The sequence below is a fragment of the Camellia sinensis genome, chromosome 4 (assembly GCF_055761805.1).
Source record: "Camellia sinensis isolate YWXY chromosome 4, ASM5576180v1, whole genome shotgun sequence".
NCBI lineage: Eukaryota > Viridiplantae > Streptophyta > Magnoliopsida > Ericales > Theaceae > Camellia > Camellia sinensis.
Genome location: NC_138964.1, coordinates 72,095,021 through 72,239,199, shown reverse-complemented (window position 1 = coordinate 72,239,199; position 144,179 = coordinate 72,095,021). Strand labels below are relative to the sequence as shown.

Genomic DNA, 144,179 nt, shown 5'->3' with positions numbered 1-144,179 from the left:
TAACATTACTATGTGATGCGCACAGCATACAAGTATAGACTCAATCACGAGAATTGGAACAAAACAATTCATGTTTGTTTTCAAAAAAGGTTTGAAAGTGCTACTCGCAAGTAGTCTAAAGCGCGGATTTGCCACCCTCAAGTGGGCTTAAAACATGATGATTTTGCCACTTCGCAAAGTGGGCTTAAAACATACATTTGATGAATTGTCCCATTTCAGGCAATCAAGCCTTCATCCATAGGCATTCATGCAGTTAATCACTTAAGCAAATAGCTTCATGGCAAGCATGCTATCATGGCAACACTTACATTCATGCAAGTATGCTAAAGCGTAAACACTTACAGTGTACTCCGAGCCAAGACAGAAGCTAGTTAGAAATCATGCATGATCCTAACTATACAAGATGCCTAATGCAACGCATGCAAAAATGCAACTAAATAGGCTCGGCTTGCTAAGATGGTTTATGAATGCAACACTTGATAACACGCTTTGAAACACGTATTCAAGTAAGTATTGAAATACAATGCGGTTTGAATGATGCGCCGAGCCTGGTGCATGCAAGACAAATGAATGATGCACTCATGCAAGCATAAGGTATGCTAATTGAAATATGCCCTAATTTAACCACCGAAAACAGATAAGTAAAAGGGAGAAAGAAGTGGGGTTGGAAGACATGCACAGGCACATGCACCCTTATTACAACATTGTGCCCTCTCAACGAAGGGTCCGAATAAATAAGCTAACTAGCTACGCTAATTAAGCTAAGCTAATTATTACAAACCAACTAATTAACTAAGCTAGCTAATTAATTAGTAAAGCACATTAACTAATTAATTACAAAATCGGTAAATTAACTAGCTAAGTAAAGCAGTAAAATGGCCTCGAGGGGAGGGAGACATGCATGCTCAGTGTGCTTCGCTAGAAAATGCATTGCCTTGCCATGAGTTGCCTCTGTTTGCACTCGCGGTGGTCTCAGAACATCAAATGAACTTCCAGGTTACATCTGCCCCAACAAGGGAACATTTTGGACAATTTCTCTCGTAGGTGGCCGGCCGGCCACCTCTACTGGTCGGTAGGCTACCTCAACTGGCCGGCTGGCCAGTGCAAGTGGTCGGTAGGCTAGTGCAAGTGGCCGGCCGGCCACTTCTCTTTCCAGCATTCTGCCTTTGCTGCAATAGAGAGCAACAGAGCCAAGCCAATGTATTTGGCTAGAAATGTGTGTACTACCACCCTCCTCATCATGTCTCAAGCTCAAAGGAGTGTGGTACCCGGCTTTTAAGCCACCAATGAAACACCTCGATGCATGATGGCCCGAAAACCAAGCTTGTACAACCTTAGTGAATGCACACATAAGACTCAAAGTGCCTCCACCCTATCATGCATGATCAAGGGTGTTAGCGACCAAGAAATGTGACACATTTCATCACTTTGAGTATGAAATGTCCCACATTTCTTGTGTTTGGATTAACATCCGATCCAAACAAAATACAATGCAAACAACATGTTTATCTTGGCATGTTTTACTTGGCTCAATTCTTGTTTACTCATTTTAGCTTACCAATTAGTCTATTAACCGGTTAAGTTCAATGTGCAAAGTCCTCTAATTTGAAAGACGACCTAAGCTTCGAGTGCCTTGAGCATGAAGAAAGTATCATGCTATTGGTTAGTAGAAATTCTTGAGGGAGGATTAAAACCATTAGACATGAATGCCTCAAGTTCATGCTCAAGCCAACAAGGGGCTTAAGGCCACTTTCAAGGTGAATGAAAGTTTAAAACAATAGAGTGCAATGACACATATTTCAGCACTGAGATAGCATGCTAAATGACTAAAAAAACAATGCAAACAACTCATGTAATGCATGCTCAAGAAGCCAAATACATTAAGCTAGTGAAGAGCATCACTCTAGAAGCATGCAATATCAAACTCAAAGGACCAAACCAACTCTGGACAAACCTCAAATATGCCAAAACAATGACCAAAATGTGCTGAGATGGTAGCATGAAAAGCAAGAAAAATCATGTTCATGCATTGGCTCACAAACAAGGTACAAAGCTCAACACTCAAAAGCACTTAGAGAGTGAAATATGTGAGAGTGTAACAATGACATATGCTTTGAAATTACATGTGAAATGATGCTATGTCATGCAAACATCATAAGTAAAGCATGCTAGAGACCTCAAAACACAAGGCTAGCAAGAGCCTTTACACTACAACCATGCACAACAAGTCTCACATGGCCAAGACCCCTCAAAATAGAGTTAAAGCATGCTGAAATATGAACAAAAACATGCTGAGAAGGAACTAACACTAGCTAAAATGATAGGCTTAAGCATGAAGCATGTTAGGCCAACAAGCACAATTGCACCGCAAGTACCAAAAGCAAGCAAGAGGTGACCCAAACACCCAAAATCAGAGTTAAAGCATGCTAAAACATTAGTAAAAACATGCTGAGATAGAGCTAATACATGCTAGAATGATGGACTAACTCTTTAGGCATTCAAGGCTATTAAGCAAGATTACACTACAAGTGTAAGAAGCAAGCAACCAATGACTAAACTAGTCTAAAATAGAGTTAGAGCAGGTCCAAAAAGTCACAAAAACATGCTGGAACTAAGCTTCAAAAGGGGAGAAACACATGCTCATTTGGTAGGCCATCAATACATGCAAGCAAGACAAGAGGAGAGGAGACCACCCCCTCCTATTTTGGACTTCAAAACCACCTTTCCACCACTAAAATTCCTCTAGAATTCAGTGGTTAAAGGGCCAAAAGGTGATGGTTTCAAAATCTTTAAAGGATGGCCCAAAATCTTAGCAAATAAGCAATGAAAGAGGTTGGATCACCCCTAACTCCAACAATGCCTCAAACCACCATTTTAAACACTTCAAAATAGTGGTTTTTGTAGATGACAAGTAGGCCTAAAACAGCATGCAAAGGTGGCCAAGAGAATGTACAAAAATAAGCTTAAAAGGGGAAGAAGCTTACCCTTGAAGAACAGTAGCAAGACAACAACAATTCTGAGCCAAAACAAAGTCTCAAACCTCAAATCAAGCTTCAATGGACCTCAGTTCCAAAGTGAAGGTGTTTGACTACGTGTCTTAGTGCAAATATGTGAAGAAAACACACTTTTAAGCTCAATATAGAGAGAGAGTGAGAATTCTAGAGAGAAAGAAGAGGTTTCAGCTCTGAGATTTTCTGAACCCCTCTAAAGGGGGAGGGACCTCCCCTTATATAGGGGAAGCAAGCAAAAGCTTGCTTGACAAGCTAAAAGCTTGTTTCAATCCCTCCATACACGTGTATGGAGGATGAGTTTTAGTGAGCCACAACTGACTGAAAAGATCTGAAAATATCTAAAAAGGAGAAAAATTGGCCGCCGGCCAGTTAAGGTGGCCGACCGGCCACCTCCCCTAGCCGACCGACCACTCCAAGTGGCCTACAAGAGAGAAAAGTGGCTAGCAGATGCCACAAGTGGCCGGCAAGCCCTTTTCCTCCCTCAGGTAAGAGGCAGGAAGGTTTGGCCCAAAAACCAAGGCCAAAACACAAAGCGTTAAGAGGCTCAAAGACACGGCACTCAGCCGAGACCCTCGGGTGCTCAAAACAAGCACAAACATGCGCAATCATCGAGTGCACAACCGATGACGTCAAAGTTTAGAGGTCGGTCAAAAATAGGGTGTCTACACCTAGTTTCTAAATTGAGAAGAAAATAGTATTAAGATTGGAATTTTCTTGAATTCTTGAGATGTTGTGAATAATAAAGAGATAAAATATATGAACAATGCTATGGTATTGAAATTGAGGCTTGGGAATTGATTCTTCTTGAATGTTATGTGTGTATTTCATCTCATACAATGTGAATACTTGTTGACTGAATAAAAGTTTGGTAAATTGAGCATGAGTCTGGGTTAAGAGTCGGTTTTAATGTTGTTGAATTGTGTTGGTACCTGTGCGGGGAGTCAAGATACCCAATTGCCCTGTCTTGAGCTTATCACGGGACGAATATAGAAAAATTTTTTTGGATGTCCACTGGTCCTGCCATATTGTAGTCAGTAAAAGTTGAAAAACGGATGATTTTGCGTGCCTACGTCCTGTCATATAATAGTCGGTAAATGTGGGGATGGTTTTGAATGAAAATGATTTGTGTATGAAGTTTTGGACTATTACTAGGGACTCATGGAATATTACTCTTTCTAATACTAATTGTGATGGGTGTGAGATAGAATGTGATTTCCGTATCATTTTGGAATTGAACTACCTAATTGACTATGTTTTCTTATTAACTACTAATGTAGTTTTGGTTATGATGGTGCCATGGACTTATTCAAACGATTAGATACTTGGTTAAATGTATTCCTACTAGGCATATAGCTCAACCCTATTTAAATTTTTAGGACATGATGATGTACCACCACCGTGATGACTTGAAGTAAGCGGTCACATAGTTTGGATTGATAGCTTGAGGATATTTTGCTACCAATGCTTAAAGTTTTGTATCAAGACTTGTAAATTTGTTTTGTTGTTGTCTTGTATGCCTTTTGGGCTTTTTCTCTTTTGTAATGTCATCTAGTTCATTGAACTTGGGAAGGAGTTTAAAGTATCTTGGGAATGTAACTTTGAAATTGTAATTTCCTGAATCTTAGTTCAATGAAAAAGATGATTTTGGTATATTGCTATGCTTGTTACGGTGTATTCATGTAAGAAAGGGTTGGGCATTACAAATATAATCTGACAATAAAAACTATGATTGAATCATAAAATACTTACAAATAATCACATCTTTAGTCTTAGCAAAGAAAACTAGAACTCCATAAAATAAAAGACAATTTTGTATTAAAAAACAGCTGAGTGAATCCTATCCCATCACAATGGGTTTAACATGTATTTATAATAAAAGAAACTTAAACCTAACTGTAGACATCCCATTTTTTACTAGCTCTAAGACTTAGGTAGCCCCGAAATGATTCCTCGATGATGAAACAAAAATGAATCTCAAGTTGTCCTCAAGGAAGTCTTTCAAATGGAGGAGATTCTTAGCCTTATACCCCTTTTTGGCCAAAACGTTTTTAGAACCCTAAAATCTATTTTCAAAAATGTTTTTAAGGTAATGGGCACTTTTTCATTCATTTTGTCCATTTTTAGCATTGTATTTTCTAAAAACCAAAGATCCATTTTCAAAAGAGTTAGCTTAGAAAGCAATAATGAATGAAAAAATAGGGGAAACTTTCTAGGAAAATTAGACGGATAAGCTTTGCTAGGCCGGACATTTCTCTGCAAACACGCCAAAGCATTTTAGCTCGTGGACACGTGCCCAAATCTTTTCTGATCTATCAAACATTTTTCAAGCAACGCACTAAACAACTTTGATTCGTGGACGCATCTACGAGCCTTTTCCAGCTTTGCCGAGCAAATTTATGAGGAAATACACTGGGCTACTCTACATCGGCTGGACAAGCCTTATCCGACACATCTTGTTATGACATCCGTCGAGCAATTTTCTTAAGGAGTGTCCAAAGGATCTTAGAAACTACAGAACCCCCTTCCCTACAAAACCCCCTTCCCTTTGAACAATTAGAGGTCCCAGTTCCAAAAAAGGTTCCAAAAATTCCTAAGATTGATCTCTAATTCAAAAAATTTAAATCAATTTCCAACTCTAAAAGCATTTCCTAAGTTTCCTAAGATTATATTCTCAACCAAACAGTTTCTTGAGTGATTCTCCTGGCATCTTGGAATATTCCATTTGGATTAAGAGTGTCCCCAAATATTTTGGAATATGGCATGTGGATATCTTGAGCATATTCTCTTGGTTGAAACCTTTCTTTGGCCTATAAATACAACCATTTGGGAAGAAATTTTTTAAAATAAAAGAGGCTTTGCTCTCTTCTTACTCTACCTAAATACTTCCAAAAAACTCTCTTTCTTCCATTGAAGATCAAGCTTGAAGATCCATGAATCTCCATTGAAACTTGAGAGAAAAATTAAACTTGTTTCTTATAGCTCTACTCTCATAAGGTAATTTCTTTCATATTCTCTACTTTCTTTTCTTTTCTCTTATCCCAAGCACTCTCTATTCATTATTATTATTATTGGAGATTTGATTGATTATATTGGGTTTGCGGATAGAGGAGGAGATTTGCCACCCCTCCATGAGACTCGATGATGATATGAATTGTTATTCCATTTTCTCTCATTTTCTTACCTATTTTCTCATCTTCCAAACATGGCTTAATTGTTTTGATTCAATGCTATCTACTAGATTAGTAGGCTTGTTTGTTTAATTACTAGATTAATTAGTTGATTAAATGTATTATTGCATTTTCTCTTATCTTTTCTTGTTTTCTCTTCCATTTTCTTAGAAACCAAACAAATGTTTCCTCTTCAAAAGAGTTAAAAGCTCTCTTCTCAATCCCTTTTGATCATGGAAATGGATGTTCATATCCATCTTCCATGATGTGAAGGAAGAGTTTCTAATTATTCTCGATGAGTTGCATGTATTATAGTAGTTGTTTACCATTCCTTAGCATTTTCTCTCATTTTCTCATTAGTTTCTTTTTCATTTTCTTGGAAGCCAAACATGGCTTCCTCTTGGAAATGACTAATAATCTATTCTCTTCATTTATTTTGACATGGGTTTGAGCATCATTTTGCCCTTTTCCATGAAGAAGAGATGTAGATTTTATTTCTTTTCTTTGATTTCACTTCCATTATTTTGAGTTGCTTCTATGATCATTATGATTTAGTTTCTCAGCTTCTTTTGATTAGTTGCTTCCATATTTCTATTTGATAACTTTGTTAGTATAGTTAAATCATCCATGTTAGCTTTTACTTTGTTAGTAGTTGCTTCCATTATCTTTGTTAAGTAGTTTCTTTTGTTTATAGCTTTGATGTATGTCTCCCTTCTCTCTCTCTCTCTCTCTCTCTATCCCTTTTATTTTATGCTTTCCATATTATTTTGGCACCACATTTTCTTTCATATCATTTTCCATGCTTTGCATCCATTCTTCATGCATAAGGCTTGGCTCATTATACTTAGTGCTATCATTATTTTCTATGTGACTTTGTGCGCAATCATATGTCTTGTGATGGTTCACAAAACATATGCTAGTAGCCAAAGGCTTTAGCTAAATTCTTGTGTATGTATTTCATTATTTTTCTTGCATCTAGGATCATGCATATTTTTCTAACCCGTTGTGCTTGGCTTGGTGCAGATGAGTACTGTCAGTTTTTTCGTGCCCCCTCTCAGAAGACAAATAAGCCCTACAATTCGGACTCCGCAGTTCTGAATTTAATCTCACAAGTGCAATGTGAAATACATAAACAACAAAGAGTCCAAATCCGGCAAATCATTTGGAAAATTGATTTTGAATCAAAAAATATCAAAATTGGACTGTTTTGCCAGATACAGAGTCACCACCTAAATATTTTATTTTGGAAAAATTTAGGAAACCCATGACTCGTGCCAAAGGCCACATGTCCTTCATCACCAAAATTGTCTCGGCTCGGGAACTTAGGTACCGGGGGGGAAGGTCACGAATACATTTGAGCACCCCCGCTAGCCCGATCAAAGATCGGTCTCTACTAATCATGATATGAATCTTATCAACATTATATGGTCTTGTTCTAGTTTATTAGGCTAGCATTTACTATGTGATGTGCGCATACAAGATATAGACTAACTTGTAAGAATTGGAACATTTGATTCATGTTTGTTTTGCAAAATTGTTTTGAAATATGTATCACTTGAAAAAGTGATCACATATAAACATTGCTCAAATTATTCCAATCCAAGCAATTAGCCTTTATCCACAGGCACTCAAACAGTTTATCAAGTAAACACTTAGCCTCATGGCAAGCATGCTAGTCATGGCAGTCACTCACACTTATGTAAGTATGCTAAAGCACTAAAAACTCACCTAGTACTCCAAGTTAAGATAAAACAAAAGAGTTAGAAAAATATGCATGATTTCTAACTATGCAAGATGGCTAATGCAACGCATGTAATAATGCAACTAAAATAGGGTCGACTACTTAACATGTTATTTGCAACAATTTCATAGCATGCATTTAAACACGTATTCAACGAGGTATTGAAACGACAACGCAATTAGAATGATGAACCGAGGCTCGATGCATGTAAGACAAATGAATGGATGAAAATATACGATATGCTAATTGAAACATGATGCCTTTAATCTAACCATCAAAAAAGGATAAATAAAAAAGGAGAAAGACGTAGGGTTGGAAGACATACACATTATTACATCATTTCACTCTCATGAAGGAGAGTCCGAATGAATAAACTAGCTAACTAGCTAACTAATTAAAGCTAAGCTAAAGCTAATTATTACAAACCAAAATGAATAACTAGCTAAACTACCTAACTAATTATTATAACAACAAATTAACTAGTTAGCTAATCTAGCTAACTAAAATAATTACATCATAACTAGTTAACTACTTAACTAATTAAAGAATCACAACCCAATTGCAATTAACAATTAAACTAAGCAATTAACTACTACGCCTTGGGAAACCAGGGATGTGCATACGCATGCTTGGTTTCCACCTGAAAAGACCACTGTTTTGCTTCGAATGCCTATGTTTGCATAGTTGAACACCAACGCTACTGCTCACTCTGCTCTATCTTACCAAAACTCTATGTAGTTTTGCATCAGTGGTTGGCCGGCCACTGATAAAGGTTGTCGGCCACTAGCTAGCCATGCTTGAAGGTTGCCGGCCATGAATGGTGGTCTGTCGGCCACTGTTGCACTGGTTTATCTTGCTACAACAGAGGACAAACAGAGCATATACAGGGTATTTCAAGGGTTTGTTTGCACAACCTACCCCTCATTTTCATGGGAAATCAAAGGAGTAGCAAGGTTTGGCTCACAAACCATCAATAGATGCAATTTCATTGCATGATGGCCTGTGAAACCAAGCGTGCAAGTTCAATAAATGCAAAACAAGACACAAGCCTCCTCCCTTTCATGGATAATCAAGGGAAGAAGTTGACCTTGGAGACTTGAATCATTTCATCACTAGCATGTATGAAATGGTTCAAGCTTCCATTTGTTCAATTAACGTCCAATTGAACACAACCAAATGTTATCTTGCTCACTTTTAGTCTCAAGTTTTAGTTACTCATTTTAATTTACCAACTATTCTTTAATCCAATTAAGTCCATTGGTGAGTTGAGTCCTCTAAAAAAGAAGGAAGTGTCAAACAAGGGGTAGTTTAAGGCAAGAGAGAGGTGTCATGCCGTTGATAATGAATCCCCAAAAAAGGATTAAACCAATAAGCATGGACCTCAATCTCAAGCTTAGACAATCCCAAGGTTGAAACAACCCTCAAAGCAAACAGAGAGTGAAGAAATTAGGGAGGTTATAGATATTATGCTTGTTGAAATTAAGTGATAAAAACACTAAAACAATGCAATCAACTGAAACAAGTGGTGTCTAAAGGCCTAAAACACCAAGCTTGTGAGGACACCTACACTAGAAGCATGCAAAACATGACTTAACCAACCCAAAACAGAGTTAAAACTAGGGCTGAGCAAGAAATCTGTGAAATCCGTGATCCAATCCAGTCCAGTCCAATCCTGTAGGTTTGGATTGGTTTTTTGAATTCGTGGTTCGGTTCCAGATTGAAAAATTAAAAATCCGTAGTTCACAGATTGGTTCTGGATTGAACCCCATGATTTCGGATTGGAACCGATCCGGACCGTATATAAATAGTCTATATTTTTATTATACACCCTCCTGCATAGTATCTTCTTTTATTTTATATAAAACTTAAATCCAAACCTAAACTCAGATAGTATCTTCTTTTATTATTTTTGTTTGCTAGTTTTTAATGTTAATTTGTAATGGTTTAAATACTTATGGTGGAACCGGTTTTCTTATGGTTGTTTAAATTCTAGAACAGTATGTCGCTATTATGAAAAAACATGTTGTTATTGTGAAACTAATATGGTGCTATAATTATATTTTTATGAAATTAAAGTGTTATATATATTTTTTTGTTATTTAATTATACAAATCCATGGTCCTAAACCGATCCAATCCATGTTTAAATGGATTGGTTCAGATTGGTTTCACGATTTAAACGGATTGGATTGGTTCCAATTTTTTAGGAACCGTAGATAATGGATTAGTCCTGGTTTTACCCCAATCCGGTCCAATTCGGACCATGCTCACCCCTAGTTAAAATAGTCTAAATCAGAGGTTAAAACATGCTGGAATTGAGCTACAAATGGCTAGAAAAATAAGCTAACACATAGAGCTATCTAGGCTAGCAAACAAGACGCAAGAAGGGGAGGTTAATCCCTTCAAATTTGGACTTCAAAATATGATTTTGGCCACTAAAAAAGGTCTGAAAATCAGTGTTTAAAATCTTGGAAAAGGATTGTAAAATGGTGGGAAACACAAGGGCAAAGGCCTCCAAAACAAGGTTTAAAGAAGTGCTATCAACCCCTCAACCTTTAATGGCCTTAAACCCAAGCTTCAACCCAAAAAACACGGAGTTTTGATAGCCCAAAACAATGGGAAAACAATAGAAATAATAGTAGAGAAAGGAAGCAAAGAGGCAAAGCCTTATACCACTTGAAGAGAAGAGTAATTCCAAGCAACAAAACCGAGTAAGTACACCCTCTAAAGCTCAAACCAAGCTCAAGAACACCTCGGCTCAAAGATGAGAAGATTTGGTTAAGGGTGTACAGGCAAAGGTTAAGGAATTGTAGTCAAAAGTGTAGAGGATTTGTAGAGAGAGAGAGGAAAATTTTTGAGTTCAAAATTTTCTAACCTTGCTACAAGAGAGAGGGGGTCCCTATATATAGAAAACATGAAATTCCCTCAAGGAGATCCAACCCTACACATGGGTGAAGATGCATGCATTTGCGTAAACAAACGGCACAACTGGCATAAAATATCTGCAAAATACACCAGTGGCCGGCCAACCATTAGTGGTCGCCGGCAATCCACATCAGTGGCTGGCACCAAGTTGGCAAGAAAAAAGTGATGGCCGACAAGTCTTTATCAGTGGCAGGCAGGTCACTAGAGGTTGCAAGCTGAAAAAGATAGGTTTGGTCCAAAACTGGGTTTGAAAGGCTATTAGGGTTTGCAAGGCTCAAAGTTGTGGCAATCCGCTAATGACTTTGAGCACTTGGCGAGCAAATAGACTCATCATCGGGTGTGCATGCGAGGACGTTCAAGTTGTAAGGGTTGTCAAAAATGAGGTGTCTACAGTTGCCCCTCTTTGACAGAGCTCGGAGTCATGAAATTACGTGACTGAATGTCAAAGCCCAGAGACGACCCATTTTGACAAGGCCGTAAGACTTGGACAAACAATCAAGACAGAAATAAAATGGTTATGCCCACAGGCTGCCTACGTATCCCTTTGCAAGGAATCAAACCAACGTAGTTCTGAGGCAAGATGCAAACGATATGCATGATGCGAATTTGAAAGTTGGACTTACACACTTCGCGAAAGCCGGCTATTTTGAAAACTCATGATCATGCGAGATAATGCAATAAGCAATACAAATGCAAGGAGCAAGATAACCAGATAATAACATATGAATGAACAGTTGTAAGGTTAAGAAGATAAAACCGCACTCTAACCATGCTAAAACAAGAGACGAGGAAAGAAAACACCACTCAGGGTTGCATTTCAAGCATCTTGAGAAACTGAGAAAACCACTCGGGGTCGTGTTTCACACATCTCGAGAAACAAAAGAAAAACCCACTCGAGCTCGCGTTTCATACGTCCCGAGATAAACAACCGCTTAGGGCCGCGCTTCGCACGTCTTAAGAAAAACCGCTTAGGCGCATGCTTCGTATATCCCGAGAAACAAAGGAAAAATCACTTGAGCTTGCATTTCACATGTCCCAATAAATAACCACTCGGGCGCGTACTTTGTACGTCCCAAGGTAAAACCCGCTCAGGGCCGCATTTCACGCGTCCTAAGAAACAACCACTCGGGCGCGTGCTTTGCACATCCAGAGGTAAAACCCCCCAGGGCCGCATTTCACGCGTCCTGAGAAATAACCACTTGGGTGCGTAATTCATACGTCCTGAGGTTAAACTGGCCCAGGGCCGTATTTCACGCGTCCTGAGAAATAACCATTCGGGTGCATACTTCGTACGTCCCAAGAAACAACCACTCGGGCACGTACTTCGTACGTCTCGAGGTAAAACCCGCCCAGGGCCGCATTTCACACGTCTTGACAAACAACTACTCGGGCGCGTACTTCGTACGTCCTGAGAAATAACCACTCGGGTGTGTACTTCATACGTCCTAACATAAAACCTGCCTAGGGCCACGTTTCACACGTCTTGAGAAATAACCATTCAGGCGCGTACTTCGTACGTCCCAAGGTAAAATAACAAAGGGGTGTGTGATAGATGCACAAAGTGAACAAATGCGATAGATGCACAAAGTGAACAAGTGCAATAGATGCACAAAGTGAACAAGTGTGATAGATTCACAAAGTGAACAAGTGTGATAGATGCACAAAGTGAACAAGTGCGATAGATGCACAAAGACTTCAACTAGAACTTCTCTGAATGAACCGTACATACAATATCATTTGCCTGTGTAAGAAAGAAACTTAACATGTGCGATATAGTAAGAATGAATGTTCTATGCAAGACAAACAACCGAGATACAATGTATATTGAAAGCATGTTCTACGTTAAACAAGAACATAAGTATATTCTATGCGTGATTTATAACGGATGCAAGACGCGCATGCAATGTGCATGAAATGCATATCTTATGCAACAACATATGTAAAATGCATATTCTATGCAACAAAGTGACATGCATGTTTTATGCAACAAAGTGAAATGCATATTCTATGCAAGGTACAAAAGCATAATTTGACAAAGAAAAATTCTGTAGCAACTTCCAATTTACCTCTCGGAAGAGTTACAATATGTTTAAAGGATACACCTTGTTCATGTTGACAAGTGACGAACATCATGCACCGACAACACAGTTTTGAGCTTCCATAGAGACAATCTGAACCCAATAGTGAACCATCCCTACACTTCTTGGAAACCGAGGACACAAAATTGCATCAAGACTTCAAGGGAGGCCACCGGCCACCGGCCGGCCATAGGAGGAGGGTGCCAGCCATGGATGAGTCTTGCAGGCCACGAATAGGCCTTGCCGGCCCCATGCCGGCCACCGATGGCAATTCGGGGCCTTTTTTGTCTTTTCAGCATGAGTCTTTAAATAAGTGACAAGGGCCCATTTCCTTACAACCCTAAGACCGAAATTCTTCTCCTTCTCTCTCTAGGCCCTCCTTCTCTCTAGATTTGCGCTTTCTATGCATTTTCCAACACCCCACGCAAACTTTATTCGCTAAACCCTCTTAGCTCTCTTCATTTTGAACCGATTGAAATTTGATTTCGACCCTTCTTTCCTCATTTTCACCCTTCTAGGCTTGTTTTCCTCTAGTTTCTCTCGGGTTCTGTACACTTTTCCTTGCTTTGACTTTTTCTTCCATTTTCTTTCTCCTATGGTTGACTTTTCCAAGTTTACCCTCCTTTCTTCATTTTTCTTCATTTTTCACCCACTTTTCACCCATTTTCCGGATGGCAGATGATATACCCTATGACGGGGCTCCTTTAGAGACTTCCATAGTATTTCCACCTATTCCCAGGTCGGATGAGCTGATCATTACCGAGGCAGCTGGAGGTATTGAGGCTGACCTCGAGGCAGAGTTTGCATTTGAGCCAGAGCCAGTACCAGTGAGAGTTCGACCATTTGATCCGGAGAGGTACCATCCCCAGACACATATCTTGCTAGCTGGTAGCATTTGACGCTACAGCGACTTCATTCCCGGTGTGCCAGAGGATCTCCTGTTGAGGGAGCCGGCTTCCCACCTTTCATCCGTCGCAGTTGAGATATAAGCTCTGTTTTCATGCATTCCTGCCTATCTTTACTTGCATTTCTTGCACTATCTTTCATCTGACTGTATTTTCATCACTGCCTGATCTGATTCATCTGTTCTTTGCCATAGGGCGAGTCTCATGCCTTCCGAGGCTACGGAGCCACTATTGCGCAAGACTGATATGACGAGCTCCCCACAGGAGTTCACGACATCATAGATGAGACAGGCTTCGGCCTATTCTGTTCTGGCCTGACGCGAGTCATCGTGAGCCGTCCTTTTCTGGGAGCACTCGTGGAGAGGTGGTGGGACACCACCAACTCCTTTCACTTTTCCACCACAGAGGAGATGACGATGACTCCCTATGACTGTGCCATGATCACCAGCTTAGATGTAGGGGTGATCCAATCCCTCTCGATTCAGACATAAGAGAGTGAGAGGCAGCCTGGGTTAAGCTACTAGGAGCGCGTCTGCCTATATATCAGACAGGCATGGTTAGATATTCCTGGTTTGCTGAGCGATTCAAAGGGAGCGAGCCCGAGACCATAGAAGAGATGGAGCAGTATGCTAGAGGCTTTCTGATGTTCGTCTTTGGTACGACCTTGTTTTCGAACTGGTGGAACACCGTAGACCTGTATCTACTAAATGCCTTGGTGACCTTTCCTCGAGTGCGCTTCTATGATTGGGGCAGAGTTGGCCTTGCCACCCTATATGGATATATGAGCTTGACCTCCCGTCTGAGCAGAGGCTTGATTGAAGCTACTGGCGAGCCTGGGAGGTATGCATTTCAGTTCCCTCTTTGCACTTTACATTTTCTGCTATACATCTGTTCAACACCAGTGCTTTCTGCCTTGCATTTTCTGTATCTATTTAGACATTGTGCTTTCTGCTTTGCACTTTCTGTATCTGTTCATACATTGTGCTTTCTGCTTTTCACTTTCTATATCTGTTCATACTATATTGATCACATATCACTGCATTTTCTTTGCAGTTGTGGGTCTATGCATATTTTCCAACTCTCGCCCCAGAGCCTGTGGAGGAGCTTCCACTAGTAGTCCCCTACTCACGGAGGTATGACGGCCGACTCCAACGTAGGACCCATGAGACCTTCACATTTTTTCGGCATTACTTCAACATGGTAGCTGCCTATAAAGTAACCCAAAGCACAGTCATTTTCACTTTAACACTATTCTAATTCACATTACAACTGACAGCAATTAATCATCCGTATAACTTTTATTCGCAGATTATGTGGCAGCCATGGGCCATGATGCCGATCGAGATTCGGGACCAGTATGCTGGGGCCTAGGCCATTTCTCGCTTTTGCATCCTACTCGAGGGCCCAGTCTGCTAGGCCTGGTTCTTAAGTGAGTGGTTCGTGCGCCAGACTGTGGCTTGCCTGACTCGATCATCCTGATGGCACCGCAAGAGTCCATGAGATCCGCAGATAGCCTATCCATTGATGAGGTTATTCAGTTTGTGGTGGGCTTGGATGATGACTACTTCCAAGTAGAAGGAGATTATGCGACCATCGTTCAGACGCATCTCATGCCACCCTTGACAGGTGCTAGTGGAGGTGAGGAGATGAGAGCTTCTGCTGTGTAAGAGGCGCTTAGAGTGACCCGAACAACCAGGGCTTGTGGTAGAGGGGCTTCCCGAGTGAGGCAAATGACCGGTTGGCTAGAGCTTTCGACCGCCCTGACATGCTGGCGGCATACCAAGGATGCTTACCAGGTCCCGATTAAGGCCGCAGCAGCCGAGCACAAGCTTGTCGGGGTTAGAGGCCCGACTAAGCTATGGACTATTCTTTACCATTTACACTCCACATTTCATTTCAAATATATTCACTGCGAACACTGATCATTCAAATGCATTTGTAGGCATCCACCGAGTACACGTGAGGCGCTCTAGAGTTGATAGCCTCCTTGATGAATATGATATAGAGGAGGGAGACGCTACTTTGTCTCCACGGCATCCCGATAATTTCTTCAGTTTACATTCGAGGCATCAAATTTCCACTGACAAACTGACACTAAATTTTCAACTGAAAACTTCCCAAACTGCACTAATACACCGCATCTGACACACTACAGTCACACACTGTATTCATACACTATATCTAATTTTTGCATACACTCATTCTGCATACTATGCTTGCATCTGATACACATAATATAACTGATATGTGACAACTGTCTTTTTAGATCCCACCTATACCGATGGTACCAGCGGCAGCCGTAGTACCAGCAGTATCTCCTTCAGCAACAGGAGGAGAGAGAGACAGGCTCCAGCACGCGGCCGAGGCAGAGCTAGGGGCACTCGAGACGAGAACGGTCCTTCAGACCATTCTGAGTGATGATGATGCTGAGACGAGCAACTCTGAGGAGGCAGTAAGTCAGCATTCGGAGTTATCTGAGAGTGGAGACGATGCTGGCTCAGGTTTTGAGAGTGAAGGTGACGCTAAGGTGAGCTCTGAGGCGGGGAGCGGAGATGACACCAGCTTGGGCTCTGGTTCAGGTTCAGACAGTGGCGTTGATAGAGATAGTGCCCCAGAGTCTTCTCCTCCGAGAAAGAGAACGAAGAGGGCCCCTCAAGCCTAAGGTGACCGGCGCTGATTTTTTTGTACTTTTGCTTAGTTCCTTTTTGTTGGTAGCATTAGCTCATTGTATAGCTTCAGATAGGTTTTATTTTTCGTTAAAACTTGTACTCATTTCTTGTAAAAAACCATGATCGGAATAAAAAGCAATTTTTATAAAAAAAGTGTTGTATTTTGCATCATGAGCACCATATAGCATGAAATGGACATAGAAATGAATTGGCCAAGAGAACACTCTTGATTGAAACAAAATCTTAATCGGGTAACGAACCAACCAACAACTGAAATACAAAAAGCCATATACAGCTCAATAAACAAAACAACATACAACTTGATAAAGCAAAAACAATGCAACAACTTAAATACAAGTAACAAACTTGCTAAAGCTGAAAAGACTCAAAACAAGACTTCAAAATGTTCGAAGATCAAAACAAAACATATGTTTTCAGCATTGTTCAACACAAAGGTGGACAGTAGACTTGAGAGGAAGGGTGCCGGCTAGAAGAGGAATTTGTCGGCCACCTGTTGGCCACAAGAAATGGCCTGTCGGCCACTGAGGTAGCTTGCCAGTCACCAATATGGCCTGCCGGCCACCTGCCGGCCATCAATGTGCAGAACCTCCAATTTGTTGACAGCTGGCTTCCACTCACTGCCTTATCTTCTACAAAAGGTTGAACTTCAGAGATTCTTCATTTTAGTTGCAAATTCTTCACAAATGGAGCCATTTTTCGCTGAAAGACTCTCAGATTGGATTGCAACTTTAGACGGCTTGAAAAAGGTGAATTTTTGGGGTTTCGGCATGAATGCACTTTTTCTGTTGAGCTAAACTCCACTTTGTTTTCCATTTCTTCATGCCGCGACTAGATGTTGGGACCCGATTACACATGTCTTTAGCTTCGGGGGACAAGAGATATGCCCGACAATCAAAGAATTTCAAGCATTAATGGAATCCCAACATGATGAGGAAATCATACCTCAGTCCCGTTTCGGCCACATCCAAGCTTTAGGACGGATGTGTGGGCTCACTCTACATGAGGCTCAACCCTTGGTTCACAATGGAGAGCTGGATATTCCCAGCGTGATTCATCAATTTTCTGACGTTGGTGACCGAGGTAACCTTCTTTGATGGGGTTTTCGGCAACACGCCCTTTGCTTATGTATGCTAACTCATTTCCTTCTCACTCCAAATTTCGGCGGGTCTAGCATTCGGCTGATTAAAGTGGCCCAAGGTTTGAAAGAGGGCAAGAGTTGCATTGGCTTGGTGCGGGCCGAGACTTTGATGGGATTAGACGCCTTCTATTAGCGAAAGACTACCAAATCCGCAAGAAATCCACTACATCTGCAGATATTGTTTCCCGCCCTTTCTTATATGTATTTCTCACATCACTTGGTACTCATGCTCTATATTTCTCTCAAAGCCCTTTTCTCACTTATCTCTCAACATACATCTCTCTATTCTTTAATCTCTCTTTTCTTTCATCCTTCCTCAGGTGTGGCTAATGGACAAGTTGAAAGTAGTGAACTCTTGCCCTACGTACTCAGCTCGAGCGTACTTCTTCCGCCAATAGCTAGTGGATTTCCCTAACTAGGGGTGGCGGTGCCATTTGATGTGTAACAGGTCTGTTGCTGACATTGCTTGGCGTTGACCCTGGTTTAACCTGACTGAAATGAGCTACAGCATGACTTAGCAACCTGGCATACAGCTAATCGGCCTTACACACTGTGTATTATACTTCCCTTTTCCAGTTCAAACGTTAGTTTGGACATGATCAGACTTGCCCAACGGAGGGGGTAGAGTACCCGATTTCATTCCCCATCCGAGGTTCACATTGGCTAGGTACCTCAGTGTTTGCAAGATGAGAGAACTTCTAGCCCCTACCCCTAGTTTCAGTTGCGCCCTTTCTGGTGAGTACCTGGCTTGGCTCGAGGATGAGGTATAATTCAAGCCCACTTTGGCATCAGAAGCTTCCACAAGCACAAGTAGAGGACGTATGAACACCTGATTCATCTATGCCCCTAGTTTGTTGCTTTGAACTTACTTTTCAAGTTCTTATGATGTAATAAAAGCAACTTTAATTTGTACTAGAGAGTTGGAGAACTTCATGTTGAAATCAATGAAATTAAAGTTGTGAGCATTGAAAATTTTCCTTTTGGTCCAAAAATGGTCTAAGTTGTAAAAGGTAAAATTTGAACAAAATCAACTTTTATTAAAACTTTTCAAAACCATTTTCGAAAAGGACCACCACTTGACACGCACGGAATCAATCCTCGAGATGTACAACCCCGAATCAAAAGATCACAAATTGCCTCTTATTTGAACACCACTACTCAGTATTGTAACCAGCTCTTCTCTCAGAGTAGAGATCACAACTGAACCCTTTGGGAAAGAACAGACAAAGATGACCTAATTAGACACATGGACAGGACAGTTGAGTTAGAGGTGTTTATGGCCAAACTTCAGGATAAAGTTGCCTACGTATCTCGAAGATGAAAATCAGGCCTTACGTAGTTCGGTACAGGTTCACTCGAGTATTAACTCTATCCTTTTATGCTCTAACTTTTGCCAAGGCCGCCCCTTCGGGGTTTTCAACCTTGCGATCTCAGTTTTTCTATATTTCTAATTTTTTTTTTGTGCTCTAACTTTTGCTTAAGTCGCCCTTCCAGCTTTTCGGCCTAGTGAGCCTCTCAGGGATAGTATTTCTTCAACTTGTCCATGTTGATCGGCTGAGAAAATTCTAGGCCATCCAGGTCCATGAGAATGACAGCTCCACCCGACCAGATAGTTTTGATGATGTAAGGACCAGTCCAATTGGGTCTGAACTTGCCCCTAGGGTCATGAATGGGAGCTCGGTTGTCTTTCAGCACAATATCCCCTTCTTTGAGATTCCAGGACTTAACCTTCTTGTTGAAAGCCCTAGCAATCCTGCATTGATAACCCTGAACATGATACAATGCTTTTAGCCGTCTCTCATCAAACATCATCAATTCTTCAAACTTGCTCTGTTGCCAGTCTGCCTCTGCTATTTGACACTCAGCCATGACTCACAGCGACGAAACTTCTATTTCAATCAGTAGAATAGCCTCCATACCGTAGACAAAAGAATAAGGAGTTACCCCTATAGACGTCCGTATTGAAGTTCTATAACCCAAGAGTGTGAATGACAATTTGTCTGGCCAATCCCTATAGGTCTCAACCATATTCTACAAAATATTCTTGATGGTCTTGTTGGCGGCTTCAACAGCTCTGTTGGTTTGCGGCTGGTATGTAGATGACTTATGAAGAGCCACATTGTATTTCTCCAACAAATCGATCACCTCTTTCTTGAAGTGGGAACCATAATTTGAAATGATCTCATTTGGGACCCCATAGCGGCAAATAATGTTGTTTCGAATGAACTTAGCCACATGCGCTGCTTTCAACACTGCGTAGGACTGAGCTTCCATCCACTTTGTGAAGTAGTCAATTGCCACCAGAATGTATTCATGCCCATTTGACCCTTTTGGTGTGACCGTGCCAATGACATCAATTCCCCAGACTGAGAAAGGCCATGGTGAAGTCATGTTGTACAGTTTTGACGGCGGGATGTTCATGCGATTGGCATGAATTTGGCATTTGTGGCATTGTCGAACAAAACCAATACAATCCTCCTCCATGGTAGACCAATAGTAACCTTGCCTAAGAATCTTCCGGGCTGACATTACTCCATTCATGTGCACTCAGCACTCTTCCCCATGGATGGCCTCCATCAGGCACTTTGACTCCTCTTCTTCGACACACAACTTGTGCATTCCCATATGACCTCTCTTGTATAGTTTACTTTTGCAAATGATAAATTAGACGACCATCCGCCGTATTGCCCTCTTATCCTTGGCATTTGCCCCTGGTGGATAAACCTCCTTTTCCAAGAAGTTCCAGATATTGTAGTACCAAGGGTTTTGATCTTGTGCTTCATCTATTGCGGAGATAGTTTTGTAGGCCGACGTATACTTCTGCTCAATAATGATCTGACGCATCCAGACTCCCAGCGGGATGTCTATCATAGAAGATAAAGTTGATAAGGCGTCAGCGAACCTGTTGTTCTCTCTTAGTAGATGCGTGAAAGTCAGCTTTTTAAACCTAGGAATCAGAACTTCTAGGGTCTGATGATACATCTTCATCTTTTCTTTTTTGACTCTCCAGGTTCCATTTGGTTGAGAAACAACTAGGTTCGAATCCCCGATGACATCTAACCTTTTTGCCCCTAGTTCCAATGCGGCTTCTAATCCAGCAATACATGCCTCATATTCTGCTTCAGTATTGGATACCTTGAATCGGAGTTCGAAGGCTAAAGGTATATGGGAGTTGTCGGGTGCTATCAACAACACACCTATCCCATAACCATATTAATTAGACGCTCCGTCAAAGTACATTGTCCGAGTCTCCTCCTCAGCTAGCAGAATAGCTTCATCTGGAAATAGGTATTCTACCGCTTCATCCCCTTCTATTGGGTGATCTGCCAAGAATTCCGCCACAGCTCTCCCCTTAACCGACTTGTGAGTGACATACTTCAGAGCAAATTTGGAGAGAAGAAGCAACCAACGGGTTAGCCTACCCATAAAAGCTGGTTTCTCAAAGAGATATTTGATGGGATCTAATCTCAAAATCAGAATTATGAAGTGAGCTAACAAGTAGTGCCTCAACTTCCTGGTAGCCCATACCAAGGCCAAGCTAGCTTTCTCCAGCGGAGTGTAGCGAGTCTCATAATCTAGCATTTTTTTACTCAAGTAGTAGATGGCTTTCTCCACTTATCCTTAGGTTCCTGAGCAAGCATGCATCCAATTGTTGTGTCAGTGATTGACAGATACAGAATCAAAGGCTTCCTCGACTCTGGCGGCGACAATACAGGCGGATTTTGGAGATACTATTTGACCTGCTCAAAAGCGAATTGACATCGATCATCTCATCGAAATTTCTTTCCTTTCTTCAGAAGACCAAATAGTGGTTCACAAGTCAAGGTTAATTTTTAAATAAACCGTCTTATAAATTGCACTTTACCCAGAAAGCCTTGCACCTCCTTTTTAGTCCTCGGTGGTGGCATTTCTAAGATGGCCTGGATTTTGGAAGGATCCACCTTGATGCCCCTTTGTGTGATTAAGAAACCTAGCATTTTCCCTGCTGTTACATCGAAAGTACACTTCTGCAGATTCAACCTCAGTCTGTATTCTCTGATTCGTTGAAAGAATTTCTTCAAAGCAGTGTAGTGGCCTTCTCTTTCTTTAGACTTGACAATCATGTTGTTTACGTACACCTCGATCTCTTTGTGGATCATATCATACGAAATAGTGGTTGCAGCCCTTTGATAGGTAGCCTCGGCATTCTTTAGTCCAAACGGCATCACCCGATAGCAGTAGGTTCCCTACGGCGTAGTAAATGCAGTTTTTTTTTTTTTCTATCCTTGGACACCATCAGAATCTGGTTATACCTGGAAAATCCATCCATGAAGGAGAGCAATGCATGACCCATAGTAAAATCCACTAATTCATCAATGTGCGGCAAAGGGAAGTCATCCTTCGAACTAGCTCTATTCAAATCCCTGAAGTCTACACATACCCGGATTTTACCGTCCTTCTACGGCACTGGGACGATGTTGGCCAACCAAGTCGGATATTCAGATAATAACAAGAAACCTGCTTCGATCTGCTTGGTGACCTCCTCCTTAATTTTCAATGCCTAATCTGGGAGGATTCTTCGCAACTTCTGCTTGACGGATCGGGCCTCGTGGTCAAGAGGGATCTGATGTTGTACAATCTCAGGATCGATTCCAGGCATGTCTTTGTAGGACCACATGAAAACATCTTTGAAATCTTTTAATAAAGCGACTGAGCACTCGCGTTCCTCCGATGACAACGTGGACCCGATCTGGACTAGACGCAGATCGTTTTAAGTACCCACATTAATAGCAATGATTTCATCAGCAGGGGGTTTCGCAAACCTCTCCCCCTCTCTATTAATCAAGTTTTTCAAATCTAGAGGAATCCCTTCCTCTTCGTTGTCATTAACATTCTGGAAATCTTGGTCAATGCAATAAATAAGCGACATAGAGTAATACTCAGAATCAGCAGCATCATTCTCATTCATAAGGTCCAACTTATTTAGCTCTTTGGTTACAACCGACTCAAAAGCAAAAGAAAAAGACGACCTGAACAAGACCTTGGCATTTGGGTTATCACCCCTAGGAATATTGGACTCGAACTCAGAAGAACTGGAATCTGATTCCGACTCCACAGACTCTATGGAATCAGATTCTGGCTCACTACCCGACTCAGAACTACTAGACAGGTAGCCCTCCTCCAGTTGCCAAATGAGAGATGGTGCTTCAGATGCATCCAAAATACTGCTGGAAGGGTTCACACCTGGTTGGTCCCCAATCATGGAGATAGTCAGGTTATCCCCCAAGCTTTCTGAGTCGGTTGGAGGATCTGAAAGGAGAAATGCCAGTGCTGCCCCTACTCTAAGCTCGTTGTTGTTTGAGTCATTTTCTATGCTCTTCTAGCTTCAGTAGTTAGTTCAACCTTTTCCTCTGTACCACTGTCTTACAGCTGCAAATCAAAGAAAATTTCAGAGCCAGGAACACGCTGCTTCTCAGAATTCAACCAAGGCTCGAGAAAGCCGTGAAATGGGAAGTCTTCTCCCTCCTGAACAAAGTGAGCATTCAGGGCTCCCCAGATTGGTCTGTGAACGAGCTCATAGTGCTTCCCGGTCTGCTTAGCTTTGGCTTTGCCTGCCATCTCTTCTCTCTTCCTAACCCAATCCTCTTTGGTGGGCACATAGCCAAGACCAAAGGCATGCAGATTATATGGTACATCGGCCAATGTTGTGACGCCCTTTCGATCACTTCTTCCCAGTCCCATTCCTGGCACATGTTATAGCTTGTTACTGAAATAGATTGATTGGGCGTTGACATACATGCCCTCATCTGCTGCTAAGATGGTTTGCACTGCTCGGGCCTCAGCCAGAGTAAACCCTGAAAGGAATACATACCCCTCGCCATGAACAATTTCTAGCACAAGTGTAGTTACCTCTGGCGGAGGATATATAGACGAATTCCCAAACACAATGGCCACTCGCTTCCCATAAGGGTATTTTAGCATTTGGCGGAGAGTAGAAAAGGCAGCTTTCACCTAGTGTAACCAAGGTCTCCCTAACAGTAGATTGAAAGTGGCTGACACATCCAGGATATGAAACTCAATATCCTGTTGAGCTAGGCCCACTTGAACTCTGATCTGTACCATGCCCATAACCTCTCTGTTGGTATTATCGTACACCCTAATCACTTGGGCTGTAGGTATGAAATCTGTTGGTTTCAGGCCGATGGCATAAGCTGTGCGCGACGGACAGACATTGATAGCCGACCCAATATCGACCAACACCACTGGAACCCACTTTTCTCTACACTCAACTGATATGTACAGAGGTTTGTTGTGTGTTGAGCCCTTCGGTGGCAGTTCCTTGTCCGAGAAGGGTAAAGTTGGTGCAGCACCTTCTGGGAAGACCAATCCTATAAGCTATTCAAGAGTCGTGTCAATGGATAATTTGGCCCTGTCCATCACTGATAGTATAAACTGTCGATGCACTCGAGAAGCCATAAGCAAACCCCAAATTGAAATATCGGTTTGAATTTTCTTTAGCTATTTTAGTACTACCTCTTCTTTCAATTGTTTTTCCTTCTACTTCTCAACCTCTCTATCTTTCATGGAGGCTTCAACTTGGTCCAAGTGTGGGGCAGCTTGAAATACCACCCACTTCTCGTCATATGGTCAATCTCTTCAGTGTACCTAGTATTGTCTGGCAGGTCTTCACCCCAATCTTCATTGGTGTGAGCCAAAAGTAGATCGTCATCCTCCCACCATGCACCTCCGGCAGTCGACAAACAGTTGTCCGTCTCCGTTCTGATCATTCCTTCGTCACAAATATCTCTCGCAGGAAGTTAATCTGTTCTAGCTTTCCAGTTGTTTTCACCATTTTCTTGTTCAAACTACTTCAGTGCAGCTTCTTACTCTGTATCCACGGTACTGACAATGTCTAGTTCCTGAGCTGATTGTTCCACACCGATATCCTCATGTAGTTTCCCTTTGTCTCCGACCATTCCGACCATTACAACAATTCTTGCTCCCTGTTCCTCTGGCTATGTTTCAGTTTCTTCCTCTTTGTCAGGCTCGTCACTAAGCCACTAGGAGTTGTCTATCGACCCATTCACATCAAACCAGTCAATCTATACCTCTCCTTGATCTTGCTCATCAAAGAACTGCAGATTGTCTAAGTCGTCCTCTAGCTCCGTTAGATCATCCAGTCCTTGACTTGGGCCATCCTCTCTAATCGCATTGACCTCCGTTGCTATCAATAATACCACTTCTGGTTTGGCTTGATCGGTCGGCACAATGTAACAGCACGAGTCATACACCCCCTCAGATAAGTCCGCAGGGCTCTCACGCAATGGATTGACATTCTCCTCCAAGGCCAACCTCCCTCCTTCTGCCACTGTCACTATCATGGGTTCAGGTTGAAGTGTGGATGTGTCCATCATGCACAAGTCTGTGCTTTCGGGGATGAACAACGTCAGTCTGGGTATGTGAGAAGGGGTAATATATATGCTGGGATCATAGGGGATAGCCAGTGTATGTATTAGGTTTAGGTTCTGGGGTAGGGGAACTTGATTATGGGCCGAGAGAGGGTTGGTGGTTACATTTGGCTTTTGGGATAGTGCTATCACCTTGTTGTCGATGAGATCTTGAATCTCATGACATAGCCTGAAGCATTGGTCGGTGTTGTGACCGTGTTATTGATGAAAAGTGCAGTATTTGGTTGGGTTGTGTTTAGGTGGAAGAGGATTAGGTAGTGGGCAAGGCTCTAACGGCATAAGATGCCTCTTTTTGATCAGCACCTTCATGGCTTGGGATAAAGGCATGTAAAGTGAGGTAAAGACCCTTTGGGATTGGACCTGGTTATTTGAGGTTTGTGGAGTTGTACTGGCGAAAGGGCTAGCGGTCTTAGCTGTGGTAGTAACAACACTCATATCAGATGGCCACGTAGTTGTGTTTCCACTAGTGGTTGCATTGGAACTACGTGCAAAAGGCCTCTTGGCCTGCTCCTTCTCATCGGTTATCAACCCCTGTTTCATTGCATCTTCGATCTGAACCCCTATCTCAAGGAGCTCAGTGAATGTGAACAACGGAAAGACTATCATCTTCTGCAATAATTTCCCTTGCAAATTGCGGACCACCATCCTGATTTGATCCTTCTCAAATGGTCTGGTAGTCATCATTGAAGCCTTGGCCCTCCACTTTGTTAGAAAGTCTGAAAATCCCTCTTTTGGCTCCTGATGGGTCGTCTCAAGATCACGAGCCTCAATCTGCGTATTGTATGAGTATTGTGTGATGAAGGCCTCAGTCATTTCCTCTCAGCTCCGATTTACTGAAGCCTCTAGCTTTGCATATCAGATAGCTGCTATTCCTGAAAAGGTCCAACCAAAAAGCGATAGCTTTTGAAGTCTGGTGAGGCCCATCAACCGCTGGATAGTAGAGAACAACCGCAAATGAACCATGGGATCTCCAGAGCCATTAAACCGATGTATGTGTGGTATTTTCAACTGATTAGGCAAAGTTACTGCCAAGACGGTGTATCCATCTTCAATGTCGGGGATTGAGTTCACACCCTGTGCTCGCTTGAGAAGCTTCTCCAGCTTGTTGACCTTCAATACAGTAGGGTCAACTTCGAATTCAAACGGAGGCTTAGTTTAGTATACTGGTGCCTTAGAGGCTTGCGGTGGGATGGGGTCTACTGGATTGCCCAGATTCTCTTGGACATTGGCAGTGATTCCGGGTGCTGAGATACCCGCAAGAGGTGCATGGGAAATAGAAGCCGTTGCCGGCCGTGGTTACTGTTGCTGTAGCCTGTTTATTACTTTGGTTTGATGGGCTGTAGCTTCAGCTTGGCGGGTAGCATCTTGTTGCATGGTTTCTATTGTTTGTTGGAGATGACGAATCAAGTCCTCTATACTGACTGCAGGGTACTAAGTCATCTGAATAGGTAAGTGATCTCTTGCTGGCCTAGATGTAGAAGATTGAGCCTGACTAGATGCAGGTGATTGTTGAACTGGTGAATTATGCCTAACTCTCCTTCGTCTAGTAACCAGTGGGAGCAAAGCAAACACAGGTTGTCCCCTAACAAGATCTCTAGATCTATAAAGTCTTCTTACATAGGTCCAGAGTGCTTGGGGGTTATCCGACCTGTCTGAAGCTATTGTGATAAACTACCTTGCAAAAAGAAATAAAGCGAAAAGGAAAGCGAAAATTAGAAAAAGCACAGCACCTCAGCTTAGATGTTAACAACACATAGTTGTAATCAAAAGCTGTAGAATTGCACTCAACACTGACTTCTATCCCCAAATTTGATACCCAAACTTGCAACTGATACGCACATTCCTGTAGAGTTTCACTCTAAAAGCACATATCAGCTAAGTGAGAGCCAAAACACCCCTATGAGGGGGTAGGGTTACCCTCTCCTAGTTTCGTTAGGAACTAGGGTTCACTATTCAAGCAAATTGGTTTCACGCAATCTTGCATTCAGGTAAGCATTATGTTCTAGTTTGGAACAGTCTCTATGGCTTTCAATTTGCAACTAGGCCGATTGGTCAAAAAGGGTACCTCTGCAAGACTACCTAATATACCTCTCACACCTAACACCTAGAAGTGAAAGGAGGATCAAACGGTACAGCGGTTGTCCAGATCCAAGGGTTGTGTTCCCATCATGACAGAGCCTGTGACCAGTCAGCCTTTTGGCAAGCTTTTAGGCAAGCCTCCGGCAAACCGTCCAGGAATAGCAGATGGCAAGAACAGTGAGTTAGGCGCACCAATGCAAATGCAATGCAAAGAAACATATAAGTGTAAATAAAATTTCATATCATGAGGTCGAGCCATATTCTCTAAATCCCCAGCAGAGTCGGTAGAAATGTAGCTCGACTTTTTCATCCCCCCTCTCGGAAGACGAATAAGCCCTACAGTTTGGACTTCGGTGGTTTTGAATCTAATCTCACAAGTGCAATGTGTAATAGATAAACACCAAAGAGTCCAAATCCGACAAATCATTTGGAAAATTGCTTTTGAATAAAAAAAATGCCAAAATTGGACTGCTTTGCTAGATACAGAGTCGCCACCTAAATATTTTATTTTGGAGAAATTTAGGAAACCCATGATTCGTGCCAAAGGCCACGCGTCCTTCGTCACCGAGATTGTCTCGGCTCGGGAACTTAGGTACGAGGGGGGAAGGTCATGAATACATTTGAACACCCCTGCTCGCCTGATCAAAGATCGGCCTCTACTAATCATGATATGAGTTTTATCAACATTATATGCTCTTGTTCCAGTTTATTAGGCTAGCATTTACAATGTGATGTGCTCATACAAGATATAGACTAACTTGCAAGAATTGGAGCATTCGATTCATGTTCGTTTTGCAAAATTGTTTCGAAATATGTATCACTTGAAAAAGTGATTGCATATAAACATTGCTCAAATTATTCCAATCTAAGCAATTAGCCTTCATCCACAGGCACTCAAAACAGTTTATCAAGTAAGCACTTTGCCTCATGGCAAGCATGCTAGTCATGGCAGTTACTCACACTCATGTAAGTATGCTAAAGCACTAAAAACTCACCTAGTACTCCAAGCTAAGATAAAACAAAAGAGTTAGAAAAATATGCATGATTTCTAACTATGCAAGATGGCTAATGCAACTAAAATCGGCTCGACTACTTAACATGTTATTTGCAACAATTTCATAGCATGCGTTTAAACACGTATTCAACGAGGTATTGAAACGACAATGCAATTAGACTGATGAACCGAGCCTCAGTGGATGAAAACGTACGATATGCTAATTGAAACATGATGCCCCTAATCTAACCTTCAAAAGAGGATAAATAAAAAAAGGAGAAAGACGTAGGGTTGGAAGACATACCCATTATTACATTATTTCGCTCTCACGAAAGAGAGTCCGAATGAATAAATTAGCTAACTAGCTAACTAATTAAAGTTAAGCTAAAGTTAATTATTACAAACCAAAATGAATAACTAGCTAAACTACCTAACTAATTATTACAACAACAAATGAACTAATTAGCTAATCTAGCTAACTAAAACAATTACATCATAACTAGTTAACTAATTAAAGAATTACAACACAATTACAATTAACAATTAAACTAAGCAATTAACTACTACTCCTCGGGAAATGAGGGATGTGCATACGCATGCTCGATTTCCACCCGAAAAGACCACCGTTCTGCTTCCGAATGCCTTTGTTTGCACAGTTGAACACCAACACTGCTGCTCACTCTACTCTGCCATACCAAAACTCTGCTTAGTCTTGCATCAGTGGCCAACCAGCCACTAATAAAGGTTGCTGGCCACCAGCCGGCCATGGTTGAAGGTCGCCGGCCATGGATGGTAGTCTGCCGACCACTAGTGCACAGGTTCATCTTGCGGCAACAGAGGACAAAAAGAGCATATATAGGATATTTCAAGGGTTTGTTTGCACAACCTACCCCTCATTTTCATGGGAAAATCAAAGGAGTAGCAAGCTTTGGTTCATAAACCATCAATGGATGCAATTTCATTGCATGATGGCTTGTGAAACCAAGTGTGCAAGTTCAATAAAAGTAAAACAAGACACAAATCTCCTCCATTTCATGAATGATCAAAGAAAGAAATTGACCTTGGAGACTTGACTCATTTCATCACTAGCAAGTATGAGATGGTTTAAGCTTCTATGTGTTCAATTAACGTCCAATTGAACATAACCAAATATTATCTTGCTCACTTTTAGTCCTAAGTTTTAGTAACTCATTTTAATTTACCAATCATTCTTTATTCCAATTAAGTCCATTGGTGAGTTGAGTCCTCTAAAAGAGAAGGAAGTGTTAAACAAGGAGTAGTTTAAGGCAAGAGAGAGGTGTCATGCCCTTGATAATGAACCCCCAAAAGAGGATTAAACCATAAAGCATGGACTTCAATATCAAGCTTAGACAATTCTAAGGTTGAAACAACCCTCAAAGCAAACAAAGAGTGAAGAAATGATGGAGGTTGCAAAGATTATGCTTGCTAAAATTAAGTGAGAAAAACACTAAAACAATGCAGTCAACTCAAACAAGTGGTGTCTAAAGGCCTAAAACACCAAGCTTGTGAGGACACTTACACTAAAAGCATGCAAAACAAAACTCAAATGACTTAACCAACCCAAAATAGAGTTACAACAGTCTAAAGCAGAGGTTAAAACTTACTGGAATTGAGCTATAAATGGCTGGAAAAATAAGCTAACACATAGAGCTATCTAGGCTAGTAAACAAGACGTAAGGAGGGGAGGCTAACCCCTCCAAAATTGGACTTCAAAACATGATTTTTGCCACTGAAAAAGCTTTAAAAATCAGTGTTTAAAATCTTGGAAAATGATAGTAAAATGGTGGGAGACACAAGCGCAAAGGCCTCCAAAACAAGGTATAAAGAAGGGCTATCAACCCCTCAACCTTTAACGGCCTTAAACCCAAGCTTTAGCCCAAAAAACACAGAGTTTTGATAGCCCAAAACAATGGGAAAACAGTAGAAATAATAGTAGATAAAGCAAGCAAAGAGGCAAAGCCTTATACATTTTGAAGAGAAGAGTAATTCCAAGCAACAAAACCAATTAAGTACACCCTCTAAAGCTCAAAACAAGCTCAAGAACACCTCATCTCAAAGATGAGAAGATTTGGTTAAGGGTGTACTGGCAAAGGTTAAGGAATTGTAGTCAAAAGTGTAGAGGATTTTTGGAGAAAGAGAGGAAATTTTTTGAGTTCCAAATTTCTAACCTTGCTACAAAAGAGAGGGGGTCCCTATATATAGAAAACATGAAATTCCCTCAAGGAGATCCAGCCCTACACGTGGGTAAAGATGCATGCATCTGTGCAAACAACTAGCACAACTGGCATAAAATATCTGCAAAATACAATGGTGGCCGGCAATCCACATCAGTGGCCGGCACCAGCTCGGCAAGTAAAAAGTGATAGCCGGCAAGTCTCTATTAGAGGCCGTCAGGTCACCAAAGGTTGCAGGCTGAAAAAGATAGGCTTGGTCCAAAATTGGGTTTGAAAGGCTATCAGGGTTTGTGAGGCTCAAAGTTATGGTATTCTGTTGAGGACTTCGAGCACTTGGCGAGCAAACAGACTTATCATCGGGTGTGCATGCGAGGATGTCCAAGTCGTAAGGGCTATAAAAAATGAGGTGTCTACAAATACTAGATGAGCTTCTTTCATTTTTGCATCACGTTTGTACATGTTTTTCTTACTGTGTCTAGTATACTACCATATGGCCAGTTGCTTACTTGAGATATCTCTTTAATTGCCGATGGATGGAGGTTATTTTGCTTAAGTTGGGATGATCTTGATTTCTATGTGTGAGAAAGTCATCTTTTCTTTGAGTTGCGCATATTCAAACCCATTTCTGAAACGCATGAGATCAAAGCATTCCAAAGTAAGTGATTAGTCTATATTTATTTGCTTCACATAGTAATTTTAGCATTAATAATTAGAACATGAGCATATCTTGGTAATGAATCTCATATTGTGAATTCGTAACGGCCAATCTATGATCGAATGAGTGGGGGTGCTCAATTCATGACCTACACCCCTTATACCTAAGTTCCCAAGCCAAGATACTTTGGTTGTGACAGACATTGACCTTTGGCATGAGTCATGATGGGTTTCCTAGTTTTTCCAAAAGAGTAGGTAGCAACTCTGAATCTGGTAATGTAGTCTATTTTTGGCATTTCTTATGATTAGCGGATTTTCTATGGACTTACTAGATTTGGACTCTCATTATGTTCTAGATTGCACACTCATGAAACCAGACCAAGGGTTTAAACTATAGGGCACACTCGGATACCCTCCTCTAGGAGATCCCGCACTAACCTAATAACAACAGGAAACTAATAACTTAATACACAAGCAAAATAATTAAATAATTATTTTCCAAGGGAGCTAGTTGTGAGAGATGTGACCCTATATGTGGTTGCAATTCTAACAAAATTCCTTTATTTTTATTCATGGCCCATTCTTTCTTCTAATTGCAAGGTTTTCCTGAAAATTCCAAATTAATTCATTAGATTACAATTAAATATAAACTGAGAGAATTAATATAATAAAAGTGTAACAATACCCAAAAGTAATGGAATAACTATGCACTTTCAACTATTTATCACTGCTGTCATTTTATTTCTTTAGTATAGATGCATGTATATTCATTCTTCTTCTTTATTTCTTTCTCTATCTCTTTTATTTAGATCTTTCCATATTTTGGCATCATATTTTCTTTATTCATCATTTTTCTTGATGTCTTGCATCCATTTTTCATGCATAAGACTTGGCTCATTATATTTAGTGTTTTCTCTATTCCTTATGTGATTATGTGCACAATCTCATGTTTTGAGATGATTCACATATCATATGCTAGTAGCTAAGTCTTCAGTTGCATTCCATTGCATAAATTGCATTAGTTTCTTTGCATTTAGGATCATGTATATTTTTCTAACCCTTTTCACTTGGCTTGGTGCGGATAAGTACTAGGTGAGCTTCTTTCACCTTTGCATCCCGCTTGTGTATGTTTTCCTTACTATGTCTAGTATTCTACCATGAGGTTACGTGCTTACTTAGTATATCTTTATCATTGCTTGTGGATGGAGATTATTCCGCTTAAGTTAGGATGATCTTGATTTCTATGCATGTGAATTCATCTTTTTTTTTTTTTTTTTTTTTGAGCTGTACATTTTCAAACACATTTTAAACGCATGAGATCAAAGCATTCCACAGTAAGTGACTTAGTCTATATATGTTTGGTTTACATAGTAATTTTAGCATTAATAATCGGAACATGAGCATATGTTGGTAATGAATCTCATGTTAAGATAGAGGCCAATTTTTGACGGTCAGTGGCCTTTGGCAAGAGTCTTGGGTTTTCTAGTTTTCCCAAAAGATTTGGTGGCGACTCTGAGTCTAGTGATATAGTCCATTTTTGGAATTTCTTGTGATTAATGAATTTTTTTTTTATAGATTTACTAGATTTGAACTCTCATTCTATTTCACATTGCCCTCGTGAAACCAGACAAGGGTTTGAATTGTCGGGTGCACTTGGATACCCTCTAGGAGATCCCACGGCCTAGTTGTTTTTCATGGTTGCAGATGCTCTCTCTCTCTCTCTCTCTCTCTTTTCCTCTCTTTTCTTGTCTCTAAAAGGCTTCAGGATAAAAGATTGTCTGATATTAGATTGAAAACACCTTTTCTTCGTGGATGACGTCATTTTCTTCTCGAAAGCCACAATTGTTGATTGTCAAGTTCTCAAATCCACTCTGGAAGAGTACTGTTAGGCCTCAAGTCAACTCATTAATTTTAAACAAATCGGGTATAGTCTTCTAAAAAAAACCCCTTCGTTAGTTCAACATGAAATTTTCTCTTTGATGGGATTCCCTCTTATCAGCGGCTCTGTAAAATACTTGGGATTACTATTCTTTTAGGGGAGATCTAAAATAGAAGCTTATGGTTTTTTTTTTTTTTTTTTTTTTTTGAAAGAGCAGTTCAAAAAATGCCAGGTTGGAAGCAATATCTTCTCTCTTAGGTTGGTAGAGAAACTCTTATTAAATCGGTTGTTTTGCCTTTCCAAAGAATTTTTGTGACCGCCTCAATGCATATATCAGTAATTTCTGGTAGGGCGCAACCCGAAAGAAAGGGGCACCCATTAGGCTAGCTGGAGTAGTTCATCAATCGCAAAAGCTCAAGGGGGCATGGGTTTTAGGGACTTTAAGGCTTTCAACACTGCCTTATTGGCTCGTCAACCTTAGCAGCTAATAAAATATCGAAATTCATGTTGTGCAAGGATATTGAAAGGGGTTTATTCCCTGAAGATGGATATCAGGAATGCAGTTAAGGGGTAGAGTCCTTTGTGGTCCTAGACCAGTTTGCTTCAAGGTAAAGACCTTCTTATAAAGGGGCTTCACTGGCAGGTTGATAGTGAGGATTCAATTAAGTTTTGGGAAGATAGATAGATTCCTTATAATCGAAATTTTTTAATTCAACCTTGTAAACCTCTTCATTGTCAGAGAACATTGGTGCAAGAAGTAATTAACCAAACACAGAAGGATTGGGACTACAACAAACTCAAGGAAATTGTGAATGATCAGGACTTATTTCATATTATCACTATCTTGATCTCGGTGGAGTCAAAAAGTGCCTATCATCTAGCAATTAGTGATCATCATATGTGTGAAGGTATCACAACTTCATCGTCCTCTCAACCTCCTAGCAAGATGTGGAAATTCCTTTGGTCTCTCAACATTCCTTTCAAAATTTGCCACTTTTGGTGGCGAGTGTGCAAAAACGAATTGGTAACAAAGGAAATATTCATTGTCGAAAGTGTGTAGCCTCTTAATAGTGCCCCACATATTAGTGTCAAGTTGAGTTATTGAGCATCTACTCTTCCATTGTAGCTGGACAAAAGGTAGTATGGTTTGGGTGTAAGTTTGATTTTTGTCAACCACACTTTACAGCAGCTTGGACACAATCTTTGATAGAGGCTTGTCAGAATGCCAAGCATAAAAATGAGCTAGTTGGAAAGGCTGGTGTGATTGGTTGGTGTATCTAGAAAGCTAGGAATGAGTGGGTATTCAATGGTAACCTAATTGACCCCTCCTACATAGTGGACCAAGCAATGAACTTGTGGAAGAAATTTATAGACTCTTAAGGCCAAAGTATGAGCTCCTAACAAGATAGACCTGATCCTAGTCATGTTCACTCCATCTGGGATCTATCCTTTTAAGGCCAGCTAAAAGTGAATTATGATGGTAGCTTCTCTAAGGCTAGCTCAAAAACCTCTCTCATAGTGATTTTGCATGACTGGAAGGACAGAGTAGATGATGGTGCCACTGCTATAGTTCATGCCTTTTTAATTACTGAAGGAAAAGCAAGGGCGGTTCAATTGGCCAATTTGTTTGTGAACTCTCTTAGTCTATCGAATTTCTAGATAGAGAGTGATAACAAATCCGTTATTGAGTTGTATAGGTCTGGATTTGTTTCGCCTTGCAATAACATTGCAATTCTCCATAACATTCTAACCTACCAATCTAGGAGCAAGATAGTGTAGCTTGGCTTTTTCGTGCCCCCTTTCGGAAACTCGAAAGAAGCCCTACAGTTTGGATTCTCACAGTTCTGAATCTAATCTACAAGTGCAATGTGAAATTGATAAACACCAAAGAGTTCAAATTTGGCAAATCGTTTTGGAAAATTGATTTTGAATCAAAAGTGCCAAGATTGGATTGCTTTGCCAGATATAGAGTCGCCACCTAAATGTTTTATTTTTGGGAAAATTTAGGAAACCCATGACTCGTGCCAAAGGTCACGCGTCCGTCATCACCAAAGTTGCCTCGGCTCGGGAACTTAGGTACGAGAGGGGAAGGTCATGAATTGAGCACCCCCGCTCTCCCGATCGAAGATCAGCCTCTACTAATCATGATATGATATTTTACAAACATTATGTGCTCTTGTTCCGGTTATTAAGCTAGCTTTTCTATGTGATGCGTACAAGCAAGTATAGACTAGTTTGCTCAATTTGAAACAATTCAACTCATGTTTAATTGCGAAAATAGTTTGAATTTGCCACCTCAAGTGGGCTTAAAGTTTGCGGATTTGCCACCCAACATAGTGGGCTTAAAACATGATTTTCCACTCAACAAAGTGGGCTTAAAACACACATTCGTTGAATCGTTCCAATTCAAACAACAAGCCTTCATCCACAGGCATTCATGCAGTTTAACATTTAAGCACATAGCCTCATGGCAAGCATGCTAATCATGGCAATATTCACACTTATGCAAGTATGCTAAAGCATAAAAACTCACCTAGTACTCCAAACTAAGAAGATATGAGTTAGTAAAATATGCATGATTCATAACCATACAAGATGCTTAATGCAATACATGCAATATGCAATTAACAGGCTCGGCTACTAATATGGCATATAAATCGATTTGAACAACATGCGATTCAACACGTATTCAAATAAGATATTAAAATGGCAATGTAGTTTAAATGATGTGTCGAGCCTCGATGCATACAATACGAATGAATGGATGCAAGCATGAGGCATAAGGTATGCTAATTTGAAATATGTCCCTAAGGTAACCATCAAAAGCGATTAAATGAAAGGGAGAAAGACGTGGGGTTAGAAGACATACACACACGCACGCACATTTATTACAATATTACGCCCTCACGAAGGAGGGTCCGAATGAATAAGCTAACCAACTAGCTACGCTAATTAAGCTAACTAATTATTGCAAAATTTGAATTAATTAACTATTCTAGTTAACAAATTATAAAATGAAATCGAATAACTAGTTAAACTAGCTAATTAATTACAACTCTTAATTAGCTACAACTAATTAATTACAATACGTATTTGACCTATTGCTAATTAAACTAATTAGCTAATCCCCAGAAGCAAGGAAGGCCTTTGCATGCTCGCCTTCCACTCGAAAAGCCATGCCTTGCTGCTGAATGCCTCTGTTTGCACATTGAACACCAACAATTCTGCCCATTTCTAAAACACCTTTGCTCCACCTTATCAACACACTATGCAAATTTCATTGATAGTCGACAAGGGGCTGGTCAGCTACCATTGGTGGTGGCTGTTGGCCACTGATAACCTAGACTTCTTTGCTGTAACAGAGAGCAAACAAAGCAAAACAATGTATTTCTTAAGGATTGTTTGCACACTTTGCCTCTCATTTTCATGGGGAAATCAAAGGAGGGACAAATTTGGTTCATAAACCATCAATCAAGAAATTTCATTGCATGATGGCTTGTGAAACCAATTGTGCAAGTTTAATAAATGCAAAATGAGACCAAAATGACCATCACCCTATCATGCATGATCAAGGGCAATGGAGACCTAAGAAAATGGCACATTTCATCACTTTTGAGTATGGGATGTCCCATTTTCCTTGTGTTCAAATTAACGTCCAAATTGAACTGATGCAATGCAACACAAAGAGATGCTTATCTTGTCACTTTTACTTGCCAATTTTGTTTACACATTTTAGTTACCAAATCATTCATTAATCAATTTGTCCATTGATGAGTGTCTTCTAAGACAAAAGAAGTGTCAACCAAGGGATAGTTTAAGGCATGAGAGAAACTTCATGCCATTGGTAATAAACCCTCAAAGGATGATTAAACCATTAAGCATGAGCCTCAATCTCAAGCTTAAAGGATCCCAAGCTTGAAACAACCCTCAAAAGCAAATGAAAGAGTGAAGAAATGAGGGAGATTGCAGAGATTATAAGTGCTGAAATTAGGTGAAAAACATGCAATCAACTCAAACTAATGGTGGTTAAAGCCTTAAAACACCAAGCTAGTGAAAAGACTCACACTACAACTATGCAATACAAGACTCAAAAGTACCAAATAGCCAAAGCAATGGGAAAACAGCTCAAAATAGAGTTCAAAACATGCTAGACATGAGCCACAAAAAGCTAAAACATTAAGCTAATACATGGGGCTAACTAGGCATGCAAACAAGACACAAAAAGAGGAGGCTAACCCCTCAAATTTTGGACTTCAAATTGAGTTTTTTTCTACTAAAAAACCTTTGAAATTCAGAGGTTAAAAAGACCAAAAAAAGTTGGTTTGAGAGTGGTGAACAGAGGTACAAAAACTTTACAAACAAAGAACCAAGAAGGGTGAACCACCCATTAACTGAAAATGGCCTCAAACCAACACTTTTAGGTCACGAAAACAGAGTTTTTACAGTTCAAAACCAGCCCCAAAACAATAGAAGAAGATGGCAAAGCAAGTATCTCAAACAAGCTAACAAAGCAAGTGTTATACCTCTTGAAGCCAAGACACAATTTGGCCAACAATCCAGGCCAAAACCTCCTCCTAGAGCTCAAAACAAGTCCCAAGCTACCTCAGCCCAAATACTAGCAACTTTTGTTAAGGATTGATAGACAAAAGTGGAGTGTATCCAAGCAACTATGCACAAAATTGCTAGAGAGAGAGAGAGAGAGAGAGAGAGAGATAGAGAGAAATGTAGAGAGAGAGAGAATTTTGTTCCAAAATTGCTAACCTCTAAAAATGGGTGTGAAACCCCCCTATGTATAGACAAACAAGCCTTGAGCTTAGAAACATCCTACCATACACGTGTAGGGAGATGCAGCTCAATGTGCTAACAGCTGGCATAACTGTCAACAAATATCTGGAAAAAGACACTGGTAGCCAACCGGCCACCACTGATGGCTGACCGGCCACACCAATGGTCGACAACCATGAGCCATGGCCAACAGGTCACCAAAAGTTCCAGACTCGAAACACCAAGCTTTTGGTCCAAAACAAAGCACAAAATGGACAAGCTTTAAAGGCCCAAAGATAGGGCATCCCACCGAGGACTTCGGGCACTCAAAGCGAACAAATGCAATCATAATCATCGAGTGTACAAGCGATGACGTCTAAGTCTTCAGGTCAGTCAAAAATAGGGTGTCTACAGATAGCTTTTAAATGAATTCCTAGAGCTGCAAATCAACTTACACATTAGCTAGCTTCTTGTAACTGAAGGGCAAGCTTCCCCTTGATTGGGTGGGAATTCCTCCTTCTAAGCTTAAGGCTCTTCTTCTGTTAAACTCTCTTTTGTAAGCCTTATGGCATTTCTTTGTCCAAAAAAAAAAAAAAAACCCTCAACCCTTGCACTCTTAATTTTTTTTTTTAACTTTTTTTTATTGTAAATTTCAAGTGAGGTGTGGACAGGACAATAAATTTTATTGAAGTAAATAAGAATTTTTTAGAAATTAGAAATGTCAAGTATTGTAGCCACCTAAAAAATAATATTGGGTGCCTCTATTTGCACCCCAAACATTAGGTTGAGCACCCCAATTTAGGGAAATTCTATTTCCATACACCTACTTACCTCAGTGCACACACTTAATGAAATTTTATTTTAATGATAATTATATCCTAAAGTAAAATGACTATAATAGATATCAAAATATACCTTTAATATTATATTCTAATTTTCTCTATACATGTCTTTTTAAAATTAAAAAAAAAAAAATCTCAATGCACATGTTTTTTTTTTTTTTTTTTTTTTTTTTTTTTTTTTTTTTATAAAAAAAATCCTAATTTAAAATGTACAAGACAACTAGCCTTGTTGTTGTGTTAAGAATCAGAAATTATAAAGCTAAAACCCAAATTGTTTTCTTTTTATCACATCAAAAATCTCTTCCAAATCTCTTTCTTGTTATTCTTCACCTACTCTGTGACAGTGTTTCAAATGTTAATGAAAGTTTTGTTCTTGTTAAAAAAATAAAAACAGTTAATTGAAACAGAGTTGTACATGTTTTCCGGGGTTTATTATCATTGCGATTCAATTTTTAGTGATGATTTGTTAGTAGAATGGTTTGTTGAGGTGATTAGTGTAATTGAGTGCCTTTGTGTTTGTATTGTGTTTGTATTGATTTTGTGATGCTCTGTGAAAGTGTTTCAAATGTTAATGAAGTTTTGTTCTTGTACAACTAGTAATCTTTGATTTCATAGAGAGAAAAACAAAGATATATCTCAATATATACATACATATCCACACAGAAATTCTGAACAATGTATGACGAAGACTATCATAATGGAGTTGTCACAACTTGTAATCTTGTTCTTCTTTGAACAATGGGATGAAGATTCTAAACAATGCAATCGGATGAATACATATTCACAACTAGTAATCTTGTTCTTCTTTAATTACTATCAAAAATTTATGAAGGACCCTTTTGGTGTTCTAAACAATTGGGATGAAGACTCTGTAGACCCATGTAGTTGAGCTATGATAACACATAAAAAGATTTCAAAATAGATGGGAGATCCTCACCGTCAAGAATGCAATGGAGAGTTGTCAATGGAGTTGTCAAATTTAGGGTCTTGGAGATGTCAATAGGTCTTTAATGGAGGTCAATGGGTCTTCATTGTTTTTTCAACGGGCCATTTTCATATATCAAGTGTGTAGAAGAGCGCTTTCAACCGAATGGGCAAAGGTGTGTGGGAGGAGGGTTTAGGTGGTGTGTGTACAGGTATATGAGTTAGGGTATAATTGGAACATACAATGTGTGGAATGAGAAGAATAATTAATAATCAAATTAATATGTGTGTGCATTGAGAAATGATGTGCACTGAGGTAAGTAGGTATGTGGAAATAGAATTTCTCCCCAACTTAATGAAACTTTTTTTTTTTTAATACTATTATGTCCCTATTTAAAATGATCAAAAAGTATTTGATATTGAAAAAGTGCAAATCAAAATGTTGTGGACACTCCATTCATAATCAATCTCAATATTTCCTTTTCTCTTATCTTTTTACTCTTTTCACTTTGCATTTTCACACTCAATCATATTTTGCTCGAATCTATCATTCTTATATTCTATTTTAAATTGAAGTTAACATTGGACAATGGAAATGACATTTTCAAGTAGTTTTTTTATTTTTTATTTTTTTATTATTATTATAGAGAAGGTAGGTTTTCTATTTATGTTCATCATTTTCTACTGCTGGGTTTATGGAATTTGTAAATTCAGTAGCAAACTAATTATATTCATTTGAAAACTTGTTTCTAAGCAGGAACTAATTTTTTATTGTTGGAAACTGAGTATCCGAACATATTTCATTTGTTTGACACTGAGTATTTGGATGAAAAAGCTGGAACCAATTTTTTGTTATTTGAAACTGAGTATCCGAACATATTTTATTTGTTCGGAACTGAGTATTTGAACATATTTAATATTTTTAGAATTAAGTATCCAGACGTATTTAATTTGTTCAACACTGTGTATCCGAATGGCGACAACGAGAGTTTGGTAATGACGGGATAATGGGATGTATAAAGTATATTTCCAGAGTTTTTAGGGGCATAATAAAGTATTATTTAAGGTGTCTAAAAAAATAAATAAAAATTTAAATTGTAGATTGGAGTGTTCAATCTAATTTTTGGGATACATTTAGAGCCACCAATGATATTTGGTTGGAGATACTCTTCGGCCTCTTCATATTATATTTTCCTTATTTATCTAACAACAAAAAATAATTAAATATTTTTATTAAATTTTAATTAAATATAATATAATAATATCTGGTCCTTTTATCTTAAGAGTAATGATAGAGAAATAGAGCTTTATATAGAATTTTAATACCAAATAATATATAATTGCTTTTGGTTCTTTTATTTTCAATCAAAATATAATTTATCATTTTTGTTATAATTTCAAAAATGCCATTAACTGTTTATTATAAATATTTTTTTCTATATAAAATGCTTTTTTTTGTAAATAATTTTCTTTTATATAATTTTTTATCTTATCTATTTATCTCATGGTATAGTTTATGATGAGAATTCTCTCAAATTCAAAATATGAACTTGACCGTTAAATTAGGGCTCACATAGTCTATAACGAGTCTTATTTCGATAATTCAAATTGTTCATTTTGTAAGATTTTCTATCTATATCATTCTTAGCAAAAAATAGGTTGCTTCGAAAATCATAACATTTATATTTAACGCATTTTATATTCAAAAATATAGATAGTTTATTTTCAAAAACATACTTATCATTAATTTTTTTGAAGACAAATAAAATAAAATAAAAATCTTTAGATTATCGAATAAAATGAACGATAATAGTACCATCTATTTCTATCAGATTCGTATAATCAATCCCATGGTGTAAGGACTTTTTTAATCTCTGCTCTTACGAGGACACATCTTAATAAATTTAAAATAATTATAAATTCTGAATAAAATAATTTATAATAAAGCATATATAATTTTTTTAAAAGTTTTTTTTTTTTTTTTAACTTGTACAATATTTTATGTAACTAGGTTTTTGAAATTAAAACTAAAAAAATACACAGCAAACCTTTGTATAAATTGTTGAACATGTAAATGAATAGTAAGCGGGGAAGGCTCCTCTTCACATTTGTACATACTTTATTTATGGGCTTCATTTTGGATTCACAACGATAATTAGAACTAATCATCTCGAAGTCCAATAGTAAAGATGTGTGATGTAAAAAATTAGTTTCATCAGATATCACTACGTACATGAACAAATTACATTTTGTTTCATGAAATGGACTAAAAAAAATGTAATTTGTTCATTTATTTGTTGATATTTGATGAAATTGATTTTTTTATACAAACGGTCTCCGCTCTGAAATTTACGAAATGAACGGTTCAGCTCATTGTTCTAGGCACAAAGTGAGTTCCACAAAATGGAGTACTATAGAAAATCACTATGGAGAGGAAGCATTCCCAACTCGCAAAAACCTTACCACTAATTATGTCATGAAAATAGGAAAATGTTTGAGACTCTAAATTTTTTTTCACAATTTAATCTACAATGATGCGGTATGATAAGTGTCAATTTTTGATTTATTACTGTGAATGGTGAATTTGTCTCAATAGCTGATCAATGAGATGATACGCCTTATCCTAAAGTTACAAGAAAAACCCAAAGGCATAGATCACCCCCGACCCTGGGAGAATCCTCCACCGATCAAGTCAATGCTTTGACCAGACATGACTAGGAAGAGGGAATAATACTATGTAAATGTGTTTACATATGTTTGTGTGATAGCTATTGTATATCCATTGTTCGTCCCTTTACGTGTTTGTTTGATTCCTTTGTCAATTGATATATTGTTATTAGCTGTCGGATCTCTTTTGATTGGACAATCAGCCTTTTGTCAAAGGTCATTTTGGTAACGGCCAACTTGCATATGTTATTGGCAGTCAGATCTCCTTTGATCAGATGGTCAAACTTTTGTCAGAAGTCACTTTGATAATTGCCACCTTGCAATTGTTGATGGTCGTTAGATTTCCTTTGATCAAACAATCAGCCTTTTGTTAGATGTTAGTTTGTGATTTGAATCTGACTGTGTTTGATATGCCCAGTCAAGTTGATTGATCTCATTGGTTCTGGGCTTTTTCCATTTGGATTTGGTCAAATCTATTTGCATTTATATTTTTTTGAGTTGAATTTTTACCTTTCACAATTGTACACTTAATATATATAACTCAATTTTCTTAAAACATCATTATAGGTGAATGTATAAAACTCAAACATTTCTCCTAAAATAATATTTTGTCACTCTCAATTTAGGTCTTAAACGATATTATGGCAATGGTACGAAATTACCAAATTATTAGAATTTCGAAGTTCTCCCTCTTGCTCTTATTTAGGACGTTTTTAAAAGATAGTAAAAAATTAATTTTTTGATTTTTTAATTTTTTTACACAAAAAAATCACAAAAAAACAACTTTTTTAACCAAAAAAAAAAAAAGAAAAACCAAAAAACTACAAAAAAATAAAATAAAAAAATAAATAAAAATAAATAAAAAAAATCAACTTTTTACAAAATGAGCTGTGTCATGTCTCCATTATCGTGGCTTCTCAGCCTCTCTTTTACATTCTCTCTGTATATAATCTGTCTCTCGCTCTAGGAAAGACGGCCTGATGGGTTCGGGCTGCAGCCGTCTGGCCTTGCGCCCTTCTCGGCCCCAACTCCCCGACCGCCCCCGCCCCAATCGGTCCTTCCTCTCCTCTCTCTTCATCTGCGGTGGCTCCACTTCTCACGCCCCCACCCAGGTACACACACACCTCCATCACCATCATCAATTATCACAATTCTACATTTAACGTGGAAACCTTTTCCTATCTATTTCGTTTTCTCGTTTGTTTTTCATCAATTTCTTTTGAAAATTCATTGCATTTCTATTCAACCCCACTAAAAATATCCTATATTTTGTCTGTTGTATATGTTTGTTTGTGCTTTTCTCTAATGGAATGAGATTGATCGATCGATTGCAGATAATGGGTTCAGTTCCGTTTCGGGTAAATTGGGCTTGTTGATCTTTATTTCTTTGATACATTTACATGTATTTTATCTTTTCTGAGGGATGTGTTTGTATTGGATTTCATGGTGTTTGTTGCAATGCCATGTGTAATTTTAGGTGTTGATTTTTGAAGAATGTAAAAAATTATTGAGCTGGGTGATTTGAAATAGACCCCTATTTTGGACTGTTGGTGTTGTGTTAGGTCAACCAAACCACTTGGGCTCCTTTGGAAGGCAGTTTCCTTCAGTGGATTAAGTCGGCTAAAATTCGGCTTGATTTGATAAGGATGGTGCTTAGCAATTGGTAATAGAATGATAATTCTCAAAGTAAGATGCTACAAATGTGTAAAGTTTAAATAGGTTTCTTTCTTGTTCCCTATGATGAAACAAGGCTGGGTGTGAGTGCCTTCTGATCACAATTGGAATGTTATAGGAAAATCCTACATAACATTATGAATTTACTTCTAAGCTCACTTTGTATGCTGAACAAATAGCTCCCAAACATTCATCTGCATGCATTTATGTCAACCGTTGTCTTCCAAAGAAGATTTTTTAGATGCAGGTTTTTTCTTTTGTCTTTTGGATGAAGATGACACAGCGGAATTCACATGAAATTAGATATGGTTCTAGTAGACGAAACTCTTGAATCCACAACAAAGAAACCCGACAGTTGGATAAACACAAGTCAAGGAAATCAAATTATTGACCAAGAGTGAAATGATAATTTTGAACAATTTTACTTAGCTACCAAGAATCTTATTGAAAGAATAAATTTTCCTTGATGACCAAGGATTATATTTTCCTTAGTGACTAAGGACTATCCTAACTAGTTACTTTCTTGTAATACTTGGTCTCCAAGTATACTTCATGACCAAGGCTAGTATTTAGTTTATTATTTTCTTATATTTTCCTGGGTCTCCAAGTATGTTTGGTTTCCAAGAATTTGTCTATCATAAATAGTCATGTAAGCCTAAGGGAAAATACATTCTCTATCAATGTAATTTTCAAGTTACTCTATTTTCCTTGTGGATTTAGGAGTTTTCGTCTAATAGAATGATATCTAGTTTTGTGCGTATTTCGTTGTGTCAAGTGGTATCAGAGCAATAATTTGCCTAGTTCAATGGCACAAGATGTAGAAGTACACACAAACCTTGTTGATAATGATCGTGGGATAGGTGCTTTGTGGGAAGCATTTGAGAAACAACGGTAGTTGGATGAGATTTGTGACATGATTTTGGGGTTGACTCTCAACGCTAACAATAGACCACCAGCGGTTGATTGGGCACGTGCTGAGGGAGTTGCCTAAGGTTGACCAATTAATCGGGAAATAGTTCGTGCTGGAGGAGTTGCTTGAGGCCATCTTGTCCAAAACAACTTGAGAAGTCCAGGCTGGTATCATTCTGACAGTGAAGGGTCGGAGCTAGAGGTTGAAGTGGAGTGCGGAGGTTGTCAACTAAGGAGACAACAACAATGGATCGATGACTACCGGTTGAAGATTGATATTCCTCAATTAAATGGAAATCTACATATTGAAGATTTCTTAGATGAATCTTTGAAGTCAAACGGTTTTTCGAGATGAAGGAGGTTTTAGAGTTAAAGCTTTTGAAACTAGTTGTAGACAAATTGAAGGGAGGTGCTGTAGTTTGGTGGAACCAATTACAAAGAACTAGATAGGAAAGGACCCAATTCGGACTTGGCGATGGATGAAGCATCTTCTCATGGACAGATTTGTACCACCGGACTACGAGCAATACTTGTTCTTGCTTCATCAAAATTGCTCACAAGGGTCCAAATCTGTGTTTGACTACATTGTTGAGTTTTCTTGACTTTCAGATCACAACAATCTGAATGAGATAGAAAGACAATGAGTAGCCAGATATCTCAATGGGCTGAAGCAAACCATTCGAGAGAAGATTGGTTTGGCAGTTTTGTGGACTGTGGAGGAAGCTCACAACATGGGTCTCAAAGCCGAGTTGTTGGAATGCGAACCAACATATTTAGGGCATCGATGGACAACTCTGGATTCTTCTTTTCCTACCTCTGAAAAGGGAAAGGGGGTCCAAACGTCGACTGCTGCAAACCAACCCAAGGGTGCTAATGGTAGAGGCAACAACTAGGCGACGAGTTCAATGGTTGGAGAAGCTTCTAAAAGTCCTAACCCTTATGTCAAAGCCAACAACAGACAAGTGCTATAGTTGTGGCAACCCTAACCACCGTTCCAATGTCTGCCCAGAGTGAAGGCCAATCAACTTAGTGGAACAAGATGGTGACTTTGGGGCTGATGAGGGTGTAGCGTATAATGATCATGATCCATGTGATGGGGCTAAGCCTGCCATAGAGGATGGAGAACGAGTCAACTCTGTGGTCCAATGAGTTTTATTCATACCAAAGATGGAGGAATTTAGTTAGTGCCATAATATTTTTCGATCATGTTGTTCAATCAACCAGAAAGTATGTGATGTGATCGTTGATAGTGGAGCACTTGAAACTACAGACTGAACCACATCTTAATCCTTACAGCATTGGTTGGTTCAAGAAAGGTCCAACAGTGAAGCTAAATGAAGGTAACTGAAATTTGCCAAGTACCTATTTCCATTGGCAAGCATTATAAAGAAGATGTTATTTGTGATGTGATTGATATGGATGCTAGCCATATACTTTTGGGTAGCAATTTGATGTGGATGTCTAATTTAAAGGTTTGGACAACACCTATTTGTTTATGTGGGGGACTCATGAAATTGCTATGGCTCCTTCACCACAACAAATAGTGTCAAAACCCCCTAAAGTAGAGGGCAATCTTTTCTCACCATCGCTAGTTCAGAAGCTGAGTTTGTGACATATTTTAAAGCTTCATATGAGATTTATGTGATGGTTGTCAAAGATCTAGTGACGGAAGGAAAGAAGAAAGCAATGGTATCGATTCCAAAGAAGTTACATCCATTGATTGAGGAATTTAAAGAGCTCATTGCTGATGAACTACCGAATGAGCTACCATTGGTGAGGGATTTCCAACATCAAATTGATTTGTGTTGGGAACTAATTTGCCAAACTTACTGCATTACATGATGAACCCAAAGGAGAATGAGATTTTGAGGGAGAAGGTTGAAGAGTTGCTGCAGAAGGGGCATGTTCTTGAAAGTTTTAGTCCATGTGCCATTCCAGCTCTTTTGATGCCGAAAAAGATGGAAGTTGTGTATGTGTGTTGATAACCGAGGTATCAACAAAATCACCATCAAGTACAAATTTCCTATTCCACCTCTAGATGATATGCTTGAAGGTTTAACCCTCGAATCTGTAAGTTTTTGAATAATTTTGTATATTCGATTGTGTCAATTTATAAAGAGTTCATCAGTTTATATAGCCCTAAATCTATGACTAAAAAAGGAAATACTAACTAATTCCTATTTACACAATCATGCCATATATACACAACATGCCATATATACAATATATTCTCACACCCCCGCTCAAACTCAAGGTGTTTTAGCAAAAAATACTGAGAGTTTGCTAAGAAAAAACTGAAACCGAGCGGTAGTGTGAGTCTTGGTGAAGAAGTCCGCAAGTTGCAAAGTCGAGGAGACAAAAGGAAGTCAGATAGAGCGAGACTGCAAATGTTGTCGGACAAAGTAACAATCAATCTCAATGTGTTTTGTGTGTTCATGGAAGACAGTATTGTGGGCAATCTGAATAGCACTACGGTTGTCACAATAGAGAGAGGTCGGAGAAGACTGAGGTACACCTAACTCAGTCAAGAGACAATGAAGCTAAACAATCTCAGCAGTGGCATGAGCCATAGCACGGTACTCAGCCTCGGCAGTGGAACGCGCAACAACAATCTATTTCTTTGCCTTCCAAGAGATCAAGGAATCACCAAGAAACATGCAGAAGCCAGAAGTGGACTTGCGATCAGTGACATCACTAGCCCAATCAGAATCAACATAATCCACCAAGTCCAAAGAGGAAGTAGAAGACAACAGTAAATCTTGAAATATAGTGCCCGGAGATAGCAAAGAATCCGAATCAAAGTAGCCCAATGGTTAGAGTGAGGAGCAGAGACAAACTGGCTAACCATATGAACAACATAGGCAAGATCAGGACGAGTAACCATCAGATAGACTAAGCAACCCACGAGCTCTCGATGTAACGTGGGATCATCTAGAGGGACACCATCAGTAGAGTTGAGCTTCACATTAAGCTCAATAGGTGTATCAAAAACCTTAGTATCAGTAAGACCGGCACGGTGAATAACCTCATTAGCATACTTGGCTTGAGACAGAAAATAGCCCTTTGGAGAAGAGGCAACCTCAATACCAAGAAAATACCACAATGGACTCAGATCTTTTATTTCGAAGGTGCGGAAGAGATGTTGCTTAACCTCAGAGATAACAGAAGAGTCAGAGCTAGTGATGATCATATCATCCACATAGAGTAGGAGAGCAACGAAACCAGCCAGGTATATCTCAGAAACAAAGTAGAGTTGGAAGCAGAAGGATGAAACCCAAACTCGGTAATGGCAGTCTGAAAGCGATCATACCAAGCACGAGGAGACTGCTTCAAACCATACAGAGCACCCCGAAGATGACAAACCTACCTAGAGAAGTGGAGAAGACTAGGGGGAGGACGCATGTAGACCTCCTCAGTGAGATGACCGTTAAGAAAAGCATTCTTAACGTCCATTTGATAGAGAGGCCGATGTCGAACAGTAGCAATAAAAATCAAGGTACGAACAATAGTCATCTTGGCAACAGGAGCAAATGTCTCCTCATAATTAATACTATACTCTTGTGAGAAACCCTTGGCAACCAAGCGAGCTTTGTAGCGCTCGAGAGAACCATCAGAATGAGTCTTGACTTTATAGACCCATTTGCAACCAACTAGATTCTTGCTAGCAGGCAAAGGAACCAACGCCCAAGTGTTAGCCTTCTGTAAGGAAACCAACTCATCCTCTATAGCTTGAACCTAATTAGGATCCTGACAGGTCTCCGTGTAAGACTGTGGTTCTGAAAAATAATGAATAATAGACAAAAAGGTACGATAGGAAATAGAAAAACATGTATTAAACCAACCTAATCTGTTTGGAGGATGACACTTATGAGGAGGATATCGGTGTGCAGCAGGATTAGGGTCGTCAGAAGCAGAAGGAGCAGCAATAAGAGTAGAGACAACTGGTGGTAGAGGAGCCTGGCGACGAGAATCGACCTACATTGAAGGGGAAGAAGCCGAAGGAGTAGAAGGAGCCATAGGTGACGCAAACAGAGAAGTAGGAATGGGCTCAAGAGGAACAGTGGAGATATACTCATCAGATGAGACCTCAGAGGAAAATGGGTCAATGTGAACCAAATCCTCTTTGGAAATTGGAGCAGTGAGAGGTGGAAGCTGAAAGTAAGACAGGCGTTCGAGAAAGCAACATGACAGGTGACATAAAGGCGATGAGAGATAGGATCGTAACAGCGGTAGCCTTTTTGAGTAAGACTGTAACCTAAAAAGACATTGAGGACAGATCGGACACTAAGTTTGGTCCTATCTTTGCGGGGAAGAAGGACAAAACAGGCAGACCCAAACACACGAAGAATGAAGTAGTTAGGAATTTGGGAGAATAAAGCCTCATAAGGAGACCGACTAGAAACAAGGAGAGTAGGCATGCAGTTGAGAAAAAAAAAGCAGTAAGAACTGTCTCTCCCCAGAATTGAGCCAAAACTGAGGCAGAGAGAAGAAGAGACCTAGCTCTCTCAAGGAGATGACGGTGTTTACGCTCGACTCGACCATTTTGGGCAGGTGTATCTGTACAGAAAGTTTGGTGAATGGTACCCAAATTGGCCAAATACTCACAGAACTCATTTTTAAAATATTCCCACCCAAGTCAGATCGTAACACTTTAATTGTAGACCCAAACTGAGTAGTAATCATAGACTAAAAGGTACGGTATATCTGATAGAAATAGGACTTATGAGTCATAAGGTAAACCCAAGTGTAACTGGTGCAATCATCAACAAATGACACATAGTATGCAGAACCCTCCTTGGTGAGAACAGGAGAAGGGCCGCCCCAGACATCAGTATAAACTAAAGAAAACGGTGTAGCAGATATAGAAGTATTGTTACGGAAAGATAAGGCTGTCATTTTGGCAAGTTTACACCCTTGGCACTTGGTAAGTTGACTAGGAGAAACTTTATCCAATATACTTTACTGAGCTAAAGATCGTAAGCGGTCAGCAGACAAATGCCCTAATCTAGAATGCCACAAATAGAAAGGACTGGAAAGAAAATCTAATTGAAAAAAAGAAAAGACAGTCAGAGAGGTAGGCATAGACAGATGCAAGTTTTGTTCGACATAGAGCTCTCCAACTTTATGGCCAGTCCTAATCTGCTAGTTGGACATTCGATCCTACACAGAACAGGTAGAAGAAGAAAAGATAACATTAAAACCAGAGGCATCAAATTGACTAATAGATAATAAACTGACAGATAACTGAGGAACATATAAGACAGATAGAATAGAGACTGCAAACATAGCAAACGATAGGATAGACCCAATAGATATAACTGACATACTACACCCATTAGCAGCATTAACAGTAATAGGAAAGAGAGGAGGAGTACAATTCTCAAGTAAAGAGAGATAATGAGTCATATGATGAGAGGCACCAGAGTCAAAAAGCCAGATAGACGAAGAGATACCTGAAGAAGACTCAAGCAAACCTGAATGAAGAGAGGAAACAATGGAGGCAGATGGAGATGGCTAGGAGGTAGACAGTATATGCTGAAGCTGGCTAATCTGAGCACTCAAGGAAGCCAAGTTAGGATTAGGAGCGAGAGCAGATGCAGTAAAATCGGCGGGAGGCCGAATAGACAGACATCCATTCTTGGGACAATGGTACTTCTAATGACCCCTTTGATGGCAGTAGGCACATTCATCCGAAACCAGAGACATCATAATAACTAGAAAATTAAGGGGTTCAAGTGTATGCAAAATTTTATAGGGTTAAAATGCAATAACAAATAACTGAGTGGCCAAAGAAGAGTCCATGTTTTATTTTATATTTTTTTTATTAATAAAACAGAGTTTATATGAGAGGTATATATTTATACCACCAGATGATCAAATAACAGTGAGAGAGAGAGAGTGAGAGAGAACTGGACCAATTGAAACAGAGAGACAAGCACCAGTCGAAACAGAGAGAGAAGGCAGCTTGATGTCGCTGTGACCCAACCTCGCGAGTCTAGCAATGGCGGCGACTCAACTTCACGAGTCCAACGACAGATCACGAACCAGAGGCTAGGGTTTTCGCGAATAGGTCGTGAGGCAGAGAACGAAAGAGAGAGACGAGCCAAATGACTTGACGAAGGACTACTCGGGACCTTCGATTGAACCAGACGAACACAAAAGAAGAAGAGAGTCATGACTTGCGACTCAGAGACAGCTTCTAGGGTTTCGGTTCAGAGATAGCTCTGATACCATGTATGTTTCTAAATAATTATGTATATTCAATTGTGTCAATTTATAAAGAGTTCATCAGTTTATATAGCCCTAAATCTATGACTGAAAAAGGAAATATTTACTAATTCCTATTTACACAATCATGCCATATATACAATATATTCTCACATAATCCACAGAGAAAATAGAGTAACTTGAAAATTATATTGGTAAATAATGCCTTGCCGTTGGGCTTACATGACTATTTATACTAGATAAAGTCTTGGAAACCAAGCATATTTGGAAACCAAGAAAAATATAAGAAAATAATAAACTAAGATAATATTAGTCTTGGTCACCAAGTATACTTGGACACTAAGTTTTCGTTTGGGAAGTGGGTTGGCTTTTTGGCTTTTTTGATTATTTTGGCCTAGGGCTAAAAAGCCTCGTTTGGGAAGGGCTTTTGGCTTTTTTTACTTTTTTATGAGAAAAATAATGTAATGATTATAGGTTAGATGTGATGTTTTGTCTTATTGGGTTAAAAAGCCTATTTTGTTTTTTGTAACTAAAATAGTCAAAAAGCCCCAACTTTTGCTTCCCAAACGAAGCCTAAGTATTACAAAAAAGTAATTAGTTAGGATAGTCCTTGGTCATCAAGGAAAAGATAGTCCTTCCTTGGTCACTAAGGACTATATAATCCTTGGTCATCAAGGAAAATCTAGGCTCCGTTTGGTAAGACTTTTTAACTATGATTTGAGAATATGAGTTGTATTTTGAGTTTGTATGTTTTGAAATTATGATTTGAGTGTAAAAAATTTGTTTGGTTATGATTTTTGAATAAAGTATTGAATTGAGTTTTAAATTGAGTGTGGAATTGAGTTTTGAAAGTTTGATTTGACATGTGAAATAAGAAAATTTGTTTGGTTATGAGTTTTAAAAAGAGTTTTCAAAACTTAATTCAAATTGTTATAACTCATAACAAAACATACTACTTTCACACTATTGAAAATTCTAATCAACACTCATAATGAAACTCTTTTTAAAATTAAATTACAAAAATTTATTATTAACAGAAAATAACTTTGATCAATTTTTTAATTGAAAATACTACAAAGGAAATAATTTTTTTTTTCAAAATAAATATTCAAAAAATTTAAATCATAAATATTTAAATAATCTAAAAAATTTAATAAATAAAAAATTAAAATAAATATTCAAAAAATTTAAATCGTAAAAATTTAAATAATTTAAATATTCAAAAAATTTAAATAATTTAAAATTTTACCAAACCAAACCAAACCAAACCAAGCCTTAAGTCCCATCAAATGGGGTCGGCTACATGAATCCTTCTTCTCCTCGCGGCCCTATCAAAGGCCATATTATTAGTCAAATTAAGTAGATTCATATCTCTATTTATAAAGCTAGTCAACGTTAATCTAGGCCTATCCCGTCCCCTAACACTTCCATCTACCGTTACAGCATCGCATCTCTTCACTACTGCCTCTGTTGGTCTCTGTTGAATATGACCAAACCATCTCAAACGATTCTCTCTCAACTTATCTTCTATCGGTGCTACTCCTACTCATTCTCGAATACACTCATTCCTAATCCTGTCTTGTCTAGTCTTACCACACATCTACCTTAGTATCCTCATCTCAGCCACACTCATCTTATTTACATGTTGTTTCTTGGTTGACCAACACTCTGTCCTATACAGCATAGCTGGTCTAATAGCCGTTCTATAAAACTTACCTTTTAGTCTAGTGGGTATTCGTTTATCGCACAGTACCCCAGATGCACTTCTCCACTTACACCATCCCGCCTTAATCCTATGGGCCACAACTGCATCAATCTCTCCCGCTGTTGTGATAATCGACCCTAAATAACGAAAATGTTCACTCTTAGGCAGTTCTTGGTTCTGAATCTTCACTTCTCCTCTGCTTTCATTATTACTGTTACTAAATTTACACTCCATGTACTCTATCTTAGTTCTGCTTATCCGGAATCCTTTAGATTCAAGAGCTTTTCTCCAAATCTCCAACTTTGTGTTAACTCCTTCTCTAGTCTCATCCACTAACACAATATCGTCTGCAAAAAGCATACACCATGGCACGTCATCCTGAATATTTATCGTCAACTCGTCCATAACTAAAGCAAAAAGATAAGGGCTTAAGGTAGATCCTTGGTGTAATCCTACAGTGATAGAAAATTCATTTGTCTCTCCAGCTGGCGATCTAATAGTGGTTACCACCCCTTCATACATGTTCCTAATCACGTCAATGTAGCCTTTTGTCATCCCTTTCTTCTCTAACACCCACCATATTATATCCCGGGACACTCTGTCATATGCTTTCTCAAGGTCGATAAACACCATATGAATGTCTCTTTTCTTTTCTTTATACTTTTCTATTACTCTCCTCAAAAGATAGATCGCTTCCATTGTTGACCTGCCAGGCATAAACCCAAATTGATTCTCTGACACCTCTGTTATGTCTCGCAATCGGCGTTCCATCACCCTCTCCCACACTTTCATTATATGACACATTAGCTTGATTCCTCTATAGTTGTTACAATTCTGGACATCACCTTTATTCTTATAGATTGGCACTAAAATACTCTTTCTCCACTCATCTGGCATGTTCCTAATCAACAAAATTTTGCTAAACAACCTAGTCAACCAAGCGACTCCCTTTTTACCCAGACACTTCTAAGCTTCAATAGGGATATCATCGGGTCCTAAAGCCTTATTTGATTTCATCTTCTTAAGTGCAATCTCCACTTCAAAGTTCCTAATCCTACGATAGAACCTATAGTCTTGGTTTATCGTATTACTGGCTATTTCTTCCCCTATTGTCGTACTTCCATGTTCCTCATTTAACAGTTTCTCAAAATAATTCTTCCATCTTTCCTTAATCTCATCATCCTTCACCAATACCTTAGAATCCTCACTCTTGATGCACTTTACTTGATTGAAATATCTTGTTTTCCTCTCCTGTATCTTAGTAAGTTTGTATACCCTCTTCTCTCCCTCCTTACTATCTAGTCTAGTGTATAGGTCATCATAAGCTTTCAACTTAGTCTCTCTCACTACTTTCTTGACCTCCTTATTAGCCAATTTATAGCTCTTAAGGTTTTCCTCAGTTCTATCATTCTGCCACTTTTTAAAGCACTCTTTTTTTGCCTTAATTACCGCTTGAACCTCTTCCCTCCACCACCAAGTTTCCCTAGAGGTGGGTCCCGTTCCTTTCGACTCTCCAAGCACTTCCATTGAGATTCTCCTCATACAATTGGCCATCGAATTCCACATAGTGTTAGCATCACCTTCTAAATCCCAAGTACCTTCCTTATCCATTCGATTTTTAAATGTTTCTAGTTTATCTCCTTTTAGGTCCCACCATCTCGTCCTACGACGCCCACCATCCTTCCTAGCTTGGTATTGCCCTATAAAACATAAATCTAGTACCAAAATCCTATGTTGAGCGACCAGACTCTCTCCAGGAATCACCTTACAATCATTGCATTTTAGGCAGTCCACTTTTCTCACTAAGAAGTAATCTATTTGGCTCTTAACTAATCCACTCTTAAAGGTTATCAAATGCTCCTCCCTCTTCTTATACATAGTATTGGCCACCACCAGGTCAGAAGTCAACGCAAAATCTAAGATTCTCTCTCTAGCCTCATTTCTGTCACCAAAACCGTATCCACCATGCACCCTTTCATAACCTAGTTTATCTATGCCCACATGACCATTAAAATCTCCACCTATAACCAGGTTGTCTCCTACGGGTATCTTCTGTAAGATCTCATCCATTTGCTCCCAAAAATCCCTCTTAGTTTGATCATCTAACCCTACTTGAGGGGCGTAAGCGCTAATAATGTTCACTATATTCCCTCCAATAACTAGTTTAACTAGTATAATCCTATCTCCTTTCCTAGTGACCGCCACCACACTTTCCACAAGACCCTTGGCAATTATGATTCCTACCCCATTCCTACGTCTATCCTTACCACTATAATAAAGTTTAAAACCAGTATCCTCAATTTCCCTAGCTTTCTCTCCCGTCCACTTAGTTTCTTGTATGCAAGCTATACTAACTCTCCTCCTAATCATAACATCTACCGATTCCATCGTCCTACCAGTTAAGGTTCCTATGTTCCAAGTGGCTACCCTAAACCTATAGTCTTGGACTAGCTTCTTTGCCCGCGCTTGTCCAAAAAAACGCGGAAACTTTTGCCCATTTTTCACCGCACCCAGGCGTCGATGCAGCGCCCCTTGCTCACTTTTCGAAACACCCGGAAGCAGGCGCAACGCGTCACTTGAGGGGAACGACCTAGCATTTAAACGATTCAAAGTAGGATTTATTTTCATAAGGGATCCGAGCGACTTTTTTACGTGTTGGCTGTCGGCTACCTAACACACAACCCTCCTCCTTAACCCGGGCTTAGGACAGGCAGAGTTGTTAACAACCCCGGCGGAGTTAAATAATTTAAAATTTTAATATTTTAAATTTAAAACAACTCTATACTCAAATCGTAATCAAACACATAAAACAAAACTCAATTAAGAAATTATTTTTAAAACTCATAACCAAACACATAACTCGAAACTCCATACTACTTTCACAATTCTACACTCAAATCGTAACCAAATAAATAACAAAAAAAAAAAAATTAAAATATTTAAAAATATTTTTATAAAATAGAGTTTGAATTTATTTTTATAAAATATTTTAAAATTTAAAAAATTAAAATCGTAATATTTAAAAATTAAAATATTTAAAAATATTAAAAAATTAAAAAAAAATCGTAACATATTTAAATATTAAAATATTTAAAATATTAACAAAATTAAAATATTTTAAAAATATTTAAATATTTAAAAAATTAAAATATTGATTTGAATTGAGTTTTGAAAAAAGTTTTGAATTATGTGTTTGGTTATGAGTTTTGAAAAAGTAATGATTATGTTTTGAATTGAGTTTTGAGAAATGGGTGTAGAATTATGATTTGAAAGCTCAAAACAAATACCACACTCAAATCAATGGGTGGAGCTATAATTTGAGAGGTTTACCAAACGGAGCCTCATTCTTTAAATAAAAATCTTGGTAACCAATTAAAATTGTCCAAAATTATGTCTCTCGAATTGCACCTTTTCGACTTAGGTGCGACGAATCTTTCAACTTTGGGATGACTCCCTAACCTTTGCTTGGGTTGGTCCATTCCTACTGACTTTGACCTGTGACTTGACACCTTAACCAAACCAGTCCTGTCTTGAATGAAGGGGAGCAGCTTGAAATTATCAACTCACAGGCCGTAGGGTATTATTCCACTTGTTCTACGTTGGAAGAGTTCAGAAACTGTCATGCACTTATGTTCTCAAAGCTCTTCCAATCCTTGTTTTAACACGAACATGCGAGTAAGGAACTTCGAAGCATGTATTACTGTTGCTTTGGTGTTTGACGGAGAATCCTTTTTGTAGTGATGTGGTTGTAAGTAATTGGATTCATATGCCTTCAGTTTGTAAATTGGCGTAACTAGGATTTGTAAATTGGAGAAATGGAATCTGATTATAACTAAGAAGCTTTTAAGAAACAAAAACTTGGACGACTTCTGTTATAGTTTAGTAAACATTGTAAGAACCCTTTTTTGGTGCAATTTCTATACAACGTAGATGTTAAATACTTTTAAATGACATTTAACATGTGGAGTTGAGGCATTGGAAAACATTGAATTTTAAATGTGCGTGTTAACATCCAAATATTAATTTTTTTGATTAATGGTGATGTATTCCGCTAGTGGATAAACCTTCAATAAACATTTGGAGTTCAAGTTACATGTGTGATGCAAGGATGTGAACTACTGTTACTAATATTTTTATGGGTTTATGATAAAAGTGGATCTTCTTTGAAAAGTTGAAATGGTTGTTGCTAGTGGAGGTTTTGAAAAGAAATGGTATGGAAATTTGTGTTATTGTGTGTGGAGAACATTCAAATCAATTCTTTATTTCGTGGAATTTGGGTGTTGGTTTTCCATTTGCTTTGCAAATAGGCTGCTGTAGATTAGCCTCAAAACTATCCTAAGAAGCATGGACATGGACATGGATACGGACACGTGACACGACACGACATGACACGAACACGACACAGACACGCAGACACGCAGATTTTTAAAAACTTCAGGACACGACATGTTGGTGACACATGTAAAATGTATAATTTTATATATTTATTATGTCATATTTTTAAATATTTAATATGTATTTTATGTCAAATATTTAATTTTATCAAATTCATTAACCTTAGGTATGCTATTTTAGTAAAAGAATTTAGAATTTTAATTTTTTTTGAAAAAAATAATCCTTAGCTTGTCCTTAATGTGTCCACAGCGTGTCCTAGCATGTTTGCAACATGTTCCTAGCATGTGTCCGACTATTTCCAGAGTATCCGACACGTGTCCGGAGCCTGTCGGACACTTGTACATGACCTCCAGAGAGGTGTTTGTGCTTCACAGAAACTATCTAATCTTCTATTATTTGCGGTCATACATTCTTCAGTGGTTTAGAAGTGAGACTCTTGATTAATAACATATACAAATGGAAAGGCACCCTATGACGAAATAGGAGTTGTCTAGCTGTAGGTGATGCAGAGTATAAGAAGCTTAAGGAAGAGCAAATTCAAAGAAGTGATGATATTTGGAAATTGACATGATTTCAAAGAAAATTTATAGTAAGGAACCATACATAATTATATTCTAGCATTATTGGATTTTTATTTTATGATTATTTTTATGTTTTCTAAGATTTTTAGATCGAGGGTATTTTGGTAATTTTATATTTGCTGGAATGGGTTGTAGGGGTCGCCCATGAGTTGTCTTGTGGGTCAAGTCATTTAATTGATTTTTATTTATGTTTTTCATTTGGTCTTAAATTGGTTTTGGAAGTCCAATGTATTTTTAGTAGTTTTCTATTTTGGTTCTGGTTGGAATACGAAGTCTCTGAAGTCTCTAAAGTCTATAAAATGTTGGAATAGGAAGTCTCTAAAGTCTATATAAAGCCATGTAACGCTTCTAATTTAATAGAGTTTATATTTTAGTAAATTTCAAGAGCTTTGAAGCTTTCTTATGGGTTATGTGATGCAATGAAACTCTAGGTGTGATGCCTAAGGGATTCTAAGAGGGGTTCCCAAAAGCTATCTTCTTCTCCTTTCTTTCCCTCTTGTATTTTCTGCACTTTCACAGCCCAAACACTGTTCACAGTCCTTAAACAATGTCAAAATCTCATCTTTTTTCATGCTTAAACTCTCACCCCTTTATTACCCCGTACAAACTGTTCAAAACTCTATCCTCTTATTGCCATTTTGATTGTCAAACCCATTTAAATTCAGCCCCAAAAGAACTAATTTGCCGCTGTCTCTATTCGTCCTACATCAGCAGGTCCTGATATCTTTTCACTTATAAAAAAGGTCTTGAACATCTTTCCAATTAATTATTTTGCTTATTCTATCTGTAGCAATGCCGCTGGGGCAGAAACTGGAATTTGATTGTTCTGCATTTTTGTTGGGTTCAATGGAATTTTGGTATAATAATGAACAAGAGAAGGTTACTTTTATTTATATATTTGTATAGGCATTTTATGATTCATGGATATTGCCCTTCGTGCTTTTTTCCTCAATGGAGTATCAGATTTGAGACCTGGAATAGGAGAAAAGCTTGAGGAAGGGCAAGGCATCAAAGAAATGCAATGATGCATGCAATACGGGGTACTGTGATCTTTTCTGTATTAGGTACAAGTATTGGGTACTGGTGTGAGTGCCAATGCATGTCTAATTGTCAAGCATTCCTAAACATAGGGCTGCAAATGAAACAAGCCAAGCCGAGCTTTTGGGTGTTCGAGCTTGATTTGTTGAGAATTAGTTGAACTCAAACTTGAGATGAGTAAGGTCAAGCTTAACAAATCGAGCTCGGGTTGAGTCAACTTGATCACATAATTAAGCTTGAGATTAAAAAGAAAAAAATTTCAAACTTCAATTAATTTGCATATTAAGAGAAAAAGAGAGCATTATTAACAAAAATAAAATATTGTTTATATTAATAATAAATTACTTCAATCAAATATGTAAATTTATACAAACACCAAATACAGTTAGAAAAATAAACTAAATTAATAAAAGTTACTTGATTTATTATTAAAATAAATATTAATTCATTTTTTTTTTTTTTTTTTTTTTTTTTTGTGTGTTCGTGAGCCTTGTTGAGTAGAGCTTGGGTCTACTTGAGCTTTGCTCGAATACTAAGGCCTCGTTTGGAAAGCGACCGGTTTAGCTAAAAAGTCAAAAAGTTACAAAAAAAGTCAAAAAGCCAACAACCTATACCAAAAAGTCAAAGATTCCCTTTTCTCTCTATTTTTTGCACATCTTTTCATAAAAAGCCAAAAAGTTATCCCAAACATACTAGTTTCTTTTACATCATATTTTAGCTAAAAAGTTAAAAAGTTACTAAAAAGGCTTGTTCCCAAACGAGGCCTAAGTGAGCCTAAAAGTCAAACTCGAGCTCGTTCATTTAGTAAACGAACCGAGCTCATGCTATTTATGAACAATTCAGTTTGTTTGTAGCCCTACCCTATGTTATCTGGAACGTGGAACGGGAACGGGAATGTGGTATGCCACATGCTCTAAAATGTAGTACGATAGTGGTAGACTTGTATATATTATACTTAAGAATTTAAGATATTTCTAGAGTAATTTTTTTTTAGATTATTAGACATTCAATAAAATGTAATATTTTTTATGAGTATTATGGCCCATTTTTTTTTATTTTTGTCTCATCAAAACTTAATATATTTGATTTTCTATGAGTCAAACCTTAGATTTTAGTTCATTATATTTGATTTTTTTCCTCCTAAGGTAACATTTTAGGATCACTTTGGATCACTGAATTTACCGTTTTGGAACAGAAGTGTATCATGTTTTGGAACGTGCGTACCAATACGTAATTCGCGGGGTATTAGTGTTTTCTGGTAACATAGGTCCTACCTAAACATAAATCTTAGAGTATTGGGATATGTTCCCAAAAGTTGGTACGGGTACGAGGACACCACCTGCACACAATAGTTGTAAAAGCATTAAATATGCTTATTAAATATCTAAGCAATCTTATTCCATTCGCTTTATCAACATTGTTCATAATTTTGGTTGTAATTTTGCCTTTGGTTGTGGAGTTGCCATAGTTAAAACATATTGGTTATGCATTACTATCTCAGCCATTTAGTTTGCTCCCTTCCATGCTGGCCTTAGTAGTAGGAAACTCCTATGAGGGCCTCACTCATCGTTCTGGAAATTAGTCCCCACTCCTGTTCCCTTTCCAACCTTAATACTCTTGTATATGGGTCTCGCTTCCCTTTCCTCATTCCTGCTCCCACTTCTGTCCTTGTCCTTGTGCTTGCTCCCGTCCCTGTCCCCACTCGTCCTCACTCACGCTTTCTCTTCAGTCCTGTCCCAGTCTCTGCTCCATTCCACCCCATCCCTCTCTCCTTGCCCCACTCCCGCTTCGTGCAACTATGGTGCTCGCTGATTGAGTCCATGGAGAAGTAATACATATGTCATAGCATCACAACAAGCAGTTTTAGGTTTCAACATAATTAGAGGCCCAAACTGCTTGTTCAATATGAGGATTAGAAGTACTTGCTGGTGTGTGAAGATGGCTTATTTTTAATGGCGCACAGCTTCTTCTCTGACAAACATTTTGCTTCATAGGTGTGAACCAACTTTTTTCTTATTTTCCCTTTTCAGTTGTTCTAAATTCTAAAAAAAAAAAAAGAAAAAAAAAAAAAACTGAAGATGATAAACAACCAAATTTCAGGAGTTCTAGTTTACCAGGAATCAATTTGAGAACCCCAACTTAGTAGTCACTTTTTGAACAAGGGATAAGTGGCAAATTTTTTTGTTTTTAACTCCCAAGTGATGTTTATTTGTTTTGTACTCTTGACCAGTTCCAAAAGCTTCCCTCCCGCCTAATCTTCTCTTTGTGACATAATTCTTTAGTATTACTAAATAGTAACATTAAAAGTCACACTCACGAAGTTTGTCACAGGAACTGATATACTGAACTTGTTTTGCAAGATGGAAGATGAACCTTCTAAATTACTGTTGAATTCTAAGAAACACAGGAGGGAGCCAGTAGTTGATGAGTTGCAAAGCCTGACAAAGGAATCTTCTGTAGCCTCTGGTGGGTTAGTCAGCCCGAGAACTGAAACTGAAACTGGAGCCTCATCTGAAAGCAGTGTTGTAGCCAGTGAGGAATCTTGTTCTGAAGATGGTACAGCTAGTACTTCTTATGACGGTCAGTCTTTTTCAGGCTCAGTTTCTGCAAATTTAATGTCCAATTTGGATGTTGTTAATGGTATTGGAAATGTGATGGACAAGAACGAATCTCAGATTTGTAAAGAGGTTATACATCCAAGTGATTCATCCCCTCAACAGCTTGGAGATTCTCACTCGGATGAAGTTTCTGTTGAAAATCATGCAAGTGAAGGGATATCTATCCGGAATTCTGTTTCTGATTCTGCTTCTGTTGTTTCTGATTCACAAGTAATTTCTCAGTCCCTAAGAGATGATAGTGTTCGAGAGACCACACCTCAAGGTCTTGGCTTCCTTGTGTCAGATAGGGAACGGGTCCAGAGAAGTGGAAGTGTTCTTCATGTTGATGTGGTGAGTATCTCTTCCAGCAATTTGTCCAACAGCGCCACTGAAATAAGTAATCGCGAAGCAAGACGAAATAGTAGAAGACTGTTCTGGGATGCCTTTTCAAGACGCAGTTCTAGAAGGCATAATGATTCCCCAACATTTGTTTTCTCAACTGATGATACTGATGGCCTAGGATTTCATGACAGATGGCTTCTTGATTTTAGTGGTGATTTCTTTGATGATGGGGCTGGAGGTGATTCTGGGTACATGGGAAACAGAATTCACAGCATGAATGAACGGCGTCGGCATTCAAGATCTGAGGTGATCTTTCAAATACCTTTTTATTAATGTTCATCTATTTTGAACACTTCAGGAGTAATTGTGTGTTCTGCTGGCCAATATGTATCTTTTTGACATTTCTAGAGTATCTCTACGTGCTGTGTCTTTATTTTCTTGACAAAACCAGCATGTATGTCATAACCAATTGTAGACATTATTTTATTGTACATAACTTCTTGGATGTTGGGTTTTACTTCTTAGAGGTCTGTGTACTGTAGAATAGATCAACATTTGTTGGACTGTAGGAGTTTTTTTACTGGCACTCAATATGTTCATTTATGTTATTTCTGAATCCAATAATAAGAATAGAATTAGATTTTCTTGACATTATTGGTTTGTCTGTTTGGCTTTTATGGTTAAATAGTAGAAGCTATATGCACACGTGTATTTATTTATTTATTTATTTTTCATGGCCACTGCGGAAATTTTACCAAGTGCTAGCTGCGGAACTTTTTGCAGGTCTGGGAAAGACTTCATAGTGGCCATGAAAGGGGTAATCCTCGAAGTAGTAGATGTCCATCAGGGCTTCATGCTGATGGCACATGCTCATGTGAATCAACCTCAATGCCTGAGGAATCTGGCACTCGTGCAAGTATTTCACGAATAGTGATGCTAGCAGAAGCATTATTTGAGGTAACTCCCCTTGATCAGCTGTCATGCTTTATTTTCCATGTGGCTACTCTCCCTGGTAAGATTTGATTATTTGCTTCATCATTTGTGAGGCATGACTTATATTATTGCATCTTTTGGTGTTTATGTGTACAATATCCAACTGTTGAAACTTGTTCCTTGCACTGGGCTTGGCGGATTTTACTTCGTAAAATAATTTTTTTTCGTCTTTTTAAATGCCTCGAATCAGGTATTTCAATTCGTGTTCATTAATGTTAATTGTTCTTTTGGTTGCTGGCAAAGAGTCTGGTAGTTGTGTAAGCATTTTATATGGTTGTGCTTTGTGAAGACTCATGTAAAGTTCCTCAAAATGAAAACATGTTTTCTTATCTAGCCCATGTCAATTATATTGTAGATTTCTATTGGCTACTCTTCCTCTCACAAATTGCTTAGCAGTTAGCATTCACATGCTTATGTTAAACCTGTTTATTTGTTTTGTGTTTTATTTATTTAATTTTTAGTTAATGGGTTTTTTTTTTTGGTCGGAAAATGCATAACTCTTACTGTTTCCTTTTAAGGACCAATTAGATTGTACTTATCAAAAAATAAATAAATTCTGAGAATTGTCAATATATAAGACCATTAAGTCCTACTTCTGCAAATTAGTAAATAATTTATTAGACTTCTAGTTGTGTCGTCTTGATTTATAATTACAATGTTGGCAGTAACTTACATAGACATGGTTTTCTAAATGATGATTTTTTGAATAATATTTCAGCAAAAGTAGGAACTTCTTTATTAATTTCCAAATACAAATTGCAAAAGAAAAAAAGAAAAAAAGTTCTTGAGTTGTCATATTATAATTTTTCTAAATAAATAGACTTTCTTGTTTTGGTAATAAGCATTTACATCATGACTCCTTAAGTACAATTCCGTCTACTCTTTCAATAGTAGGGGAAAAAAAAAAAAAAAATTCTATTTAATTTCAACATTTTTTAAGCTTTGAGGTTGCAATATATTTTTCTCAATATTTAGCCCCAAGAGCAATTATTCATTTAGTTATATGAAATAATTTGAATACTGACTTTATCATTTAATTAAGAAGACATTATTTATAACATTTTTAATCTAATTTCCTAGATTTTACGAACTTTATTTTTTTGAGTTGATTTCCCGTAGTTGGGTGTAAAATCAGTAGTCATTGGTAATTCTTTCTAGATTTCTCAACAGCCGAGTTTTGGATAGGATCTTGTAATGGATTTTCAAAAATTCAGTCACAATTTAATGCTAATTTGATTTTGGACTGCATTTGTCCAAAAGAATGGGGAAAAAAAGAAAGACAAAAAGGAAAGAATTGGGAACTGTGAATTTGATTATTTAGGAAAAGAGAAAATGATGACAGAAAAGAAATTTCTTGGATTGGTCGTTAAAATGGTAGTTACCCGTATATAATTTCGAAAGAATATATGCATTCAAGAAAATTGAACCAAACAATATAAAATTTCTAAAATTGTATCATCCATATGGCGCCACAAATATAATCATTTTTTATTCTTATTTTTATTTATTTATTTATTTTTTGGGGTAGATATATAGTCAAAATATGGTTAAATTGCATTTCTTCGTTTTTGTGTAAGAACTAAATGTCGTATTACACAGCTACGCTAAAAGAAAATGGCAATATTGATGTTTCGAATATTGAAACATTGAAGAATCGATAAATCTTCCTGCAACCAAAAGTTGAACGAATTTAGCATGATGGATCTCAATGTATGAACTTACATCTCAATCTCCTAAAAAGCAGCCTAAATTTCTTTGTTATGTGAGGCAAAGAGGGCAGCAGTCTAAGCTTTGCTTGATTTTCTTTTGAATACACCAATTGTTCTGCAACCCAGCAAATATTGAATTGAGCTGGCCATAATGCGGTACACTTAATGGATGGATAGAATCAAATTCCATATCTCTATGGCAGCCTCACAAGGCAACAAGAGGGTAGTAGCATATGTCCCTAAAGGACGGACTAATTGGTCCTACTCAAAGCAATGAGGAGACTTGTGGATCCTTAAAAGGGGAGAAAGTAGGACCTTTTGGTTTTTGGTCCAATGGTGGTGGGCTGTACAAGGATGGTATTTTGTTTCTAGATTTTTGGTACCACCGAAAAGAGACTTTATCAGCCAACCAAATCTGCACCTTCAAATGGTTGGGGGAGGTGGCGAACATAGAAGTACACATGAATTGATTTGTTTGGTTCGGATTAGTACTACCTATGATACGAGTTGACCTAAATTTTCTAGATACAAAAATTGTCAATTTTCCCTAAAATTAATGCAAAAACTAACCAATTTACAGTCCAACAATCTAGTATGGCTGATGAAGTCACAGAACATGGTTTGGCTTGGCATGGGTGCTCTTATATAAGATGGAATGAGAAAAAAAATACTTAAAAGGAGCCAAAGATGGATAGCAATAGTGGTCCAAAGTGGATAATAATCCCATTCTTGATGAAGCTCCTTATATAAGCCATTTAACCATCTGTAACACTAGAGTTTGTATCTTCATACATCTAAGCCATCCAACCTTTGTCAATGAGTTCCTGTGAAAATCCAGTTCAGTTCTTTGAGCGGACAAGCCTCCCTTCACATGGAGCAACCATTAATGTTTGAAGGATGCATAGAAGCATAATCTTGCAAACTTAACAGAGTTTTTGGAGCAAACATTAATGTTTGATGACACCATCAATGTTTCAGGAGCAACCATTAATGTTTGATGATACATGTTACTTCTAATTTATTCTTTTAAGCCCTAGTTTAAGTCCTAGTACGAGAGACAAGGTGCTTTGTTGAAAATTTTCCCAGTGCTTGATGAATTAAGCTTGTAATAAGTAACAAGATTTGTATTGAAGGGAGAAATTGGCTTGAAGTCAAATTTGATCCATGACTTGTCACTTGAGATGTTTGGAGTGCCGGTTAGGTGAGTTGCTAGGAATGAATCATCTAATGGTCCTGATGTTCTATGAGCGATTTGTCTATTATGGTCTTTTGTCAAATGAGGAATAAAAGAGATCGACCTGCTCAGATTAAATACTCGTAGATAAGTTGCAAGTTCAATACATTGAATTATTTTCTCCCATGATCCCCTATGTTATTGTGCACATGTATTTTTGTTATGTTTAATTTATTGGGCTCTACATGTCAACCATTAACATTTTTATCCTGTTGTAAGTTGTAACTATATTCAAAATAATTAATGACGCCCTAGATTTAAGGCCGAAGGAGAACTTGTATTCGAAATAACCTTCTAGAGAGAAAATTGTTCTTTATAGTTGGGGAACTGGGGTATTATGTTTTATCTTTGCAGTATATGTTGCTTTGCTTTGTTATAATGTTTGATCTGCAGGTACTGGATGAAATTCATCGGCAACCCATGTCACTTTCGTTATCTGTGGTCTCCCTCCCAGCTCCTGAGGCAGTTGTTGACACTCTTCCTGTTAAGCATCATAAAAATTCCGATGTATCTGAGAGTGCAGATGATGTTGTACAGTAAGTTTCTCTTCGCACTCCACTTCCTGGAAAGCTATATATACATATTAGGATTAATGAATTATTAGATTCAAATAACTGATTGTTCTTGGATGCTTGAAATGTATGTTGGGTTGGTTCTGAATTAGTTCTTTAGTATTTAATAATGTGCAGCTTACTGTGACTGATGCAGACAGGAAAGGAATCGGATGATGACTTTTATTGTTATTTTCTTACTTATAATTTAGGGAAAAATTTACCCCATTGTGGTTAAGAGCTGAAACACTATCCCCTTATGGTTTAAATATAGGGATATATATGGTTTTGGACCAAATTGCAACACTAACTCTAGTAGTGTCAATGACAAAAAGACATCTATATCCTTCTTTGTCTTTCAAATACTATTCTTTACAATAAAAAAATTAAATTTATTTATTTATATTAATTTTTAGGGTTAATTACAAATACATCTCCTGAGATTTGTCTAAAATACAAATTCACCCCTCTGGCTTAAGAAATTACATTTTGCCCCTTGGGTTTCAAATCACATGACAAATACTCCATTCTGTTAGTCAACTGTTAGGTCAATTAATTAACTTTGCTAATGTCAATAATTTTATTTATTAAAATACATATTTAACTGTCAATGCTCTTTTCCTTGAGTGAAAAAACAAATAAAATAAATAAATAATGGAAAAAATGGAGGGGGAGGTGATGAGGTAGCGGTGGAGGGGTGAAAGAGGTGGGGAGGCAGTGAGGAAGCAGTGGAGGGGTAGGGGAACAATTTGGGGAGTTGGTGGAGGTAATGGTTGTCACGGTGGAAGAGTGGAAGAGGGGAGGAGTGGCGATTGTATTGGTTCCAATGAGGAAGAATAGAAAAAAAATGAAGAAAAAAGGAGAGGGAAAAAGAAGAAGAGAGTGAAGATGAAGAAGATGTGGGTAGTAGGATTATTTTCTTTAGGTATTGGAAGGTAATTATTTAAAGTCAAACTTTGACAAGGGGGTGTTTGTAATTTCTCATTAGAGGGAAGAATTTGTATTTTAGACAAATCTCAGGGGGTATATTTGTAATTTACCCTTATTTTTAAACCTAATTAAGAACCAAATTTATTTTTACTAATTAAGTTTTTAAAATTTTTTATAGCCTTTAAACTTGATTTCATATTTAGTAGCATATTAAATAATATATATTTACATACATATACTTCTATACATTTATATACAAATACATAATTCACACAACAATGGAGGAGAAACAGGTGGGGGTGGTTAAGTGTCGAACCCAAGCTCCGATCAATGGACTTCATGATGAAAACCTGTCTGATTTGTTGACTGACAGACTCACTGTCTTGTATGAGCCTCTGCCTACCCAACTCCCATTGACCCAATTGAACCCAAGCTCCGATCAATGGACTTCATGATGAAAACCTGTCTGATTTGTTGACTGACAGACTCACTGTCTTGTATGAGCCTGTGCCTACCCAACTCCCATTGACCCAATTTCCAAAACTCAATTTGAGGAATGCTAAACACCAAATTTGGGGTTGAGCTTATTAGGGTCCAAATGTGTCTTTATATATATATAGGGCTCGTTTGGAAACTTGGCTATTTTAGTTGACTTTTCGGCTACTTTTTTAGCCTGGGTAAAAAAGTTTTGTTTGGAACGATAGTTGGCTTTTTTTCTTTTTTTTTTTTCCCTATATAATTATTTATTTATTTATTTTTTTGATGGTTGTGAGAGAAAATAAAATGATTATGGTTTGGATGTGACATTTTGTCTTATTGACTATTTTAGTCTTTTTTTTTTTTGTGTGTGTGTGTGTCTTTATTGGCTATTTTAGCCCACCCCAAACTTGCATCCCAAACACCCCCATAGTGTTATTGTGGATGTAAGAAAGTAATGTTCTTGCAGTGTACCAAGTAAACTATTTTGTTCTGTTAATTTGGAGTAATGAGGTGGTGGGGTTGGCGGGTTGAGAAATCTGGTTGTTGGGTGTGGTAGTGTTGTGGGAGGTAGGTTTAATGATGATTGAGTTAGGGTTGGAGGAAGTATATGAAGTCAAGGACAATGGTGTCTTTTTGCATAAAAAAATGACTTTTTAAAATTTCCTTGGGTTTAATTCTTGATACTGGCATGTGGGTCTCAAATTAGTTAATTTGGATGGAAAACTTAACCATTGCACTTTAGTCCAAACCACAAGGGAGGTATCTGGTCATATTTGAACTTTCCAAGGGGGTAAAATGAATTTTGCCCTATAATTTAAGAGATTTTATTATTTTATTTAGTATGTAATTAGGAAGTTTTTATTTTAGAAACACTTAATTAGCATTTTTTGTGTACCTATAAATAGACCATTATGTCAGGAGGATTATGCAACTTGATTGAATTGAATTGAGAATTTTTTATTTTGAGAACTAGGGTTTTAATTTATTTTTCTTGTTTTGTTTGTTTCTTTATTATTGTGTTCTCTGTCCGGCCATCCTATATCATCAGTGACACTGCCACTCCTTCCACTTTTTTGAACATATGTTAATATTGTCCTCATTGGTCAAATTCAAAATCAGCTGTTTATGTTAGCCTTCTATTTTATCTAGTTAGGATTTAACAATTTCATATTACAGGTGTTACATATGCTTGAGTGAGTATGAAGAAGGGGATAAAATACGGGTTCTTCCTTGCCACCACGAGTTTCACATGTCGTGTGTTGATAAATGGCTGAAGGAGATACATGGGTACCATAATCTATACTTCCATAAACTTTTTCCTTTGGTTTTTGTTTTTTGAAAAAAAAAAAAAAAAGAAGTTATTTTTGACAGTGCATATTTCTTTCTTTTGTTTCTCCGCTGGTCTTTCTCAGGGTGTGCCCACTCTGCCGAGGAGATGTTCGTGAGGGATTCACGGAAGAGCCTGTCTGCAACTCAGAGATACGTGTTTGATTAAAATTCTTGGGTACTTGTAAATAAGGCGGTTTTGCATTGGAAATGTTGTTGTTAATGCCTTCAAAATATATTTGTACTGTAGTATTTCACTACATTTTTTCTGAGCCCATATTTCCTTCCCTTTTTTCTTCCTCCCATATCAGCATTGTTCAAACTTACACAATAGTCACAGAAATGAGATCTTGCTCTGTTGTGAAATATGCGTTGGAACTCTATTAGTAAATGTTTTATCAGATTAGATCATGAGCAGAGATAGAACCATGGTGGTGAAGTGTTCGAGTATGTGTATCTGATCTTTCTCAGCCTTACCGGTCTTGTGTTTGTACCCAGTTTACCTTAGGATAGCACTAACTGGTCTTGTGACTCTTTATCAGCAGAGGCTACATACCCACCATAGAATCGAATCCTTGAACACCAAATGTAGGCTCTGGTGCAGTCCTCGGATATGCCACAACACTCACATTCCACCGCCTTCACAGCATCCGTGGTTGACAAGTTGGAAGGGAATCCTTCTTTAGGTCCATGTATTTGGATGTGCCCATCTCAGAAGGCTTGTCTGAGACTTCCCTTTTAAAGATTATATCCAAGGGTAATTTCCTTATACTGGTTCTTGAGGCCATTGTTCTGTGTGTGAATTTTGGAATGGAAAATGTTTAGTAGCTCAAAATTTTGTGGCTCAAATGGTTCGTCAAAACGATGTCGTTTTACACTCATTGACATTCAAAACGACGTCGTTTTGAGCCATTTGAGCCATTTGAGTCACAAAATTTTGAGCTATCTAGCATTGTTATTTTGGAATAATTGGTTCTGTAGAGCTCTTTGCAAGAAAGGTGGTAGATGTTGCTTGCACTTCTGATCCCAAAAAAATAAAAATAAATAAATAAATAAAATCCTGCTTGTGTTTCGAACCTGGATTTGTTGAAGGCAAAAAAGGGAAAAGTGAATGATTTTTATTTATTTATTTATTTATTTTTTCAAGAGTGTTGCACTTGTCAAAATTTTTTGGACCTCTATTTCTTTGGAACCCTAAATCTTAAATTTTAGTAGTATTTTTTTTGGACACCCTTCATATTCATAATATTTTGACGATCAATTACACACCCACCCAATTTATTTCATCTCCTCCGCACCGACTCGAATCCATTCCATTTCTTACAGAGTGCTGCATGGGACATTGCTTTTGGTGGAAATTCGTTTGGTGCTACTAAAATTCCGTCTCCTCTGTTTCACATATATACATATATATATATGTATATATTTTCTTACAAAGTGCTGCTGAAATTCGTTTTGGTGGAAATTAAACACTTTAGAGCCGAACCGACATTACAGTACTAAGACAAGATGTAGACTTTTTCATCTACCATCAAAGGTATAATTTCCTTCTTTCTTCTCTTCAATTAATCACGACCACACAAACAAAAACCATTTACCAACTAAAATCACAACCACACAAAATCCTAATTGTAGGAGAATATTATAATGTAATGGATGACCTGATTTTACATAAAATTTAATTTTTTAGGGAATAGAGGTCTGAATGTTATAATCTAATGGATGGCTTGAATATTATAATGTAATAGAAGTTTACATACCAACTAGAAATAAAATAAAATAAAAATATCAGAACCCCTTTGTCTTTTAGAAAATTTGTTTGGTTAATCCTTTGTCTTGGAGTGTTGGGTATTTTGGTTGTGTTTTCTTTGTGCATGAAGAAAACAAAACTAAAGCACACCAAAAACTTATTTGAATTTTCTACCAAAAAAAAAAAAAAAAAAAAAAAAGGGAAAGGGAAAGGCAAACAAGGCAGCGACCTGCCAAAGTTTTTGATTCACACTTTCAACTTCTTTTCTATGTATTTTTATACATCAACTTATAGCCACATAATCACACAACACTTGTACTAGATGTATTCCACATAAACTAACTCTAATTAGAATGACCCTCAAGATATTCTACAGCAGGATGGTTATGCACACCACAAACAACCATTAAGATCTAGTCATTATTTGTGGCTAATTTTTTTCCCTTCAACAAAAAAAGGACATTCACATTTTTTTGTGTAGCAGTCAATCTTGCTTTTTTTTTTTTTTACTTAGGCCTGCTGTTTTTTCGAGTGTCCTTATAAGATCTACTCCTCTCACAAGCTAGGCTAAGTCTTGGCTTGCTACCGCGAATACCACCCCCATTTGATTTCTGCATGACAACAACGAATCCATTTCTTCTTCCAACTTGACATGCTCATCGAATTAACTCATCTCGACTCTTGAAATCTGAAATAAATAAATTAAACTAACCAATTATTGCACATAAAAAAGGACAAAAAAGGTACATTATTTGTAAAACAATCAAAGACTCATCTCATGAGTAACAAATTCATTACTATAATCTATTACAAGCTCTGAATCAACCTTACTGTCTCTAGTCGAAATATCACCTTGAAAACACGTGTGAATGTAATTTCAAAATTGAAAAAATAATGTTTAGTTGAACAGTCTCCGAACTAATGCTTTTGTTTAGTTCAACAGTGCCGAAACTAAAGATGATATTCGATTCAACAGTACTGACTATATGCATTAATGTTCAGAACCTATGTATTGAACGAAAGTATTATGTTCAGTACTGTATTACCGAACATAATCCTAACAGTCAACAAACTAGTACCGAACAGATCAAACAAAAGAAGATCGACTGAAAACCACCGAGAATGTTAATGTAAGACAAATAAACTTACCAATGGAACGTCGGTTTCATTAGAATTGTTGTCATCGTCCTCCATTGCTCTATACAGTGAAATAAGTGATGAAGCGTACGTTATACTTGAAGCAAAACTTTCAAGTTCAATAGGGTTGATGATGGTGATGTAGATGACACATTTAGGGTTTAAGATGATTATAAAAAATAATAGATTTAGGGTTTATGTTGGTTGATTATGAAGAGTAATAGGTTTAGGGTTTACAAACATGGAATATGTATAGTTGGAGTTGAAGGTGGAGGTGGGGGTGGGGGTGGGGGTCTAATATTATAGAGTATTAGTTCTTATTTGATAGGTGGATGCTCCATTTAATAATGTCTTTTAATGAAATTTTATTTTAGGGTATAATTGTAATAAAAATAATAATAAATTGAGAGTCCAAAGAATTTTGACAAGTGCTAACAGCCGTACTCTTTTTTCACATCATCTAAAATCTGGACACAATATGGAGCTTAGCAAGAAGGCCAAAAAACAAAAAATGGGCAACCTTTAATTTGATTTTTATTTTTATTTTTATTTTATGAACAAGAAATTCTTGGGTTTTTATTTGTGGCAGATCTGTCCTTGAATATTTATCGAATAAGCTTGAAAGGGCTTCATGAAATATTTGGATTGTGTAAAATTTGGACACTGTTTTTGTTTATTTATTCTGAATGGAATAACTGAAAGAAAACCCTTAAATGAAGCTCTGAGCAAGTTTAGGTGCTTACCTTTTAAAAAAAATTGGAGGGAGGATTCGTAACTTTAAGTAAGAATAATTCCTTCTTTTTTTTTTTTTTTTGGTGGTGAAACATCAATAAATCCCAAAATGTGACTTTGTAAACTGTTTAATTCTCTCTTTTTTTCTTATGAATTCAAAGGTCCTATTAAAGTAAAAATTACATAAAAAGGTAGTCACTTACATATTTAGGTTTAATTTTTTAGAAATAAAAGTGGGTTTATCAAAATGTAAAATTACATAATTGGGCAATTTGCACTATAGAAATTTTTGGATTTTTCCTCATTCTAGAACATCTCACATTACAAACAAAAACCTAATATTCTAACGTAATACTTCAATGTAACACACTAAAAAACTCGTTGGTGTACTTTTCCCAAACGTAACAATGTAACACTAAAAAAAAAAAAAAAAAAACTTCTTTGGTTTACCTTTCCTAAATGTAACACTCCAATGTAACACAAAAAAAAGAAAAAAAAATTCTTAGTGTACTTTTCTCAAACGTAATACTTCAATCAGTAAAATCCCCAACGTAACATTTCAATGTAACACATATACTTTTTTCAAACGTAACACTCGTAACGTAATTTGAAATTATACATTTTTTCAAAACTTACTAAGGAATAGTTGTACTCCTTTTGGAATGGTTTGAAGAATCTCATATTTTTTTTTTAGTGTTACATTAGAATGTTACGTTTAGAAAAAGTATACTAAGAAGTTTTTTTTGTTGTTACATTAGAGTTTTACGTTTGGAAAAAAATATACCAAATAGTTTTTTTTTTTTATGTGTTATACTAAAGTGTTACACTAAGGAATTTTTTTAGAGTGTAATATTGAAGTGTTACGTTTGGGAAAAAATATACTAGGGTAGAATGTTACACTAAGGAGTTTTTATGTGTTACATTAGAGTTTTATACTAAGGAGTTTTGTTAAATTATTATATTAGAGTGTTACATTAGGAAAAAATACACTAAGAAGTATTTTGTGTGTGTTACACTAAGGAATTTTTCTGTCTGTTACATTAGAGTATTACACTAAGAATTTTTTAGATTATTATATTAGAATGTTACATTTGAGAAAAATACACTAAGAAGTTTTTTTTGTATGTTACATTAGAGTGTTATATTAATGAGTATTTTTGGAGTGTTATATTGGAGTGTTACGTTTGAAAAAAAAAAAAAATACACTAATGAGTTTTTTTGAGTGTTACATTAGAGTGTTACAATACGAAATTTTTTTATGTAGTACATTAAGAAGTTTTTTTGAAGTGTTATATTAGAATGTTAAGTTTGGGAGAAGTATAGTAAGAATTTTTTATTTTTTTATTTGTGTTACATTAGGGTATTACACTAAGATTTGTTTTTTGAGTGTTACATTGGAGTATTACGTTAGAGTATTTGAGTTTGAAATTATATATTTGGTCAAAACTTATCAAGTAGTTTTTGTACTTCTTTTCAAATATTTGAAAAATCTCATATCCTTTTGATATGTTTGAAAAATTCCATATTTTAAATCATTTTTGTATTCCTCTTGAAATGTTTTCCAAATAAAAAAATTGTTATATAAAAATTCATCTGAATAAAAAAAAACAAGAAAGAACGATAAGGAACGCAATAGAAATAAACGTATAAACGTAAATCTAATTTTTAAATAATATATTAAATTTACGTTTCCAAAATTAATGGGACTAATTGGTTTATATAAAAATCCAAACGACTAAATAGATTACCATTCCTCAAGATGGGATTTATAAGTAAATTTTCCTTTTTATTTTTATTTTTTTTTTACAATTAAAAGATATGTAGAAACTGAAAAAAAAAGTGCCCTTTTATTGACTTGGTGCCTACACGGAAAATAAAAAATTCATTTGGTGGAACTCACCCCTGCTATAAAGAGTTTCGCCGGACATGTATAATATAGTATTTACCGTACATAGGAGACTTGTGCGGAAAGTGAGGGTGCCATAGCTCCAATGTAGTTCCACCTTGTATATAGTTAACTAAATCGCCATGCCTAACATAACTTGCATAGCTAATTGACTTGCTATATAACAAAGCCTGGTCTCTTTTGAGGAGGAGAAAATTATTACTCAGCAAAATAGGAGGAAATTGAGTGTATTAGGCATGTTCCTGTGTCTAAATGTCAACTTTTTAGTGATGTTGATTCAATGGTGTTAAATGTTTTTTTGCAGATTCAAGTCATTGTCTGTTGGATGTCTCACATCCAAAGAATTAGATCAAAACGCATGAAGCGAGCAAACCCTTGAGTGAGCTGAGCTGACACAAATAGCATTGCTAAATCTTGACAATGCCATTTTTTTGGGCCAAGCTTTTTGGCATGCGATTGGATAGGGTTTTTTGGATGGAGCTGTAGTTGCCATCACTGCACTAGTTGTTAAAATTGCAGTTAACAGTGGCTGTTATTGCCTTAGAGCATAATACCCTTCAAATTTACTGCACATATGGAGTAAATCCCATAAAGAATACAAGTAAAACAACAGAAGAATCTATTTGAAGAACAATGTTCTTCAATAATAGATCCTTGATGCAAATAACCCAAATAGCATTAAAATGAACTTGGACTCTACTTTTCATCTAACCCAACATGGAGTAGCCATGCCTTGGTCTCCAGAAGGGATTCTGGTCTTGAATATTTGCCGATTCTGGTCTCTGCTTATTCCCATCGAAACTGGTTTGGTCATAATCCGGGAAGAAAGGATTATTTTTGAAGCACTTGTAAGCGCGATCATCCTTCAAAGGGCTACTATGCTTTGCTTGCTTCGTTGTAAATGAATTTTCCTGAGGAGCAAAAAGATTTGGGTGACAGTTTTCATCATCATCGAATGTTGCCCATCTTTTGGAGCCGTTCTGTTTCTCCCTGGCAGCATTTCTCAAACCCTCCATTTCTCCAACATGGTCCTTGAATTCTTTTTTGACCACATTTAACACGACATCACCATAGCGATCACACCAAGACCTAATTTCAAAGAAAAAAAGGGAAAGATATCAAAGTTAAATATAGTGATCTAATTGACATCTTAGCAATGTGAATTCTGTAACAAGGTTGAATGAAAGTAAGAATGTTGGCTCACTTGGGAAAGAAATTTTTCAGGTCAGCCTTGTCAACTGGAAGCCGGGTAGAGATAGCTTCGATTTGATCATTTCTAAAAAGAATCACGTGAAACAAATAGTAAATCTATGAGAAATCATGGGATGTAAATATTGATAATAATAGAAACAAGGAATTCAAGAGGTTGGTTTAACAGAAAAACTTACGAAAACTGAAGATTCGGGTTTTTAGCATTGAGTTCTGTTTGGATTCGTGAAAGCTCCTTCTTTATTTTATCGCTTAAAACCTGCATGTTAAAGAAAAAAATTTGATATACTACTTTTGTAGAAACAAGTTACTGGTAACTACTAGTCTAGATGCAATTAGCTATGAAGAAAATGAATGCTACTACTCAAAACGTGACCTTATCAATGAAGAAAATTAGCTATGAAGAAAATGAACGCTACTACTCAAAATATAACCTTATCAATGAAGAAATCCGACGGTGAGCCATTGGAATGTAACTTCCTCTTGATTTGCTTGGTGTCCGGTCCCTCCCCAAAAGGACTATCTACAATCTTGCATGATTCCAAAAATGCCTCGCTATCTGATCTTTCACTTAGAGGCAGAGGAGCTGATTCATCTTCCGACTCATTTTTCTTCCATTTCTTGAACCCATCAAATCCCCATTGCTTCTTCCCCGATTTTGATACCTTTTCTTCACTATCATGACTATGATCACTACATTCATGTCCCTCCCTCTGAAACAGAGTCCCAAATATCTTCTTCTTTCCCCTTTCACCCCCACTTCGGTTCTCTACCTTCATGAACTCAGGTGGCAAGCTCTCTGACATGAGGACGGACCGAGTTTCACTTTCTTTCTCTCTTATATGACTATTCCAAAAAGGGTTTTCTTTAGAGAGACCTAATTCATTCTTAGAAGCGGCAGAGGATGCACTTTTTTGATCAATCAGCCCAAAATGGTCCGGACCAGGATCGATTAGGCCCTTATCTTCCTTGCTTCTTCCACTTTTGTGAGATGATGCAAAGCCAAATACAGATGTTGATCCTTTAATTTGTTTCATAGCTGAACCGTGCTTCGATTTGGTCTTTGAATTTGAGCTCTCTTTATTAAGTAGGCAATGCTCATCTTTCAAATCAATTACAGACCACTCTTCCCCTGAACTCCCTTTCGGTGCTGCAACTATCACATCTCGTGCCTCGATCTCTGCTCCTTGAACTGCTAGTCTCTGTAACAAAGGCCTCTTCGATGAATGGTACTCGTCCTCTGATATACATTTTGCATACAACAATTCCTACGACGAAGAACAATCCAAATGGTGCTTTATTTTTGCATGTTGAATTCAATTTGTGGTCCAAAATCAACTACTTTTACAAATCAAAGCTAACAAAACAGATGCGATTAATATTTTCAAAAATTAAGCCAATTATGCAGAAAAATCAAGAAAATCAATGAATCATACAAGGAAAGCAATTGGTACATACAAATTAAAGCTATTTTCACAAATCGAATCTACAAAGGCAGATATCCAATTTATATTTTGAGAAATTAAACAATTGAGCAGACCCAAAATAAAATGACGTTAAAGGACAGCTATCATGCAAGAAATCAGCTAATTTTTCAAGACTTCAGAACATTTTAGGCAGCAAATGCAAAATGGGAAAAATGAATCAGCAACAAGATGAGCTGAAAGGACCGGAGATCTAATCATACAACAAAATCAGTAGGTATTCACAACATCATTCAAATTTATGTAGTAAAATTAATTTTACTAGTTGCTAGAGCTATTTATGTAATAGAATCTACTATAAAATACACAAAATTTACCTATTAAAGAATCAACAACAAGATGAGCTCTTTAAGAAATCCAATTATTATTTTCAGCTGTTGACTCGAATTAAGGAATAAAGAAAGTACCCATTCTGAACCCACCTGCAAAAAGACCAACTTATCTTTTATAATAACGGGTTGTTCAAGATCAGCCGGCGAAGCAACGAGGGTATCGAGAAGATGAGACCGAAAGGCAGAGACCTCTGTTTCTGGCAAAATTCCTTCCTTGGAAAGACCCATCAGCTTGAGGATCTGGTGAAATGAATCTTGCTGCCATTTCAGATTATCTGATTGTTGCTTCGAAAGCCTTTGCTCCGCTGCCACAATTGCCGGTAAGCGCCGCTTCTTGAAGGAAAATGGGAGGATATTCTTGCAGATGGAGGTGATCGAGTCATGGAGGGAAGTGTAGTATGTTGGTGTGTATGATGTGTAAACCATTTTTGAACAGACCTCGATTTCTTGTAGAGAAGTTGAAGTGATCTTTGCTGGGTTGGGATTTACCGGGGCTCTGTTCTGAATTTGATTTGTGAGATTTGTAACTTTATGTTTGAATTAAATGTTTTTTTCTATGTTAGATGGAAGGTCTTATTCAGGGTTTTTGAATTTTAGATGCTCTAAAACGGTCACTTGAAACTAGCCGTTGGGGTGGTTTTTAACGTTGCTGACCGAAACGGCGACGTGTTCTCTTGGTTAATCATAATAGAGCCTTCGAGGCTTCTGGTCCATGTTATGCCAAGTGGTTGGGGGCCCTACCAGCTTTCAGGACAAACATGTTGGTCCATTGCGAAAAAAAATTATTGGTTAGTCTAGAAGTATTATGTGACGATATTTTTGGCCAATTACAAAATCTTATGCCTATTTATATTATCTAATTATCCAGCACAAAATCATGAGCCCCACCCCTTCAGCCAATCAAAGCACACTTACAATACCACGTAACTGTACCCTAAGATCAATTAATAACTTCTCCATTGCGAACATTATCATCTTAATGGTTTATTTTGTTGTCATAACCATTTGATTTTCTCATATTTGTTTTCAAGAAAATGAATAATTTATTTTTCAATTATACTAATCTTATTTTATTTTCAATATAAATATAATGAAATTATGTGATTATAAACATCAAATAAATCTAATTTATTATTTTAAATAAATTAGAGATAAACTAATGTGGCATATGGGAAATAAATAAGTCAAAAATGGATTCGACCTCAGAATCATTGAAATTTTATATTTTGATGGATTTGAAATCACCTTACAAAATTCATTATTTAAAATCATCCTAACGATTTTCTTTTTGACTATAAGGTGGTGTTTAATTGTGACGTCCCAAATTTACAAGATCCAAACCTATGAGGATATTCCTGAATTAGAAATAAAAGATAATAATAATAATCAAATGCTATCTTCCGTGTATACATAAATATCATTCAATACATGAGGTTGGTTCATCACATACATCATATATTCAACATTTACTTAGCGTGAATGTACAGTATGTAAACTAAAAAGATAAACATTCAACTACAAGAGAAATGCCAACATGCTTACATAAAATAAAAAGGGGCTTGACCGTAGGGGCGACTCTACAGGCCAAGGTGGGTGACACCATGAATTTTTTTTAATATATATATATATATATATATGCATGTAATTCAGTCCAAAACTTTATGTTGAACACCTTGAACATCTTAAATTTTTTTAAATATATATATATATGTGTGTGTAATTCAGTCCAAAACTTTACGTTGAACACCCTAACCTTCTTTTTTGAACACCCAGTCTAGTTGAACATCTACCCAGCCCACTTTCTTAAACCTCTAACCCAACCCAACCCAACACAACCTGACCCATAACCCTTTAATCAATATATATGCTTTGTGATGTGAACAAACGACATGTTTTGGAATTTTGCTTCCTTAGCCTATGCAGAGTACCTTTTTGACAAAATTATCTGATTTTTCAATTCCCAACAAGTGTACCCACTTGAACGTAAATGTTGATCAATAGTTTTATAACTTATCTCAATTTGAATTAAATGAGTTTTTTTATGTTTTATTTTTTTTATCATGCTAGTGATAAAAACAAAATATATTTATGTAAATTTTTTGTATCTACATTTTATTTTTTGAAACAATGATATCAATAGATTAGAATTTTATTTTATTTATTTATTGATGTGTGATATGAAAAGTCTAAAAAAATTAAAATTTTAAATGTCTACCCTAGAAAAAATTCATGGAGTACCACTATGAATACCCTGAAAAATTTTATGGAGCCGGCACTACTTGACCGTTACAAAAGATGGCACTCGACCTACAAAATATAAAGGCCCTAGGCCAACAATTAAAAGAGTTCTCTCTCTTACTCATGCACATACGCCATGCCATGTCAAGTTCATGGCACGTCATCAATACTTGAAAATTTATTTACAACATAGAGTGAACATACAATACAGTAGAGAATTCTTTCTATCTACCAATATGTATCTACACAAACATATGATCATGATGCTATATATATATATAGGATGCTCAAATCAATTTTCTAACAATGCTAATGTTCAGTTCTTAAATCACAACTTTATTAATGTTTGATAAGAAAACCCAATTCACAACTGATTTCCTTACAATCCGGTGAATCCTACCTAGGTACATATGTCGGTTAGTGGCCATCGCTAAGTATCACTTAATCAATCCCCATTTTGTCGGTTGCTAATTGGAAAGACAAATGGGCACCTACGTCGTGTGAGTTTCCAGTCTTTCACCGTGAACTCTGTCACCAACTTAATTTTATTTCTCTATACCTTACCTAGATTCACCACAACCATTTAGTTTAAAAACAATGATGTTTAAATCTCAATGCAACTCATTCATTTTCTCAATTTGTAATCCAAAACGTGTTCAACAACACCTTCATTCAACAATAGATTTTCAATTCATGAATTTAGCAATTCAATATTTATTAATGAGTTTTATTCATCCTATGATGATGATTCATACATCAATTCCATTCTCCACCAATGGCCAACAATCAAGTTTGTTAGATCCCTTGTTTGTCAATTCCAAGAATAAACACATTTGAGTTGTATTGTTGTTAGATTGGTTTGCCTTCAGAATCAACCTTTTTAGCCTATCTATTTTCATGGACCACTCGAGTGGTCGAGTTTATTCTCGAGCGCTGAAATGGATCATCTACTAGGAGGTTGCATTTACCACTTGAGTGTGCATTCTTGCGCTCGTGTGAAGTGACAGGTGTGAAGTTTGTTAACACCGCCTTTCAGACACATCGCTTGTCACGACCTAAACCTACCCCTAAAGGTTTAGGTCATGACCGGCCAATAATTTCAGATTACCTTCAGCCTCAATAACAAGATCATATCATAATATAAATGGGACTTAGCGGAAACAATAACAAAACATAATTAAGTCTATTGAGCAGTGCTTATATGATAACTTTATCAATAGAAGATGACATACATTATACCAAGATATATAATTTACAACCAACTTCTTGTTCAACTTCATACATGACTTGTCTTACAATATACATGATACATAAACAAAAAAAGCAAGGTGAAAGACTTCTACAAAAGGTTAACAAAACTTGGCTCCACTTGAGTTCAAGTACGCCCCATCATGGAGGCACTCCAAAACAGCTTCACATGGGTAGACTCGGAGGTTTCTCTAATCCTGATGATCCATGTGCCCACCTACATATATATAAGGGAGAGGGGTGAGCTGGAGCCCAGTAAGTAACATCAATATAAAGGATTTAATGAATAAAGTTCATGATTTCTTAAGCGTATCTTTTCAATAACCAAAAGCAATTCAAATAACAGTCATATGTTCAATCATGTCGCTATTTTGCATTAACAATAACTATTCAAATCAATATACGTGGTAACATCCAACATAGGAACAATAAACCGATGTACTAAATCCAATGGGACCATTAAGGTCAATTCGATGGGACCACAATGGGTCATTCAATAACACCACGACGGGTAATTCAATGTGGACCACTAGGGTCTAACATTAGAGATCTCTGTGTTTCAATTAATCCAATCGGCCACGGTATTTTTTTCCCCAAGCGTGGCCCTTATTAAAGGACATCATGATTACAAGTTCAAAAATGATCTTCATTCATAGAAAATAAAATAAGATTTCAAAATAACATTCTTGACTAATTCAAAATACTTTTCGAACATAGCTTTATAAAGACATTACTTACAGTGGGTTGCACTGATATTAAGCCTCGGGTGACCACTTACACAAAACACATAGTAAAGGCACACATTGAAACACGTCTTAATCAAATGTTCTATTTTAATTCAATTCTCTTTAATGTGTTTCTAATTCAGTTCCTTATTAATGATGTCTAAACAATGCCCAAGAATGCCTAAAAGAACATGAGAATGAACATATGCACTTAAAAGCATTTTCAAAAGTTGCTAAAACATGGCAGCTCACTTGAGCACTAGATTGGTCACTCAAGCGGACCCTTTGGTCTGCAAAAGTTTTGGTTGCTTGAAATGTAGGCTCAATGATTGCTTGAGCCAAGTAGCATGAAAGGTGAGTTCGCTTGAGTGGCAATTTCGTCGCTCGAGCCATGTGTAATGTGTTTGCAAAAATACTGGATGCATGCGAAGTGCGCTTGAGTGACAACTTCATCGCTCGAGTGAAGTAGTCGAATTCTGAAATTTTCAGAGCAGATTTGAAGTTCAAAAGTATGAATTTAAGTTGTATAACTTGCATGGATGGACCTAAAAACATGGAAAACTCATGGATAAACATATTTATAATCCAATTTGAAACCATGAGCATAGAAATAACATGAATTGCAAATTTCGAAACTAAATTGTTCATGCATGTATGTAATCATTTTCAAACTCTCTTCAAAATCTTCAAACATGAAGTTAAACCTTTGAAAACTTGGAAGTCTTTGATGCATGTAAAATTTAACCCTTAATTTAACAAGAACACTAGAATTCAAACTAAAAATGATTGAATGTGATGGAAGTATGCATGCATGTCCACAATCTAGTTCATGTTTACTAAATTCAAGGTGATTCTAGCATTTTCTTTTGAAATGAATGCAATGATCCTACATACTTTATGAATTCAACTTTTACATGGATTATCTATAAAAATTATGGTTGTGATTCATACCTAGAGCTTCAATTTGGAGTTTTACTCTACAAATCCTTGAATTCTTCTACTCCTCTTCACAAATTCTTCTCTTTCCTCTCTAGTTGAACTCTCTCTCTCCCTCTCTATAATTTTAGCTCAAATATGATGAAGAATATGAACTCAATAAGCTTATATCTCATATATATAGGCTAGATTAGTTTAAGCTAATTAAGTATGATTAAGGCTAATTAATCTAACTTAATTCTAATTAATCCTAATCAATTCTAATTGATTTATTCTAATTTTTTTGATCCAAATCAAATTTTAATCAAACTTACTGTAGACATCCCATTTTGACAAGCCTTAAGACTTGGGTGCTTTCTTTTGATTACATGATGATGAAAATAAGAATGTACTATTTCACAAAATTCTCAGCGAAAAGATGGAATTTAAGATTTAATCCCAACCTTCACCTATTTTGGCTAAATTGTTTTAGACCCGTTTTAGCTAAATTATGTTACATATTTGGCCCATTAAAATATATTTTATTAGTCCATTCATTTTTATTATTTTATAATTTTACATGTTTTGGTGTGTTTTTATAATATTTTGACTATCTATACATATATTAATATAATTAATGTATTTTAGATATTTTATATATTATTATATCATAAAGTTACTATTTACCCTTTGAAAATTAACTCTCACTCCCACCGTTTATTTATTTTTTTGTTTTCTTTTGTTTTAGATATGCTTTGGCCAAATTATATTACATATTTGGTTTGCTAAAATATATTTTATTAGTTCATTTATTTTGTTATTTTATAATTTTACATGTTTTTGTATATTTTTATATTTTTTTGGGTATTTGTACATATATTTATGTAAATAAAATAATACTTTTCATATATTATTATATTATAAAGTGCATAGTGTTTTCATCGTGCACCTTTTGAAAATCATCCCACCGTTTGAAAATTTCTACTTTGCACAGTGGTGCACAGTGTTTTTACTGCGCACCATTTGAAAAACTTCTCCCATCGACTGAATTTTTGTTTGTTTTTTCCCTCATCTCTTTTGCCTATAAAAGAGGGACAGGGGGAGATCAAAAGAACAAAAAAAAAGAAAAAAGAGGGCTGGGAGATTTATTTTCCGAGAGGAGAAAAAGAATAAAAAAAACAAAATCAAAAAAGAGAAGAAAAAAATTGGGAGCAGATTAGAAAGAGAAAGAAAAATTAAGGGAGAAAAATAAGAAACGAAAGGGAAGAAGAGGGAGAGAAAAGAAAAATTGATTTTTCAAGTGGGAAAAAGAAGTCTTAAATATTTTATTCTAAACCAAATCTTCTTTTCAATTCTCTTTATTGACTTTTTACCCATACACCAAAATACCATTAAAGTTGAAATTTCGAATTTTGAATTGAGAATAGAGAACACATTCCATAACCTTGAGGGTGATTAGAAAAAGTTTGGAAATCAGAAAATTCATCATTTCCTCGAAAGGTGAATTTTTGGGAACTTTCTTTTAATTTAAAATGTGATATAATTTTTTTAAATACGTCATTTATTGCTTTTCATTACTGTTTTATCGCTTTAAAGGGAGGCCACACCATCCATATATTTGTTGTAATTTACTATAAATAAATTGTTGTAATTAACTACTTTAAATGGTTGGTCAAAACCACCTAATTTGTTAAAAATGTGACCCCGCTCGATAAATAGTGACCGGCGGTGAATAGTAACCCCGGCGATGAATAGTACCCCTAATAATGAATAGTAGCCACAAATGAAAAATACTCAATAAAATGAAGAATGATCAAGGAGGGTGAATAGTACTGTTGGTGGTGAATAGTACCGCCGGAAGAATAGTGCTCTCACCCAATGTGTTTTCTCGGACAAAATTTAGCAGTCTCCCGGTGTCGAGCAGAACAGTTTTCGATAGTTTTCGAGGCCCCCTGAAGCTTCAATTTCTGTTTTGTTTTGTTTTGTTTGTTTTTTTTTTAAAATTTAAGTAGAGAGATTTGTGAGGATATTTTGTTGTAATATTTTTATTCCTTTCCTTCCTTATTCAGATTTGTAACATTCAAAGTTGTAATAATTCCCCGTCCGCTTCTTCCTATCTCGTTCTTTTACTCACTTTCCATATCTGTACATAACATCATATTTTATGTTTTAATCATATCCATGTTTGCATCCATATTTCATGCCTTAAGATTCGGCTAAATTTACATTTGTAGGTTTAATCAATTCCTATGTGATTTTGTGCGCTACCTCATGTCTTGAGATGATTCACATGTCATGTTTCAATGGCTGAATCTCTAGTCGCATTTGTGTGTATTGCATTAGGATTTGTATATAAGATCATGTATATTTTTCTAATTTTGTTTTGTAGTTGTTCGCGAGACGCCATTAAATATGTGAGTTTTTATGCTTTAATATCTAGCTTTTGTATGTTTTTCTTATTATGTCTACCATCTTACCATATGACTATTTGCTTAATTGATATAACTCTATGATTGCTGGTGGATGAATGTTGTGTCACTCAATTTGGAACGGTATTGATTTTTCATATTTGTGGGCTCAATTTAATTGTGAGCTATACAAATATCAAAAACTCTTTCAAAATGCATAAAATCAAATCGTTCCAAAATAAATGACACGGTTTTATACTTGATTGCTTCACATAGTAATTTTAGCATTTATTAAATAACTGGAATATGAACATATAAAGCAAATAAAGTTCATATCATGGCCTAGTAGAGGCCGATCTTTTGATCGGGTGAGCGGGGGTGATCAATTAATGACCTCCCCCCTTCATAACTAAGGTTCCGAGCCAAGCATCGTTGGTGTAACAACCTTGACCTCTGATTCACGTTAATCCATGATTAAGTATGCCTAATTAGTAATTAAGGAGAAATTCTGAATTTAAAATGCATGTGTGTATTGCATTGTTGTGTTTATATTTGTTAGGCGTAGGAAGATCTGTTCACGTTTTAGTTTCGGTTTGCGAATTGAAAGCCTTATCGGCTTCCGAATCAGAAATTGACTTGATTTATGTGCTAATTAGGATTTATAGAATTTTATGGTAGGTTTAATTAAAATTCAGTTTGGAACGATTAAATTAGATTAAAATAATGCCATTTGATTAGTTTGGATTAATTATTACTTAAGGCACCATTTTGAGCCCACTCACTTCTTTTCTTGACTTCACCATATTAGGAGTTCACCCAAGAGAGAGAGCCAAATGTGAGATAGAGAGAGGGAGAAGAGAGAGTTGAACTCAACAAGGAAATTTCTTGAAGGTAGAGGAAATGAAAGAGAGTTTGGAAGATTAAGCTACCACACTTGAGAATCAAAGACTTAAGGTAGGCATTCACCCTCTTAACTATGAAATTGAATTGCTAGTACAAGAATTCTAGTGAATTAAATGAACTCATGTAAGGTTTAAGCTAAGAATTGGTGAATTGAAGCTCAATACATACATGCATGTGTAATTCATGGCATTTGAGGTTGTCTTTCTAAAGAATCCTTGCATGCATGTCATAATCCAAGCTTTGTTTTAGAAATTCTTCATGTTCCATGTCATATTATCATAGCTGATCATGTTTTTGGGTTGAACATTGCATTTGGTCATGTTTTGGAAGACTTGAGTTCAAAGAATTGCATACAAGTCATGTACATGAATTAATTTCAAGTTTCAAGTTGAATGTTGCACAATTGGCATACTTTTGGGCTATGATTTCTTGTTGTGATTCTTTAAACATGTTGTTTTATGAGTCTTTAAGTGTTTTCCAAAGTTTTGGGCCCAAAAAATTGAGTTTGATGCATTTGGGGTTGAATATGAGCTTGGTGATCAAATCTGGAATATCCAGAAATTTGATCCACGCTCAAGCGGGGAACTTTACGCTCGAGCGTGCACTCTAAGTACATGCACCTCCGCTCGAGCGTCGAAGTTTATGCTCGAGCGTGAAATGCATATACCTAGAAGTTCTTATGTTTTGCAGTCTGCTCAAGCAAGGGAATCTACACTCGAGTGAGGGTCTGAGTCTCACGCTCGAGTGGGGGTCGAGCTTCCGTCGAGCGTGAAAAACATACATCCAGTACTTTTTCAAGAGTTTATAGTCCGCTCGAGCGGGGAAGGTCACGCTCAAGCGGAGCTTCATTGTCTGCATGTCTGCTCGAGCGGGGAAATCCACGCTCGAGCGTGGACCTTATTTTCAGCAAGTTTCAAGAAATGTTTTCCAATGCATCCTTGCATCCTCATTCCATCCTAGGCATTCCTAGGCCATATTTAAGATTCCATAATGAGGATTAAAGGTTAGAAACACACTAAGGGCCAACGAAGTAAGTTACGTACAATTAGAACGTGTGTTTCAAGTGTGTGTTTGTTATGTGTTATGTTGGTCAGGTGCCGCGTACCGTTTGACCAATCTATTCCGTCTATCTATCTCAAGGCCAACTGTGAGTAATAATGTAGTAAAGCTATGTTCAACTCTATTTATTTTCTATGTGATGAATTAAGATCTGTTTTCTGAAATGATATATTCTGTACGATGAATGATTGTCCAATTTCTGATATGTATTCGTGACATCCTTAGCATCATGTGATATTTGTTGGCTGTTACCCAGTATCGGAGGTTCCATCATGGATCTTAATATGTCTGCACTCTGTTACCCGTACCGGAGGCTCTATCATGGGGCTCAATGTATTTATTCTCTGTTACCCGGATTCAGGGTTTCCTTTATGGAACTGGTTATTCGTAACCCTTACGTGTCTGCATCTATTCTGTATCTGCTCTGTAAATGCTAATGGATGTATCATGTATACTTAAGCATACCTCATGATTCCTGTATATGATCTGGATAAATTATGAATTTGATACGAAACTAAATTATGATTTCTGAATCTGTACGGACTCATTCATTGAAACCCCTTTACTTTGTTATTGTTCACTGAGCTTTTGCTCACAGTTTATATTATGTATGTAGGTGAGCCGGCGTGTGATCAGGGCCAGAGTTGACGGCCTTCATTTCTGCTTTGTTAGCTAACCGTTGTGCCTCCCGAGAATGTTCCGATCGAAGTCTAGTTACATGGCTGTTTTTGTATTTATGCTAGTCTCTGTCTATTTTGTAAAGTCAGGTCCTGGGAATTACACTTTTGTAAATGTTTTGTAAATATTGATGTCCTTCGACTGACATGCTTATGTATATGCAAGTTTTGAAATCTTCTGTCCCATGTATGTTATCACAGCTTTTTGGACCTTGTCTATTTTGTATAATTGCTTCCGCAGCCCCTTATTATGTGCTGATCTGTTAAGAGGCCTTTGGTAATCCACGGATTACTGGCCGGTTACGATGCTAAACCAATAGGGGCGGGTTTGAGTCGTGATAGAGTGGTATCAGAGCACGTGTCCTACCGCACACACAGGTCCGTATGAGCTTAGGATGTCATAGTAAGAGTTAGGGACATTCCATCTGCATGTGTGAGTGTGTGGTAATCCAAATGTATATGGAAATTTAATGTATGTCAATTTGAGCAAGTGAATTGAAAGAAACGAATAAGATTATTCCTATGTTCACTATCATTTGATGTCTCTATAGCAATATGGAGAATGCAAGGGGAAGTGATGTAAGTGAATCTTTAGAGGCTCGCATGGGCCGATGGAACAAATGCTTGCGACATTGACTAAAACTATGGCACAACAGCAGAGACAACAACCTTTATCCCCTCCAGCTCTGCCGGCACAAGCCAAAGCAGATAATAATGATGTCATCAACTTGACACAGAAATTCATGAAAATGAAACCGCAGACATTCTATGGTGGAATTGAACCGTTGAAAGCGGAGACGTGGTTACTGGAAATGGAAAAGCTATATGAGGTGTTCCCTTGTTCTGAGATCCAGAAATTCCTTCTAGCCACCTATACTCTGAAGGATAAAGCCCGAAGGTGATGGTTACTGATTCGAAGTGGCAATGGAAATATGACTGTAGACACCCCATTTTTGACCGCCCTTAAGACTTGGGCGTTACTGATGGTTTACTTGGTGGTAAAAGGTGTGCAGGGCAAAGGTTCAGTTTCTTCGGCGAGGAGAGAGACAAATCTCAACTTCACACCCCATTTTGGGCCAAAGTTATTTTGGATGGTTTTTAGACCTTAAAACCCTCTCTTTCAAAACATTTTTGAAATAAAGTTTCTACAATGTTCCGAGGCTCACATTTTGTCAAATGATGCGCTTTTCGATAAACCGAGCAAGGACAAAGTGGAAATGAATGAAAGAGAGATGAAATCTTTGAAAAATCGTTCAAAATACTTTGTTTAAGGGTTTGGAGTTGAAGAAAAGAGGAAAGGAGAGAAGAAAACTAGTTCGGGAGAAGTTCGGCATGAATCCAGGTAGAAGAGGGTCGAGCAGGCCTCGCTGAATCGGGCCTATTCATTTACATACTTGGATTTTAGATATGAGGCCATCACCGTTGGAAAGCTTACTTCCAGGGCTTCATTTTGCACTCAAGAATCTCCTAGAGCCAAGTCCGGGTGGGGGAGATATGATTGGTTGAAGTTGGGTATCATCCCGGTTGGATCGAATCTGCGTGGTTTCACCAAAATGGACAAAACTTTTTCCACAGGAGGAATTTTAATGCAAGGTTTGCTCCATTGGAAAGCTAACTTCCGGGGCTTCAATCTGGACACCCACTGGCCACTTTTTGGCCTTGACAGCCACCACCGGCCATAGATTTAGCCGATCGGCCAAATAGATGGCCGACTGACTATTTAAAATAGCTAGGTGTCTACATTATCAACAAGTTAAAGCTGAACATCAACGAGCTGGTTTGCTACAACCACTCCTGATACCGGAATGGAAATGGGAGCACATTACCATGGACTTCATTGTGGGATTGCCTTGTTCTTCTCGAGGTATGGAGTCTATCTGGGTCATTGTAGACCGTTTAACTAAGTCTGTCCATTTTCTGCCTGTCAAAACTATTTATAATGCGGATAAATTGGCTAACTTGTATGTGAACGAAATTGTGAGATTGCATGGTGTACCGGTATCTATTGTATCTGACAGGGATTCAAAGTTTGTGTCAAGATTTTGGCAGAGTTTGCAACAATCTTTGGGGACATAACTAAGGTTGAGTAGTGCCTATCACCCACAGACAGATGGACAAACTGAACGAACTAACCAAACTTTAGAGGATATGTTCAGAATGTGTGTGTTAGACTTCCAGGGGAATTGGGAGACCTATTTGCCATTAGTTGAATTTGTGTACAACAACAGTTACCATTCAAGCATTGGAATGGCTTCTTACGAAGCATTGTATGGAAGAAAATGTCGTTCTCTGATATGTTGGGCTGAAGTAGGTGATAGACCTTTGTTGGGACCGGAACTTGTGCAAGAAACAACCGAGACAGTGAAACTGATCCAGCAACGTCTGAAAACTATACAGAGTCGGCAGAAGAGCTATGCTGATTTCCGAAGAAGAGATAGGGAATATGAAGTTAGGGACCATATGTTCATAAAGGTGACCCCGATGAAGGGTCAAACTCGGTTTGGTGTTAAGGGCAAGTTGGCGCCAAGGTATGTTGGACCTTATGAAGTCCTTGAAAAGATCAATCCAGTAACCTATCGGGTAGCCTTAACTCCAGTAATGGAGCACCTGCATAACGCCTTTCATGTATCGATGCTTTGAGAGTACTTGAGGGATCCACTCCACGTCATTGAGCCAACACATGTGCTTTTGAAAGATGATTACACCTACGAGGAAAGACCTATCCAGATTCTAAACCGCAGGATCAAAAGATTGAGAAATAAAGAAATACCGTTGGTAAAAGTTGATTGGCAAAACCACGGAGGAACCTATGCAACCTGCGAAATCGAGGAAGACATGATGAAGAGATATCCATATTTGTTACCATTGGACCCAATGTTGTTCCAGAATGAAGGTAATTCGAGTTTGAAGGACCAAACTCTTTTTAAGGGGGGGAAGACTGTAACAACCTCGACCTCTAATTAACGTTAATCCATGATTAAGTATGCCTAATTAGTAATTAAGTAGAAATTCTGAATTTAAAATGCATGTGTGTGTTGCATTGTTGTGTTTATATCTGTTAGGCGTAAGAAGATCTGTTCACGTTTTAGTTTCAGTTTGCGAGTTAAAGCCTTATCGGCTTCCGAATCAGAAATTGACTTGATTTATGTGCTAATTAGGATTTATAGAATTTTATAGTAGGTTTATATAAAATTCAGTTCGGAATGATTAAATTAGATTAAAATAATGCAATTTTATTAGTTTGGATTAATTATTACTTAAGGCACCATTTTGAGCCCACTCACTTCTTTTCTTGACTTCACCACATTAGGAGTTCACCCAAGAGAGAGAGCCAAACGTGAGATAGAGAGAGGGAGAAGAAAGAGTTGAACTCAACAAGGAAATTTCTTGAGGGTAGAGGAAATGGAAAAGAGTTTGGAAGATTAAGCTACCGCACTTGAGAATCCAAGACTTAAGGTAGGCATTCACCCTCTTAACTATGAAATTGAATTGCTAGTACAAGAATTCTAGTGAATTAAATGAACTCATGTAAGGTTTAGGCTAAGAATTGGTGAATTGAAGCTTAATACATATATGCATGTGTAATTCATGGCATTTGAGGTTGTCTTTCTAAAGAATCCTTGCATGCATGTCATAATCCAAGCTTTGTTTTAGAAATTCTTCATGTTCCATGTCATATTATCATAGTTGATCATGTTTTTGGGTTGAACATTGCATTTGGTCATGTTTTGGAAGACTTGAGTTCAAAGAATTGCATACAAGTCATGTACATAAATTAATTTCAAGTTTCAAGTTGAATGTTGCACAATTGGCATACTTTTGGGCCATGATTTCTTGATGTGATTCTTTAAACATGTTGTTTTATGAGTCTCTAAGTGTTTTCTAAAGTTTTGGGCCCAGAAAATTGAGTTTGATGCATTTGGGGTTGAATATGAGCTTGGTGATCAAATCTGGAATTTTCAGAAATTTGATCCACGCTCAAGCGGGGAACTTTACGCTCGAGCGTGCACTTTGAGTACATGCACCTCCGCTTGAGCGTCGAAGTTTACGCTCGTGCGTAAATGCATATACCCAGAAGTTCTTGTGTTTTGCAGTCCGCTCGAGCGAGGGAATCTACGCTCGAGTGAGGGGCTAAGTCTCACGCTCGAGCGGGGGTCGAGCTTCCCTCGAGCGTGAAAAACATGCATCCAGTACTTTTTCAAGAGTTTATAGTCTGCTCGAGCGGGGAAGGTCACGCTTGAGCGAAGCTTCATTGTCTGCATGTTCGCTCGAGCGGGGTTTCAGCAAGTTTCAAGAAATGTTTTCCAATGCATCCTTGCATCCTCATTCCATCCTAAGCATTTCTAGGTCATATTTAAGATTCTATAATGAGGATTAAAGGTTAGAAACACACTAAGAGCCAACGAAGTAAGTTACATACAATTAGAACGTGTGTTTCAAGTATATGTCTGTTATGTGTTATGTAGGTCAGGTGCCGCGTACCGTTTGACCAATCTGTTCCGTCTATCCATCTTAAGGCCAACTGTGAGTTATAACGTAGTAAAGTTATGTTCAACTCTATTTATTTTCTGTGTGATGAATTAAGATCTGTTTTCTGAAATGATATATTCTGTGCAATGAATGATTGTCCAATTTCTGATATGTATTCGTGACATCCTTAGCATCATGTGATATCTGTTGGCTGTTACCCGGTATCGGAGGTTCCATCATGGAACTTAATATGTCTACACTCTGTTACCCGTACCGGAGGCTCCATCATGGGGCTCAGCGTGTTTATTCTCTGTTACCCGGATCCGGAGGTTCCTTTATGGAACTGGTTATTCGTAACCCTCACGTTTCTGCATCTGTTCTGTATCTGCTCTGTAAATGCTAATGGATGTATCACGTATACTTAAGCATACCTCATGATTTCTGTATATGATCTGGACAAATTATGAATTTGATACGAAACTGAATTATGATTTATGAATCTGTACGAACTCAATCATTGAAACCCCTTTACTCTGTTATTGTTCACTGAGCTTTCGCTCACAGTTTATATTATGTATGTAGGTGAGCCGGCGCGTGATCAGGGCCAGAGTTGACGGCCTTCATTTCTGTTTTGTTAGCCAACTGTTGTGCCTCCCAAGGAGGTTCCCATCGAAGTCTAGTTACAGGGTTGTTTTTGTATTTATGCTAGTCTCTTTCTGATTTGTAAAGTCGGGTCCGGGGAATTACACTTTTGTAAATGTTTTGTAAATATTGATGTCCTTCAACCGACATGCTTATGTATATGCAAGTTTTGAAATCTTCTGTCCCTTGTATGTTATCACAGCTCATTGGACCTTGTCTATTTGTATAAATTCTTTCGCAACCCCTTATTATGTGCTGATCTGTTAAGAGGCCTTTGGTAATCCACGAATTACTGGCCGGTTACGATGCTAAACCTACAGGGGCGGGTTTGGGTCGTGACACTTGGTTACGACGAACAGTGGCCTTGGCACGAGTCACGAGTTTCCTAATTTTTTCAAAACTTTAGGTGGCGACTTTGAGAATTGATGACATAGTCCATTTATGGAAAATATTTTTGAAATAAAATGGATTTTCTATAAAAGTTTCCAAATCTAGACTCTCATCTATATTTCACATTGTACTCGTGAGACTAGATCGAAGAAATCGAAGGTCCGAACTGTTTAACGCTTGCGAGTACCCCCCAGGCGATGTTACTGTTTCTGGTAACTTTGTTGGGAATATTAAGAAACCTTGACTCAAACTCCATGATATGATTTTTATTTTCAATTATAGGTTAATTGCATTTCATGCATTGGTGTGCCTAAGTCCCCTGCTTGTCACTTGTTATCCTGGACGACTATTCGGGTTTGGGCAGCTAGATGGACATGGGCTCTAATATGGTGGGAGCACAAGTCTTGGAATCGGGATCATCACGTACCGCTTGATCAATCAGATTGGGTAGGTATATTAGTGTCTTGTTGAGGTATCTTTTTTTGACTAAGACTGACCTAGTGCATGTAGTAAGCTCTAGCAACTTCCAAAACTAGGGCAAGACACTACCCCATTTCAGGATGTGCGATGCCATTTGTTTGAATAGTGAAATCCTAGATCATTTTCAAAACTAGGACAGGATAATCCCACCCTCCATAGAGGTGTTTGTTCCTTTTCCTGCTATGTGCAATGTATGGGATCTATATAGGGGTTTTTTAATTTAGATGAATCGTTCAAGCATGTCAATTTGTGGGGTTAAATTTTTTTTTGGTGGGGCATACAATGATCAGTTGTGCGAATTGAGTTGAAGTGCTATCGGAATTCTGATTGGGGGTATTGTTTTTGGTTTTTTTGCTAAGTCATTGTAGCACTATAGCTTCAGAAAAAGTCTGATATCCAACAAAGTCCACCAGTCTAAATAAATAGAAATTATGGGATATTCGACCATTTTTGTGATTGGGGAATGACCACCTGTTGATGCACGAGCCTTATTCTGAGTGTGGTGGATGGCCCACACTTTAACTAGCAATTTGAGAATGGTTTTATTCTGAGTTCTGGATTGAGTGTTAAGTTTGAGTTTGATTCCACAAAATCAGTAGAGTTGGGATTAGGCTCAAGTTATTCTAGCAAGTCTAAGTTTAGTGATTTTGGGGGTGATAACCTGGACATCATTCTCCTTTCTGTGTTTGCCTTTTCATTCTTTCTTTTGAATCTGTTTCAGCCATTCAGCTAGAAGTTATGAATGAAAATGCAGTAACTTTCATCTACTTCTCTGTTCCTATAAATCATTGCATTGACAAAAACAAAAAACTTTCAAAACTTTTTCCAACATTTTGATAAAAACGAAGAGGAAGGAATTTCTCAGGATTTGAAAAATTAATCGACTGTGAGAAAGAGAGGTGTGCTATGCCCTTGATAGATGAGATCATTGCTGCTAATGTGGGTATTGAGAAGGATCCTAGCTTGGTCTAGATTGGTTCTACATTGTCTTTAGAAGAGCACGGGCGATTAGTTCCTTTATTAAAAGATTTCAAAAAATGTTTTTGCGTAGTCCTACGAAGATATGCCTGGAATTGATTATGAGACTCTACAACATAAGATCCCTCTCAACCTTGGGACTCGACCTCCCTAGCTTTCAAACCTTGATTCAGAATGTTCAATATTCAACCATAGTATGAGGTTTGTACAGTTGGATTGGAAGCATCCCTAAAACTAGGGGCAATAAGGTTGGATGTGATCGGGGACTCAAACTTAGTCACTGACTTAGTCATAATGAATAATTGGTTTGTCAACTCTTTGGCAACCCTACCTTCAATGGTGGATATACCGATCAGGGTCAAGATGCGTCTGATCATCATAGAAAAGATGGTAGCCCAATAGAAGAAGTTTAAGATGAAAATCCTTGGTATTGCAATATTTTGGAAAATGACCTATGCCCACAAGGGGCAACTGCTAAGGATAAGGTGTCAACGTAGGATTGCTAAGGCATTTAGAAAAAAATCAAATCCCAGAATTTGAGAGAAGAATATTTGGTGTTGACAGGCCATTAATCCCCTATCCACGACCCTAGGGGCAAATTCAAAGCTAATTAGCCGAGTCCCTACATCATCACGTCTATCTGATCAAGAGTAATAGTTGTTCTCATGGATTTGGATGGCTTGGAATTCTCATAATCAATCAATATGGACAAATTGAAAATTATCCTATCCTTGAGAGACTTGTTGGGTCGAAAACCCAAAAGGGCGACCTAGGCAAAAGTTAGAGGAGAAAGACAAAAAAGTAGAAAATGAAAACATGAAACAAAAATGAAAACAGAAAAATAAAAAAATGAATAAATGAAAAAAAGCTCGCAAGGTAGAAAATCCAGAAGAGCTGCTTTGGCAAAAGTTATAGCACAAAAAGAAACTGTTAATACCCAAGTGAAACTTACCCTTGAATTACGTAAGGTCTGATTTCTATCTTTGGAATATGTAGGCAGCTTCACCCTGAAGTTTGCCCCCAACCATTTTTAATTAGCTTATTCCATCCATGTTTGATTGGTGTACCTTTATTTGATTCAACTGTCCTGTCCATGTTTAATTGGTTCATTTTCATTTGGTTCGATTGTCTTATTTCTTCTTCATGATAGATTTAGTTGCAAGACAGATTAAGTGGTAATACTGTGTATCATGCTCGGGTTATCTGATTTTGTGATTGTGCATCTTAAGGGTTGATTTTATGTTAGTCGAGTAGTGCCCTTTTGTGAAAATAAATTTTGAGGACTTTTAATGAAGTCGACTAATTTTTTTGAAAATTATTTCATTTTTTTGTAAAATCCATACCATTCTTTGGACCAAAAAAAAAAAAAAAAAAAAATTCAATGCTTACAGCTTGACTTACATGATTTCAAAATAGAGAGTGGAACAAGTATACTAATGTAACTCTCATGTTGGTCAAAATCTTTTTAGTAGAAAACAATAAAAAAAAAAAGAAGAAAAAGTCAAAGCAATGAACTAGGGGCATAGTCGAGTCAGGAATTCTGTCTTCTCTCCACACTCTCAAGTCTCATGCATGTTTTAGCCAGCTGACTAACAATTTAGTCAGGTCGTCCAAGTTTTTAGTTGACCCCATGTATGTTTCCTAATTGTTTTAGCCAGCTAGCCAATTATTCAACCAGTTTATCAGTTTGTTCAGCTGTCCTGTTAATGAATTATTTGGCTCGTCAATTTTTCAGCTGGTTGGACAACAAATCAGCCAGCAGGCCAATCAATTAGTCGGCAAGCCAATTTCAATATCAATCTAGAATGGAAAACTGCAGAAATTGCGTAGGCTTAATGGTTTGTCCTTTCAAGTCGTGTTTTGAGTGTCTTTCATTCTAGCACGTGTAAATAGGTTTGTTCAGATTATTTTTGCTTTTCTTTTTTTTTTTTTTTTTTCTTCCAGTGAGTCATTCTTTGATTTCTGGTCAGTTGAAGACTCAATGTCCAATTCAAAACTCATTGAAATTCAATCATTCTCAGATTCAAGTTCAAGAAAATTGTTTTTATGCTCAAGTACTGTGCCATTCACACCATGATGTGCAAAAAAAAAAAAAAACAAAAAAAAAAATTGTGACTTCTTTATTGAGAATTTAGGGTGAAGCCTCCCCGATTACAGTAGTACAAAACAAAAAAAGAGAGGAAAATTTCAAAAATAACAAAAGAGAAATCATCTGAAGCATTGGTGTTGGTTTCTAGAAAAAATACAAAGGAAAAGAAAAAGAAACAAAAAGAAAGGGAAAAAAATTGAAAATACAAAAACCATAAAGGGACTTTTTCTCAAGTTCCGACAGCAGTCCGGCGGCAAAGATTACAAACTGACTTTATTTATAGGTAGCTTCGTCGCTTGACTCTACTGTTAGTTGCCTTGCCACATCTTCACTCCCAAGAAGCCTTTGAAGACTCTGCCTCGGCATTGGCAAAGCTTCCGAAAGAAATTACTCCCTGCCGGTCATCAAATAAGGAGCACCAAGGAGCTCCGAATCAAGCCATAGAAGTTGGCTGTCGTTTTAGTTCTTTGTTTTGCTTCTTCAAGTTGCTAATCTCTTCTTGAGTATCCTTGTACATACGCTGGAGCAAGGAGAGTTGGGCATTTAATTGGTGTACTTCACTTGTCTTGTTCTGCAACCGGTGGAACAAATTGGAGACCGCAGTCATGGTCTCCATGCAGAACTTCAATATATAGTGGTTGACATCGATATCAGACTGCACTGCTATTAGTTGATTGACTAACAGCGTAGGAAAGTTGAGAACATGGATAGGGGCAGGAGCACTCTATGGAGGCCCAGAAGAGCACTGGCTCCTGCTCATCGAAGAACTGCATATTGTTGATGTCCTCTTCAAGGTTGACGAAATCATCCAATCCTTGGATTGGTCCATCCTCCTGGACCACACTCACTTCCATCCTTGTTGGCAACTCCACATCTGATCTGGCCTGATTGATTGGCACAATGTATCGGCACGGGTTGTATTCCTCCTTAGATAAGTCCACTGAGCCCTCAGGCATTGGGCTGACACTCCCATTCTCTACCAAGGCTACCTTCCCTTCATTTACCACAGTCACCACTATAGGCTTGGGTTGAGATATGGATGCGTTTATCATGCACAAATCTGTGCTTTCCGAGATGAGCAGTGCCGGCTTAGGTAGGTGGAAGGGGGTGATGTATATACTGGGGTCATAAGGGACGGCCAGTGTAGAGATGAGGTTTACTTGCCTGGGTGGAGGTGTTTGGTTATGTGGTGGGAGAGGATTTGTATTGACATTCTACTTTTCAGGAGGCGCTATCACTTTATTGTTAATGAGATCCTGAATCTCATGACATAATCTAAAGCACTGGTCGGTATCATGACTATGCTGCTGGTGAAAGGTGCAGTACTTAGCCGGGTTGTGTTTAGGAGGGAGAGGATCGAGCAATGGGCGCTATTCTAATGGTTTCAGATGCCCTTTTCTGATCAGGACCCTCAAGGCCGTAGATAAAGACATGTAGAGTGGGGTGAAAACCCTTTGGCCTCGGGCCTGATGGCTGGAAGTTTGGGGGGTTGTACTAGCTGTGCCGGCAAAGGGGTTGGTGGTTTTGGGTGTGGTGGTGACCATGCCCACATTTGAAGGCCTTGCAGCTGCACTACTGCGAGTAGTCGCATTGGAACTGCGTGTGAAAGCCCTCTTAGGCTGCTTTTTCTCGTGGTCTATCAGACCCTACTTCATTGCATCCTCTATTTGCACCCCTATTTCATGAAGGTCGGCAAATGTAGACAGAGGTAAGACTATCATCTTTTGTAACAGTCTTGGTTGCAGGTTACGGACCATCATTCTAATCTGGTCCTTTTCGGCCGGTCAGATGGTCATCATGGAGGCTTTGGCCCTCCACCGGGTTACAAAATTCGAGAAGCCCTCCTTCGGCTCCTGTCAAGTTGCTTCGAGATCACAAGTTGTGACCTCGATCTAAGTATTATAGGAGTACTGCACTATGAAGGCCTCAGCCATTTCCTCCAAATTCCTCTTTACAGTGTCTTCAAATTTGGCATACCAAATGGCCGCGATACCTGACAGGGTTCGGTGGAAGAGGGATAACTTCTGCAGTCTAGATAGGCCCATTGGCCGTAGAATGTTTGAGAATAGCTGTAAGTGGACCATGGGATCACCTGAGCCATCAAAGCAGTCTATGTGCAGCATTTTAAACCTATCTGGCAATGTCACTGCCGAATCTATATAGCCGTCCTCAATATCCGGGATCGAATTCACACCCTGAGCTCATTTGAAGAGCTTCTCAAGCTTGCTTACTTTCAGTGCAGTAGGGTCGACCTCAGACTCAAACGGCGCCTCTATTGGGTAAACTGGTGCTTTGGAAGTCTGGGGTGGGATGAGCTCCGCCTGAATGCCCGTATTCTCCTAGACATTGATTGTAACCCTGGGTGCCGGGATTTCCATTGGGGGTGCATGGGATGTTGAGGCTGCTACAGGTTGTGGCTGCTGTCATTGAAGCCTTTCTATTACCTTTGCTTGGCAGGCTACAACCTTGGCTTGGCGAGCTATGGTCTCAGCTTGTCGGGCAGCGTCTAGCTGCATGTTCTCAATAGTCTGCTGGAGTTGGCGGAGCATTTCTTCCATGCTGAATAAGGGAGGCTGAGCTATCAAAACAGGTGTATACTCTCTTTTCGGAGTAGAAGCAGATGACTGGACTTCGCTAAATGAAGGTAACTATCGAACCGGTGAATTATGCCTGACTCTCCTCCATCTTGTAACTGGGGTAGTGAAACAAACACTGGCTATCCTCTTACAAGATCCCCAGATCGGTAAAGTCGCCTTACTTTGGTCCAGAGTGCTTGGGGGGCAACAACCTCGTTTGAAGAAATCATGTAAGACTACCTTGCAAAAAGGAAATAAAGCAAAAGAAACAAAAATCAGAAACCGTGCAGCACCTCGGCTCAAACAGAAACAACACACAATTGCATTCATAAGCTGGATAATCGTACTCAAACATTGATTTCTGCCCCAAATTTTTACCCCAAAACTGATACCCAGACTGGCAGTTGATACATACACTCCTGCAGAGTTTCACTCTAAAAGCACATTGTAGACACCCCATTTTTGACCGACTTGAAGACTCAGACGTCACCAACTGAGCGCTCGGTGATGTTGCATATTGTGCTCGTTCTGAGGTTGCAAAGTCTCGGCTGAGAGCCTTGCCTCCAGGCTTCGGAACCTTTTCGTGCCTTGCCTCGGTTTGTGAACCAGGTCCTGTTTTCTCTATTTTCTCTTCCTGAAGGGAGGGAGAGGTCTTGTAGACCATCTCTCAGTGGCCGTAGGCTACGTTTCATGGTCGTAGGCCTTTTTTCTCGTTTGGAGACCAGTTTTCGATTTTTGGAGCCGTCGGCCGTGTGCCTCAGTTCGGGACCGCTTAACTACCTCCGTTTGCTCTGGTTTTTGGCACACACCTTATTTCCTCTCCTTAGAGGGACACTGTGGGCCGGGAGACCACCTTCGTGGTCGCACGCCACTTTCGATGCTTAATAGTCAGTTTTCGGGGCCCCCGGCTGCGCGTTTTGGCCCCCGAACCTTCGTTTCGCATCAGTGTGGGTTCATTTTTGGCATGGACCCTAGTTTCATTGTTAGGAAGGTGGTAGTAGGGTGGGAGACCACCTTCTCTTCTTGGAGACCACCTTTCCCCGGTCGGCCGGTTTTCTTGACAGGTAGATGGTCTCCCTCACTTTTGAGCCACATTTTCTGGTCTCCCATACCACCACTGAGTTGCATTCACCTGGGAGACCACCAATATGGGCTGGCCGACCACCTTTTGAGCTTGACCCTTTTGAACCTGGTCAGTCGACCAGGGGGAGTGGTCGGTCGACCACCTGAACTGGTTGGCCAGCCATCTACTTTTTTGTCTCTTTGAGTGTGTTCCAGCTGTGCCAGCTGGGAGGCATTTGGTGCATCCTCCACACACGTGTATGGAGGATGTTTTGCCTAGCTTTGAAGCTTCTTTAAGAAGCTTTAGACCTTCTCCTCTATAAAGGAAGAGCCCCTCTCCCATTGCAAGGGTTCAGAATTTTGGTGAAGGCATACATACACTTCCCTCCATATCTCTCTATTTCAAGCTTCAAAACTCCATAGTTCTTGGTCATTTGCACTACACCTCCAAGCACAACACCTCCACTATCAACCTAAGTACCTTGGAGCTGGTTTTCAGAGGTTGAAGGTTTGCTATCTTGGTCCAGAAGTTGCTGGAGGTCTTCTCTACATGGGTAACTCTCTTATCCTCCTTTTGGTCCTTATTTTGCTTCATATCTTAGCTATATTTGAAAGCATATTTGGACTTTGGTATAAACTGAAAAAAGTCTTATTTTGATCTTCTTAACAAGTTTGTTTAAGGTCATTTTTCCGTTGGGGGTCATCTACCCCCTTGCATGCTTGTTTTCATCTTGTTTTGAGCCATGCACTAAGGCCTTTGTATTGCGCTTTGTTTGGTCTTTTAGCCACTAAAATCCAGTGGATTTTTAGTGGCTAGCATGCTGTTTTGAGCATCAAAATTAGAGAGGGGTGACCCTCTCAGCCCTTGTCTTGTTTACTAGCTTTCTTGGCCTTACAAAGGAGCCCCTATTTTCATGTTTCAAAGCCATGTTTTAGTCCACTTTTTGTGAGTTTTGTGACCTGAATTGGCTCTTTCCAGAGCCCTTTTTTCCATGTTGAATGTCTATTATGCATGTGTAGAGTAATCCTCTTCAAGGCCTTCCAAAGGGGCCTTTACTTGCATGCTTCCTGGACTCATTTTAGGCCATTTTCAATCATTTTTAGGGCCTTCATAATCTCTATCTAGAGGTATTTTTGCCATTTTGTGTGTCCATCATACATGTGTAGAACAACCCTCTCATTGGCCTTTCAAAGGAACACTTCATTCTAACATGTGTTGACTGAGTTTCAGTGGATTTTTGGTCATATTTTGGCATGCCATGTTTCTGTTTTTGGCTGGTTTGGTGGCCCCTCATGTGCTTCATATACATGTAGTGTAAACCATGCTTACTAGCCTATGTTGCATGTTGTTTTGGCCTTTCATGTTAGCACTTTTTGGCCATGCCTTAAACTGATTTTATCCATATTTTGGACTGCCTCAGCTCTATTTTTGGGTCTCATGGTCGAATGATGCTTATTTTGCATGCTTGTAGTTCAATATCCATGCTTAGCTTTGAGTTTCGAGGTCTATTACATGCATATGCTGAGGTATTTTCATGTTTTGAGGCCATTACACGTCATATTTTAGAGCTTACATGCATGCCATATTGTCATGTTTTCCACTCTTTAAATGTGTTTGAGAGTTGTGCATAAATGCCTCGTTTTCGAACCATTGAATGTGCTACATTTCCATGCACTTTGCGCCATCATTTTTGGCCATTTTCCCCCTATCTTGGACCTGCCTAGGGTCTATTTGGGGGTGGTTTTTCCATTTGTGCATTGCTTTGTGTACGTCTAGTGTAATGCACTTCACTAGTTTCGGTATTCGGGCCATTTAGCATGCATCGTGTGAAGTGTTTTCATGATTCGGGACCATTGTGTATCATATTTCAGAGCTGGATCATGTGCCATTCTATGCCATATTTCATCCTTTGCCATGCTTTGTTAGAGTTGCATGTTGTGCCTTAGGATCGGTCCTTTGCATTCGTGCATGTTTGCATGTATTTCGGTTATCTCATTTTCATCATATGGCCACTGATTTGGGTGTGGCTGAGGTCCACTCATATTGGTTTAAGTCCACCTTGCATTGTGTATGCCATTTGGTTCATGTTGTTGCATGTTTGACCATCGCATTGTGTATGCTTTGATTATGTCTTTGTGTATGTCCATCTTCGTATGTGTGCATTGTGTATGCCATATAGCTCATGTACATTGTGTATGCCATTTAAGTCCATAGCATTGCGTATGCTAGGTTGCATGTGTGCATATCATCCCTCGCATGCCAGCATGATTAGGTTGCATTGCATTTAGGGTTGCATGTTAGTCGCATTGTGTATGCCATCTCATTGCATTGTGTTTGGAGTAGGGTTAGTCCAAACACGGGAAACGAGGGACATTTCGTACTCAAAGTGATGAAACGTGTCTCAATTTCCGGTCGCCGACACTCTTGACTATCCATGATAGAGTTGTTGGCTTTAGATGCTTATATGCGCATTCATGTCCCATTGAGTCGTGCAATTCGACTCCTCGACCATTATGCATCGAGATGCGTGATTGATGACACGAGGATCGAGGACTACACTCCCTAGAGCTTGTGCAATGATAGGGAGAGTGGTCATGCACACATTTATTGAAAATACATTGCCTTTTCTCTCTCTTGCCTTTGTTGCAGAAAAATCAGAAACCAGAGGTGGAAACTGGTCGATCGACCAGATTTTCTGGCAGGCCGACCACCCTTTTTGGTCTCCACCACAAAGGGTGGTCGGTAGGTGGTCTCCCATGCTAATAACTGGTCGGTGGCCTTCCCAAGGTGGTGTTTCAGCCTTTTGGAGCTTTGTGCAAGTTTCTGAAATCAATTGCAGACAAAGGCGAGTTTGGGGCATTGCGATGGATTTCCCGACAAAGGCGATTCGAGCATGCATGCATCCATTGTCATCCAAAACAGAGTCGAGGCAGTCCATTCTACATAGTTTGCATGCTAGTTTATTGCTTACTTAGTTGATTTGTTAATTAGCTAGAATTGTGTAATAATTAGCTGTGAGTTATTATCCATTTTGGTTGTGTAATATTTATTCGGACCCTCCGAGAGAGGGCACAATTGTGTAATCAGTGTGTGTGTGTGTGATGTATGTCTTCCAACCCCACGTCTTTCTCCCTTTTATTTACCAGCTTATGATGGTTAGTTTAGGGGATGTTTCAATTAGCATACTTATGATAGCATGTTTGCATTCATTCATCTGTCTTGCATGCACCGGGCTCGACGCATCATACTGACTGCATTGTATTTCAATTCTGAGTTGAATACTTGTTAGTTGTAGCATTTCACATGCCATCTTTAGAATAGCCTAGGCTATTGTAGTTGCATTCCTGCATGTGTTGCATTAGGCATCTCAGCATAGTTAGGATCATGCATAGATTTCTAACATAGCTTCTGTTTTGGCTTGGAGTACTCGGTAACTGTTTATGCTTTAGCATCCTTGCATGCGTGTGAGTGACTGCCATGATAGCATGTTTACCATGAGGCTAACTGCTTATGTGATATACCTGCCTGAACGCCCGTGGGTGAAGGTTGGATTATCTAAATTGGAATAATGCATTGACTGTGAGTTTTAAGCCCACTTGAGAGTGGCAAACCATCTTGTTTTCTAAGCCCACCCGAGGGTGGCAAATTCGCATTTTAGCCTACTTGCGAGTAGTAAACCGTTTCAAAAGCAAACATGAGGTGTTTTGTTCCAATTCAGGTGATCCAATCTATACTTGTATGCTCTGTGCATCACGTAGTAAATCTAGGCTAATAACCGGAATAAGAGGACATAATGTTTTCAAAACTCGCTATCATGGTTAGTAGAGGCCGATCTTTGATTGGGCGAGCGAGGGTGCTCACGAAGTGACCTTCCCCAATCGTACCGAAGTTCCCGAGCCGAGGTAACTTTGGTGATGATGAACATGTGGCCTTAGGCAAACGAGCCAGGGTTTCCTAAATTCCCTAAAATAAAATATTTCGGTGGCGACTCTGCATCTGGCAAAGCAGTCCATGTTTGGCACTTCTTTTAAATTTTTTTTTTTCAAAAATGATTTGCCGGATTTGGACTCTTTGATGATTCATCGGTCTTGCATTACACTCTGCGAGATTAGATACAGGACCGTGACATTTGAGTCCTGAACTGTAGTGAGCCCATATGAACAAAACGAGATTTCCCTCTCGGGACGTTCGGGGACGTCTACACACGTATCAAGCAAGTGAGAGCTAAGACACCCCTATGATGGGGTAGGTTACCCTGTCCTAATTTCGTCAGGAGCTAGGGGTTCACTTTGCAAACAAGCGGTTTCAAACAATCCCTGCATTCGGGTGAGCAACCTGTCCTAGTTTGGAACAGTCTCTATGACTTTCAATATGCAACTAGGTCGATTGGTCAAAAGGGTACCTCAGCAAGACCACCTAATATACCTCTCACAGCTAACACTGAGAAGTGAAAGGAGGATCAAGCGGTACAATGGTAGTTTAGATCCAAGGGTTGTGTTCCCATCGTGGCAGAGCCCGTAATCGGTTAGGCTTTTGGCAAGCTTTTCCAAGCAAGCCTCCGGCAAACTGCTCAAGAATAGCAGATGGCAAACACTGTGACTTAGGCGCATCGATGCAAATGTAAATGCAAAGAAACACATAAGTGTACATAAAACAACATATCATGAGTTCGAGTCAAGTTCTCTAAGTCCCCAGCAGAGTCGCCAGAAACTGTGGACTCGCTTTTTTCTTGCGCCCTGCCTTTTGGAAACGATTTGAAAAGAAGGCCTCATAGTTCGGACTCCTGTGGTTCAGAATCTAGTCTCACAAGTGCAATGTGAAACTGAGAAACACCAAAGAGTCTAATCCGGCAAATCTTTTTGAAAAATCGATTTTAAATCAAATAATGCCACAATTGGACTGTTTTTCCAGATACAGAGTCGCCACCTAAATATTTTGTTTTGGAGAAATTTAAGAAACCCTGACTCGTGCCAAAGGCCACGTGTCCATCATCACCAAAGTTGCCTCGGCTCGAGAACTTAGGTACGAGAGGGGAAGGTCCTGAAATGAGCACCCCTGCTTGCCCGGTCAAAGATCGGCCTGTACTAATCATGATATGTTCTTTTATAGACATTATGTGTTCTTATTCCGGTTATTAGCTAACATTACTATGTGACGCACACAAGCAAGTATAGACTAGTCGCAAGACTTGGAACAATTCAACTCATGTTTGTTTTGAGAAAATGGTTTGAAATTGCCACCTCAAGTGGGCTTAAAGATGCGGATTTGCCACCAAACATAGTGGGCTTAAAACATGATTTGCCACAACAAAGTGGGCTTAAAATGCACATTCGTTGAATTGTTCCAATTCAAACAACAAAGCCTTCATCGACAAGCATTCATGCAGTTTAGCAAGTAAGCACATAGCATCACGACAAGCATGCGAAACATGGAAATATGGAAATCACACTCATGCAAGTATGCTAAAGCATAAAAGCTTACCGAGTACTCCAAGCCAAAACAAAAGCCAGTTAGAAAGATGCATGATCCTAACTATGCGAGATTTATAATGCAACACATGCAATATGCAATTAATAGGCTCGACTACTAACATGGCATATGGATCGATTTGATAACATGCGATGAAACATGTATTCAAAGAATATGGCAATCACACTCATGCAAGTATGCTAAAGCATAAAAGCTTACCGAGTACTCCAAGCCAAAACAAAAGCCAGTTAGAAAGATGCATGATCCTAACTATGCGAGATGTCTAATGCAACACATGCAATATGCAATATGCAATTAATAGGCTCGACTACTAACATGGCATATGGATCAATTTGATAACATGCGATGAAACATGTATTTAAAGAATTATTGAAATTGCAATGCAGTTTGAATGATGCACCGAGCCTCGGTGCATGCAAGACAAATGAATAGATGGACACATGCAAGCATAAGGTATGCTAATTAAAACATGTCCCTAATCTAACCATCAAAAGCGATTAAATAAAAGGGAGAAAGACGTGGGGTTGGAAGACATACATACACGCATGCACACTTATTACAACATTACGCCCTCGCGAAGGAGGGTCCAAATGAATAAGCTAACTTGCTACGTTAATTAAGCTAACCAAATATTACAAAACTCGAAACTAATTAACTATTCTAGTTAACTAATTATTACAAACCGAATTAAGCTAATTAATTACAGAACGAATTAATTAACTAAATAGTTACAACACTTGTATGAATGAATTAGCCACAACTAACTAATTAAGCAAAGCAAGTAAATGGCCTCGAGGGGCGAGGGATGCATGCATGCTCGGCTTCTCCACCTGAAAATGCCACCGCCTTGCCATTGCAGCCTCTGTTTGCACACTTTTGATCACTAAAAATTGCACCAACTTCGAGAACACCTCTACTCCACCTCAGGAACACACTGAGCAACTTTCTTCATTGATGGCCGGTGGGCTACTAATGGTGGTCGTTGGCTACCATTGGTGGCCGGTGGGCTACTGCTGGTGGCCGTTGGCCACTGTTGGTGGCTGGTCGGCTACCCTTGCCCTGAACTTCCTTTTTTGCTGCAACAGAGAGCAAATAAAGGCAAAGTAGTGTATTCTCAAGGAGTGTATGTACTGCTACCCTCCTTATCATTACATAAGCTCAAAGGAGTGTAACTCTTGGCCCTCAAACCATCAACCAAGTATTTTCCATGCATGATGGCTAAGGAACCATGCTTGTACAAGCTTAATGAATGTACAAACAAGACTAAAACAACCACTACCCTATCATGCATGATCAAGGGTGACGGTGACTAAGGAAAGTGGCATACTTCATTGCTTCGAGTATGAAATGTCCCATTTTCTTCGTGTTCAAATTAACGTCCGATTTGAACACATGCAATGCAATATGAAAGATGCTTATCTTGCCTCCTTTACTTGTTCATTTTTGTTTACTCATTTTAGATTACCAATCCATTCTTTAATTGATTAGTCCAAAAGTGAGTGTCCTCTAATGGAAAGTGGGCTTAAACCACAAGTTCCTTGGGCATGAAAGAGACCTCATGCCATTGATAATGAACCCCCGAAGGGATTAAACCATTAAGCATGAATGTCTCAATTTCACACTCAAGTAAACAAGTGGTTTAAAACCACTTTCAAAGAAAACGAAAAGTGAAGAATAGAGGAAGATTGCAGAGATTTCAGTGCTGAAATGGAGTGCCAAAATAACACTAAAACATGCTTTCAACTCAAAAGAATGATGATCAAAGCATTAAAACACCAAGCTAATGATGGAATTAACACTACAGCCATGCCATACAAGGCTCAAAGGACGAAACCAGCCCAAAACAGAGCTAAAACAAGTCAAAATAGCAGCAAAAACATGTTGGACGAAAGCTAAGTTGGGCTATAAAAACATGCTAACATGTAAGGCAACTAGGCATGCAAGCAAGACAACAAAGAGGGGAGGCTAACCTCTCTAATTTTGGACTACAAAAATAGGTTTTTGTCATTGAAAAACCTCTGAGTTTTAGTGGTTTAGAGGGCCAAAAAGTTTGATTTGAGGGCGATGAAAGATGGCACAAAAAGCTAAACAATTAAACAACGAGAAGGGTGGATTACGCCTTAATACAAAATAGCTTGAAACCACCACTTTAAACCATAAAAAATAGAGTTTTTTGGTGTCCAAAACCAGCTCAAAAACTGTGTAAAAAGATGGCAAAACTAGTATTTAAAACAAGCTTAAAATAATAGCGTTATACCTCTTGAAGACCAGATGCAATTTAGAGCAACAAAACAAGCTAAATTAAGCCAAAATCCTATTGTAAAGCTCAAAGAGGGCCTCAAGAGACCTCAACTCCAAGATGGTCAAGTTTGATCAAGGGTTGATATGCACAAGTGTAGAGAAACTAGACTTTAAGGCACAAAATAAGGAGAGAGAGAAATCTGTGTGAGAGAGAGAGAGAGAGAGAGAGAGAGAGATTTTTGGTCTAAAGTGTCTAACCTCTCAAAATGGGGGAGGACACCCCCAATATATGGAAAATCAAGGTTTGAGCTTGTATACATCCTACCATACATGTGTATGAAGATGCAGCTCAGTGAGCAACAGCTGACAAACAAATATCTGAAAAAAGAGACCAATGGCCGTCGGCCACCACTAGTGGCCGACAGAAACAAACCATGGCCGACAAGTCCCAGGGCAGGCCGACAGGTCACCCTCCTCTCTAGGCAAGAGGCAACAAGTTCTTGGTCCAAAAACATGCACAAAACAGCAAGGTTTAAAGGCTCAAAGACAAAGCGTTCTGCCGGGGACTTCAGGCGTTCAAAACGAACACAAACAAGCACAATCACCGAGTGCACCAACAATGATGTCTAAGTCTTGAGGTCAGTCAAAAATGGGGTGTCTACAACTGTGTATCTATATGTCTGGGTACTCGTATATATGTGTCTGTATATATATATATATATATGTGTGTGTGTATGCATGTAGTACATATTTTGTATATTTTTCGTATCCGTATGTGTTTATGGTATGTATATAAATTTTTTTTTTTAAAAAAAGAAGAAATGTTTAGGAAAAAAATAAAAAATCAAAAGCAATAGAGAAGAAAGTAAATTTTGAAAAAAAAAATCATTTTGTGAAGTTATCTGTTGTGCATCAATCATCTTATTGTTGTGCATTCATTACATTGCATATTGTACGTCTCTCATTGACCCTTCATGTTTTTGCATTCACCGTCACACTTGCACTGTCTATTACATTTATCATGCATGGTTACAATCCATTCACATCATTTCATTGTTCCAATTATTGGTTATAACTTTTTCTCTTTTACCCCGTTGAAAACCATCCCCTATTTCAAATTAAGGTACGATCTAGGTCTTGCTTGTTGGTTAAGACCCCTTTTTCCTCTACCCGGTTGAAAACCATCCCCTATTTTTTATTGAGGTACGGTCTAGGTTTCGCTTGTTGGTTCAGACCCCTTTCTCCTTTACTCGGTTGAAAACCATTCCCTATTTCATATTGAGGTACGGTCTAGGCCTCGCTTGTTGGTTAAGACCCCTTTCTCCTTTACTCGGTTGAAAATCATTCCCTATTTTGTATTGAGATATGGTTTAGGTCACTCTTTTGGGTTAAGACCCCTTTATCCTTTACCTGGTTTAAACCTTCCCCTTATTTGTACAAAATATGGTTAAGTATGTCTGTTTGTTACACCACCTTTCCTCCCTTTGCTTGAAACGTGTTAGGATTTGAAGTTTACCTGGTTTAAACCTTCCTTTTCTCCGTATGAAATATGGTTAGGTACGCTTGTTAGTTACACCACCTTTTATCTTTTCACGTGAAACGAGTTAGGATTTGAAGTTTACCTGGTTTAAATCTTCCTCCTCTTTGTATGACATATGGTTAGGTACACCTGTTGGTTACACCACATTTCTTCCTTTCATGTGAAACACATTAGGATTTGAAGTTTACCTAGTTTAAACCGTCCCTATCTCCGTGTGAAATACAATTAGGTATGCCTGTTGGCTACACCACCTTTCCTCCTTTCGCATGAAATGTGTTAGGATTTGAAGTTTACCTAGTTTAAACCTTCCTCCTCTCCATATGAAATATGATGAGGTACGCCTGTTGGTTATACCACCTATTCTTCCTCTCACGTGAAAGGCGTTAGGATTTCGAGTTCACTATTTCTCCTCTCACGTGAAATGCATTTGGATTTCGGGTTCACATTTTCTCATCTCACGTGAAATGCATTTGGATTTCGAGTTTACTATTTCTCCTCTCGCGTGAGGTGCATTTGGATCTCAAGTTCACATTTCTTTCTCTCACGTGAGGCATGTACTTTCAACTGGCAGTGTGAAAACACATAAGTCCAACTTTCAATCGGCTATATGAAAACATGTGAGTCCAACTTTCAACCGACTGTGTGGAAACACGTAAGTCTAACTTTCAACCGACTGTGCAGAAGGACGTAAGTCCAACTTTATACTTCAATTGGCTGTGCAGAAGCACGTAAGTCCAACTTTCAATCGGTTATGCGGAAGCGCAAAAGTCCAACTTTCAACCCACTGTGTGGAAACATGTAAATCCAACTTTTAATTGGCTTTATTGAAGCGCGTAAGTCCATCTTTCAACTGGCTTTTTGGAAATACGTAAGTCCAACTTTCAACCGACTGTGCAAAGGCCCGTAAGTCCAACTTTCAACCGCCTGTGCCGGAACGTGTAAGTCCAACTTTCAATCAGCTGTGCGGAAGCGTGTAAGTCCAACTTTCAATCAGTTGCACAAAAGTGTGTAAGTCCAACTTTCTACCTTCTGTGCGGAAGTGCGTAAAGTCCAATTATCAACTGGCTATGAAAGCATGTAAGTCCAACTTTCACTTGTATTTCGAGCATATCATTTGCATTCTGCCCATGAACTACACTGGTTTGATTCATTACAAAGGATATGTAGGCAACCCTTGAGTTCAATCAACTGCATCTGTATCTTGTTTGTTTGCCCAAGTCTTACGGCCTTGTTAAAAGGGTCGTCTTCGGGTTTTGACATTCACTCACGGTATGAAATGACTTTGAGTTCTGTCAAAGAGGAGTAACTATAGACATCCCACTTTGATCGGCCCGAAGACTTGGGCGCTTTCTTTTGATTACCCGATGATGAAAATAAGAATATGTTACCTCACAAAATTCTCAGTGGAAAGATGGAATTTGAGCTTTAATCCCAACCTTCACTCATTTTGGCCAAATTGTTTTAGACTCGTTTTGGCTAAATTATGGTACATATTTGGCCCGTTAAATTATATTTTGTTAGTCCATTCATTTTTATTATTTATAATTTTACATGTTTTGGTGTGTTTTTATAATATTTTGACTATCAGTACATATATTATATAATTAATGTATTTTAGATATTTTATGAATTATTATATTATAAAGTTACTATTTACCCTTTGAAAATCAACTCTCACTTCCACCATTTAATTTTTTGTTTTCTTTTGTTTTAGACCCGCTTTGGTCAAATTATGTTAAATATTTGGTCTTCTAAAATATTTTATTAGTTCATTTATCTTGTTATTTTATAATTTTATATGCTTTTGTATATTTTTATATTTTTTTTGGATATTTGTACATATATTTATGCAAATAATAAATTTTATATATTATTATATTATAAAGTGCATAGTGTTTTCACTGTGCACCTTTTGAAAATCATCCCACCGTTTGAAAATTTCAGCTTTGCACAGTGGTGCATAGTGCTTTTATTGTGCACCATTTAAAAAACTTTTCCTATCCACCGAATTTTTGTTTTTGTTTTTGTTTTTCCTTCTCCCTTTTGCCTATAAAAGAGGGACGCGTGGTGATCAAAAGAAAAAAAGAAAAAGAGGGCTGGGAGATTTATTTTCTGAAAGGAGAAAAAGAATAAAAAAAAAATCAGAAAAGAGGAGAAAAAAATTGGGAGCAAATAAGATACAGGAAGAAAAATCTAAGGGAGAAAAATAAGAAAAGAAAGGAAAGGAGCGGGAGAGAAAGGAAAAATTGATTTTTCAAGTGGGAAAAAAAGCAGTCTTAAATAATTTATTCTGAACCAAATCTTCCTTTCCATTCTCTTTATTGCCTTTTTACCAATACACCAAAATACCACTAAAGATGAGAATGGAGAACACATTCCATAACCTTGAGGGTGATCAAAAAAAGTTTGGAAATCAAAAAATTCTTCATTTCCCCGAAAGATTTTTCACAAACTTTCATTTAATTTAAAATGTCATATAACTTGTTTAAATAATTCCTTTATTGCTTTTCATAACTGTTTTATCGTTTTAAAGGGAAGGCTGCACCATCCACATATTTATTGTAATTTATTGTTGTACATAAACTGTTATAATATATTGCTTTAAATAAATTTTTGTAATTTACTGCTTTAAATGGTCAGTCAAAACCACCTAATTTGTTAAAAATGTGACCATGCCAGATGAATAGTGATCGGCGGGGAATAGTAACCATTGGTGGTGAACAGTCGATCAAATGGATCAGCAGAACACGTCCGGGATGGAGGCAATGATGCGTCAACTCCAAGAAAGTATGAAACTTATGCAGCAGGACGCCGTCCACCAAGCGAAACTTGCCAAGCAGCAGGCTGCGATCATGGCCCAGCAGGCCGAGCTAATCACTAGGTTGCAACAGCAAAATAGAGCATCTGCTTCGCATCAAGCTCCTCTACCACCAGGGGTTCAGACACCCGGGGAAACACCAAATGTCCAGGAGGGTATGGACATTCCGATAGGGCTGGCTCTGCCCCCAATCTTACCCCAGCTGTCCAAAACACCTACCAACCTACCGAACTCTCCCTTCAAATTCGAGGTCGACCCTACAGCATTGAAATTGAGCAAGCTTGAGAAGTTGTTCAAGAAATCCCAAGGGGTAAATTCCATCCCAGAGATTGAGGACGGGTACACTGACGTGGCTGTGATGCTGCCAGATAGGTTCAAAATGCCACAAATCGACCGCTTTGACGGATCTGGGGATCCCATGGTGCATCTCCGGTTGTTCTCAGATATACTACGGCCGATGGGCCTCACCAGACCGCAGAAGCTTTCATTATTCGGCTGGACCCTGTCGGGTGTGGCCGCTATCTGGTATGCAAAATTAGAAGACAATGTTAAGCGAAGCTGGGATGAGATGGCCGAGGCTTTCATTGCACAGTACTCTTATAACACGCAAATCGAGATTACAACCTGTGATCTTGAGACAACAAGACAGGAGCCTAAGGAGAGCTTTTCGGAGTTCGTAGCCAGGTGGAGGGCGAAGGCCTCAATGATGACCCTAAGGCCTACTGATAAAGATCAAATCCGGATGATTGTGCGCAATCTCCAGCCTAAGCTGATGCAGAAAATGATCGTGCTCCCTTTCCCTACTTTTTCAGATTTGCATGAGATGAGAGTATAGATTGAAGCAGAGTTTGATTGATAATGACAGAGAGCAACCAGAAGAACCTTCAACCGTAACAACAATACAGGCACTAGCAATGCTGCAAATGCTAAAGCTTCAGAAGTAAGCATGGTCACCACCATTCCCCCTCCAAGACCCATGGCAGCTGCACCTTTCTCCGGCGCGTCCAGAAGCAACACACAAACCACTAAATACCAACCTCGAGGCCAGAGAACCTTCACCCCATTATATATGCCCCTGTCCAAGGCTCTGGGGGTATTAATCAGGAAAGGGCACTTAAAGCCCCTGGAGCCGAGGCCATTGCCAAATCCACTCCCACCCTCTCATAACCCGGCAAAATACTGCGCATATCACCAACAACACGGTCATGACATCGACCAATGTTTTAGATTGCGTCACGAGATTCAGGATCTCGTTGACAACAGGGTGATTGTGCCTCCAGAGAAACCCAACGTCACAACCAACCCTCTCCCACCGCACAACCAAGCTCCACCTCCCAAACGCATTAACTTTATCTAGACTGGGGTCGTGTCTTACGATACCCTGTCCCACCTACCCAAGCCGGAGGTGCTCCTTCCTGACTGCACTGACTTGTGCATGTTGGACATCTTCAGAACCCAACCCGAACCAATGGTGGTGACTGTCGAAGACGGAATAAGGGAGATTTCAGGGAAGAATGGGATTGTTGAGTCAGAATCTGAGGAATCTGGGAGTTTTGCTGAGGAGGTATACAGTCCGAGTGACTACATTCTATCAGTAGGCCAGGTTGGGCCAAATGTTGAATTGCCGGCAAGGGCAGAGCTTTGTGTGGTACAAGGGGATGAATCTGGTCAGAGGATAGATGACTTGGCAGTTGTGGAAGGGGACTTTGCTAACCTCCAAATTTTTAATGAACAAGATCCGGAGGGCATGGTAGTCAACTGGTCAGATTTTGAGGAGTCAGTAGAGGTCATCGGGTGGCTTAATGACCTACCAGATGTTGTCGACGAAACTCAGTTGGAAAGGGCCCGGTAGGGGCAAGAACATCAGTTGTGGCCGGAAGGGCCGGAAATTAGAATGCATCACCGGAGAGCACCGGTGCTAAGAATTTTGCTCAAGACTTGGGCATTGTGAATGTGGGAAGTGTTGAACAGCCAGCTGTACTGACGCAGTTGGAACAAGAAAGGTTCGGGGATTATGAGAGAATCAGGAAAGCTAAGGCCCCTGAGGGGACTGAAAGTGCTGTATGCACGAGGATAGTGAATGCTGCGAGCATGTGGACAGAAAGTACTGCGAGTACAATTGTACTGGAGCCGGATAGGTGTCTGTCGGCTGCCGACGGAATGTGATGGGAAGACGATGATCTATGTCTTGCCCACACGGATGAGGATTGGGGGAGCAACCTGCCAGACGATACTTGGTACATCGGCGAAGTCGATCATATGACTAGAAGCGGGTGGTATTTTAAGCCCCCACATCTAGATCAGCCAGTGGCGTCTGGGAAAGATTAGGAGGCAGAGAAACAAAAAGAGAAGCAACTCGAAGAAGAGGCTGTATTGAAGCAGTTGAAAAAGATACAGGCAGACATCTCCATCTGGGGACGGCTTATGGCATCGTGAGTTCATCGACAAGCTGCCTTATCGGCCATGGACAAGGCCAAGCTCTCAATAGACACCACGCTCAAACAGCTGGTGGGTTTAGTTTTTCCAGGAGGGGCTACCCCGATGTTGACTTTCTCCGACAAAGAATTGCCACCTGAGGGTGCGAACCATAGCGAGCCACTCTACATCTCTATGGAGTGCAGAAACAAATGGATACCCGTGGTGCTTGTCGACACAGGGTCCACCATCAATGTGTGCCCGGCAAGGACTGTATATGCAATCGGTTTAAAGACCGCGGACTTTGTGCCAACAGCCCAGGTGATTCGGGCATATGATAACACAAGCAGAGAAGTAATGGGGACAGTGAAAATTTAGACCAAGGTTGGGCCGGGATAGCATGAGGTAGACTTTCACGTCTTAGAAGTTCCTGTGACCTTCAATCTACTTTTGGGGCGGCCGTGGTTGCACCAAGTAAAGGCAGTTTCGTCCACCTTGCATCAGATGGTGAAATACCCCCATGGGAAGGGAGTAGCCATCATTTTTGGAAATTTGTCGATCTATCCACCGCCAGAAGTATCTATGCCAGTTTTGGAAATTGAGCACGGTATGGAGGATGTGTTCATGTCGGGTTTTACCCTGGCTGAGGCCCGGGTCGTGCAGAACATCTTAGCTATTAATGAGGGGGTGTATGTTAGCGCACAATTAGTATACCTCATGAACAAGCTTCAACACATCCCCGAGATGGGATTGGGAAAGAGCGGCCAGAAGGGCGTTGTAGTATCGGCCGAAGTACCGCACAACCCACATACCTTTGGTTTGGGTTATCTGCCCACCAAAGAGGACTGGGTAAGGAAAGACAAGGAAATGGCTGGGAGAGCCAAAGCAAAGAAGGCCGGGAAGCGTTATAAGCTACTGCACCGACCCATTCAAGGTACCCTAAATGGACGCTTTGTCCGGGAGGGGGAGGACTTTCCATTTTGTGGCTTCCTAGAGCCGTGGATAAATGAAGAGAAGCGCTGTGTGCCAGGGTTTGAGATTTTCTTTAACCTATAGTCATTCGGGGATGACGTTGCCGAAGAGCAGACGGACCCATTAGCTGAGGCTGAGCAGAGCAAGAAAGTGGAGCCTGAGGACGCCGAAAGTGAAATGGGGGTAGCGCTGGCGTGTCTACTTTTATATCCTCCGATCGAACATAAGTGCTTGGGGGATAACTTCTCGGTATGCGTGATCGGGAATGAAACGGCTGCGAGCCTACCAGCTAACATTTTGGATGCATCTATCGCACCCTCTCTCATTTGGCAGTATGAAGAGGGATTTTTGTCAAGCACCACTAGGTCAGGTAGTGAGCCGGAATCTGATCCCACCGAGTCTGTTAAGTCAGAATCAGGTTCCAGCTCGACTGAGTCTGAGTCCGGTATTCCAGGGGGTGATAACCCCGATACCACAGTCCTGTTCAGGTCGTCTTTTTCTTTCTCTTTTGAGTCTGTTGTAATCGAAGAATCGAACGATTTGGATGTGCTTAATGAGAATGATGTGGTTGTGGTTTCTAAGTACTTTTCTGTGCCCTTGATTTATTACATTAACTCAGACTTTCAAAATTTTGATGAAAACGACAAGGAAGAAATTCCTCCAATTTTGCAACGCTTAATTGAACAAGAGCAGGAAAGATTTGTTAAACCCTTAATGGATGAAATCACTACTGTGAATATTGGTACTGAGGACCCGCGGTTCGTCCAGATCGGGTCCACGTTGTCTTCGGAGGAACGCAAGCGCTTAGTCGCTTTATTAAAAGATTTCAAAGATGTTTTCACGTGGTCCTACGAAGACATGCCTGGAATCGATCCTAAGATTGTACAGCACCAGATCCCTCTTGACCCCGAGGCCCGACCCGTTAAACAAAAACTCAGAAGGATCCGCCTGGACTGGGCTCTCAAGATTAAGGAAGAGGTCACCAAGCAAATTGACGCAGGTTTCCTGCTGGTATCCCAATACCCAACTTGGTTGGCTAACATCGTTCCGGTGTCGAAGAAGGATGGTAGGATCCGGGTATGCGTGGATTTCAGGGACTTGAATAGAGCTAGTCCGAAGGACGACTTCCCCTTGCTGCATATCGATGAGTTAGTGGACTTCATAGCGGGGCATGCTTTGCTTTCGTTCATGGATGGTTTCTCAGGCTATAATCAGATTGTAATGGCACCCGAGGATCGAGAGAAGACTGCTTTCACCACCCCGTGGGGGACCTACTGCTACAGAGTGTAGCCGTTTGGGTTGAAGAACGCTGGAGCTACATATCAACGGGTTGCGACCACGATATTGCACGACATGATCCACGAAGAGGTAGAGGTGTACGTGGATGACATGATTGTCAAGTCCCAAGAAAGAGAGGGCCACTACACCTCCTTGCAAAAGTTCTTTCAAAAGATCAGAGAATTTCGGTTGTGGCTGAATCCTCAGAAGTGTACGTTTGGTGTTACAGTAGGGAAAATGCTGGGGTTTTTGATTACACAGAGAGATATCGAAGTCGACCCTTCCAAAATCAAGGCCATCTTATAAATGCCACCACCAAGGACTAAAAAGGAGGTGCGAGACTTTCTGGGTAAAGTGCAATTCATAAGACGGTTTATCTCAAAATTAACCTTGACTTGTGAACCACTTTTTGGCCTCTTGAAGAAAGGAAAGAAATTCCAGTGGGACGGCCGATGCCAAGCTGCTTTTGAACAGATCAAGGAATACTTACAGAACCCGTCCGTACTGTCACTGCCAGAGCTAGGGAGACCGTTGATTTTTTATCTTTCAGTAACTGAGACTACAATAGGCTGCATGCTCGCGCAAGAATCAGAGGACAAAGTGGAGAGAGCCATCTACTACCCGAGCAAGAAGATACTGGAGTATGAGACTCGCTACACACCGTTGGAAAAGGCTTGCTTAGCCTTGGTATGGGCTACCAGGAAGCTGCGGCACTACCTGTTAGCTCACTCTGTAATATTGGTTTCACGACTGGATCCCATCAAATATCTTTTCGAGTAACCGACACTTACAGGTAGGCTAACTCATTGGTTGCTGTTGTTTTCTAAATTCGATCTGAAATATGTGACGCGCAAGTCAGTCAAGGGAAAAGTGGTAGCGGAGTTCCTAGCCAATCATCCAGTGGAAGGAGGTGAAGCAGTTGAGTACTTATTTCCAGATGAGGCCATTCTTCATATCGACGATGAATTTTAGACGATGTACTTTGATGGAGCGTCAAACCAATACGGGTATGGGATAGGAGTGTTGCTGATAGCACCCGACAACTCCCGTATCCCTCTAGTATTCAAACTCCGATTCAAAGTCTCGAACAACGAAGCAGAATATGCGGCATGCATTGCCGGTCTAGAAGCAGCCCTGGAATTAGGGGCAAAACGGTTGGACGTTATCGGGGACTCGAACCTTGTTGTATCTCAAGCGAAAGGAGATTGGAAAGTCAAAGAAGAAAAGACGATTATGTATCACCAGACCTTGGACTTGTTAATTCCTCGGTTTGAGAAGTTAAACTTTGCTTATCTGTTAAGAGAGAACAACAGGTTCACAGATTCACTAGCAACTCTATCTTCCATGATAGACATCCCATTTGGAGTCTGGATGTGTCCAGTCATTATTAACCAAAAATTTGTGCCGGCTTACGAGTCGATTGTTGCTATAGATGAGGTTCAAGATGTGAACCCCTGGTATTACGATATTTGGAATTTCTTGGAGAAGGAAGCATATCCACCAGTGGTAAATGCCAAGGATAAAAGGGCAATAAGAAGAATGGCTGTTCAGTTCATCATCTGCGGAGGTAAATTCTATAAGAGAATTCATCTGGGAATGCATAAGCTGTGCGTTGAAGCTGAAGAATCAAAACGCCTGATGGAGGCCATCCATGGAGGGGAATGCGGTGCGCATATGAACGGGGTAATGCTAGCGCGGAAGATCCTCAGACAAGGTTATTATTGGTCCACCATAGAGGAGGATTGTATCGGCTTTGTTCGGCGATGCCACAAGTGTCAGATGCATGCAAACCGCATGAACATTCCGCCGTCGAAGCTGTACAATATGACTTCGCCATGGCCATTTTCAGTTTGGGGAATCGATGTGATCAGGGCTGTCACTCCGAAGGGGTCGAATGGGCATGAGTTCGTCCTAGTTGCGATAGATTATTTCACGAAGTAGGTTGAGGCCCAATCTTATGCGGTGTTGAAGGCGTCACACGTTGCAAAGTTTATCAAAAACAACGTCATCTGTCGTTATGGGGTCCCAAACGAGGTCATTTCAGATAATGGTTCCCACTTCAAGAAGGAAGTGATTGACTTGTTGGAGAAATACAATGTGGCTTTTCATAAGTCATCCACATACCGGCCGCAAATCAATGGAGTCGTTGAGGTCGCCAACAAGAACATCAAGCACATACGGCAGAAGATGGTGGAAACCTACCGGGATTGTCCAGATAAGCTGCCGTTCGCTCTGTGGGGTTACCGGACGTCAATTCGAACTTCTACTGGGGCAACTCCGTATTCATTAGTTTATGGGATGGAGGTTGTCCTACCTATCGAGATTGAGGTTCCGTCTTTACGAGTGTTGGCTGAGTGTCAAATAGCCGAAGCAGATTGGCAGCAGAGCAGATTTGAAGAACTCATGCTTTTTGATGAGAGAAGACTGAAAGCACTGTACCATGTTCAAGGTTATTAGCGCAGAATTGCCAGGGCTTTCAACAAGAAAGTTAAGTCCAGGAATTTGAAGGAAGGAGATTTGGTGCTCAAGGACAACCGAGCTCCCATCCACAACCCTAGGGGCAAGTTCAGACCCAATTGGACTGGCCCTTACATCATCACGTCTATCTGGTCAGGTGGAGCTGTGGTTCTGATGGACCTAGATGGCCTAGAGTTCTCACAACCGATCAACATGGGCAAGTTGAAGAAATATTACCTCTGAGAGGCTCGCTAGGTCGAAAACTCGAGAGGGCGACCTAGGCAAAAGTCAGAGCACAAAAAATTTTGAAATTATAAAAACTGAGCTCGCAAGGTTGAAAACCCGCAAAGGGCGGCCTTGGCAAAAGTTAGAGCGTAAAAGGAGAGTGAAAATACTCGAGTGAACCCGAGCCTGAGCTACGTAAGGCTTGATTCCCATCTTTGGGATACGTAGGCAACTTCATCTTGAAGTTCAGCCATAAACTTTTCCCTGATCAATTTTGTCCATTTGATCATCTCGGCCATCTTTGTCTATTCAGCATTCAAGAGTTCGGTTATGATCTCCGGTGCAGTGCTTTTCAAACTAGGGGCAACTTTTCGTTGATGTGCAGTGCCACGGTACTATTCAGACTAGGGGCAACTTTCCAGTTGCTAGGATCCGAGGTTGTGCATCTCAGTGATAGATTTCAAGCGTGTCCAGTTCTGATCCATATCGAAAATGGTTTTGAAAAGTTTTAATAAAAGTTGACTTTGTTCAAAATTAATCTTTTTACAACTTAGACCATTTTTGGACCAAAGCGGAAAATTTTCAGTACCCACAACCTTCAATTTCATTGATTTCAATACAGAGTTCTCCTGCTCTTGCATACAAATTGAAGTTGCTTTTTATTACATTCATAAAGAAAACTTGAAAGTACTAATAAAGCAATAAATCCGGGGCATAGATAAGTCAGGTGTTCCTGCACACCTTCCCAGAGCTGGTCGAAGCCTCTGATGCCAAAGTGGGCCCTTCCTGTGCCTCTTCATTGAGCCAATCCAAGCACTCATCAGACAAAGTACAACTGAAAGTGGGAGTGGGGGCCAGGAGCTCTCTAGTCCTCCATGCTGTGGCATACCGGGCAAGTTGTGCGCCTCGGGCTAGGAATGCAGCAGGGTACTCTATCCTCTCTGGCGGGCAAGTCTGATCATGTCCGAACTGGCACCAGAACCGGAACGAAAAATAGAAGACACAGTGTGTCATGCCAATCAATTGAATCCCAGGTTGACGGGTCATGTTGTAACTCATTGCCGGCAGATTGAGCTAAGGGCAGCGCCAAGCGATGCGGTTTGCAGACAAACTGCACATCCAGTTGTACCACCACCCTTCATCTAGGGCATCGACCAGGCGTTGTCAAAAAAAGTAGCCGCGAGCTGAGTATGCTGGGCAAGACTCCACAATTTGTAACTTGTCCATCAACCACACCTGGGGAGGGATGAAAAATGAGAGAATAAAGAATAGAGAGATGTACGATGAGAGAAAAGTAAGAAAAGGGTTTTGTGAGAAAAACTGAGCCTGAAGGCCGAGTGATGTGAGCAATACATATGTGAGATTGGGTGGGAAACATTACCAACAATAGTAGTGGGCTCTCTACAAGCCTAACCGTCTCCCGGCGATGAAAAGCGTCGAAGCCCATCAATGTCTCGGCCAATTTCATGGCAATGCAGCTCTTGCCCTCCTTCAAACCTTGGGCAACCTCGATCAACCGAACACTGAATCCACCGGAGCCTGGGGCAAGCAAGAAATGAGATAGCAAGCATAGGCAAAGCGCGTGTCACCGATAGCCCTGCCAATGATGGTCGCTGCAGTCACCAGCATCAGAAAACTAACGAACAAAGCTTGGGATATCCAGCTCCCCATCGTGAATCAATGATCGAGCGTCATGCAAAGTGAGGCCGCACATTCGTCCTAGGGCTTGGACGTGGCCAAATCGGAGTTGAGGCAAGATTTCCTCATTGCACTCAGATTCCATCAAAGCTTGGAAATCTTCGAAAGTAGGACACATCTCTTGCTCGCTAAAGCTAAAAACGTGTGTTACTGGATTCCAAAACCTTGCCACGGCATAGAGGAAAGGAAGATGCAGCGGAGTACGACCCAGTGTGAATAGTGCATTCAAGCTGAAGCCCTGGAAGTTCAACTTTTCAGAGCCATCTAGAGAAGCAATCCAAGCTGTGAGATTTTGGATGAGGAACGCCTCCATTTTGATGCAAAACTGAGATGAAATGAATGAACCACAAGGCTGGAACTTTTAAAAAGGATAAGGCACTGTTCGGGGGACATGTGTCGAAAAACTGGTGGTTGCCAAACCAGGTGGTCGGCCGACCACCTTTTCTGGTAGGCCGACCACCCCTTGGTCTCCAATGAAAAAAGCTGGTCAGCCAGCTTCCTTAGGTGGTCGGCCACAGAGAGAAACAGGGCTTTGGTCTTGTCCTAGCTTCTAGAAGAGAGTTCCTAACATTTCCATGCGTTGGGAGTGTTGAAGGTTCGAGTTTACCTCAGTTTCAGATACGTTCCGTCACCCAGATCGTCTGAAATGCATTTGTTTGTCGAGTTGTTGCTAAGTCCTGCTTATCGAGTTGTTGTTTTGCTTACCGAGTTGTTTTGCTTATTGAATCGTTAGGTTTTGTCGAGTTGTCGGGTTTTGTATATCGAGTTGTTACTCTTTGTTTACCCAACGTTGTTGTGTCTTGCTTACCGAGTTGTAAACTTGCTAAGGTTTTGTTGTTTCTTAGTAAGTTAAGTTGTTTAGTTTGTTGCGTCGGTTCACTACCTGACTTGGCAATTTTCAATGCACAATTCCATTCTATCTCATTTTCGTGCAAAATGATGTGATGCGATGCTAAAAACATAAAATACAACATTTTTTTGAACAAAAGTTGTTTCATTCCATCATGCTTCCCTTTGTTACAACGTTTTACAACAAGGGTACAAGTTTTACAGAAAATAAAACTGCCTAATAATGTATAATGTGCTACAACTACTAGTAAAAAAGGCAAATAAAGCAGGAACAGTTGCATTAGTGCTATCAAGCACAGGAATTAGAGGCCCTCTTCGTCCTCTTCTGCGGAACAACCTCTGCACCATCATCATCATCGGAATCAGAGTCGCCGCCATTGGAATCCTCCTCGGCATCATCTCCACTACCGGAACCGGAACCAGAGTCATCCTCTCTGCCAGCGGATGTCTCTGACTGGGGATGTGCAGGCTCCTCCTCCTCACTGGACTCCTCCTCTATGACAGGTGCTCTGCATCTGCCTCGGCCGCGAGTCGAACCCCCTCTCCCAGCTCTCCGAGAAGGCTTGCATGGCCCGGCCTGTGGCCTAGTATGTAGCGGAGGCATCTAAAAAGAAAGAGCGCAATTTGAATACATCAGCCAAAGTATGTATATCAGATGCATATGCAAGAAAACTACATAGAGTGGGTGTATGCAGATACAGTACATGAATGTGGTGTGTGTCAGATGTGCTCTACACATACAGTCAATCAATGCAGTGAAATGTTCAAGTTCAGCATTTCATCAGAAGTATGATAAATGCAAGAAAACTAAAGAGTACCGGGACACCGACGATGGACAACTGCGTCTCTCTCTGCAGGACCATGCCCTCGAGTGAGGCTACTAACCCGAGTAACCCCTCCGTATACTCCCTGGGAGGCTGCAGATACAAGCTTAAGTCATCAATGAGTAAATGAATGCCTAAGTATCTGAGTGGTAAATGAAAAGCAGTGGAACATACCGGTGGTGAGTCAGGATTACTGACGTATCGGTGATCGGGCATAGGAGGCTCTATCAGAATCGGGTAGGAAGTCCCGTATCGCCATCCTGTCAACGCAGTCGGGATATCTGGCCATCCGGCGTGATGATAAGTCGGGGGAATCGGGGGGACCAGTCCAGCCCCACCTCTCGACGCGCCGGCCCTGCTGGTCGAAGGAATATTTGCAACCCGGGCCTGGCTCGATGATGGCATGCCAGCAGACCTCCTCGTGGGAGTACGAACACCTGTCATTGGAGGCATCCAGTATGTATAACGGTAAGTCGCATACTCCCCCTCCTCCAAATGTAGAAGTACATCGGTACCCAACATGGCACTATCGAGATCCTGGGAAGTGAGCCCCTCAGTAGACCGCATATGGTCCGGAGGTGCTGCGGGACACTCTGCTCGGGGTAGCCCATAGTTTGGCGCAAGGAGCGGTCCCCCAGAAACCAGGCCCTACCAACGGGCCCCTCAAATAGGATCCTATACCAAGAAGCGGCCCATCCTCCAACAAACTGAAATCGAGTATCTCCACCCAAGGGCGCCCAGGGTTGCCATGTGATCCGTGGATAACCAATGTATAAGCCGATTAGAAATCATAAATGTGCAAGATGAATCAAAGATGAAAACATGGAGAACTGAGAGTTCTGAATTACCTCGGTCGTCCGCACTGTGTCAAAAAATTGCCGCAGGTAAGGCAAAGTCTCTCGGGCACTCGGCCGGTATTGGCCCTCTAATACGAGTGAATAAGGAATCGTGAGAGGCACCTCCATCTCAAGCTCTGGGGCTAGCGTCGAAAAGTACATGAAAATCCATAGCTGTGGAAAACAGGGCAATATCCATCAGAATACATAATGCCGAGTGCAGAATGTGAATGCAGAATGCTGAGAGTAGAATGCAAAGTACAGAATGTAAAGTGTACCGTGTGTGCATTGTACAGGTAAAGAAAAACAGAAATGGGCAGAAAGTACCTCCCAGGCTCTCCAGTAGCCGCCAACTATGTTCCCCCATCCGCGGGAGGTCGCACTCATGTAGCAGTAGAGGGTAGCCAGGTCGACGCCACCCTAGTCATACTGGCTGACCTGTGATAGGTCTATCAGAGCACTCAGTAGATAAAGTCCAATGGTGTTCCCCCTATCGGAGAACAGAGTGGTCTCGAAAAGGAACATAAAAATTCCTCGAGTGTACTGTGCTATCTCCTCGGGAGTCTCGGGCACAGCCTCCTTGAACTGTGTGGAAAACCAAGTGTACCGGACTCGGCCGGAAGATCTGTCAACCAGTGGGTGAGCTCCCAACAGATAAATCCAGGCAGCCTCCCACTCACCCATATCCTCGTCATAGGGGATCGGCCAGCCTCTTACGTCAAGGCCTGTCAGCACGGCAAAGTCGAACGGGGTCATCGTCATGTCCCCGGTAGCTGAGAAATGGAAAGAGTTGGTGGTGTCCCACCATCTCTCTATGAGGGTGTCCATCAGGGTCCTGCTCGCTGGATAACGTGATATCCCCGTGCAGAAGGTCCGAACCCTGCCTGGTCAACCAGATCGCAAACGGCCTCTGGGAGCTCCGCGTACCACTCCCTGGCGATGATCGATCCATATCCTCGTGTAATACGGGAAGATACCTGCATTCAGAATGAACACATGTATTGAATTTCAAAATAAAGTTTATGAGCTGTGTGCAAATTAAATCAGATACAATGCCATGAGCTGTGTGTTCAGAATTGAAGTGTGTGAGCTGCGTGTTTAACATAAAGTATATGGGCTGTGTGTCCATCTCAAAGTTCGAGCTGTGTGTTCAACATCAAGTATTCGGGCTGCGTGTTCAGACTTTAAAGACAGTGAGCTGCGTGTTCAACTCTCAACCAGTGTGTGCTGTGTGTTCACCTTAAAATTTGGGCTGTGTGTTCAGAAGTTCAATAGTTTGGGCTGCGTGTTCAACTCTCAACCAATGTGTGCTGTGTGTTCACCTTAAAATATGGGTTGCGTGTTTAGAAAGTCAAGTGTTTGAGCTGTGTGTTCAGGCTTCAAAAACAGTGGGCCGTGTGTTCATCATCAAAGCGTGAGCTGTGTGTTCAACATCAAAGTTTAGGCTGCGTGTTCAAATTTCAAAACAGTGGGCTGTGTGTTCATCTCAAAGTTCGAGCTGTGTGTTCAACATCAAATGTTTGAGCTACGTGTTTAGACTTCAAAAACAGTGGGCTGCGTGTTTGTAATCAACAAGTCTGGGCTGTGTGTTCAGATTTCAGAAAATAGTGGACTGTGTGTTCGCCGTCAAATAGTGGGCTATGTGTTCATCATCAAAGTGTGAGCTGTGTGTTCAGAACTTCGAGTGCTTGAGTTGCGTGTCAACTTAACAAAATACTGTGCTGTGAGCTGTGTCCTAGAATAAGCAGAAGTATGGTGTGTGAACGCGTTCAGAACGAGCAGATAAAAAAATACATAGCAAAAGCATAAAATGCACGGAAAATGCAGAATACATTGCAGAAAACGTAAAAGTGAAGTACATACCTCTCGTGCCTGATAAGAGAGGTGGGACTCTGGCTCCCGCAATAATAGATCCACAGGTGCTCGCTCATCAAAGTCGATGAACTGGTAGAAAACGGCCTGAGGAAGGATGTGCGCCGGAGGGTCATACCTCTCGGCAATAAATGGCCGAATCCTTGGAGGTAAAGACATAATGTCTGGCTCACCCCCGGCACCTGGAGGACCTCCGCCCTGAGGAAAATGACCTGCCATTTCGAGAAATCTGCAAAAAGGAGCAAAAATGAGCAAAATGAGCCAAAATTGGAAAAAATCAACAAAAGTCAACTCTCGGGAAATGAAAAAGTCAACAAAAGTCAACTCCCAAGAAAATGTTCCAAATGTTGAGACAAACTTACCTTAAGTGGCGAAAATGGGGAAAGAAGCTCCGAAATCAAATTTTAATCGGTCAAAAGCGAAGAAAACTGAAAGATTTCGCGAAATAACTTTGCGTGGGACGTTGGAAAACGCATATAGAGCGCAGATCTGAGGAAGAAAATGGTCTAGGAAGGAGGATGAGCTAATTTTGGACCTGAAGTTATGAGCAAAATGTGTTTGGCCAAGTATATTTAAAGAAACAAGTGCAAAAGTACCAAACTGCCCCTGTTTTTGGATAGGTGGTCGATCGACCACATTTTCTGGTAGGCCGACCACCCCTTTTACTAAACCTGGTTGGTGGTCTCCAAACCTGGTTGGTGGCCCTCCCAAGGTGGTCCCCAATGCCTCTTTGAGCTCCTTGCAAATTTTGGTGATGATTGGAGTCCCGGCACTCGAGAAAGTACAAGGAAAGTGCACTTTTCAGCACGAAATCCCTTCGCGGGAACTTTAACTCGAACTTTCGATGCGTGTTTCATCGTTACTCACTGAGAGCGAGGTGTATCCTTTTTGAATACGTTTGTGACCCTTCCGGGAGGTAAACCGGAGGTCGTGATTTGAGTTGTCCTCGTCGAAGCTTGCATTTCTTTGCTCAATGTTTTGTTTTAAACATGCTCGTAAAGTCGCACTCATCCAGCATTGTCATGCATGCCACTCGCATTGTCATGAACACCGCTTACATTGTGGTGCACGTTTCACCGGTATTGTCATACCTCCATGCTTAACTTGCGTTGTCGCGCGCGCTTCTCTCGCATTGCGATGCACTTTCCCATCGGCACTATGTTTGTCTGCATTCGATGTAGTGTTGAACATGTGTTGCTAACTATGTTGTGCTCGTTAAGTTTCTCTCTTTTGCAGGCACGATATTGTATGTACGGTTCATTTGAAGCTGGTGCGACCAGACGAACTGCGCAGGTACTGTATCTTCTCCGTGTGAGACGTAGCGAGAACTGCGATTCTCTTACATTCTTACTGCATGAAATGTAGTTGTTGCTTTGCATTCTTGCTTAAAACCGTTGCATCTATTGTGAATATTTGCTTCATTACAGTTTGCTGCTTTGCATGATCATGAGTTACGTTCGACTTGGTGCATACCATTTTGCATTTTGCCCCCTGCCTGCGGGCATGCCTGCAGGCGCATCTCTTTTATCTTGCCTGTTTGTCTAAGTCTTCGGCCTTCTAAAAAATGGGTCGTCTCTGGGCTTTGACATTCACTCCCGTAACTTATGACTTTCGAGTTCTGTCAAAGAGGGGCAACTGTAGACACCCCATTTTTGACCAACCTTAAGACTCAGACATTACCAACTGAGCACTCGGTGATGCTGCATATTGTGCTCGTTCTGAGGTTGCAAAGTCTCGGCTGAGAGCCTTGCCTCCGGGCTTCGGAACCTTTTCGTGCCTTGTCTCGGTTTGTGAACCAGGTCCTGTTTTCTTTGTTTTCTCTTCTTGAAGGGAGGGAGAGGTCTCATAGACCATCTCTCAGTGGCCGTAGGCTACGTTTCGTGGTCGTAGGCCATTTTTCCCGTTTGGAGACCAGTTTCCAGTTTTCGGAGCCGTCGGCCGTGTTCCTCGGTTCGGGACCGCTTAACTACCTCCGTTTGCTCCGGTTTTTGGCACACACCTTGTTTCCTCTCCTTAGAGGGACACTGTGGCCCGGGAGACCACCTTCGTGGTTGCACGCCACTTTCTGTGGTTAATAGTCAGTTTTCGGGGCCCTCGGCTGCACGTTTTGGCCCCTGAACCTTCGTTTTGCATCGGTGTGGGTTCATTTTTGGAATGGACCCTAGTTTCATTGTTAGGAAGGTGGTAGTAGGGTGGGAGACCACCTTTCCTCGGTTGGCCGATTTTCTTGACAGGTAGGTGGTCTCCCTCACTTTTGAGCCACATTTTCTGGTCTCCCATACCACCATTGAGTTGCATTCACCTGGGAGACCACCAACATTGGCTGGCCGACCACCTTTTGAGCTTGACCCTTTTGAACCTAGTCGGCCGACTAGAGGGAGTGGTCGGCCGACCACTTAAACTGGTCGGCCAGCCATCTGTTTTTTTGTCTCTCTGAGTGTGTTCTAGCTGTGCCAGCTGGGAGGCATTTGGTGCATCCTCCATACACGTGTATGGAGGATGTTTGACCTAGCTTTGAAGCTTCTTTGAGAAGCTTTAGACCTTCTCCTCTATAAAGGAAGAGCCCCTCTCCCATTGCAAGGGTTCAGAATTTTGGTGAAGGCATACATACACTTCCCTCTATATCACCCTATTTCAAGCTACAAAACTCCATAGTTCTTGGTCATTTGCACTACACCTCCAAGCACAACACCTCCACTATCAACCTAAGTACCTTGGAGCTGGTTTTTAGAGGTTGAAGGTTTGCTATCTTGGTCCAGAAGTTGCTGGAGGTCTTCTCTGCAAGGGTAACTCTCTTATCCCCCTTTTGGTCCTTATTTTGCTTCATGTCTTAGCTATATTTGTAAGCATATTTGGGCGTTGGCATAAACTGAAAAAGTCTTATTTTGAGCTTCTTAACAAGTTTGTTTATGGTCATTTTTCTGTTGGGGGTCATCTACCCCCTTGCATGCTTGTTTTCATCTTGTTTTGAGCCATGCACTAAGGCCTTTGTATTGTCCTTTGTTTGGCCTTTTAGCCACTGAAATCAAGTGGATTTTAAGCGGCTAGCATGCTATTTTGAGCATCAAAATCAGAGAGGGGTGACCCTCTCACCCCTTGTCTTGTTTACTAGCTTTCTTGGCCTTACAAAAGAGCCCCTATTTTCATGTTTCAAAGCCATGTTTTAGCCCACTTTTTGTGAGTTTTGTGGCCTTCATAGGCTCTTTCTAGAGCCCTTTTTGCCATGTTGAATGTCTATTATGCATGTGTAGAATAATCCTCCAAAGGGGCCTTTACTTGCATGCTTCCTGGACGCATTTTAGGCCCTTTTCAATGATTTTTAGGGCCCTCATAACCTCTGTCCAAAGGTAGTTTTGCCACTTTGTGTGTCCATCATATATGTGTAGAACAACCCTCTCATTGGCCTTTCAAGGGAACACTTCATTCTAACATGTGTTGACTGAGTTTCAGTGGGTTTTTGGTCATATTTTGGCATGCCATGTTTTTGTTTTTGGCTGGTTTGGTGGCCCCTCATGTGCTTCATATACATGTAGTGTAAACCATGCTTACTAGCCTATGTTGCATGTTGTTTTGGCCCTTCATGTTAGCACTTTTTGGCCATGCCTTAAACTGATTTTGTACATATTTTGGACTGCCTCAGCTATATTTTTGGGTTTCATGGTCGAATGATGCTTATTTTGCATGCTTGTAGTTCAATGTCCATGCTTAGCTTTGAGTTTCGAGGTCTATTACATGCATATGCTGAGGTGTTTTCATGTTTTGAGGCCATTGCACATCATATTTCAAAGCTTACATGCATTCCATATTGTCATGTTTTCCACTCTTTAAATGCGTTTGAGAGTTGTGCATAAATGCCTCGTTTTCGAACCATTGAATGAGCTTCATTTCCATGCACTTTGAGTCATCATTTTAGGCTATTTTCCCACTGTCTTGGACCTGCCTAGGGTCTGTTTGGGGGTGGTTTTGCCATCTGTGCATTGCTTTGTGTACCTCTAGTGTAACGCACTTCACTAGTTTCGGTATTCAGGCCATTTAGTATGCATCGTGTGAAGTGTTTGCATGATTCGGGACCATTGTGTATCATATTTCAGAGTTGGATCATGTGCCATTCTATGCCATATTTCATCCTTTGCCATGCTTTGTTAGAGTTGCATGTTGTGCCTTAGGATCAGTCCTTTGCATCCATGCATGTTTGCATGTATTTCGGTTGTCTCATTTTCATCATATGGCCACCGATTTGGGTGTGGCTGAGATCCACTCATATTGGTTTAAGTCCACCTTGCATTGTGTATGCCATTTGGTTCATGTTGTTGCATGTTTGACCATTGCATTGTGTATGCTTTGATTATGTCTTTGTGTATGTCCATCTTCGTATGTGTGCATTGTGTATGCCATATAGCTCATGTGTATTGTGTATGCCATTTAAGTCCATAGCATTGCGTATGCTAGGTTGCATGTGTGCATATCATCCCTCGCATGCCAGCATGATTAGGTTGCATTGCATTTAGGGTTACATGTTAGTCGCATTGTGTATGCCATCTCATTGCATTGTGTATGGAGCAGGGTTAGTCCAAACACGGGAAACGAGGGACGTTTCGTACTCAAAGTGACGAAACGTGTCTCAATTTCCGGTCGCCGACACTCTTGACTATCCATGATAGAGTTGCTGGCTTTAGATGCTTATATGCGCATTCATGTCCCATTGAGTTGTGCAATTCGACTCCTCGGCCATTATGAATCGAGATGCGGGATTGATGGCACGAGGATCGAGGACTACACTCCCTAGAGCTTGTGCAATGATAGGGAGAGTGGTCATGCACACATTTGTTGAAAATACATTGCCTTTTCTCTCTCTTGCCTTTGTTGTAGAAAAACCAGAAACCAGAGGTGGAAACTGGTCGGCCGACCAGATTTTCTGGCAGGCTGACCACCCTCTTTGGTCTCCACCACAAAGGGTGGTCGGCAGGTGGTCTCCCATGCTAATAACTGGTCGGTGGCCTTCCTAAGGTGGAGTTTCAGCCTTTTGGAGCTTTGTGCAAGTTTCTGAAATCAATTGCAAACAAAGACGAGTCCGGGGCATTGCAATGGATTTCCCGACAAAGGCAATTCGAGCATGCATGCATCCATTGTCATCCAAAACAGAGCCGAGGCAGTCCATTCTACATAGTTTGCATGCTAGTTTATTGCTTACTTAGTTGATTTGTTAATTAGCTAGAATTGTGTAATAATTAGCTGTGAGTTATTATCCATTTTGGTTGTGTAATATTTATTCGTACCCTCCGAGAGAGGGCACAATTGTGTAATAAGTGTGTGTGTGTGTGTGATGTATGTCTTCCAACCCCACGTCTTTCTCCCTTTTATTTATCAGCTTGTGATGGTTAGTTTAGGGCATGTTTCAATTAGCATACTTATGATAGCATGTTTGCATTCATTCATCTGTCTTGCATGCACCGGGCTCAGTGCATCATACTAACTGCATTGTATTTTAATTCCGAGTTGAATACTTGTTAGTTGTAGTATTTCACATGCCATCTTTAGAATAGACGAGCCTATTGTAGTTACATTCCTGCATGTGTTGCATTAGGCATCTCAGTATAGTTAGGATCATGCATAGACTTCTAACATAGCTTCTGTTTTGGCTTGGAGTACTTGGTAAGTGTTTATGCTTTAGCATCCTTGCATGTATGTGAGTGACAGCCATGATAGCATGTTTACCATGAGGCTAATTGCTTATGTGATATATCTGCCTGAATGCCTGTGGGTGAAGGTTGGATTATCTGAATTGGAATAATGCATTGACTGTGAGTTTAAGCCCACTTGAGAGTGGCAAACCATCTTGTTTTCTAAGCCCACCTGAGGGTGGAAAATTCGCATTTTAGCCTACTTGCGAGTAGCAAACCGTTTCAAAAGCAAACATGAGGTGTTCTGTTCCAATTCAGGTGATCCAATCTATACTTTATGCTGTGTGCATCACGTAGTAAATCTAGGCTAATAACCGGAATAAGAGCACATAATGTTTTCAAAACTCGATATCATGGTTAGTAGGGGCCGATCTTTGATCGGGCGAGCGGGGGTGCTCACGAAGTGACCTTCCCCAATCGTACCCAAGTTCCCGAGCCGAGACAACTTTGGTGATGACGGACACGTGGCCTTAGGCAAACGAGTCAGGGTTTCCTAAATTCCCCAAAATAAAATATTTAGGGGGCGACTCTGTATCTGGCAAAGCAGTCCATGTTTGGAACTTCTTTCAAAAAATCTGTTTTCAAAAATGATTTGCCGAATTTGGACTCTTTGATGATTCATCGGTCTTGCATTACACTCTGCGATATTAGATACAGGACAGTGACGTTTGAGTCCTGAACTATAGTGAGCCCATATGAACAAAACGGGATTTCCCTCCCGGGACGTTCGGGGACGTCTACACACGTATCAAACAAGTGTGAGCTAAGACACCCCTATGATGGGGTAGGGTTACCCTGTCCTAATTTTGTCAGGAGCTAGGGGTTCACTACGCAAACTAGCAGTTTCAAACAATCCCTGCATTCGGGTGAGCAACCTGTTCTAGTTTGGAACAATCTCTATGGCTTCCAATATGTAACTAGGTTGATTGGTCAAAAGGGTACCTCAGCAAGACCACCTAATATACCTCTCACACCTAACACTGAGAAGTGAAAGGAGGATCAAGCGGTACAACGGTAGTTTAGATCCAAGGGTTGTGTTCCCATCGTGGCAGAGCCCGCAATCGGTCAGTCTTTTGGCAAGCTTTTCCAAGCATGCCTCCGGGAAACTGCTCAAGAATAGCAGATGGCAAACACTGTGACTTAGGCGCGTCGATGCAAATATAAATGCAAAGAAACACAGAAGTGTACATAAAACAATATATCATGAGTTCGAGTCAAGTTTTCTAAGTCCCCAGCAGAGTTGCCAGAAACTGCGGACTCGCCTTTTTCTCGCGCCCCGCCTTTTGGAAATGATTTGAAAAGAAGGCCTCACAGTTCGGACTCCCGCGGTTTTGAATCTAGTCTCGCAAGTGCAATGTGAAACTGAGAAACACCAAAGAGTCCAATCCGGCAAATCTTTTTGAAAAATCAATTTTAAATCAAATAATGCCAAAATTGGACTGTCTTTCCAGATACAGAGTCGTCACCTAAATATTTTGTTTTGGAAAAATTTAGGAAACCCTGACTCGTGCCAAAGGCCACGTGTCCATCATCACCAAAGTTACCTCGGCTCAAGAACTTAGGTACGAGAGGGGAAGGTCCTGAAATGAGCACCCCCGCTTGCCTGGTGAAAGATCGGCCTGTACTAATCATGATATGTTCTTTTATAGGCATTATGTGTTCTTATTTCGGTTATTAGCTAACATTAGTATGTGACGCACACAAGCAAGTATAGACTAGTCGCAAGACTTGGAACAATTCAACTCATGTTTGTTTTGAGAAAATGGTTTGAAATTGCCATCTCAAGTGGGCTTAAAGATGCGGATATGCCACCAAACATAGTGGGCTTGAAACATGATTTGCCACAACAAAGTGGGATTAAAATGCACATTCGTTGAATTGTTCCAATTCAAACAACAAACCCTTCATCCACAAGCATTCATGCAGTTTAGCAAGTAAGCACATAGCCTCACGACAAGCCTGCGAAACATGGAAATATGGCACTCACATTCATGCAAGTATGCTAAAGCATAAAAGCTAACTGAGTACTCCAAGACAAAACAAAAGCCAGTTAGAAAGATGGATGATCCTAACTATGCGAGATGTCTAACGCAAGACATGCAATATGCAATTAATAGGCTCGACTACTAACATGGCATATGGATCGATTTGATAACATGCGATGAAACATGTATTCAAAGAATATGGCAATCACACTCATGCAAGTATGCTAAAGCATAAAAACTTACCGAGTACTCCAAGCCAAAACAAAAGCCAGTTAGAAAGATGCATGATCCTAACTATGCGAGATGTTTAATGCAACACATGCAATATGCAATTAATAGGCTCGACTACTAACATGGCATATGGATCGATTTGATAACATGCAATGAAACATGTATTCAAAGAATTATTGAAATTGCAATGCAGTTTGAATGATGTGCCGAGCCTCGGTGCATGCAAGACAAATGAATGGATGGAAACATGCAAGCATAAGGTATGCTAATTAAAACATGTCCCTAATCTAACCATAAAAAGCGATTAAATAAAAGGGAGAAAGACGTGGGGTTGGAAGACATTACAACATTACGCCCTCGCGAAGGAGGGTCCAAATGAATAAGCTAACTTGCTACGTTAATTAAGCTAACCAAATATTACAAAACTCGAAACTAATTAACTATTCTAGTTAACTAATTATTGCAAACCGAATTAAGCTAATTAATTACAAAACGAATTAATTAACTAAATAGTTACAACACTTGTGTGAATGAATTAGCCACGACTAACTAATTAAGCAAAGCAAGTAAATGGCCTCGAGGGGCGAGGGATGCATGCATGCTCGGCTTCTCCACCTGAAAATGCCACCACCTTGCCATTGCAACCTCTGTTTGCACACTTTCGATGACTAAAAATTGCACCAACTTCGAGAACACCTCTACTTCACCTCAGGAACACACTGAGCAACTTTCTTCATTGATGGCCGGTTGGCTACTAATGGTGGCCGTTGGCTACCATTGGTGGCCGGTGGGCTACTGCTGGTGGCCGTTGGCCACTGTTGGTGGCTGGTCGGTTACCCTTGCCCTGAACTTCCTTTTTTGCTACAACAGAGAGCAAACAGAGGCAAAGTAGTGTATTCTCAAGGAGTGTATGTACTGCTACCCTCCTTATCATCACATAAGCTCAAAGGAGTGTAACTCTTGGCCCTCAAACCATCAACCAAGTATTTTCCATGCAAGATGGCTAAGGAACCATGCTTGTACAAGCTTAATGAATGTACAAACAAGACTAAAACAACCACTACCCTATCATGCATGATCAAGGGTGACGGTGACTAAGGAAAGTGGCATACTTCATTACTTCGAGTATGAAATGTCCCATTTTCTTCGTGTTCAAATTAACGTCTGATTTGAACACATGCAATGCAATATGAAAGATGCTTATCTTGCCTCCTTTACTTGTTCATTTTTGTTTACTCATTTTAGATTACCAATCCATTCTTTAATTGATTAGTCCAAAAGTGAGTGTCCTCTAATGGAAAGTGGGCTTAAACCACAAGTTCCTTGGGCATGAAAGAGACCTCATGCCATTGATAATGAACCCCCGAAGGGATTAAACCATTAAGCATGAATGTCTCAATTTCACACTCAAGTAAACAAGTGGTTTAAAACCACTTTCAAAGAAAACGAAAAGTGAAGAATAGAGGAAGATTGCAGAGATTTCAGTGCTGAAATGGAGTGCCAAAATAACACTAAAACATGCTTTCAACTCAAAAGAATGATGATCAAAGCATTAAAACACCAAGCTAATGATGGAATTAACACTACAACCATGCCATACAAGGCTCAAAGGACGAAACCAGCCCAAAACAGAGCTAAAACAAGTCAAAATAGCAGCAAAAACATGTTGGACGAAAGCTAAGTTGGGCTATAAAAACATGCTAACATGTAAGGCAACTAGGCATGCAAGCAAGACAACAAAGAGGGGAGGCTAACCTCTCTAATTTTGGACTACAAAAATAGGTTTTTGTCATTGAAAAACCTCTGAGTTTCAGTGGTTTAGAGGGCCAAAAAGTTTGATTTGAGGGCGATGAAAGATGGCACAAAAAGCTAAACAATTAAACAACGAGAAGGGTGGATTACGCCTTAATACAAAATAGCTTGAAACCACCACTTTAAACCATAAAAAATAGAGTTTTTTGAAGTCCAAAACCAGCTCAAAAACTGTGTAAAAAGATGGCAAAACAAGTATTTAAAACAAGCTTAAAACACAAGCGTTATACCTCTTGAAGACAAGATGCAATTTAGAGCAACAAAACAAGCTAAATTAAGCCAAAATCCTCTTATAGAGCTCAAAGAGGGCCTCAAGAGACCTCAGCTCCAAGATGGTCAAGTTAGATCAAGGGTTGATATCCACAAGTGTAGAGAAACTAGACTTTAAGGCACAAAATAAGGAGAGAGAGAAATCTGTGTGTGTGAGAGAGAGAGAGAGAGAGAGAGAGAGAGAGAGAGAGAGATTTTTGGTCTAAAGTGTCTAACCTCTTAAAATGGGGGAGGACAACCCCTATATATAGAAAATCAAGGTTTGAGCTTGTATACATCCTACCATACACGTGTATGAAGATGCAGCTCAGTGAGCAACAGCTGACAAACAAATATCTAAAAAAGGAGACCAATGGCCGTCGGCCACCACTAGTTGCTGACAAAAACAAACCATGGCCGACAAGTCCCAGGGCTGGCCGACAGGTCACCCTCCTCTCCAGGCAAGAGGCAACAAGCTCTTGGTCCAAAAACATGCACAAAACAGCAAGGTTTAAAGGCTCAAAGACAAGGCGTTCCGCCGAGGACTTCAGGCGTTCAAAACGAACAAAAACAAGCACAATCACTGAGTGCACCAACGATGATGTCTAAGTCTTGAGGTCAATCAAAAATGGGGTGTCTACAACTGTGTATCTATATGTCTGGGTACTCGTATATATGTGTCTGTATATATATGTATGTGTATGCACGTAGTACGTATTTTGTATATTCTTCGTATCCGTTTGTGTATATGGTATGTATATATATATATTTTTTTTAAACAAAGAAGAAATGTTTAGGGAAAAAAAAAATCAAAAGCAATAGAGAAGAAAGTAAATTTTGAAAAAAAAAATCATTTTGTGAAGTTATCTATTGTGCATCAATCATCTTATTGTTGTGCATTCATTACATTGCATATTGTACGTCTCTCATTGACCCTTCGTGTTTTTGTATTCACCGTCACACTTGCACTGTCTATTACATTTATCATGCATGGTTACAATCCATTCACATCATTTCATTGTTCCAATTATTGGTTACAACTTTTCTCATTTACCCCGTCGAAAACCATCCCCTATTTCGTATTAAGGTACGATCTAGGTCTTGCTTGTTGGTTAAGACCCCTTTTTCCTTTACCCGGTTGAATACCATCCCCTATTTTGTATTGAGGCACGGTCTAGGTTTCGCTTGTTGGTTCAGAGCCCTTTCTCCTTTACTCGGTTGAAAACCATTCCCTATTTCATATTGAGGTACGGTCTAGGTCTCGCTTGTTGGTTAAGACCCCTTTCTCCTTTACTCCGTTGAAAATCATTCCCTATTTTGTATTGAGATATGGTTTAGGTCACGCTTTTTGGTTAAGACCCCTTTATCCTTTACCTGGTTTAAACCTTCCCCTTATCCGTATGAAATATGGTTAGGTATGCTTGTTTGTTACACCACCTTCCCTTTCTCCGTATGAAATATGGTTAGGTACGCTTGTTAGTTACACCACCTTCTATCTTTTCACGTGAAACAAGTTTGGATTTGAAGTTTACCTGGTTTAAATCTTCCTCCTCTTTGTATTACATATGGTTAGGTACACCTGTTGGTTACACCACATTTCTTCATTTCATGTGAAACACATTAGGATTTGAAGTTTACCTAGTTTAAACCGTCCCTATCTCCGTGTGAAATACAGTTAGGTATGCCTGTTGGCTACACCATTTTTCCTCCTTTCGCATGAAATGTGTTAGGAATTGAGGTTTACCTAGTTTAAACCTTCCCCCTCTCCATATAAAATATGGTGAGGTGTGCCTGTTGGTTATACCACCTATTCTTCCTCCCACATGAAACGCGTTTGGATTTTGAGTTCAGTATTTCTCCTCCCACGTGAAATGCATTTGGATTTCGGGTTCACTTTTTCTCGTCTCATGTGAAACGCGTTTGGATTTCGAGTTTACTATTTCTCCTCTCGTGTGAGGTGCATTTGGATCTCAAGTTCACATTTCTTTCTCTCACGTGAGGCATGTACTTTCAACTGGCAGTGTGAAAACACGCAAGTCCAACTTTCAATCAGCTATATGAAAACATGTGAGTCCAACTTTCAACCGACTGTGTGGAAACACATAAGTCCAACTTTCAACCGACTGTGCAGAAGCACGTAAGTCCAACTTTCAACTTCAATTAGCTGTGCAAAAGCATGTAAGTCCAACTTTCAATCGGTTATGCGGAAGCGCATAAGTCCAACTTTCAACCGACTGTGTGGAAACATGTAAATCCAACTTTTAATTGGCTTTATTGAAGTGCGTAAGTCTATCTTTCAACTGGCTTTTTGGAAATGCGTAAGTCCAAATTTCAACCAACTGTGCAGAAGCCTGTAAGTCCAACTTTCAACCACCTGTGCCGGAACGCGTAAGTCCAACTTTCAATTAGCTGTGCGAAAGTGTGTAAGTCCAACTTTCAATCAGCTGCACAAAAGCGTGTAAGTCCAACTTTCAATCTTCTGTGTGGAAGTGCGTAAAGTCCAATTATCAACTGGCTATGGAAGCATGTAAGTCCAACTTTCACTTGTATTTCGAGCATATCATTTGCATTCTGCCTATGAACTACACTAGTTTGATTCATTACAAAGGATATGTAGGCAACCCTTGAGTTCAATCAACTGCATCTGTATCTTGTTTGTTTGCCCAAGTCTTACGGCCATGTTAAAAGGGTAGTCTTCGAGTTTTGACATTCACTTACGTTATGAAATGACTTTGAGTTCTGTCAAAGAGGGGCAACTATAGACATCCCACTTTGATCGGCTTGAAGACTTGGGTGCTTTCTTTTGATTACCCGATGATGAAAATAAGAATATGTTATCTCACAAAATTCTCAATGGAAAGATGGAATTTGAGCTTTAATCCCAACCTTCACTCATTTTGGCCAAATTGTTTTAGACTCGTTTTGGCCAAATTATGGTACATATTTGGCTCGTTAAATTATATTTTTTTAGTCCATTCATTTTTATTATTTATAATTTTACATGTTTTGGTGTGTTTTTATAATATTTTTACTATCTATACATACATTATATAATTAATGTATTTTAAATATTTTATGAATTATTATATTATAAAGTTACTATTTACCCTTTGAAAATCAACTCTCACTTCCACCGTTTATTTTTTTGTTTTCTTTTGTTTTAGACCCGCTTTGGTCAAATTATGTTACATATTTGGTCTTCTAAAATATTTTATTAGTTCATTTATCTTGTTATTTTATAATTTTATATGTTTTTGTATATTTTTATATTTTTTTGGATATTTGTACATATATTTATGCAAATAATACTTTTTATATATTATTATATTATAAAGTCCATAGTGTTTTCACTGTGCACCTTTTGAAAATCATCCCACCGTTTGAAAATTTCAGCTTTGCACAGTGGTGCATAGTGCTTTTATTGTGCACCATTTAAAAAACTTCTCCCATCCACCGAATTTTTTTTTTTTTTTTTTTTGTTTTCCCTTCTCCCTTTTGCCTATAAAAGAGGGACGGGTGGTGATCAAAAGAAAAAAGAAAAAGAGGGCTGGGAGATTTATTTTCTTAAAGGAGAAAAAGAATAAAAAAAAATCAGAAAAGAGGAGAAAAAAATTAGGAGCAAATCAGATAGAGGAAGAAAAATCTAAGGGAGAAAAATAAGAAAAGAAAGGGAAGGAGAGGGAGAGAAAGGAAAAAATGATTTTTCAAATGGGGAAAAAAGAAGTCTTAAATAATTTATGCTGAACCAAATCTTCCTTTCCATTCTCTTTATTGCCTTCTTACCAATACACCAAAATACCACTAAAGATGAGAATGGAGAACACATTCCATAACCTTGAGGGTCATCAAAAAAATTTGGAAATCAGAAAATTCATCATTTCCCTGAAAGATTTTTCACAAACTTTCATTTAATTTAAAATGTCATATAACTTGTTTAAATAATTCCTTTATTGCTTTTCATAACTATTTTATCGTTTTAAAGGGAAGGCTGCACCATCCACATATTTATTGTAATTTACTGTTGTATATAAACTGTTATAATATATTGCTTAAAATAAATTTTTGTAATTTACTGGTTTAAATGGTCAGTCAAAACCACCTAATTTGTTAAAAATGTGACCATGCCAGATGAATAGTGATCGGCGGGGAATAGTAACCATTGGTGGTGAATAGTAACCCTGGCGATGAATAGTACCTCCAGTGATGAATAGTAGTCGTAGACGAAAAATGCCCGGTAAGATGAAGAACGATCAAGGAGGGTGAATAGTACTGTCGGCGGTGAATAATGCTCTCGAATGAATAATGCTCTCACTAAATGTGTTTTTCCAGCAGCCTTCCGGTATCGAGCAGAACAATTTCCAATGGTCTTCGAGGTCCCCTGAAGCTTCACTTTTTGTTTTGTTTTCGTTCAATTAGAGAGATTTGGAAGGATATTTTGTTGTAATATTTTTATTCCTTTCCTCTCTTATTCGGATTTGTAATATTCAAAGTTGTAATAATTCCCCACATCGTTTATTTCTATCTCATTCTTTTACTCATTTTCCATATCTGTACATAGCATCTTATTTTATGTTTTAATCATATCCATGTTTGCATCCATATTTAATGCCTTAATATTCGGCTAAATTTACATTTGTGGGTTTAATCGATTCTTATGTGATTTTGTGCGCTACCTCATGCCTTGAGATGATTCACATGTCATGTTTTAGTAGCCGAATCTCTAGTCACATTTTGTGTGTATTGCATTAGGATTTTGCATATAAGATCATGCATATTTTGCTAATTTTGTTTTGTAGTTGTTCGCGGGATGTCAGTAAATATGTGAGTTTTTATATTTTAGCATCCCATTTTTGTGTGTTTTTCTTATTATGCCTAGCGTCTTACTATGCGGCTATTTGCTTAATTGATATAACTCTATGATTGTCGGTGGATGAAGGTTGTGTAGCTCAATTTCGGACGGTATTGATTTTTCATATTTGTGGGCTCAATTTAATTATGAGCTATACAAATCTCAAAAACTCTTTCAAAATGCATAAAATCAAATTGTTCCAAAATGAATGACACGATCTATACTTGATTGCTTCACATAGTAGTTTTAGCATTTATTAAATAACCGGATTATGAACATATAAAGCAAATAAAATTCATATCATGGCTTAGTAGATGTCGATCTTTTGATCTGGTGAGCGAGGGTACTCAATGAATGACCTTCTCCCTTCATACCTAAGGTTTCAAGCCAAGCTTCCTTGGTTACGACGAACAGTGGCCTCGGCACGAGTCACGGGTTTCCTAATTTTTCCACAACATTGATAGCGATTCTGAGATCTAATGACGCACTCCATTTCTGGCAAAGATTTTTGTAATAAAATGGATTTTCGATCAAAAGTTGCCAAATCTGGTCTCTCATCTACGTTTCACATTACACTTGTGAGACTAGATTAAAGAAATCGAGGGTGTGAACTATTTAACACGTGCTGGTAACCCCCAGGCAATGTTTCACTTACCATATGATTCTGAATATTCTAAAGAGCGTATTGAACTAGTCAATTTTGGTTTCTGAATCTGTTAAGGCTTCCAATTTCTGATTCAATGTAAGCTATTAAACAGATAAGCACAAAATGAACACATAATTATGCAAGTCCTCTTAATAACATAATATATAAAAATGATATGCACGTTGGGGTCGTCACATTGCACAAGCAGTCTTTCTTGTGCTCGAACAACCGTGTTTGCTTTAAACAGTCTCAGATGCACAATTTAGGGTTTACCTTTTCTATATCTTAGACTTGAGACCTAAGAAACCTAGTTTTTTCATCTAAAGAGTGTTGATTGGATTTCCCTTGATGAATTATTGAGTTTGTTCACATGGATTGATTTGTACATATCAAGGGGTTTGTATTGAATCAACTTTTTAAGAGCGTTCAACTGGTGGAATCTAGATTGAGTTGGAGTTTTGGATTCAAGCCCAACAATGGAAAATCTTGGATAAAGCGTGGGTGATGAAGATGTGCTAGAGTCTCCAAGTGCTTGTGTGGATTTGTGTAACGACCCCAAAATACGTGTCACAATTATCTTTATTTAATTATGCGATAATATGACTTAATTTGAAAATATCTGATGTAATTGAGATTTTATTGTGATGAGAATTAATTTAATTTGTGTAGCTTTAATTTTTCTTTAACTTAATTAGAATGATTTAACTTAATTAGAATGACTTAATTAGAATGAATTAGTAATGACAATAACCATGTAGACCGCTACTCAGTTTGTGACATAGGAAGAGAGAGAGAGAGTGTTTGGTTGCTTATTATAGTGAGTTGTTTATTATATTGAGTCTTTTATTTCATATACCAAGAAAGACCCATGAAGAGAGAGAGAGAGAGAGAGAGAGAGAGAGAGAGAGAGTGAGGAAAGAAATAGCCATAGAGCTTGAGCTCAAGAAGAACTGAAGGAAGAAGAAAGAAGGGGATTAATTCATATGCATTAAATCATCAAACTAAGGTAATTTCCATCTCCTAATTCATAAAATTGAAATGATACACTGTAGCACATCCGCGAGGGACCCCGCTACAGTTCAGACTCGATTTGTGTCACGGTTCTTAATCTAGACCAAAGAGTCCAAATCCGGCAAATCGTTTTGAGAAATAGATTTTGAAAAGAAGTGCCAAACATGGACTGCTTTGCCAGATACAGAGTCGCCACCTAAATGTTTATTTTTTTGGGAGAATTTAGGAAACCTTGACTCGGTGCCAAAGGCCACGTGTCCGTCATCACCAAAGTTGCCTTGGCTCGGGAGCTTGGGTACGATTGGGGAAGGTCAGCTATGAGCACCCCCTCTCGTCCGATCCGAAGATCGGCCTCTATTAACCGTGATATCCGTTTTTGAAAATATTAGGTGTTCTTATTCCGGTTATTAGCCTAGAATTACTATGTTATGCGCATAGCAAACAAGTATAGACTAGATCGCCTAATTTGGAAATAAGCATTGCATATCCGTTTGTTTTGGAAAAATGTTTTGGAATTTGCTACTCGCAAGTAGGCTAAAACACGGATTTCAACGAGTATTTCCAACTCAGACAATCCAACCTTCACCCACAGGTATTCAAACAGTTTATAACACATAAGCATCTAGCCTCATGGTAATCATGCAATTATGGCAACACTAACACGCGTGGGGTATGCTAAAGCAAAAGGACTTACAGAGTACTCCAAGCCAAAACAGAAACTAGTTAGTAATCATATGCATGATCCTAGTTCATGTTAAGATGGCTAATGTAACACATGCGGAATGTCACTAGAGTAGGCTCGGCTAGTCTATAAATGACATGTCACAATGGACAAGTAGCATGTATTCAAGTTAGATTTGAAATACTTATGCAGTTAGTATGATGCGCCGAGCCTGGTACATGCAATACTGATGAATGATGCACGCATGCTAGCATAAGGTATGCTAAAGTAAACATGTCCTAATACTAACCATCAAAAGCAGGTAAGTAAAAGGGAGAAACAAGTGGGGGTTGGAAGACATGCACACACGCACCCACACTTATTACAAATTCACCCTCGCTCAGAGGGACCAAAAGAATAATACAAATTAACTAACTCGCAAGCTAATTAATTATTACAAATCACCTAATTAATTAACAAATTAACTAAGCTAAGGAAAGCAGTAAAGGCCTCAGGAAGAGGATCCAATGCGCGCGCTCGGCTCCGCTCGAAAAGTCATTGCCATGCACAAGTTTGCCTCTGCTTTGGCTGTTCTGCTTCTCTGAAAATTGCACAACTTCCAAGATTGCTTCTCTGAGTGTTTTGGAACACCACCGGCTGAGTGGGATCATCACCGGCCATTTAAAATAGTCATCGGCTAAAAGTTATACTCTCGGCCAAACACTATTTGCCGGTCAGCACTCAACACTGCCGGCCGGCCAAATCTTCCTGCAAAAACTGGTTTGACAGTAGCAGAGGACAAAACATGGCATGGCAATGCATTTCAAGCAAATGTGTGCACCACCACACTCCATATCATGTTTAAGACTCAAGGGAGTATGGTGCTCGACCCTCGGACCACCAATCACGCATTTCAATGCATGATGGCCCAAGAAGCCAAGTTGTGCATTTCGATTTCAAATGACATGCAAACCAATTAAACACATAAGGCCCAACCTCTATCATACTCAATTCAAGAGGCAAAGCATGCATGCTCTATGCAATGCAACCTAGGCATGGAGGCTAAGTATGCAACATGAACATGAGGACAAGTATACAAGTTAGCAAACATGCAAAGTGTAATCTTAACCATGCACACATGCAAGGCATGTAACATGTTAGGAAACTTAGCAAGAAATGCATGTCAAATGCAACACCAATTAAACATGCAACAAAATGTCATGAGCCAAGTACCTAAGCATACAAACATGCATGCAAACATGGTTGAATACCTAAGCATATAGAAGCAACTTCCAAGCACACTTAAAAGGGGCAAACATTGGCATATAGCATACAT

General features: G+C 39.2%; 2 protein-coding genes across 3 annotated transcripts; one reads left to right on the top strand and one right to left on the bottom strand.

Annotated features, from left to right (window-relative positions):
- The first annotated feature begins 42,984 nt into the window (after positions 1 to 42,984).
- LOC114257938 (uncharacterized) lies at positions 42,985 to 69,158 on the top strand. 2 transcript variants are annotated; one of them, XM_028197759.2, is made up of 6 exons: positions 42,985 to 43,212; positions 60,991 to 61,875; positions 62,353 to 62,526; positions 65,899 to 66,041; positions 68,643 to 68,753; positions 68,879 to 69,158. In XM_028197759.2, exons 1-6 carry the CDS (start codon positions 43,081 to 43,083, stop codon positions 68,955 to 68,957), a joined length of 1,524 nt encoding a protein of 507 aa, XP_028053560.2. In that variant the 5' UTR covers positions 42,985 to 43,080; the 3' UTR covers positions 68,958 to 69,158. The 2 variants fall into 2 exon arrangements, with proteins under 2 accessions (XP_028053560.2, XP_082781278.1); XM_082925152.1 differs by having other exon boundaries at positions 43,008 to 43,212; positions 60,962 to 61,875.
- Positions 69,159 to 74,830: 5,672 nt separating this feature from the next.
- Positions 74,831 to 77,955, bottom strand: LOC114270598 (uncharacterized). The gene is made up of 5 exons (XM_028212122.2): positions 77,433 to 77,955; positions 75,961 to 76,794; positions 75,706 to 75,785; positions 75,522 to 75,593; positions 74,831 to 75,406 (listed from the first exon to the last, which is right to left on the bottom strand). Exons 1-5 carry the CDS (start codon positions 77,766 to 77,768, stop codon positions 75,025 to 75,027), a joined length of 1,704 nt encoding a protein of 567 aa, XP_028067923.2. The 5' UTR covers positions 77,769 to 77,955; the 3' UTR covers positions 74,831 to 75,024.
- Between the last annotated feature and the right edge of the window lie 66,224 nt (positions 77,956 to 144,179).

Excerpts from the sequence above, each read along its gene's own strand:
- LOC114257938 (XM_028197759.2), top strand. The coding sequence starts at position 43,081 with ATGGGTTCGGGCTGCAGCCGTCTGGCCTTGCGCCCTTCTCGGCCCCAA. Across the intron at positions 43,213-60,990 it reads CTTCTCACGCCCCCACCCAG|ATGGAAGATGAACCTTCTAA; the intron begins GTACACACACAC and ends TTGTTTTGCAAG. Across the intron at positions 68,754-68,878 it reads TGGCTGAAGGAGATACATGG|GGTGTGCCCACTCTGCCGAG; the intron begins GTACCATAATCT and ends GGTCTTTCTCAG.
- LOC114270598 (XM_028212122.2), bottom strand. The coding sequence starts at position 77,768 with ATGGTTTACACATCATACACACCAACATACTACACTTCCCTCCATGAC. Across the intron at positions 76,795-77,432 it reads ATAAGTTGGTCTTTTTGCAG|GAATTGTTGTATGCAAAATG; the intron begins GTGGGTTCAGAA and ends TCTTCGTCGTAG. Across the intron at positions 75,786-75,960 it reads CGGATTTCTTCATTGATAAG|GTTTTAAGCGATAAAATAAA; the intron begins GTTATATTTTGA and ends TTTAACATGCAG.